The sequence below is a fragment of the Danio rerio genome, chromosome 25 (assembly GCF_049306965.1).
Source record: "Danio rerio strain Tuebingen ecotype United States chromosome 25, GRCz12tu, whole genome shotgun sequence".
NCBI classification, from domain to species: Eukaryota; Metazoa; Chordata; class Actinopteri; order Cypriniformes; family Danionidae; genus Danio; species Danio rerio.
The window spans coordinates 9,898,519-10,042,697 of record NC_133200.1 but is presented as its reverse complement, the minus strand read 5'-3'; the positions used below and the strand labels follow the sequence as shown (position 1 = coordinate 10,042,697).

The window sequence follows — 144,179 nt, the reverse complement described above, 5'->3', positions numbered from 1 at the left end:
ATATATATATATATATATATATATATATATATATATATATATATATATATATATATATATAAATATATATAGTAATATATATAGTAATATATATATATATATATATATATATATATATATATATATATATATATATATAGTAATGTATATATATATATATATATATATATATATATATATATATATACATACATATATATATATATATACATATATATATATATATATATATATACATACATATATATATATATATATATATACATACATACATATATATATGTATGTATATATATATATATATGTATATATATATATATATATATATATATATATATATATATATATATATATATACATACATACATACATATATATATATATATATATATATATATATATATATATATATATATATATATATATATATATATATATATACATACATACATACATACATACATACATACATATATATATATATATATATATATATATATATATATATATATATATATATATATATATATATATATATATATATATATATATATTGCTAATGAATTAAAGAAACAACTTTCATTGTTTCTTTGCCTACTTTAAAATTTGTGTTGGGTAGTAATAGTACACAACTCATTTTTTTAGGACTACACCACTGCTATCACCCAATCAGATTCAAGAACCAGACAGAACTGTTGTATAAATATATAAGTATATAAATGCGTGTTTTTTTGTAAGTGTACTTTGAATGTCTTTGCATGTGTGTGTTTTTTGGGTATGTGTTTTTGTGTGGTTGCATGTGCATGTATGCATTCATGTGTGTGCGATTTCTATGTCTTTGCATGTGTGTGTGTGTAAGGGTTTTACTATGTGCTTCCATGTGCATGTGTCTGTGAGTGTATGTCATGTATGTGTTTGTCTGTGCGAGTGTGTGTGTGCCCTTGTTTTGTGTTTGTTTATGTGTCTGCATATGCATTTGTGTGTGTGTGCTTGCGTTTGGTTTTTGTATGTGTTGTGTTTGCACATGTCTGTGTGTTTGTTTTTTTTTGGTTGTAAATGTGTGTCTGCATGCATGTGTGTGTTTGTATGTGTACTTTGTGTTTGCATATGTTTGTGTGTCTCTGCATGTGTGTGCATTTTGGCTTTGTTTGTGTGTGTTTGCATGCATGCATAAATATGGGTATCCATTGTAAGTGTCCTTGCATGTTTATGTATGTCTGTCTGTGCGTGTGTGTGCGCATGTTTGAAGGTTTTACCTCAGCATGAGAGCAGTGAGCTGAAGGTGTGTGTAGTGAAACACTCTCCTGATCTCCTGATTTTTCCTAAAGATCAGCCTGATAAATGACACTTTCCTTGGAAACTACAAAGGCACATTAGGCTGATATTAATGCGTGGAGACACACAGACGACGCTGACGGAAAGTACAAAGAAAGGAGAGTTAAATATAAAAGTGCGCTTCTGCCTGATCTTTGCCTCAGTCTTTGTACTCGGCACATCAGCCTCTCCTGTTTAGAGCTAATGAAAGTTTCTTTCCGAGCATGACGATGAGTTAAAGACGCTTCAGAAAAAGCAAGAGTACTGCGTTGTGTTTCAATTCGCATAATATCCCTTCTAAATAGTATCCGAAAATCAAATTAGTGTGTTCCAAATAAAAGTATGTTAAATTGAGGGACCGAAAATATTAATATATTGAAATCTACACGTTTTTTTTTTCGCTTTATGATGCAGTTCCTAGAGAAGCGGAATATTAAATGAGAAAGCAGTGAGTGTGGCTTGTTTTTTGTGCTGTGAGTTGATTGGATGTAGTAAAGTAGGAATTTCATAAGGAAAGATTGGGAAATAGACTTTCACACAGCCGCCATTTTAAAAAGTGAAAGTGAGGCTGCAGTGGGAAGAAACCCTTAAGTAGAAGACCAGCATTGTAAACATTGCAACAACATGCTGTGGACTACAAACATGCAGCTGTTGCCCCAATTTCAAAATGCAGATATGGTGTAAAAATCACTTTAATATTATTCAGTTCAGTTCAACTTGAATGATTTATATATTTTTATATTTAAATATTTATATTTTGAGTAGTTTACATGCTTATGATTGCTTGCAGCTGGTCTCGCATTATCCAATTTAAGATTCACCAATCAGATGATTCCTAAGCCACTATAAATACTCTAAGTTCTATATAACAGCCATCTTCGTTTCGAAGAATTTCCCCTTCCACCCCTACTCCTCCTCCTACCCTAGATGGGTGGCCTAGCGGTTAACACTGTTGCCTCACAGCAAGAACGTCACTGATTCCAGTCCTTACCAAGCCAGCTGGCGTATCTGTGTGGAGTTTACACGTTCTCCCTGTGCTCACGTGGGTTTCCACAGGTTCCCCGGTTTCCTCCCACCATCCAAAAACATGCAACATGCAATTGACTAATCCAAATCGGTACCAGACATGCTCCTAGTAAGTAGTTATCTCTTAAGAGCAGTCGCTATCTGTTCATTAGCTATTACAGCAGGGGCGTTCTCCAGATCTACCTGAGCTCAAATTCCCCTCTCACCTTGCAAACGGGAGGGAGGGAGTCCCGGGCTCGAGGATCTTATGAGCTTAGGGCTCTCTCCTGGAACAGGATACTAAACTAGCTTTATAATCAATCATCAGCTGAACACTTTTCAAGAGTGAACTCTTGAAACATTTATAAGCATAATAAGCATCAAACAAAATCTCTTTAAGAGTAGTACGCTTAAGTGTCCTCCTAGGCTTCATTTCAAGGCACCAGCTAAACACAGTGGGGGTTTCCCTGCTTCAGCCTATGTAACCTGGTATACGATAAAGCAATGCAGTCCTGTTTAAATTGTTTAGAACACACCTCATGAGAACATGCAAACTCCTCGCAGAAACACCAACTGAACCAGCCGAGGCTCGAACCAGCAACCTTCTTGCTATGAGGCGGCTGTGATACCCACTGCGCCACCGTGCAGCCCCATTGAAATTGACATTTTAGTGCTGAAATTCAGTATCGTGATGTCTAATATAGCAAAAATCCGTTAATTTACTTGAGTTTGATAAATGGCTTCTAAAACATGTGTTTGGGAAACAACTTTAGCTAACTAGTGCCATTTCCCTTAACTTAGCGGAAAATGAGGTCCGATATCCCTTTTTATTTTCACTATCCATGCTGAACAGACCTTCAGGTCACTCGGAAAGCAGTAAAAGGATACATACAAACATGATACAAAGAGTCACTTTCTTTTTGCTGAATTAGTCTATGAAGGAATAAGTCTTGTTGCTACTGTCCCATGTTGCAACCGTCCCCACTCTCCCCTACTCTAGATAGTTCACAAACAGTTTACTATCTCCAGTGGAAAATCGAAGTGGAGATCTCTGTGTGCTTTATTGGCTAATATTGCATGCAATACATTGACTGTTGGACGTGCAATCCTTTAGAACTACAAATGCGGCGAAAATTTTTTTTTACAAACTACAAACATGGCTGATGCGCGAGTCTTCAGTCAAGACGTTTAAATGATCAGTTATCGCCTAACTTTCAGTACTGGAAAATATTTAAATCACACTTTACGAGTTCTATTTCATTTGCAACAACAACGCGGACTTTTAAAAAAAGAGGTGTTTGGCCATTAACCTCTGAATAATTCTGCAGACACCTGAGGAGATGTCTCTGCTTGAAAGACTCACAGATGGCAGATTAACCTGCTGCTGCTTCTTCAATATGGAAAGAAATTAATTGCGAAACAATTGTGGGTGATGTCACAAGATGATTGACAGGACATGTAACTAGACAATATAAAAGTCAGCTAATGAGTAAGTAGTTTGTCACAAAGCTATACTTTTCTGTTACACACTCAAAATGTTCTTCTTTCTGCACTAAAATGTAGTAGGCTATAAGTAGGCGAATTTGGACACAGCAGAGAAGACTGTAATGATATTAAATGAGCTCACAATAACACAGAGCATTCAAACAGCCGGAAATGTCCTGAAATCACCACGAGAAATGATGAAATATCAGCAGGAAACTCTGTTTGAGTTCAGTATCAGAGGGATTAAATGACTTTATGATGAAACGAGAAGTTCATTTGAATCATTTGTGATGGCCGGCCATGTTTTCATCATTATCCACATGGATGAGTTTAGTTTGATGGCATCAAACTTGTTTGATATGTTTTGCTAATCTGCTGAGTGAATGCATGGAACTGTATTTGGAACAGTACTGATTTGATCAGAAGTGACTAACAAAACATTGTCATTGAAAGTGTCTTTTCTCACAATTCTGAGATATTATAGACAATAACTGTTTAACTCTGATGACCTGTTTTATTTAAAATAGACATTAAAATATGTGCACAAAATATTTCGGAAAAGCAAAAATAAATGAATGTTTTGAGCATTTATGTACCGTAATTTTGAGTGTCTTACACTCACCGGCCACTTTATTAGGTACACCTTACTAGTACGTAACATGTTAGACTTCCTTTTGCCTTCAGAACTGCCTTAATCCTTCGTGGCATAGATTCAACAAGGTACTGGAAATATTCCTCAGAGATTTTAGCCGATATTGACATTAAAGCATCATACAGTTGCTTAAGATTTGTTGGCTTCACATCCATGATGTGAATCTCCCGTTCCACCCCATTCCCAAAGGTGCTCTTTTGGATTGAGATCTGGTGACTGTGGAGGCTGTTCGAGTACAGTAAACACACTGTCATGTTCAAGTCTGGCAATTCTTCTCTGACATTAACAAGGCATTTGCGCCCACAGAACTGCCACTCACAGCATATTTTCTCCTTTTTGGACCATTCTCTGTAAACACTATAGATGGTTGTGCGTGAAAATAGATCAGCAGCTTCTAAAATACACAGACCAGCCTGTCTGGCAACCAAACACCAAGCCACGTTCAAGGTCAGTTAAATCACTTTTCTTCCTCCATTCTGATGCTCTGTGTGAACTGCAGTAGATCGTCTTGACCATGTCTACAGCTAAATGCATTGAGTTGCTGCCATGTGATTGGCTGATGAGAAATTTGCAGCAACAAGCAGTTGGACAGGTGTACCTAATAAAGTGGCCAGTGAGTATTTATATTATGTAAATATATTTGGTAAATTTCTACCATTTACTTATTTTAGACATTTTAGTAGCCTAACTAACTAAATATTTCACTTTTAATGTATAGTACATTGCATTTAATCTTAATTTGAATTAATTACAATAATCGTAAAAGCTTTATTTTGATTTAGTAGATTTTACTATTTTATAATTTATTAATAATTTCATTTTTTTTTGTTTAATTAAATTTTGATAATTTTATGTCTTTAATATTTATATTATTTTGTTGACTTGTTTAATATATTAATAGATTTTTATTTTAGCTTCAGTAAAAAACACCAAAGAAAGCAATATATTTTAAGTAAAACATAATATAAGACAAAAGAGCACCATAATAACAATACTACTACTACTAGTAATAATAAAATAATAATAATAATAATAATAATAATAATATGATTATTAATAAAAATAATAATAACAATACTACTACTAATATTAATAGTAATAATAAAAAGAAAAATAACAACAATACTACTACTAATGATAACAACAACAAAAATATTATTAACAACAAGAATAATTTTAATAATAATAATAACAATAATAATAATGAGTAATAAACAATACTTCTAATAATATTAATTATAATAACAACAACAATACTACTACTAATAATAACAATTTCAAATAATATTAATAATAATAAACATTACCACTACTAATACTAACAATATTAACAATGATAATAATAATCATAATAATAATAACAACAATACTACTACTGATAATAATAACAAAAACAATACTACTACTATTAGTATTATTATTATTAATAATAATAATAACAATAATATTAATAATAATAATAATAATAACAATAACAATAAAAAATAATAATAATAACAATAGTAGTAAGAATAATACTAATTATTATCATTGTTATTGTTATTATTATTGTTGTTGTTGTTATTTACAAATTATTATTAATAATAATATTAATAAAAATATCTGTTTTTTAATAAAAAAGTATGAATGAAAATGATAGGGTGTGTCATCTGTTTGTTTCTTTAAAATAATTGTTTGTTCTTGCACTTCCATAAAAGAGATTTTATTATTTATTATATTATTTTGTAATACTGTTTATTGCACTATAATACATTTTTTTGTTTGTTTCAGAAAAAAAAAACACCAAAGAAAATAAAAGCTTTTGAATAAAAGGTTAAACATTTGACAAAAAAGCTCCAAAATAATTAATAATAATTCACAAAGTTTTTTACAAAAATAAAAGTAATAAGGATAATACTCAAAGGTTTCGATTTTTTTCTTCTTCTTTAAAATTGTTTGTGTCCCACATGAGCCCTGATAAACCTACAGCATCAAAACCCAAATGACATGTTGAAAAGACATTTTGACTGCAAATAATATTTTGGGTATGGATATGATAGATATGAACATAATGTTCCAGGGAAAAAAATATTTTGTTGAGGCATAGAATGTGCCGAATGTAAACAGCACTAGAAAAAAGAAATCTCGAAACAAACTCATCTCAGGTGAAAAAGAGAACAGCTCCTCCATAACAGCTGTTAAGCCACCATTTCTCACATTTTCAGCAACGGTTCCGGCCTGAGATTGCACTCATTTCTCACACTCTATAAAACACACACACACATACACACAAGCTAAAATGGTGAGCCACATGTGCGGCACACGCTGTGCCCAGTCCTTGTTCTCTTTGACAGAAAGGTCTTTTCCAGGTCGGACGTCCATGCATTGCTTGCTTCAAAGCGCTGGGTGCAAAGGGGACACCTGGTGCTCCTGACGCCCTGCCAAACGGCCCCAAATGAAGGGCTCAGCTGGTACAATGTCATGGGATTGTTTCGAGCAAGCCTGCTGTTCGGCCCACACGCTGAAACAAACACACACACGCTCATGTACATGATTCTCCTACAGGTACATCAGTGCTGCTACTCGCTCATCTATGAGCAACAAAAAAGGTTGTTATTATTACTTTATGTTCCTGTAAACAAGTCAAGAATGGTCAAGTTATAAAAGGTCAAGCATAAAAGAAAATATGTTGGAAACCGGTATCTATTAACATCCATAACAAAAAAATATATACAATTGAAGTCAATGGCAATCGGTTTCCAATGATATTCAACATATCTTGTTTTGTGTTTTTAAACAGAAGAAGAAACTGGTTTGGAAAAGGAAAAGGGTAAGTAAATGGTGGACAAACTTAAATTTTTGGGCAAACAATCTTTTTATTATGGTATCTGACAAATTTTTTGGCCAATCCGGGCTCATTCTGAAAAACTACCCCTGTATTCATTTCCAGAGAGTGCCAAATACATCCCAGGAGGTACTTTTTTTTTTTTTTTTTTTTTTTTGCAGTTTTTGTTTTTACAAATTCACCAGAGGCCTCTGTGTACACTTTTTGAGATCTCAAATTTTTCTCGCAAGTCCCATTTGCGCCTGCTCTTCTTTTATACATCCACCAGAGGCCGCTGTTGACTGACCCACCCTCCTCCTTCCCTAAACCCAACCAATAGTGTTTTCAAAAGCACAGATTGACCCACCCACCACCTTCCCTAAACCAAACCAACAGTTTTAAAAAGCAATCGTGAAAAAAAAAACCTTGCCTGATATTTACCACGTTTTCAGATTTTACCACATTTTCACCCTGTTATTTACTTGTTTATTTTATTTTTTTGTCTTCTGTTTTTGTCTACCTGCTTTCTGGAACTGTTCTTCACCAGACTCAAACCCAGTCCTCGTGGTCAACTCCTCAATGCGTCTCAATTCCGCCAATGTTCATGGCGAGCTACTTGACAGAACAGCGGGAAAGCCGTCCATATGTTAGTAAGCGGTCAGCTGGCAAGGGAGAAAAAGAACGGCATCTTCAGAAATGTATATAGGGCTACGTTTTCAGAGTGAGCCTGTGTTGGTTTTGGCAGCTCCTACAAGATGTTTACATGGATCCAAGGTAAAAATAAATACATTTATAAATGAATAAAGGACACTAAAACTAATAGTCATTGCAATATCTGTTAAAAAGCCTGCACTGTTGTGATTGATCAGATCTGCCCCAGTCAACAAATTGGTCAACAAATACAAGTGTCAGAATGAAACAGAAAATGAATCATTTTTCAGGTACATCACAGCGAGAAATGTATTAAAAAAAAAAAGTTATTTCCTTGTGCAGTATTATTGTACTTCCTCAGTAAAAAAAAAAAAATTACTTGTACCGTTCAAGTGACTCAATTACGTTTTTTTTTTTCTCCCATGTTGAACAGATCGGATATGGCCTATGTATGTGTAAGCAGGAACAAATCACATGGATTCTGATTTACTCAAATCAGATTCAGGCCTTGTTCATATGTGGAAATTTATCCGATATGATATAATCTGTGTTCTTGTGTCAGCAGTGTAAGCAGGTAGATCGGATTTTCACCTGTCAAAGTCGCGTGTCATTAAAAACCATAGCGAATGATGTCAAGTCTGACACTTCCATTTCAGAACAGACTTCAGCAGAGTCCCAAACCTTAAATCTAATACACGAGGACTTAAACAGCTTTTATATTGTCATATAGCACAGGTATTTAAGCATGTTAACGAGAGCAAGAGAGCGCAATGTCTGCCACGTAATCAATATAAACTATTATAAAACTAGTGCATTCATCACGTGCATAAATCACGCTATGGACATTACATTAAGATGCCTAAAGATATATAAAAAAAAAGCCTATATATCAAAAGAAGATAGACAATAGCCCCTTTCACACAGTGATACCGGTAAATATCTGGAAAATTTCCGGAACGACTTTACCGGTATATTCAAAAAAGTGCTGTTCACACAGGCGAGGACGTTACGGAAATTTTCCGGAAAAGAGCATTCACACATCCATTCCAAAATACCGGTAAATTCTGACATCATTCACCACAAATGAGCTTTAAACGGCTGCGCTTGTATTTGTAAACATTTTACTAAATTACAAACTCTGTGGATGATCAATATTGTGAACAACTTTCGCAGGATCACTTTCGCATGTCGAGATGTTCATAATATGTGCGTGTGCAGGCGCTCACAGGCTGTTTCACAGGCACACGCAAAGCTTGAAGGTAAACAAACAACGGCTTATCATAAGCATCTCATCGATGATTATTTACACAGTTGGCATTAAGAAGAACATATAAACGTGATCTGACTAACTTCTAGCAGCTAAATGGGTAAAATTTTTGGGTAATTTTGGTCTGGAAAAATATTTAAAGGCTTTTATTCTCATAAACTGCGCGGACGTAAATGCGTCTGACTGTTGTGATTGGCTAAAGCAGACGTCTCACGTCAGCACGTTCTAGACGTGCACGCGCTTATTATGGCAATCTTCCTTTTGCATTCACACAGCGCAGCATTCCGGCAAATTGCCAGTAATGTTACAACTTCTCTTTCCGGAAAATAGCCAGAACGAATTTACCGGTATTTTCAAAAAGGATCTGTTCACACATACAACCTTTCCGAAAAATTGCCGGCAATTTTCCGGAAAGGTCTGTATGTGTGAAAGGGGCTAAAGAGAACTTTTCTGTCATAAACTACAGTAAACAACAGCTTGTCAAAAGTTGCGAACAGATTACATACAGGAATAGAGAAAAGAGCACTCTTTAATTCTCAGCTGTTAGTCAGCGCCTGCTCTTTTTTTCCTGGTCATTGCGCCTTTGCTGTGTGCTGTGTAAATGCAGACGATCGGATAAGAGTCACTTTTAAAAGGTGATGTAAGCAGGCCATCAAAAAAATCGAATACAGTCTCAAAATCGGAATTGACCATCAAGATCTGCAGTGTAAATGCAGCCTTAAAGTGTCCTTATTATGGAATTTAAAGTTTGTTTGTCTTCAACCACAGGTTTAAATACTTTGTGGATGGTTCAGGTAAGGAAGACATCCCAAATTTGTACTGTTGGTGTGCCTCAAGGAACAAGGTTTAGAAACACTGCTCTATATTACAGATCATTAAATTTGACGTTTAAAAAAATTGTCAATAAAAAGCATATTAAAATCTCTCTCTCTCTCTCTCTCTCTCTCTCTCTCTCTCTATATATATATATATATATATATATATATATATATATATATATATATATATATATATATATATATATATATATATATATATATAATCCAACACAGGCTCATTGTGAAAACATACCCCCATGTACATTTCTGGAGAGTGCAAATTATGTAGCCAGAGCTACATACTGTATGTATGGTACAGGGCATTATGACACCACTGGCGACTTCTGTTTCTTTTTGCACCACTAGCTGACCGCTTAACTCTGTGTGGATGGCATTTCTGCTGTTACCAGTTTGCCCAGTCGCTCACCACATACCTCCCAGACTTGAGAAGTAGAGTTGACCACGACAACAGGGTTAGAATCAGGCGAAGAACAGTTTCAGAAAGCCAGTAAAAACAAAAACAAAAGGCAAAAACTAAACAAGTAAATAAAAGGGTGAGAATGTGGTAAGATTTGAAAAAGGGGGAAAAAATCAGGCAGCTGAGATCTGAAATTTTAAATTTGAGATCTGAAAAAGTGTACACAGCAGCCTCTTGTGGATTTGTGAAAACAAAAACTAAAAAGAAAACGTGTATCCTGGGCTGTTTCGGGCTTTCCAGAAATGTATACAGGGGTATATATCAATAATGAGCCTGGGTTGATATGTTCACATCCATCAAAAAATATATATTTTTTTAAAAAATCTCTAAATAGGCATTGTTATTTCTGAGGCCTGAAAGAGTTTTTCACTCAATGACAATGATGAAAATTAAACTCCCCTCCCCACCCCCGCTGTAACAAAATGGCTTCTATTGTTTTATGAAGCTTATTTGATGGCATTTTATGCATCTAAATAGACATAAATAAAGCATTTTGACTCACGCAGCCTGCATAATTTGACAGAATTGCTGCTTGATTGGAAATGACTCAAAAATATACTGTTCTCAAGTGATACTTACCTTGATGTTTCTTTTCTTCACGCATCGCATGCCTCACATTTCCTCTCCAGCTCTTCGGTGACGCCGCTGTCTCCTCGGTAAACAAACAAATGATGAAGTCAGGCTAAAAAAGTTTGTAAAAAAACAGTCATCTTGACAATGAAAGCTAGAAGTTAGAGCTCCAACCCAGAAAATAAAATCATCACTCAATTGTTGTGGATTAAAAGTAATAACCCAGCATTTTTTTGCTTTTAAATAATGTCAAATAGATGTCTAATAGACGCCTCAACATAGTCGTCTTGCCTAAAAAAAGGCTAAATTTTGGCTGTCAGTAAAAATCAAATAGACGTCGAAGAATAGGCTAGACTAGTCATCAAATAAACAGAAATTAATGTCTACACATATAAAGTCTGTCTAATCTGTCTATTGACGACTATTTTTGGGTTATTTTTAGATGTATATTAGATTTTCACTGACAGCCCAAGTTTATCCTTGTTTTTACTTGTTAATTTTGTGTTGCCTTTGTGTTTTTTTCACTCTCAAGGTGTAGGTAAGCATTGATGTGCATTTTGCAAATCACCACAGACCACAGTCTCAGCTAAAAACCTAATTTATTGATCTACTGACAAAGCAAAAAAGTAATCTACTGTACATATCTGTTTTTTAAATAACTTATATTTTAAAAACGTATATTTTACATTTCTATTTCTGTTAAGTAAACCATTTAACAGTGTTAACAAAGAGTGTAATCAATCGATTAAACTACATTGGAAGTTTGAGGTCATAAAGGTTTTTTTTTGCAGCAGCATTATGCAAAATGTATGCAGCTGCATTGATTTACAACAAAATGTAAATACTATAGGATAGCAAAACACAAAAAGTGAAGCAAACGATGCCAAACATTGAGAAAATGCATCATTTCTGGCTGCAAATCTATTTTTAAAAAAGTTCTGTAAAATCCTGGAGGGACTGTAGAGTTGTCACAATACACAGCAAATTCATCTGAGTTAAATTCTCGGTGTTGAAGCATTTCAGAGTAAAGTGTTGACGTTAAAGAGTTAGATTTTGATAAAGAATATAATAAGAGTTAGAATTGATTTTATTCAGTGCGAAATCAAGGAGTTATCTTTTCTACACTTGGTGGTGTTATTTCCAACATCCGGGAATTCATGCAGCTCCAGTCACTGAAGAATTTTCCAGACGCCATTTTCCATCTGAGGTTTAGAACAGCAACTGGTGAGTCAAACTACCTAAATGTTGGTATTTTACTGACTCTCTTTAAGGAAATACAGTTGTAAACATTGTTAAGTTAATAACTTTAGAATGGAGTGACAATTTTAAACTTCTGCGGTTCATTCATGGTCGTTTGTGTATCTAGCTTAACTGCATTACTATTCACTTCTTTTTAAGAATGTTTTTATATGCTCACGCATACATAGTGCATAAAAACATCAAATGTACATGTTCAACACATTTCTGTCACGCTTAATGCCATTTTGTGCGTTGTTACCCATCTGTAAAATAAAATCGACACTTCTCCTTTAATTCGAAGCAAACTAGCGAGGGAATCCCCGGAGCAGCCTAGCCTACTCTGCCCGGATGCTAACGGCAACACAGGACGGTTTCCAAAAGCTCAGGAGAGTTTCTAAAACATATCTGGTGAGTAAATGAATATGCTTACTTGTAAAAGGCTTCCTGACTAAAACATATGATTGTTTGTTATTCGTGTACGTTAATTTGGTTATTTTAAACACCGCGGCCCCTTTAAACTGGTTCATTCGTGGCCGTCCATATAAGTTACCGTTAGTCCATAGACTCGCTTGATAACGTACGCTTGAATTATATTAAGTGTTGACAACCGTTAAAGTCGGAATGTTAACATTAATGTCTTTAAATCACCGCGTTTGCACTTTCTCAGACATTTAACGTTACAGAAGTCTCCCGGAAGTTGCAGGACTAACGTTAACGTTATCCCGAAAATGCACAGAAACTCCCAGATGCCCAAGTAGATGCCCGCAAATGAATGATAATCTCCCGGAAATCGCGCGTCTCCCGCCCGGTCATTAAACACTTTGCACACTCCTCTCCACCGCATCCCTCCCATTGCTCTTCAGGTACTCATTTCTCCCGCTACCTCCCGCAAATCAACTCTGTATCCCCTGAAAATTACTTTTCCCAACTCGGGATGTCTGACGTTAGTTAGTTAGGCTATTTATGTAGTCAGGAACATCTTAGTCAAGCTTTTTCTCCCGCATGATATTGTGCTTAAAACTATAGGCTAAACTTAGCATGTACTGTACACAACATTTCCGTTTTATTAAAGACAATTTAGTGCGTTGTAAACAGCCACCTGTCTGTAAAATTAATAAACTGATTCATATTTGAGCAGCCTAATGATGATACAGGTTTGATTTGTAGATTTATTATCAATAATCAACATCTGAATCAAAAGATATCTGAAAAGTGTGAGGCATACTTTGTGATGTTCATCTCTCCTTTTTATCTGAAGGTTATGCATATGTGTTAGATACTAATTTTTCGTTGTTTTTTAACAGCCACAGTTCCCTATACAATAACACAAGACCCTGTGACGGTGGCTGATTAGAGACGGATGGTGTATTTCCAGAGTTGGTGAAATGACCAAGCACACCTTCTTGGTCATATGTGGTGATAATAATGAAGGTATGTTTGATAAAGTTCTGTATTTGTTTCACAATAAGCTGAGAGGGTATTAGAGCATTAAAGAATAACGAATGACATGAAGGTGAAAAGTTTTGTATTGTGGGTGAACTGTTACTTAAATAATGTTTTGCTCTTTGCTTTGCACTTTTCCTCTTCTGCTTATCCTAATATTTTAGATTATATTTGGACCTGAAACATCTGCTAGACTCCAGTAAAGGTGGCGTCAATACTGGACCTGAAAGGGCCAAACAAGTTGAATCTGGTAAAGAAACACGCACACACACACACACACACACACACACACACGCACACGCTTACAGAAAACTGTAAGTTTATGAATATTTTTTACACTGTGGCCAATATTTTGGGGAAGTCAGCATCACTAAATGATATAAAAGATTTTAAGCTCCTCTAAATTTTGCTCCAAGTGTTGTGTTAAATTGAGGATTCTCGACCGACAGCTGCCTGTTTTTCCAGTACTAGTCATAGTGGTTAACCTAATTGTAACCCAACAGTGATGTATGTGTTTTTTCTACTTTTCCATATCCTGTCACCTCAACCAGCTGGGAGAGTCAAGTTGTGGATCATCATTAAGATTTTCAAAAGGTGAGTTTAGATTTCTTGAATGTTTTATTTACTTTAAATGTTCTTTTGAATATATCATAGAATTTGATTGCAATTTGTTTTCAAACATTTTTCTTAGTCATGCTGGAGTCTTGAAGAGTTCTTAGATGAGCATCACCCTATATCCGTGCATCAGGAACCACCAGACGAGTGATCAGCAGCTACTACATCGTCATGGATAAAAAGGTCATCCTGTGGCTGGGAAGCACTTCATTCACAGGACATGCTTGATGAGATTTCCTAGCTCCAGTTTGTTTCACACAAGTTTACAGCATTTATACCTTCATTTAAACTGCTGTGTTTGATATGGAGGACCAAGGAAACACCAGAAGTGAAAGATTTGTACGCCAAGTTGTTTAAAATGTAATTTCAGAAGAAAACTATGAGTGACGCTATATTGAACTTTCAAATTGCTCAGATGAAACATCAAGTTTGGACCAAAGGACTGAAACAGCCTTTTTGAGCACTGGTCATACATATTTTGTTGATACTGTCTGTACTAATAAAACATTTAAAGCATATTTGACATTGTTGCATTTTAAAAACTGAATGAATTGTTGAAGTGGTGAATGTTTTCAAATAAAATGTTTTTTCTTTTGTAATTTACAGTCTATTTGACCTTTTTACCATATTTACACTTAAGAGAGTTGAATAAATTAACAATATATTACACCAGGCGGTGTTAAATATAGTTACATTTTTTAACTCTGCCCAGAGTTAAAATTAACCCTTACTTCGGTGTCAATGTGCCAACCCTTTTGAAAGTGTTGATTTAACTCTGTTTTGAGTGGACCCCATGAGACACTTTCAAATTGTTGAAATTAACACCCATAGAGTTGTTTTGGGTCCCCATATTTTGCTGTGTACTGGAATCTGGTACCATTCGATACAAAAAAATTTGTAAAAACTTCCATCCACTAACATTTGTGCGCTGTTAAGCACATTCTTAAATAGTGCTGATTTGCCATTGTGTTTGCGTGCTCAACAGAAATGACTGTGATTGGTCATTAAGGTCATCAGTTCACCAAACTCAACGCTGTTTACCACAGATACAGGGACACGTTTTAAAACCATTTCTGCAGTGGTTTGATTGTGTTAAAGTTGTAAAAGTTGACCTAAAAAACAATAGACTTCTCAAATAATTATATATACGATAGATAGATAGATGGATGGATGGATGGATGGATGGATGGATGGATGGATGGATGGATGGATGGATGGATGGATGGATGGATGGATGGATGGATGGATGGATGGATGGATGGATGGATGGATGGATGGATGGATGGATGGATGGATGGATTGATAGATAGATAGATAGATAGATAGATAGATAGATAGATAGATAGATAGATAGATAGATAGATAGATAGATAGATAGATAGATAGATAGATAGATAGATAGATAGATAGATAGATAGATAGATAGATAGATTTTTAACACATTGTAATAAAAACATCTGAACTGTGTGTTGAACTGAACCTAAACTGGCACACTCAGAAGAACCATAATATTAATATTAAATCATAAAAAAGGGGTAAACTTTAAAGTTTTCGGAACTGAATATTTATAAAAAAAACGATTGCTTGGTTTGTTTGTTTGTTTGTTTTTAATGACAGAAACTCCAGATTCTCCTTATCATTCCTCTTCTAGAATGGCTAACATTCTTGAGCTTCAAAAGCTAATCGCTAGCTCTCAGAAAAAGAAGGACAAATATCAACAAGTCTTCCAGCAGGTTCTTTCTCCCTCTCACTCATTAACCAGATAGAAAGAAGATACCGAGAAAGAAATTAAGCTCATATAAAGCATTATTAATGGCAAAAATAAACAGAAAACACTCATTTGTGTATGATGACACATTTGAGCTCAGATTATTATTAGTAATTATAAGCTATTCCTGTCATATACGAATATCTAAAGTTCTTCACGGAGTCGTTCTTAGTTCCTCTTCGACTTCAAAGCATTAAAAGCACAAGGTCACTTTTAAAGTTCTCCGAACTGAATATTTGCCAACAAATGATTGCTTTGTTTTTTTTTAGTTTTGTTTTGTTTTATGACAGAAACTCTAGAATCTCCTTATCGTTCCTCTTCCAGAATGGCTAACATCCTGGAGCTTCAAAAGCTAATCTCTCAGAAAAAGAAGGACAAATATCAACAAGTCCTCCAGCAGGTTCTTCCTCCCTCTCTCTCATTAACCAGACAGATAGAAGATACAGAGGAGAAAAAAAAAACGGATAATTCTCATTCCAAGCAAACAACCACATATCCCTGACTTTTAATTAAAAACGCCATCGCAATTAGACACGCCGGTTTAAAGGGAAAAGCAGAAAAATAAATAAAAAACAGAGAAAAGTTCAGAGTTGCAAAGCAGATCAGGCAGGGCTCCAGGAGAATAAAGCTCTAGACTTGCTCAAATATGATCACAAATCGGCTTATATGTTTTCTCCGAAACATGCAAGGATATACAAAAGGGGGGGTAGTAGCGGGAAAAGCTGAAAGTCATTCTTCTGATGACGAAGGACGATGGGAGATTGGGGTCAGAGGGAAAAGAGGCGACTGTTGCGTTCACCACAAATGAGATCAATTAATCACCGGTTAATGGGGGCTCGGCTCGTTTATCTGTCTGTTCCATTGCATTTCATTAAGAAGCAAAAAAAAAAGAAAATAAGCAAATGAGCGCGTGCTTATTTTGACCCTGATAAGGCGCCTGGTGTCACTGGAAAACAATATTTGTGTCTGGCCTTTTCAAGGAAGCTTATTAAAGCCTAACATCACCTTAATGAACAGTAATATTAACGCCTGCAGGATTACTCAGCGTTATCAGATGCTCTAATCTGAATTATGAACTTGACTCTTATGCGGACGATTGAGCAATGAGGATGTTTTGGAAATGGTGCGGTGTGTGTATTTGTTTCGCATGATTGCTTATGGGCTAATCATTAAACTGACTTATTGCATGGTATAGTGTACAGATTTTTTTAATAAACTACTGCATGCCGTGAATATAATTGCATGATACCTTTTTTGTTATGGATAGATTTGTTTTTATTATGATTTGTCAACACAATCTTATGGAAATTTGTAACTTTTTGATTTATGGCCCATTTCTGAGTGGTACAGTACGGAAATGTACGGGTCGGTACAGGTCACCTTTATCAAGCTTGCATTTTCACTGGCGAAAGGGTACCAATGGTTCACCAGCACATGTAACCTCTTGTTACTAAGTAATTTCATCATTCCAAGTTCATAATAGACCAAAAGGTGAGGATAATAGTTAAACATGGCAGTTTATGTTTTAGGTTGCTGAAAAAATAATTTGGTTCGTTGTTTTGTCGGGTTTCTCCTTTGTTTTTTCCACACGTTTTTCCATTTCTGAAAGGATCTGATATCAGAAGCACTTTAATAATCACCTAAATGCCATTGTCATCAGCTCAAGAAATTCATTTTTTCAAATATAGACATGCGATCGTGAGCTCCCTCGAAAAAGTGCTCGCACTTTAGATGGCTTTGTGAAGAACAAGGCACACTGTAGATTCTGCTCTTCTTCTTGGCTTTGTGGCTGTTCCTCAAGGCGACGACAAGGTTTGTTTAAGCTCGGATTGACCATGGCTCGTTATTATGTGTACATTATTATGGTGTAATGTCTCTGCTGTGTATTTAAAAATGGCGCTTCCTTTGTTTTCATTCTCCTATCTTGTGCACAAGCTAATGACTTATCTCTGTAAACCAATAGCCTTTAGCTGCGCATCTTGCTGGACCTTTTGGTACCCTTTTGTTGCGATAGGTACCCTTTCGAAAGGGTGCCCAAAAAGTGGTAAGGTACGGTTTGCTTTTTTTGTACCTTTTGGCGGTGGAAACTGCCATAAAAGCGTACCGAACTGTATTTTACCACTTAATGGAAATAGACCATTAGTGGCTTATTCGTATGAATTTGTACAGTCTCATTCGTACTATTTAGTACTATTTGCTCATTTCCCAATGATGGTTGGGTTTAGGGGCGGAGTTGGGTGCCTTTTAAAGTCGTACATTTTGAATTAATAACTAAAATGACAAAATGTAAAATAGTTACGTTTCCTTGTGAGATCAGGCTGCATTTTCTGTATTCAAATGTCTTCATGTGTTTTTTTTTTTTTTAGTCATTTAATGGTGCAACCATGGAATTTGAGAAGGCAAAAATGTATTTAAATATCAATATTTTTATTGTTCGCCAATTTTAGTCAAACCATAGTTTGGTGTACTCATGCAAAAAGTGTCAAAGAAATTAATTGTATACATTTAGGATATAAACATTATTGCGTTTTTGGTCAGATTTGTTTTATTAATACTTTTTTTTAAATGACATGATTGAATGATATTAATAATAATTACATAACATTTTTATTAATTAATTTATTTATTTGTTTATTAATTAATTAATTTATTTATTTATTTTTGAATTAAGGTTTTAAATTGGAAACATTTAACAATTTTTCATTTTACAATTTTTCAGTTCATCCTGCTGTGGCGACCCCAGATTATTAAAGGGACTAAGCTGAGAAGAGAGTAAATGAATGAATGAATTATCAATCTTTTATTTTACATCACTCCCTAGAAAGCTGTAATTTAGAAAAAAATTTTTAAAGAAAACACTTTTTTATTTATAATTAAATCATGAACAACAGTGTTGCTAACTTTTAAAATTAGCCCAATTGAGACGAAATCCACTAAGTCATTCATGTCACAGAACAAAATATGATTTGAAATGTAATGCAAATGGGTGGAATGGTGACTCAGTGGTTAGCACTGTTGCCTCACAGCAAGAAGGTTGCTGGTTTGAGTCCTGGCTGGGTCAGCATTTCTCTGTGGAGTTTGCATGTTCCACCCATGTTGGCGTGGGGCTGCTCCAGTTTCCCCTACAGTCCAAGGACATGCGCTATTAGTGAATTGGATAAACTAAAATGGCCATAGTGTGTGTGTGTTTGCGTGTGTATGTTTGTGTGTAAGAGTGTATGGGTGTTTCCCAGTACTGGGTTGCAGCTGGAAGGGCATCCGCTGTAGACAAAAGTTGATGAAACGGCACATGATGTTCTACTGCAGCGGTTCCCAACAGTGGGGTGCGGCCCACAAGGGGGCCTCAGTGAGCTTTGTGGGGGGTCGCGTCATATTTAAAAAAATCTTAGCAGTGGACAATTAGGAGAATGATCATGTTGCCATAGTTCATTTTATCCTCTTGCTCAGTGGTCCTCAACCACCGGTCCATGGATCAATTGGTACCAGGCTGCACAAGAAATCATTATTTCTGTTTTATTATTATCTGAGTCTGAACGATCTTTTATTTTGAAAAGTCTTTTATTTTGAAAAATCACCGTATTCTCTCACTTACATCTCGGTCACTTAAGCACCCAAATTTAACCCAAAAGCAGCAAAATGAGTAAGAAACGGAATAGATCCACAACCCATTTGTCAACAAATCAGGTGAATCCAGCATGGCTGTGTAAAAAGGTCAACTGATGGAGATTGCAAATGGCGACGGCCTTTTAGGGGCCATTCGCATATCGCATATTTCTAGAGTTTGCACAGTTTTGTTGTTTCCAATGGTGTGACGAGCTCGCACCAATGAACCCTAGGCCAAGAGCGCACCGCAAGTCACGTGACAAGAATTGACCGATGAGCTTCAGCTTGTATGGAATATTCACATTTCGTAAGACTAATTTTATCAAACAAAAACAAAACACACAAACACTGCAGTCCTTTGTACTTTTCTCCATAAATAAAATTTGTATCAGAGAGTGACAGCAATGTTTTGTCAGTTTGCCATCCTCTGAGAAAACAGTCAATGGTCGAAAAATTGTCAAGCGTTGACCGGTGTGTGGTGAAAAACAGGTTGAGGACCACTGCCCTATACTGACCAAAAATGGACACATTTGTAATCTGTCCTTCACAAAAAACAGTCTCACTGATTCGCCTCACAGCAAAACTCACACTAATTGATAGAGTATAACAAATAACATGCAAGTAATAAATTGTAATAGCCTATATTATTTTTTCCCATATACATCAGTCTAATATTTGTGCATAAACACATCTAGATATAGCAATAAACATACAGTTTGTTTGAAAACAACATTTTTAGTCATCATTACTGCAAACTTATATAAGCGATTATATTATTAAATGTGGAGGGGGCCTTACAATATTTTCCGGGGAAAAAGGGGGTCTCAGGCAAAAAAAAAGTTGGGAACCACTGTTCTACTGTACATAATGTTTTTTTTTTTTTTTTTATTCAACTGTATAGGATTAGTGTACTTACAGAAACCAGAAAATAGAGCATCATTTTACTCTGCTAAAGACAAAGAAATAGCAAGTTCAGTGTTTTATTTATTTATTTTATTCTTTGCGTTTTTCTCACTGTGATCTGGCCTCCTCCAACCCGAGGTAATTGGTTTTCAGGAGTGGCGGCCATGTGGAGATGAAAAACAATCCGTAAAACTCTTAACAGATGCTGTAATTACCTGAGTAGAAATGCTTCAGTAAGCTGCACTCTTCTACTTTCTGTCTTTCTTTATGCCTCTGAGGCTTCCTATTGTCTCGTATTGTCTTGCCAGCTTTACTCTATTTTACTGTAAAAATTAATGAATAAATAAATGAATAAATGCTTAGTTCCACACAATCAGTGTTGGAACAACATGAAGGAATTAGGTTAACTTATTAGTGTTTATGCATTTAAGTTTCCCTCTAAATAACTCAAGAATTGTTATGTTTTAATTGATTTTAAATAAGTAGTTTGAACAAAGAAATGTCATTTTTGGAGTATTAACAAAACTAGACACTAGTTTTATGTGGACTCACAGAGTAAAAAAAAAATCATATATAGAAGTTGATATGTCAACGTTTTTATTGTTTTATTGTATTATGCACTAAACAAATGTTCCTTTCTTTCTTTCTTTCATTCTGTCTTTATTTTTTTCTTTCTTTCTTCATGTGTTTATTTATTTATGTATTGATTTATAGGTTGATTGTAAAAAAATCTACCCTTCTTTCTGTTTTGATTTATTTATTTATTAATTGTAAAAAAATCTTTCTTTATTTCTTTCTTTCTTTCTTTCTTTCTTTCTTTCTTTCTTTCTTTCTTTCTTTCTTTCTTTACTAATTGGTTGTAAAAAAAAAACTTCTTTTTTTCTGAATAAAAAAAAATGTATTTCTTTATTGATATATTATAAATAAAAAAAAATCTTTCTGTTTTTCTTTCTTTCATTGACTGGTTGTAAACAAAACTTCCTAACTTTCTTTCTTGATTTATTGTAAAAAATTATTTTGTTTTTGAAACAATCCACTTATTTCTCTTTCTTTCTTTTTCTAGATTAAAAAATAATTTGTTTGTATTTTTTATTGTTATCGTAAAAAAAAAACTTCTTTACTGATTGTTTTTTTAAAAACGTTTTAATATTAATATAAATAAATATAAATATAATATAAAATGTATTTTTTATTGATATAATGTAAAAAAAAACTCTTCCCTTTTTTTCTTTCTAAATTAAAAAATATTAATTTCTTTATTGATATATTGTAAAAAAAAATTACAGATTAAATAAAAATAAAAATCAGAAACAATCACTGCTTAAACAATTGAACAAAACTCTCAATCCATCCTTAAACCCATCTTTTGAATTGTTTTAAATTACAAAATAAGTATATATTACAGTTTCTTTAAACAATAATATTATTAAATCAAATAGTTTAATAGATTGCAGCATTTCCGCTCGAGCTCTGGTTATATTTCAGACCCTGAAGCATACAGTACAATTAGTATGTTTTTTTTTTTTTTTACATCCAATCTTCAGAGGTTAGTTATAGCTAAAGGAAACGGTGATTGAAACTGCAGTGAATTATACAATAAATGCCTACGCTGAACATAAACATGTTTACAATCTGCAATCATTTCTTGAGTCTGAAGTGGCGGTGATGAATGAATTTCAGTCGCCTTTCAATCAGCGCAGGCAAAATAAACAAGAATTATGTCTTTATGCGTTAATATGTTATTTTAAATTGCCTCTTTTTTTCTTCTTCTTTTTTTCACGCTGTCTCACAGTTTAGCAGGCTGCTAAGGAAACTAAATTGGCTTTTTGCATAAAAGAGTCAAATAGATTTGTTCAAAATAATAATAATAATAATAATAATAATAATAATAATAATAGATATGACCCAGAGGTCAAACTGCTGTGGCATTTAAAGTTACAGAATCCTTTTTCTGACACAAAACATATTTAGCTGCAGCACATACTGTGAATGAAGCTACATTCATTCATTCATTCATCATCTCTCGGCTTAGTCCCTTTATTTTACGCAATGGATGCCCTTCCAGCTGCAACCTAGTACTGGGAAACACCCAAACACTCTTACAGGCACACTCAAACACTATGGTCAATTTAGTTTATTCAATCCACCTATAGCGCATGTGTTTAGTCTGTGGGGGAAACCGTAGCACCCGGAGGAAACCCACAAGAACATGTGGAGAACATGCAAACTCCACACAGAAATGCCAGCTGACCCAGCTGGGACTCAAACCAGTGACCTACTTGCTGTGGAGTGACAATGCTAACCACTGAGCCACCATGAAGCTCCAGTTCTGAGAAAATCTTACTTTTTGTAATGCTTCCCTCTTCAAAAAAAAAAAAAATAATAAATTATTTAATTTATTCCAATTTTAATCCAATTTATTTACTTTTAATTTGTGAAAAGCTGCACTCAACAGAACGTCGCGAGCTCCTGCCGAGGATCTGTGTGATTAAACCCAACGGCTGGCTGGCAATATGGATTTCGACACCGCGAGTCATTTTTCACTGTTTTCTTTCTCATGCTTTGCAAGTCTGCGTTATTAAAACAATGATTTTTGGTTCACTTCACTGTGCCTGATGAGATGCAATTTATTTTTCCTCAATCTAATCCCTGAGTGCTTTTCTTAATTCTCCTTTCTTCTTCTACTCCTTCCAAGAACAAAATTGCTTTTCATGAACTTTTTCTTCTGTATAAAACATGTTGCCATTTATTTTTTATTTATTTATTTAATTATAATATTTATTTATAATATTTAATTTAATATTATCTAAATGTTACACAGATCTATAGTTATACCTATAGTTATAGTCAGATCTATAGTTATACACTATATACAGATCTATAGTGTATATATACACTCTTGTTTGTTTGAACTACTTAATAAAACTGAGCTGAACCAACACCATTATTGATTTTTTTTGTGACAAATTCATTGTTTCATTTTCAATCCACTTAAATAAAAACACTGATAAGTTAACTTAATTCCTTCATGTTGTCTTAACACAAATCGATTGTGTGGAACTCATTTTTTTACAGTGAGTGTCTTTTGATTAGGATCTCTCTCTCTCTCTCTCTCTCTCTCTCTCTCTCTCTCTCTCTCTCTCTCTCTCTCTCTCTCTCTCTCTCTCTCTCTCTCTCTAAGTTTGAATAATTATTATTTCAATCAAATAGCAATTAGAGCCAATTAGATTCAAACTCTTGACCACAGAGAATTTTTTTACTGCAATGTTTTAGAAAGAGTTTTTGCAAAAAACATTTCAACTGTACAATGTTTATAAATGATTAAACGTTAAAAGTCTTTAAATATATCTATATGTAACTATTTTTTTTTTATATGTAACAATTTTTTTTACTGAATTCTGTCCTCTTTATATTTATTCTATGTATATGTGTCCATTCAAATATTTTTTTGAGAAAACAGATATTTTGAGAGAACTGATTTCATTCACAACAAAAATGTTCTGTCACATTATAGATATCTTTAATGACTACTAATTTCAAAATGGAAGGCAAAAATAATAATAATAAAAAATAATAATAATAAGTATTATTATTAGTATTATAATTATTATTATTCATTCTTTCATTTTCTTTTCAGCTTAGTCCCTTTATTAATCCGGGGTCACCACATTATTATTATTATTATTATTATTATTATTATTGTTGTTGTTGTTGTTGTTGTTGTTGTTGTTGTTGTTGTTGTTGTTGTTGTTGTTATTATTATTATTATTATTATTATTATTATTATTATTATTATTATTATTATTATGTAATTTAGCCTTTCATTTTGAAATTAGTAAAGCCATTAAAGATATTTATAATGTGACAGAAAAAAATATATCTGTGGTCAAGAGTTTGAACAATAATAATAATAATAATAATAATTATTATTATTATTATTATTATTATTATATACACTGATAAAATATTTAATGCTTAAAGATAAATTATGTTCTCTCTATATTTATTCTATCTATCTTTATCCGTTTAAATTATTTTTAGAGAACAGATATTTGGACAGAACAGAACTGATTTAAAATAAAAATACAACATTTCTGCATTATAGATACCTTTAATGACTTTACTCAGTTTGATAAAATGGAAGGAAAAAAAAGTGTAATTATAATAATAATTGTAAAACATATATATATATATATATATATATATATATATATATATATATATATATATATATATATATATATATATATATATATATATATATAAATGGGAATGAAAACTGCAATTTTTTATGGAGAGAACAGACTTTATTACAAATATTTTTTTACATTCTAAATATCTTTAATGACTTTATTCATATAAAAATGGAAGCTAAACCAAGAAAACTAAATAATTGTGAAAATATAAAATTGCACTGACAAAAATATTTCATATTAAAATGAAATATTTTGTCATATTATAGACATATTTACTGACTTAATTTTACTAAACTATTATTATTTAGCATGAGTTTACTTACACTTTAACATATTATTAACAACATATATTTTAAATATTTTAACAAACAAAATTATGAATCAGTTTTGAATTAACCTGAAAATGTCACCGACTCAAAAAAAAAGTGAATTTATGTTTGCCAAATTCAATTTAAACTATTAACAATATTTTAGCTATTTTAATTTAGCTCTGAGCTGAAATGAACATGCAACTGGGCTTTTGTTTTCCCACATACGCTATGAACAGTAAACCAATCACAACAAGCTGGCCTGGATTTAACAAATCAGAGCCGAGCACATTCTAAGAGGGAGGGGTTTACAGAGACCAAAACAAAGCATTTCAGGCAATGGATATTACCCAAAAATCAAAGTACTTTTGACCTTGCGTGGGATGTAACCCTATTACGGAGCTCTGTAAACAAAATTAGGATTCTTAATGGATATCAATAAATCAGCAACAACTGAATCTGACAGAAAACTACTAGCACAATATAAGGTGTCATCATAACAAATTACAGCATTTTATCCAGCATTTGCCACTCTTGACTAATATGATTTAAATTATGGTTTATTAAAGGGACAGTACACTCAGAAATGTACATTTGGTCATCATTTAGTTTACTTCTTTTTTACGTTGAACACACAATACATTATTTTGTAGAATGTTTGAAACGTTAGCCATTTCAGCTTTTCCTGTAGACCAGAGTTTTTTAAGTTGATACTGTGTAAATATAACTCACTTATAGTGTTGTACAAGCAACTCTCTTAAGAGTGTTACTTTTACACTGAAAATATTTGGACAATATGTTTACTCAATTAGAGTTGATTTGAACTCATTTAGAGTTGAAATGGCACTCCAAATTTTGCAGTGACAAATGAAAATGACTATTGGTTTCTAACATTTTTTATAAAGATTTGGAAGCACTTAAGGGTTAATAAATAATGAGTAAATTCACATTGGCTATTCATGGTCTGCTGAAAGTAATTTGCTTGTTCCAATAAGGTGAATTTTAATAGCTGATGGTTGAGAGGAGAATAATGACTGCTCATTGTACCAATTTTTTTTTTCGTTTAAAATGCTTCTCAGATTGTTTAAAGTATAACAAAAGTTACTCCCATAATCCATGCTGACCATTATGGGGCAAAAGCTGGATATCTTAAAAAGAGACAGTTTCTCTGCCAGCCTGGTGCGAGGAAGCGTATCAGCCGTACCATCAAACCCTGCACCTCCCTCCAGCTCTATTTCCTTTCATTGAGCTTCCGAGAGGGTGACAGAAATTTAACGCGGTGAAATCAGGCCTCTAGAGAAAAGAGCCAGAGAGAGAGAGAGAGAGAGTCTTTTCAGTGAGAGAACAGGGTCTCGGCAGTGTCATTATTTCCATTTCTGTGAAGCGGCGTTTTGTCAGGACGCGTCTCTGTCCCGTCCTACAGCCTGACACCTGCCTCTGATAGACGCTCTTCTCTACACACCTCTGTCTTCCAGATTCGGATCAGCTCTGATAAGATAAAGCTGAGATGACTGGCTATTTCAGGCCTTTCTCACATCTGATATCAATGATGTTATGGCAGAGGCTCACAGACTGAAGTCATAATTATGATATGATGTGCATTCAAGTGGATTTAAGGCAAAAACACTGTCCATTTTGGCCTGTTTGTCTTTCTGTAAGGTTTTTTTTTTTAAAGTCATTTGTGAAGAAACAATACATCATATGCATTTAAGTGTTTGTTTTGTGACACTTCATCTGTTGCGTCTGTAGATTTCAATGACAATAGATATTTTTAAAGGCTGTTTTGTCAAAGGAGTTTTTTTTTCTTTTCTGAACAGAGTCATACATATCCACTTTAGCAGCTCTTATACATCAGTGTACACAGTTTTATTTATATCTATACTCTGAAAATTAAGATTGTGGGAACTAGAAGGATGAAGTTGAATTAACTAGAAAAACTTAGTTGAATTAAGTTGCAGGAAATAGAGAAAATAAGGCTGAATAAATAAAAAAAAAATAAGCTGAATTAGCTAGGAAAATTAGGTTAAATTAACTAGAAGAATTAAGTTGTGTAAACTATAAAAAATTAAGTTGTGAGAGCTAGAAAAATTAAGCTGTTTATTTAATTGTTTTATTTAATTCAAGACACGGGAACTAGAAGAATTACGTTAAATTAAATTAAAGTTGAATTTGCTAGAAAATTTTTGTTTTGTTAAATTAGCTAGAAAATTAAGTTGAATTAGCTCAGAAATTGAAGTTGCAGGAACTTAAATTAAGTAGTTAATTTAACTGGTTAAGTTAAATTAAGTGATAGGAATTAGAAAAAATGACATTGAATAAAGTAAAATTAGGGTGAATTAACTAGAAAAATAAGTTGTGGGAACTAGAAAATTTTGTTAAATGAAGTCACAGAACTTCATTTACATTGTAAAAAATTACATTAGATAAAATAAAATGAAGTTAAATTTGCTAGCAAATTTAAGTTAAATGAACTGGAAGAATTAAGGTGTGTGAACTATTAAAAAAATAAGTTGGGGGAAATACAAAATTACAAAGTTACTTTGACTGGTTAGGTTAACTTACATCATGTGAATTAGAAAAAGGGTTAAATAGTTGTTGAATTTGCTAGGAAAATTTAGTTAAATTAACTGTAAAATAAATTAAGTTGTGTAAGCTATAAGTTAAGTTGCTGGAACTAGAAAAATTATGTTGAACAATAAAATTAAGTTATTTTAGCTTTGAAAGTTAAGATAAATTAACTAGAAAAATTAAGTTGAATCAAGTTGTTAATTTAACTGGTTATGTTAAATTAAGTCAGAGAAACTAAAAAAATTATGTTGAATAAAATAAAAGTTGAATTCGCTTTAGTAGAAAAAATGAGTTAAAATAATTTGAAAAATTAAGTTGTGTGGGGTGGAAAAAATATGTTGATTTAAGATGGGAAATTAGGTTGAATTAAGCTGTTAATTCAACTGGTTGGGTTTATTTAAGTCGTGGGAACTAAAAAATAAATTAAAATAAAGTTCAATTCACTGAAAAAATTAAGGTAAATTAACTAGAAAATAAGTCGTGTCAACTATAAAAATTAAGTTGTGGTCTAATTGTTCAATTAGATCGCTGGAAGTAGAAAAAATAAGTTGAATTAAATAAAATTAAATTAAGTTTAATTAGCAGGGAAATGTTAAAATTAACTAGAAACAAGTTGTGTAAACAACAAAAATCAAATTTGTGCAAACTAAAAAATAGGTAGAAAAACGTTATAATAACTAGTTAATTTGAATTAAGCTGTAGAAACTTCAAAAATTAGGTTGCAGGAACAACAATAATTAAGTTAAAATAATATAAATATCAAGTTGAATTAACTAGAAAATATTAAGTTGCTGTTCTTTTTGTCTGTGTACGTATATTTTGTTTTGTCTTATTGTAAGGTGTATTGCAGTGCTGTTATGCAAGCAAAATATCATATATATTAAGTCTAACAATAAGGTTTGTATTGTATTGTAGAAAATGTAGTTGCGGCAACTAGAAAAAAGTTTAATTGACTATAAATATTAGATTGAATTAACTAGATAAATGAAGTTGTGGTAACTTAAAAAAATAGTTGTGTAAACAACAAAAATTCATGTTAACTACTGCAATAACTACACTAATACAACCTTATTTCATATCGACTCCAGACATTTGACTGCAGTGTATTTTGCTACATTTAGTTTATGAGTAGAAAATTTAAAAATGTCTGACAAGTGATGAAGAAAGAGTATTTTGATGTAAATAATCATCATGAGTAAAATATAATTCCTAGCCTAAAAAATGAGCCTACTAAGCAGTAAACTCTGTCTCGCTCCATAGTTTTCTTTTCATCAATATTACCCAAAATACGTACTGTAGAGTCAACATTTACAAAGACTTAATTAGCTTATTTGTGACCGCTCTGGGTAATTTCTCACAGTTTTCTTTCTTATGCTTTGAACGACTCCTGAAATTAAAACAATGGCTTTTGGTTCACTTCACCGTGCCTGATGAGATATGACTTTTCTTTTTCATTTGCATTTAATCATTTAGCAGACGCTTTTATCCAAAGCGGCTTACAAATGAGAAAAATCACAAGCAATTCATCATCAGAAGCTGTGAGTATTTGTAAACCACAGCGATAAAGAAGCCGGAGCTGAAATTGTACCGTGTTGTGTTCATAAACATCCACAGAAAACAGAAGGGATACTGAAGTCCTGAATGCCAGTGATATTACTCTGAAACTGAAGCCACAGGTTCTGAAAATATTAAATAGTAAAGCATAAGTTCATTCCAAAACAAACATTCTGTCATGAATTCATTATGATATTTATCTATTAGCTTATGCAGAGCTATCTTCTTTGTAACTTTCACTTCTGAAGCATCTATATTTTAATTCATGAGTAAAAAAGAACGTTTATAAAAATATATGATTATGGGAGTACTTTTTACTGATAATACCTTGAAATTTGACATCTCTTTGCATTACTTTCCATGTCTTTGCAATTATTAAGTAGGAATACAGTAAATACAAATTGTAATAATTATTGTAAGCATCTAAATAAATTTGTTTATTCAAAATTTCACATTTGACAGTATTCAGTGTGGTACTTGACATTTTAAACATTCATTCATTCATTTTCTTTTCGGCTTAGTCGCTTTATTAATCTGGGGTCGCCACAGCGGAATGAACCGCCAACTTATCCAAGATATGTTTTACGCAGCAGATGTCCTTCCAGCTGTAACCCATCACTGGGAAACAACCATACACACTCATTCACACACATAGACTACAGACAATTTAGCTTACCCAATTCACATACCGGGTCTTTGATCTTGTGGGGAAAACAGGACAAACCATGCCATTTTAAGTGAAGTTTTTTTTAACTAATTTCTAGAGAAGCACGGGATATGATTGACTGCAGCTGGTCTCCTATCTACACTCATTAGTTAGCCAATCGGATCTATCCTAACTCACTATACTGTTAGTAGCCTAGCTAGATTTACTCCCTTATCTTCGTTTTCCGAAGAAACCCCCCATCCACCCATTCTCCTCCTTTCCTCCTTTAAAAAGGGGTGCTCTCGAGAACCACCTGATCTCGTACTTCCCTCACATGCTCTATGGACCTGGCGGGAGCCCTGGCCTCAACTATCTCCGAGCTCAGGGTTCTCTCCCGGGACAGCATACCAAACCTGTTAACCGTTGTCAACCAATATCTAAGTGTCAACTCTTGAAACATATTTTATGAAATTTACAAGCTATTTTGAGTTGAGTTGTTTCTCTTTTTTTTTTCATGTAATCTACTGTAGATATTTTCGTTTAATAATATTGTGTTTTTTTTCAAAGTGTCAATTTTCTTTTCTTTTATTGTTGTTATTTGTGAAATGTATTAGCAAAACTGTGTTGAATAGTTTTGTTAAAATTATTCAACATAATGTTAAAATTGTTTCTAGACCATTTTGTCTTGCCAAAACCCTAAAAACATGTCAATTGTTAATATTCCTATGCAAAAAAAAAAAAAAAAAAAATATATATATATATATATATATATATATATATATATATATATATATATATATATATATATATATATATATATATATATATAATCCAAAACTTGAAAACCAAAAAAAATATCTACATTATTTTCAGAGATAAATCTGCTCAACAGAAAATAATAATATTACATTTTAATAATACAATTTTATCCATTTTGAAACATAAAAACAAAAAAATCATAATTTATCTAATAAAAAAACTGTAAAAGGTAACATCTTATTTTGATGGTCCATTTAAGAATTAGTAGACTGTCTGCTTAATATCTGTTGATAATGCTGCTAAACAGACATTTAAAATTTGAAAGCAGAAAGTTTTTGTAATTTGGAGTAAGTTTGTTGCTGCACTGTAAAATAAGTTGACTCAACTTTAAATTGTAAGGCTACTTGCAGTTTTTTAAGCTGACTTGAACTTAAATCGAGTCAAGTGCTGTACTTGGGTTAAAAGTTGAGTCAACCCAAAAAGAGCTCTGCAGCAAGTTGCCTTACAATTTGAAGTTTTTTACAGGGTCAAACTTTATTTTGATGGTCCGTTTATTGAGTTTAACTTACATTGTATTTACATGCCAACTAATTGCCATTAGATGATAAGCAGACTGTCAAGTTGGGGTTAGGTTTAGTGTAAGTTGACAGGTACTTGCAAAGTGTCTTATAGTCAGTTAAATGTTTTTTTTAGCAGTATCAGCAGATATTAAGCAGACAGTCTACTAATACTTAAATTGACCATCAAAATAAAGTATTGCCTACTTAATTGTTTAAAATATTAAGTTAAACTTTGTATAACTTCGAAAATGTAGTTGAAAACTGAACTTTAAGTAAATTAAAGTAATATAAAATATTTGTCGTCTTGACTTTTTGTAATAATTTATTTCTCAGTGTACTTCCAATAATTGCATGCAAAGGTCCATTTTAATAGAAAATTAACAAATAAATAAAAAGAAAACCTGTTACTTTTCATTTAGTAAAATTAATAAAAATGTTATTTCTGTTTTTCTACTTTCAAACTCTTGATTTTTCCATAATCCTCTGAAACAAACAACCAACAACGCTATCTCACGACAGCTCGTAACTTTTTGATTTAGTGGCTAATTTTGTATGAATTTGTGCGATCTCATTCATACAGTTTAGAATGATTTGATCATCCTCCAATGGCAGATGGCTTTAGGGGTGTGGTTTGGTGCTATCCTCCTTTTAAAAATCCGTACCTTTAAAAAATTCAGTAAAATAGTTACGTTTCCTCATGAGGCTGCAAACTTAGTGTATTAATAAAGCATTAGTAAATGTTGAACTACAATTAATAAATGTATTGTTCCAAGAATTGTTCATAATCGATTTAAGTAATTACCTTAACTAACGAACCTTATTGTAAAGTGTGTTTTTCAGTCATACATAAAAGATGTTCCTAAAAAAAATACTTTTGTACTTTTGTAAAAAAGAAAAACGGTCAATTTCTCCTCAATATTTTGTGAGATTTAAAAGCAATCTCTGAGTAAAAGTTGTTGCTTCACAATTACAAAAAAAGCTCCTTCAAGCCCAGAGAAGTTGACGACACTTCTGGACACTGTTAACATAGGGCTTCCTTTTGGCACAGTACAGTTTTAACTAAAATTTGTTGATGTGATTATATATAGTGGTACTTGACAAAGATTTGCCAAAATAGCCCTGAGCTCATGTGGTGATATCGCTTAAAGATAAATGGCTATTTTTGATGCAATGCCACCTGAGGGATCAGAGATCGCGGTTGCTCAGACCTTGTCCTTTATGCACTGAAGTTCCTTCAGATTTCTTGAATCTTTTAATTATGTTATGCACTGTTGATGGTTAAATATCCAAATGTCTTTCTATTTTTTTTAAGGAACATTGTTTTTAAACATTTCAATAATTTTCTCGTTCATTTGTTGGCAAACTGGCGATCCTCTGTGCATCTTTGCTCCTAAAATGCTAGACCTTTCTTGGATGCTGCTTTTGTACTAAATATTACATACAATCACCTGTTGACATCACATGCTTCAAACCACTTCATTATTTACCTGATTACTAGCCCTAAATTGCTCCTGTACCAACTTTTTTGGAATGCGTCGCAGTTTTGAATGACAGGAAAGGAAATGAAGATGACCAGACAAAACATTTAGAAATCACTACTTTCTTTTTTTATTTTGATAACTTTTTAGGATTTGGGGTTGTACATGAATATGTGATTATGCACAATCCATTAAAGCTGCTCATCAACACAACCTAAAACCCTGCACTCAAATTTGCACATAAAATGCCAACATTATCCGTTCTGAAACATTGGAGCAACCCCAATTCCTCTGATTCACCCCAGGGACAAACGTACTCCTAATCACTGCCAGTAATTACATGCAAAGTTCCATTTCAAAACTATTGACGGCCGACCAGAGCTTTTAAAAGATGATCGATGGCTTGCGATAGGAACTTAATAGAAACGTATAAGGTTTCTCAGTAGAGGATAATCAACTGAATACACTAACCGGCCCGTCTGAAGAGCCCATTACACAGTAATTGCCGATAACTAATGACCAATGTGTATGAATCCTGTTTGGGAAAAAAAAAGAGAGCTGTCGCTTTTGGGAAACGCAAAAACAGGGTAAAATAGGAGACATCGGTCGCCTGAAGGTCAGAGTGAATCATCAGCGGAGGCTTCAAACAGAACGGCCCTCACTCGGCCTCAATTGAGGTGCTAATAATATTCAGAAAAATGACAAAAAACACCCACTGAGAACAAAGGCTGTTCCCCTCCGTCGTCTCCTCCGTCCTTCAGTGTGGCTCACAGGGCCTGCAGGCCTCTGAAAAAAATTGAGGAGGAGAAATGACACGAAACAGCTGCTTTTAGAAATATAGATGGCGATCAAGTCAGATTACATCAGATGCAGATTTAAGGCAGGGTTAATTATGGACGCATCTATATATTACAAGTTTGGAGAGTACTACATTTTACGGGTGTTGTGAATATTAAAGATATTGCTTATTGGAATAAAAAAAATAGGTTTAAACTACTGTACACTACCTGACAAATGTCTTGTCACCTATCGAAGTTTTAGAACCAACAAATAATGACTTCTAGTTAATTATTTGGTATCAGAAGTGGCTTATATTAAAGGCAAAGGCCTCTCGATTAGGCTTATTTTACCAAAATAAAATGATCATGTCTTGTTTATTAATTATTTAATTAGGACAGTAAGGTCTGACTTTGCTTTTGTCATTTAACAGAAATAATATATAGAATATAAAGTCATGGTGCAGTGGGAAAAGAATTAATATTGTGAATGACGCCCATGAGCTTGCATCTATACATCTCTGCAATGACTCAAATAACTTATTAATAAAGTCATCTGAAATGGCATCTGGAGTTCATCAAGATTCTTTGGATTCATCAATGCCTCCTCCTTCTTACCCTAGACATGCTCAAAAACTATCATGTCTGATGACTGGGCTGGCCAATCCTGGAGCATCTTGACTTTCTTTGCTTTCAGGAACTTTGATGTGGAGGCTGAAGTAAGCGCTAGGGGCGCTATCATGCTGAAGAATTTGCCACTTCCCTAAACACAGAATTCCTCTCTGTGTCTTAAAGAGCACATATTTTACCCCTTTTTTATGATTTAATATTAATATTATGGTTCTTCTGAGTGTGCCAGTTTAGGTTCAGTTCAACACACAGTTCAGATGTTTTTTTATTATAATGTGTTAAAAGTGTTATGTTGGGGGCGTGTACACAGCTCGCTGTTTTAGGGGCGTGTTGCTTCACATGAAACAAGAGAGCGGGGCCAAGAGCTCCCACGCTCTGTGTTTGCAACAGACAGGCAGACAGAGAGAGAAAAGCTAAGCTAGGATCAGCATTCAGCCGTACATGTACGACTCGGACACAGACCAAGCAGAGAGTACAAAATCATTTGTGTCTTTGTATAGTTTGTATAGTCTCGGTGTACAAATGCCGAGCTTGTACACCGAGACTAATAACCACACAGACTCAATTAATTTTGACTGAGGCACTGGATGCGCTGCGACACAGCACATCAGACAATCTCAGTGGCGCGGCAGAAATATTAAGTGTCCCAGTCGTTGCGCCACGCAGCGGTATGCATTCCAGAACTCCAAACACAAGCCTCCACAAGGGCAAACACAATGGCGCCGTGGCCGGCGAGCCGCCAACCCGAAGCTCCGCCGCGTGCACCCCGACAGAAACCCATGCCCAGAACTCCAAATACGCGCGAGAAATGCAACAGGGTGAAGATTAAGGTAGACGCAATGAAAAGTACACATATTTGCAAAACCGACCAAAAGGTACAAGCAATAATTCCGATTACAGCGATAATGTGGAGAATATTGATCTTGTGTTGAGCACAATAAGCCTTACATATAAAAATAGAGCAAGGGTGTTCCTTTAGTGATATCGTTTTGACTCACACGCTGGAAACGGCGGACGTGAAACAAGAAACTGAGGACATGATCGTGACGCATGGCTGTCAATCAATATTGGTGGGCGGGGGGACCACTCTCCTACGTCAAGTTGTGGCCGCTCTGAAAACCGCTCCAATCGGTCCACCAATTTTATGTTGTTAAATTGAAAAAAAAAAAGGACTGTGTGTGTTTATATCACCCCAATTTGACGGTCTACACACTATACTTACACATATGTCTGTCCAAACAGCTTGAAAAGTAGTTTTTTCACCATATAGGTGCCCTTTAAGTCTGCCAACGTACATGGCGAACTTACAGACAAACTGGTAACATCGGGAAAGCCATCAGTATGGAGGTAAGCGGTCAGCTGATATAAGCATGAAAAGTAATGGTGTCACACCGCTCCATAGTGTTCATTTTAAAGACGAAATGCAGTCATACATACTTCTTGCTACATAATTTGTGATGTACAGAAATGTATGGTGCTGCGTTTTCAGAATGAGCCTGTATTGTTTTTATTATAAAATACAATGTTGTATATATAAATTCTGATATATACACAAACCTCCCAGAATACATATATGAGTAAAAATGGGTAGTTTGATTTACGTAAAAGCTGCTTCAGAGGAGATTTGTCACTCAAAAAAGTAAAAAATAAATAAATAAATTAACATAATTGAAAAAAAAAATTGCCTTTAAAATGATGTATCATAACTGAAATCTACAGACACAAATTGACAGAATGTGACAAAACAAATCTTTAAATAACATTCTACATTAGAGCGAGCACAAAAACACTTTCTGGCAAGCCAAAAAGGCCAAAATCTTTTCCTTTTTTCCTCTTTTTGCCTGCCGCGACTCATCTTAAAGTAATCACACATCTCTCCCCCTCTCTCTCTCTCTGTTTCTCTCTACAGTCAGATTGATTTTCAGCACACCAGAAGAGTACAGGAGTGACAAAATGGGTGAGATGCATTTTCCAATTTGTAAATTAAAAACAGCGTCTGTCCACAGGGGCCGAGAAGACGGTTTTCATTCAGATCTAATGAAAAATACATTCTGCCCTGAGCTGCTAAGTAAATATGTAGAAAAGCGTGACATGCAGAAAAGCGCTCTGTCTGTCTCTGTATCAGCATACTGATGAAGATGTCATCTGCTGCTGCATTACTTAATCTAGCTGTCATTACACTATAAAGGCTGCATGTAAGTGGCTTATATTATCTCTGCAATATATTTGTGACAAAAAAAAGCAAAGATTATGCCATGCCGACTGAAGCTTTTAGAATGTTAAAGTCAAAAGTTATACTAAGTATAATATTATAAAATACTTACGCAGAATAAATAATAAATATCTAACAGGAGCCTCTTGAATGTTAATATACAGCAGGGGCTATAAGTATTGAACATGATGCCATTTTCTCAGAAAACATTTCTAAAGGTGCCGTTGGCTTGAAATTTTCCCCAGATGTTTGTAACAATCAAAGAAATTTGATTAACTTACAAATGAAGTAATGCGTGATCATATTAAATGGCACAGGGAAAAGGTATTGAACACATGAAGGAAGGAAGGTGTAGAAAGGCAGTGAAAGCCCAGACAGCAGCTGAAATCTCTCAGAAGTTATTCAGCAACCCTCTGTCCTTTGTTAATAGGTGCGTTCAGGGCTGGACTGGGGCAAAAAATCGGCCCTGGCATTTTGGGCCAGAGCGGCCCACTACATTCAATCAAAATGCTATCTATCTATGCACGTCCAATATTTTTATCAACTCATATTTTATAAAGCACAAAAGCCATATATATGAAATAAATAAATACAAACTTTAATCTCAATTTAATTTCTGTATACTGTCCATAAAGATATTTGTTGAGTTCTAAAAAATACACTATTAATTCATTTATTTTTCTTCGCATTAGTCCCTTATTTATCAGGGGTTGCCGCAGTGGAATGAACTGCCAACTATTCCAGCGTGTTTTATGCAGCAGATGCCTTTCCAGCCCCAACCCAATATTGGAAATCACCCATACACACTCATTCACACACACACTCATACACTACAGCCAATTTAGCTTATTCAATACACTATTTACTCAGCCTATATTCAATAATAAACATAACAAAAACTGCCTGCTAATGCGTGGGTAAATCTTCAAAGGGAACAGTGTACTTTATAACCTCATTCACCTCATCCTGCTTGCTGTTTCACATTCTAAACAATGAAAACATAATATGAGGAAATTTGTTTCATTTTGATATTATGATTAAAAGACACCAAACAGCCTCGTGTAGCTGCATATTTATATGAGCATCATCTTCACTCTGCATATTTATAACAAAACAGGGCTTAAATATAACTGCCTCCTTTCATTTTCTTTGAAAAGAACAGACTTTACCCCATCTCTTTTGCAGAATATCAGTTTTAATAATTAATAATGGCCATTATAACAATACCGTACAATAAATTTATATGATAAATGTAAGCAATCAGTCAATGTGCACAATTAGTGTATGTGGTTACATAAATTAATACAGTATATTAGCTTATCTATGAACTCAGCCAAAACAACAAGATGAATTCAATATCACATTTAACAACTATAGTGAGATGAGATCCAGCAGATGAACTGTCTGACATGCACTATACTCTCACCTGGGGTTTATGCTCACCCGCTGAACTACTGGCTGCAGCTCTTGGCAGAGTGTGTGTGGTCACGTGATTTGCGTTTTTAGCCGTATGGTAGAATGAACGGAGAACTTTTCAGAACCGCAGAATGAAACGGCGGTGTATTTCCCACGATTTCTCTGCGCCTCCCTTGCGTTTCTTCTCTGTGATTCTCGACTATTTTGACAAATACACACAGACAATGCACGCTCACACAGAGTCCAAAATAGGAGTTTGTGATTGGGCCAGCCCAATGTCAATACAGAAAAGAACCAATGGGCTGCAGAGTGTCACATGGGCCGTCCCATCTGTCTGTCCGGGAAAAAAAGCATCTTACTTTCAGAGTCACAGATCACAGCAGCGTCAATTAATAAGGCAGAAAAAAATGATAGGCTGCTAAGCCTTTCATGGGCCGATCAGATCATAAGACGATGATTAGCCCGGCCCAAAAAGTACGTCGGCCCACCGGGAAAATGCCCGGTCTGCCAGATGGCCAGTCCGCCCCTGGGTGCGTTCTACTTCATTCAGCGCTGCGCTGATTGATCGAAATCTGTCTTAAAGTGGTGCATGCTGGTTAGAAATCTTGTCTGGATTGATGCTGCGCCGACACTACGTGACTGTCACATGTGGCATCAAAGTACTGCGACAGCGCTCCGAGATCAGACGACTGATTCAGGCCGCGCAGCATCTGAAGAGTGACTGCACAAGCTCTGATGACGACATCGATATTACATGATTGGCCGAGTTTACTGCATCACAATAACCACGTGTGTTTCAGGTTTATTATTGGACAAATTCCGATTTCAAAGTTTCAAAACAAACAATTCACGTTTCATACCCTCTCTATCTTGTACACATCATGCTTATTAGAAAACTACAAATATTTTACTGCATTAATCATGTTTTGTTAAATAATCTGCTTGTTTGCCCAGGTTTATTTTCAACCTTTTTTAAACAGACTATTTATGTATATATGACATCGCGACCGGCCAATCGGCCGACCCTGTCAGGGTTGGTGAGGGGAAAGGAGCGAGGACTCAAGTGCAGGAAAATGGGGAATTTATTAAATTATAAACATAAAATAAAATGCAAAATAAACTACCCCGAGGGGGAAAACATTAACAAAACAAATACATACAAACAGGACTGGGCAGGCTGACAAGGATGAGGACTGGAAAAACAACAGGACAAGACTTCATACAACGACATGACGAACTGGCACAGGGCAGCAAAGGTGAGGGGTCTATAAACTGTAGAAAATTAACACACAAACAGGTGAACACAATTAACTAATAATGGGTTAACAAGGAGGGTGGGACAAGACAATAGACGGGAGAGCGCATGACACAGAGAGACAACACAAGCCATGCGCTCACTTACTGTAACAGGACAAGAACATGCAGCCAATGAGAGAACTCATTAACCGCATGTTCATGACAACACAACACTGAAACACACGACAAAAGCACGTGACCACAATGTAAACACCGAGCCACGTGCTTTGACAAAAGACGCAAGACACGAGCACACGATGAATGAAAACACTCACCGTGCGCTCACACACGCAGCGTGCATGCTTCATCCCAGCGTCGACCAAAACCGAAACCAACAACACTGAGACGCTGGGAATGAAACACCACGCTGCTGACAGACGAAAACACAAACACGAGTACAAGAGCGCACGCGTCTGAGGGACGCGACGTGTGAGCCCACGACGGCGTGCGCGCACACAGAGACAGAAACAGGACCAGACATTAGTGTCAGAGCTCTGCCACCAAAACAAGAATTTACAAGACCAAAGTGGCAGAACCCTGACAGACCCGCCCTCCTCCTTCGCGGAACCCAACCAATTTTACCGATTGACCCGCCCGCCCGCTCACTTCCCTAAACCCGAGCAACAGTTTACAAAAAGCCGTCCAAAAAAATAAAAGCCCCGAATTTTTTTTTTTTCTACCACGTTTTCACCGCGTTCTCACCCTGTCACGAAACTCGTTCACTTAATATTTGGGATTCTGTTTTTGTCTTACCTGATTGCTGGAACCGCTCTTCCCCGGACTCAAAACCGATCGCCGTGGTCGACTCCTCTCTGCATCTCGAGCCTCCGACGTACACGGTGAGCTGAGTGGACAAACGGGTTGCAGCGGGGAAACCCTTCACAGGGAGGTAAGGCAAGCATGAAAGGAAACAGTGTCACACCGCCCCACAGCGTTCGCTTGAAAAAAATAAACGCGGCCGTACGTACCCCCCGGGACGTATTCCGCTGTCTCCAGAAACGTCCGCGGGACTACGTTTTCAAAATGAGCTTGGGTTGGTTGTTTCTGTGAAGCCGTTTATACCTGGTCTTTCTGGTAAACTTCTACTTAAAGTATGGTTCACCTATTTTAGGAATGTTCTTTTGTTCAATCTTTTCAGATTAAAGTGCTTTTTTGAAAATGCTTTCATTATCCAAAATAATAATCCTAATCATTGTTTAACACCTTGTTTTGGGTTTTACATTATTATATATTGGAAAGTTTTATATCTATAAAATGTAAATAAATGTAAACCTATTTTTACAATATTCAAACACGAAGTATTAGCTTCGAGTGATGTTTAAACTCCTAGAATTTGTGCTTATTGCTTTGTATTTAATACACTGCAAAAAAATGCTTTTCTTACTTTATAGATTTTTTGTCTTGCTTCTAGCCCAAATATCTAAAAATTCCTAAATCAAGAAGAATTTTTGGTCCCACTTTATATTACGTGGCCTTAACTAATATGTACTTACAAAGGAATTAATAGTTTGTTAAAACGTACTTATTGTGAAAATACATGTATTTATTGTGTACTTATGCTTGATTAAATACATGTATGTAGTTACATTTGTAATTAACTTTTGTAATTACATTTGTAAATACACTGCTGATCATTCCCTACACCTTAACCCACCCTTAAACCTACCCACACCACCAAACCTGTCCCTAACAACCCCTATCCCAACTCAAGAGCACCATTAGTGTTCTCAAATACTTTATGAACAAAGTAAGTACATTGTAGTTATTTTTTGATGTAAGTACATAGTAGTTAAGGACACTTAATATAAAGTGGGACCGAATTTTCAAGACAAGCAAAACATATTGTCTTGTTTTGAGAAATAATATGCCAATATTAAGTGAGTTTTTCCTTAAAACAAGCAAAATAATCTACCAATGGGGTAAGCAAAATAATCTTACGTCAAAAGAAAAAACAAGATTATTTTGCTTACCCCATTGGCAGATCATTTTGCCTGCTTAATCTCGTTGATCACCGGCTGCAGCTGTGCTTCACGTCGAATGCACCTATTGTAAATTAACATCAGCTGCTTCAGTTCAACATCTACATTATCAGGAGGATGAAGATAAAACCAGGGTGGACGTTTTAGCAAGACAATGATCCAAAACACAGCCAAGGACACTTTCAAATGCTTTCAGAAAAAGAAAATCAAGCTGTAGAATGGCCCAACCAATCACCCGAATCCAATATAAGATGCAAATAAATTTACTAATGCATTATCAACATCCAAATTCATGCTTAACATTAGTTAGAGCACCATGAGTTAACATGACCTAACAATAAACAACTGTATTTTCATTAACTAACATCAACAAATATTGTAATAAACAATTTTTTCATGTTAGTAAATTCATTAACTAATACAGCCTTATAGTAAAGAGTTACCCATTTCTATTTTAGACTGTCATTAATCAGATGTGACATAAACAAAATGCCATTTGTTATTTAAAAGGGGAGAGCGGCTACTCCATATGAACACAGCTGTGCATTTCAAGGCACTCCATCAGGCCTTTAAGAGAAATATGTGACTCAGCACATTTGGTCTTCGCTCGAGTGCAAACAACGAACGCAGGGATGAACCGCCACATGCCTTCATGCCATATGAAGGAGGTCTTTCCATGAAAATGAGCACACTGGCAAATCTAGAGCAGAGTTTGCTACTGGCAAAGCAGCATCTTGTAATCTGTTATAGGGAAACGGGGGTGTAACGCTGACAGGACGTCCCACCACCCCCACCTCCCACATAAATGTGCTTGAATCAGTTACTTTTGGTCCACTTAAATGTTAATACATACATCCAAGCGCGAATGTTTATAGATCTACGCCACCTCATAATGCTGAGGAGAACATATTTCCTGGAGACCGAATCGATAAACATGGTAAAGACTTTAAAAAGGCAGCAATCCCGATGTATTTACATTCATTTGATCTGGTACACAAAATATCCTAAGGGGAGACTTTAATTAATACCGTACGCCCCAAAACTGCTGCACTCAGGTTTGCATAAACATGGAAATTAAAGCAGCGTGATGCTCGGAATCAAAGAGGAAAACTCAGACTTACTGCTGACCTCGTGGACAGCATCTTCCAAGATCAATGCGCTCATCTCACCGACTTTCTGGTCCTGTGTGTTTTACAAAAAGTATGGAGCATATAATTGAGCCACTTTTAATTTGTCCTGGATGAAAGAACACTGTGGCCAGACTAAGCTTATATAAATACACTTGTATAACATTATAATATAATAGATGGATGAGCGGACTGAAGATTAGATGATTGATTGTTTGGATGGATGGATGGATGGATGGATGGATGGATGGATGGATGGATGGATGGATGGATGGATGGATAGAGAAGGATGATGACTGGATGAAAAGCGAATCAATAGACGGACGAACGGATGGATGGTAACAGGATGGAAATGGAAAGATAGATGGATGAGATGGACAGAAGGATAATCAATGGATGAATAGTTGAATGTTTGGATAGACTGAATGATTGATGGATTGATGTTTGAGTGGATAGACAGATGGCTGGACAGAAGATTAAATGAAAGATTAATTGGATGGATGGATGGATGGATGGATAAACAGATGAATGGATGGATGGATAAATGGATAGAGACAGATAGCTGGATGATGGATGGATGGATGGACAGAAGAGTAGATAATTGATTATTTGGATGGATGGATGGATGGATGGATGGATGGGTGGATGGATAGAGGGATGGATATAGGGAGATGGATAATTGATGGATGGATGGATAGAAGAGTAGATAAATGATTATTTGGATGGATAAATGGATGGATGGATGGATGGAGCATTAGATGATGGATGTTTGAGTGGATAGACAGATGGATGGATGGATGGATGGATGGACAGAAGATCAGATGAGTTTTTGGATGGATGGATGGATGGATGTGGAATTACTGGATGGATGGAGATGAACGGGTGGATAATAGATGAATAAATAAATGGATGGATAGAGACGGACAGATGGGCGGTTGGATGTATGTGTGGATGGAAAATTAGATGATGGATGGATGGATGTTTGAGTGGATAGATGGAAGGACGGAAGGACAGAATATTAGATGATTGATTATTTGGATGAATGGATGGATGGATGGAGATGAACAGATGGATAACTGATGGAAGGATAAACGGATGGATGGATGGATGGATGGATGGATGGATGGATGGATGGATGGATGGATAAATAGTTGGGTGCATGGGTGGGTAAAGAATTGCTGGATGGATGGATAATAAATTGATGGAATGATGATAATGATTAATTTTACAATTAATTAAAAGTATACAATTGAATCTGAATAAATGCTAAAATGGAAGTCAACACCAAACTCTCCTGAAAGCATCTGTTTACCCAGTCTATGTTCGCATGAGTTGCTGTACACGAAGATCCACTGTGACATCACTACATGGAGAAGGTGGAGCTCATGAATATTAATTAGCTTCTGCCGACATTGCTATGTAATCTCCCTAGAACATTCAGTCACACTGAATTAATATTCTCTACAGCTGGACATATTTACAGACTGCCTTGCGATGACGTGCTCCAGAGCCTTCCCAACTTTTTTGACTGCCATTTTATGCACGTTTTTTAATACTTATATTTAAATGTAACAAATACAAATGAAAGAGTTCTAGTAACTTTATTTTTATACACATTTTGCTAAATATAACATTAGTAAATTAGTATAGTAGCATTAATATATATATATATATATATATATATATATATATATATATATATATATATATATATATATATATATATATATATATATATATATATATATATATTAGTTAGTATATAGTATTAATATATATAGCAGTTATATTTATAGTTATAGTGGATTATATTGGAACTGTGATTTTGAAATTGCTTAATGTACAAAAATGATAAAAGCAAAAAAATATATAAGAAAACAAAAGAAAGTAAACCTAAATAAGACAGAAAACAATCAAAAACAAAAAGATTACATATTAATACTAAAAAAAAGACCATTCAAAAGTAAAAGCCCCCTAGAGCTTGCTATTGTTATGGCACTGATAGAGTGATTAAATGTGTTTTCTCACCACCGTGAGACCAAAAATGATAAAAGATAAAATCTCACCACCAAAAATGATAAAAGCAAAAAAATATATAAGAAAACAAAAGAAAGTAAACCTAAATAAGACAGAAAACAATCAAAAACAAAAAGATTACATATTAATACTAAAAAAAAGACCATTCAAAAGTAAAAGCCCCCTAGAGCTTGCTATTGTTATGGCACTGATAGAGTGATTAAATGTGTTTTCTCACCACCGTACTGTACTTCTGTCTTCTGAAGAAGGAGCCAATTTCCAGACCTTCATTTTCCCTTCCTTTTTACGACAGAGCCACTCAGTCATAGTCATCTCTCTCTTACTCTCCCGGTTTCATCTTTTTTCCATCTATCTATCTTTGTCTCTCTGTCTGTAGTTGACTTAGACTGTGAGTAAAAGATGTTCAGATGCAGTTTGTTTCTGTCAGGTTTGATTAATGACCGGCAATAACATTATAGCTTACATGGACATGGCAGAATGCATCTCTACTACGGGCAATCGATAAATCAGCCATCCGCCGCCAGGATTTACAAGCTCTTTGAACTTGTGCAACTCCTCATAATTCATATGCAGATTAATAGAATTATGTCATAAATGTATGCCGCATGAGTCCATCGACTCGAATGGCTTTAATGGGTTGTGTTTGATCATGTGTAATCAGGTAAGCAAGCCATGTTTAATGACTTACAGTATACGACAGGAGTGTGCAATACTGTAAACTTAGATTTATGAATCTACAGGAAAGATTCTTTGACCACCACTATCGCCAGTTTAGACAGAATCGCCAGTTTAAAGAACAAAGTTATTATTATTTTAATTATTTTTTTTATCTTGCTTATTAAAGTGGTAACAAAATAGACATGAATGAATGTAGAATAAAAAGTAAGGTTAGACAACAATGCAAAAAGCAGAAAAACAAAATGCAAAGCAAAGAAGTTCTGTAAACTGAAGCAAAATATAAAAACAAAGAAAAAACAATGCAAAACAAACCAAAACAAAAAGGTAAGCAAACCAAAATAAATAAGTATTAAGCAAAGCAAAATAAAGTAAATCACATCTAAGCAAAACAAAACAACCAAACAAAAATGAAAGAAAAACAATTAAGTAAAATAAAATAAAAGTAAAAAATAATGCAAAGCAAAACAAACCAGCTAAGCGGAAAAAAAATCTTTAAAAAGATAAATATTAAGCAAAAGCTAAATAAAATAAAAATAAAAGAACTGCCAAACAAAGCATCAAGGCACAGAAAAATTCTGTAAAGGAAAGTTAAAACATTTAAAACAAAAACAATTCAAAGAGCAAAGAAAAATGTTAAAGTAAAATCTAAACCAAACAAAGCAAATCAAAGCTAAGCAAAACTGAACAACAAAGCAAAAATAAAATTAAATTAAATTAAATTAAATTAAATCAAATTAAATATTTAAAATGAAAAGTAAACACATTTCAAACAAATCAAAAACAAAAACTGAAACCAAACTAAAACTGAATTTAAACAACAAAGCTAAGCTAACAAAGCAACAACAATCAAAACAAAGCAAAAACTAAAGCAAAAAAAAAAAACAAGCTAAACAGCAAATAAAAACAAATGATTAAAAATAATGTTAAGCAAAGCAAAATTAAATTAAATAAAAAACTACCAAACAGAGCATCAAAGCACAACAAAGTCTGTAAAGGAAAATAAAATCATTTAAAACAAAAACAATTCAAAGAGCAATGAAAAAACTATACAAAAAGTAAAATCTAAACCAAACAAAACAAATCAAAGCTAAGCTAAACAGAAAAACAAGGCAAAAATTAAATAAAATAAAATGTAAAGCATACACATTTCAGACAAATCAAAACAAAAACCAAAAACAAAGCAAATCAAACCAAAACACAAAACTAAAACTAATTCAAAACAAAAAGCAAAGCTAACAAAGCAACAACAACAATCAAAACAAGGCAAAAAAAAAAACAATGCAAAGCAAAAAAAGCTAAGCAACCATAAACAAATATTTAAAATAAATATTAGGCAAAGCAAAATAAGATCAACAAAATAAATAAATAAAAACTAAGCAAAAACAATTTAACCAAACAAAAAAAAAAAAATCAAAAGCAAAGCAAAGCAAAAACAAAAAGAAAAAAAACTAAAAAAAAAAAAAGAACCATACAAAAAAATCTAAACCATACAAAGCAAATCAAAGCAAAAAACAACAAAGCAAACATCAAAATAAAAAAATTATAAATAAAGTTTATAATAATAAAAAATAAATTAAATACATTTTAATTGATTATTTTTTATTACCTCAAATGAATATTTGTTTAGTTTATTTGTAATTTATTTTAATTTAATTTATTTTAGGTTATTTTATATAAAACAAAATACATTACAAAGTAAAACAAAAAGCAAATCAAATCAAAGCAAAACACAAAACAAAAGCTGAATTGAAACAACAGAGCAAAGTTAACAAAGCAACAACAACAACAAAAAAACCATCACAAGGCAATAATAAAATCAAACAAAAGTGAAGCGAAGCCAAACACCACAGTAAAGCAAAAGTAATAAACTAAAAAGAAAAAAAGCTCCTACAATCTGCAATTGTTTCAATCACTTTTGAAAGACTATTTCTGAATATGAGTTTAGTTTTGATTCCATTTCCATTTTGTTATTCTTGTATTGCTGTTAAAGGGTCATCAAGAATGCATATTAAAGTACTAATATCTCTTTTTTTTTCCAATGGCACATTCTTGCAGACTTTGCGCTGGTCACATCACTGAGATTAAAAGCATTTCATATATTTCAGCTGCCTTAATGAATGTTCTTCTTAAAATACTAATGATTATATCCAGTGCAGCATCAAACTACAGAGATACAAGGTCAGACTGCAAAGAAAGTGTATGTGGTTTGTTAAAAAAAAAATATAATAAAAAAGTACAAATCCACCTCCACAAACTCTACAGTAGTTGCTTGCTTTTTAATTCCTTCCGACTTCCTTCAGCTCCCCCTCCTTTTTCTCCCATAAGATTTACCAGCGTTTTCATATTCATCGTTTGCTGATTCTTACAGTATCTGTTTGAAGCATCAAAGGTAGGCGACGGAAGCACAGAGGAAGGTCAAACTGCGATGAAGTGATTAAAAAAAGGCTTGAATAAAAAGGAGACTCTAATGACTGAAGGCTAAAGGGACGGGTCGAGTTCCTCAGATTCGCCTTTGGTCTAAGCTGTTGCATGGAGTTTCTAATATTGGCACACTTAATAAATAGGAGTAATGAAGAATGTCTTTTTGATCTGTTGCTCAAAATAGTAAAACATTCGCTCTGCTCACATTGAAAGCAATCAAAGACAAACAAAGCACAGTAGTGAAAAGATAAATGAATATTTATACACAGTTGAAGTCAGAATTAGTAGCCCCCTGACTATAAATTGTTTTTATAAAATTAAAAACCGCTTTTATTCTAGCCGAAATTAAACAAATAAGACTTACTCCAGAAGAAAAAATATTATCAGACATACTGACATACTGTGAACATTTTCTTGCTCTGTTAAAAATCATTTGGGAAATATTTAAATTTCATCAAGGGGAAGCAAATAATTCTGAATTCAACTGTATATATATATATATATATATATATATATATATATATATATATATATATATATATATATATATATATATATATATATATATATATATATATATATAAGCAAAAAAAAGCAAATCAAAAAATGAAAAACAAAGCAGAACAAAAATTAAACTAAACAAAAAATACAAAACAAACCAAAATGCAAATCAAGAAACAATGCAAAGCAACACAAAGCAAAGCGCAAAACAAAATGCAAAGCAAAATAAAACTCAAAGCATAACAAAATGCAAAGCAAAACAAAACACAAAACTAAACAAAAAGCAAAAAACAAAGCAAAACACAAAACAAGAAATAAAAGAAAGTGAAAAACAAAACATTTGAAACACCATAACAAAATGGAAAACAAAACGGCAAGTAAAACAAAACAAAGCACCAAGCAAAAGAAAATGCAAAGCAAAACAGAACAAAGCACCAAGCAAAATAAAACGCAAAGCAAAACAAAACAAAGCACCAAGCAAAAGAAAATGCAAAAAAAACTAAACAAAGCACCAAGCAAAAAAATTTTAAAAAAAAACTAAAAAGAAAAACAAAACAAAGCACCAAGCAAAACAAAACGCAAAGAAAATCAAAACAAGAGGCAAAACAGCAAAGCAAAGAAATTTAAAATAATGGTTAAGCAAAGCCAAACAAAGCAAAATACTGTAAAGGAAAACGCAAAGCAAGGAGCAAAGAAGATTAAAACAAAACAACAGAGCAAAACAGAAAACAGAAAAGAATCCCAGCTAGATAACTGCAAAAGTTTTTTGGTTTTTGGAGTCCAAAAGTCTCTAAAAATACAACTGAATCCACCACAAATTTTTTAAGAAGAGTTTCAAGAAATAAAGCCTCTTCTCTCATCCAAAAACAATCTCAAGCGTCCTCTGGATTTTTGTTAATATTTTGGAAAAAAGATCAAAAGGTTAAATTATAAACATTTTTTCCCATAGCCTTCTTTGCTCAAGGGTGCCAATATTTGTGAAGGGCACTGTTGGGTCAGTTAAGTGTGTGATTAACAATACAGAATCTGCTTCAATAAAAATTACCATCATGAGATTATAATCACACAAGACAAAGGAGAAACCGAAAGAGAAAAATGGAAAGCAGACTTTCCCTCTGCACTTTAATTGGTAGACGTCATTTAATGAAAAGCAATGCACTTCTTTCATTTGTCATTCTCATGTGTTATAATGAGTGACGATGCAGTATTAGAACGCCTTATTTTAATGTTTTGTCAGTTTCAAATATTTAGTCTTTTACATGGATCCATTTGTGGTTAAGTCTATCATATCTTTTTTGCAGCTTGTTTTCCATTCGTTTCAATCATAATAGAAACGACAATGTATAATATAGCAGACTGAAACATGGTCATATATAGTGCTGGGCCAATAACAATATTATATCAAATCAAGATAAAATTTATGTCAATAACAATGATAAGCTCTGGACTTTTTCACTCTATATTGATCTAAGAGCCAATCACACAGCAGAAATGTGCAACACTGGGAATCTAAAAGTGTGTTGATATTAAAGATGTAGCAAATTTTAGTCCACCGAAAAATTATCGGCCGAAAATATGGTATGCCATTTTTGTAGCTTCAGTCATTGTTGGGGTACTCTTTTAATTCTCGAAGCGATAACAACTTATATCAAAATATATATCGCTATCGTTCAAGATGGAAAATAACTATTGAGAGTGCATTTTTGACATATCTCCCAGCCCTAGTCATATATAGTCATATATAACCCCTCAGGTTAAGAGTCTGGGGGTCATCTTCGACAGCATCCTTTCATTTACTGCACATGTTAATGTCACTCGGTCCGCCTATTTGCACCTTCGAAATATAAATCGTTTATGTCCTTTTTTCACACCTCATTCATCTGCAATTCTTGTTCATAGTTTAGTCACATCACGTTTAGATTACTGTAATTCCCTTCTGTTTGGCCTAGCACTCTTCATAAATTACAACTGGTGCAAAACGCTGCAGCCCGCATTATCACAAAAACTCGGTCACGTCACACCCATTCTACAACAGCTTTACTGGCTTCCCATCCTTTTCAGAATTAATTATAAAATACTTCTTATCACTTTTAAAGCCATCCACAATCTCGCTCCTCCATACCTTGCTAATCTTGTTCATATTGCCACACCTTTTTGAACACTCAGGTCTTCTTCTTCCATTCATGGGAAGCAGATCTTTCAGCCACTCTGCTCCTCAGCTTTGAAATTCACTCCCTTCTGATCTCCGTAATTTAGACTATCTTTCTCAATTTAAATCCAAACTCAAAACACATCTGTTTAGAACAGCTTATTCTCTTTAACCTGACTGCATTTTTAAAGTTTGAATTGTTGACTTTGAGTGCCATGAAAGGCGCCTTTAATTAAAATGCATTATTATTATTATTATTATTATTATTATTATTATTATTATTATTATTAGTCATTTTATTGCATAGTACATCATACTAGGGCTACACGATATATCATTTCAGCACCGATATCGCAATGTGCACATCTTTAATACTCACATTGCAGTATATGCAATGTTGAGTCTGCATTATAGTTGATCAGACACAATTCAGAACACATGAGGTTTGTGGAGTCACTGCAGAATTTAACCATAACAGAGCAGAAGATTATCATCTGTATTTATTTATTTATTTATTTATTTTGTACTATTTAAATTTAATGAGTTTGAAGTATTTAGACACAAAAATAGCAACATTTGTAACTTTAAATAAAATAAATTGTATTTAATCATACAATCACCGGCCACTTTATTAGGTACATCTTATTAATACCAGGTTGGACCAATTTTTGCCCTCAGAACTGAATTAATCCTTCAAAGCATAGATTCAAGTTACTGGAAATATTCCTGATATTTTGGTTTATATTGACATGATAGCATCACGCAGTTGCTGCAGATTTGTCAGCTGCACATCCATGATGCGAATCCCCTGTTCCACCACATCCCAAAGGTGCTCTATTGGATTGAGATCTGGTGATTGTGGAGGCCATTTGAGTACAGTGAACACATTGTCATGTTCAAGAAACCAGTCACGAGATGATTCATGCTTGTGCAAATCAATATGGACCAAAGTCTCTGAGGAATATTTTCAGTACCTTATTGAATCTATGCCATGAAGGATTAGGGCAGTTCTAAAGGCAAAAAGGGATCCAACCCGGTACCAGTACAGTGTACCTATTTTTTTTTTTCTTCAAGATAAGTGTTGTTTAATGGTTTTATGACAACTGGATTTGATCCACTTCAAATGTTGACTACTATAATTAACATCTAGATGAAGCAAAAATACACTAATAAATAAATAAATAAATAAATAAATAAAAATAAAACATTTAAGTCAATTATAACCTGGAGAGGTCTAGAAGGATAAAAAAAGTTCTTTATGAACTCAATTAAAACTACAAAATTCACATTGTTTCCTACCATAATCCATTGATATCCTCTCTGTAGGACTAATTTGATCTCCTCTCAAGCTGGTTGGTCAAAAAGGCGCCAATCCGAGATTCAAAACCCAAGCATGAGCCAATCAGCTGTAGTTTAAAGGAACAATGAGTCTGCAGATGAACTGGATGGCAGTGGTTGAGATTACATACAGCTTTTCTCTAGGAGAAAGAGAGAAGACGACACTGTGGCTGATTACATGAAAGAGGAGCTATTGTTCCATGAATAGAAAAATCGATTTGATTGAGACTGAATTCACTCTTTGATGGCTTCATTTTCCTTTACAGTGAGCCAGATGATGAGCCTGTTCTCATATACTGGAGAATGATGGGAAATGAAGCCATCTATGTACTGTGTAAGAGAGTACAGTAGCTCTGTATTCCATAATGGAATATGTATAACATTAGCCTATAAAAAAAAACAGAAATGATACTACAGCTTAACGGCATGGTTCGATCAAAAATCTAAATTGGTGGTAAATTACTCACCCTCAGGCCATCCAAATGTAGTTTTTTTTTTTCTTCGATAGAACATTTTTAGCTGAAATTGTGGTCCTTGCTGATTCATAACATGCAAGTCATTGCTTACTGGCCATTTAAGAGTTGTGAAAATACGTACACCCAAAATAAAATGCCTTCTAATGACACATGGAGGCCTTATGCAGCAGAATAAACCGCCAACTTATGCAGAATATGTTTTACGAAGCCAATGCCCTTCCAGCTGCAACCCATTACTGGGAAACACCCATACATTCTCATACACTACAGCTAATTTAACTTACCCAATTCACCTATTCTGCATGTCTTTGAAACCGGAGCACCCGAAAGAAACCCAGGTGACCACGGGGAGAACATTAAAACTCAGAAATGCCAACTGACCCCCCGAGGCTCGAACCAGTGATCATCTTGCTGTGAGGTGACAGCGCTACCCACAGCACCTCCATGCCGCCAAATGTGGCATTATTTACAACATTATTTGACAAATCTGTAGAAAAATTCGGGATATTTGATCATTTTCTGAAAACAGTTTGTTATGTGTGCAAAAGTATGTTCATGAATTTATGGTTCATAAATGAAATTTGATTATAAGATGTGTTTCTGAATATCCAAATGTACTTTTTGGAGCAAAATAAATAAATAAAAGTGAAAAATAAGTTTTGTGAGAATTATCTTTCTGTCTGATGGCTTGCTTTATATGAAATGATAACATTATAAACATCTGAAAAAAGTCAAATAGTGTATAAATTGCAGAAATGTTTGATTGTTACCGACAGGCCTAATTTCAGCATATTTATGCATTTAAAACCACTCTTAAAAACAATATCAGCTAGTGATTATTTGAATAATGCTTGTCAATATGACTCAATACGATTATTTTAAAAAAAAAACAATGGACAAACTAAATACTAATAAGCCTATTAGAGCATCTTAATCAACATATCACTCAATCACTGAATTTCCTTCAGCTTAGTCAAGGGTTGCCACTAGGCATGGGACGATAACCGTTTTCAAGGTATATCGTGGTTTGGAAAAGTCGAGGTTTTAAAACCGCCAAAAATTTTTGTTATACCTTTCCTAAGGTATATGTGAGATTTTTTTGTTTTGTTTTTTAGAACAGCAGAATCTCCATCATTAAAGACATCAAAAAATGCTGTGTTAAATTATAAAGAAATTTGTGTTTTTTGAAACTAACGAAGACAGCAGAAGTCAAAGATTGATTTTAATTATTTAACCTGACATGTTTACTGTCCCAAAATATTTTAAATGTTTCTGAAGATAAAAAATATTGTGTTCAAAGGAAAAAAAAGTTATCGTTTTTTACATAGACACACAAAAGGAATATATTTTAAGTAATCACAATACTGTGAAGGTTATCATACCAGCCCATGCCTAGTTGCCACCAGTATAATTTTGTTGACGAAAAATTTTCATCATAAGTTTTGTGACGAACAAGTTTCTACCGATGAAAACGAGATAAATAATCAAAATTAAAAATGAAGTAATGATGATGTCTAAGACAGCTATATTAAACATACACGGACATTTTCCTTGACTATTAAAAACGAGAGGAGAATGGGATTTAGGGACGTTATTTGGAAAATATCCAATCAGAATTAATCATGGTGTGTGATGTGTGACGCACACACGCACATTTAAAAAGTAACATCATCCATAGGGGTATCTGTTGGATTGAACTAACGAAATGGCAACTGCTGAGAGAAAAACAAGATTCACGTTTGATGTCAGACAAAAAGACCACAAACCGTAGGCCTACAGGGAGCTAGCTGATAAAAACTAAAATTATTCATTTTCTTTTCAGCTTACCCTACTGAAAAAACTTATATCAGCCTAGGCTTTTTGGTTGGTTTTAGCTGGTCAAGCTGGTTTTAGCTGGTCATCTCCCAGCCTGACCAGCTAAGACCAGGCTGGAAATGGCCGGAAACCAGCCTGGAAGTGGCCAAAAACCCTCTAAAACCAGGCTGATCAACCAGCTAAAGCCAGCCAACCAGCTTAGGCTGGTTTAAGCTGTTTTTTTCAGTCCCTTTATTATTCTGGGGTCGCCACAGCGGAATGAACCGCCAACTTATCCAGCATATGTTTTACGCAGCGGATGCCCTTCCAGCTGCAACCCTTCACTGGGAAACATCCATACACACTCATTCACACACATACACTATGGACAATTTAGCTTACCCAATTTACCTACCGCATGACTTTGGACTTGTGGGGGAGCACCCGGAGGAAACCAACGCCAACACGGAGAGAACATGCAAACTCGACACAGAAACGCCAACTGACCCAGCCGAGGCTTGAACCAGCGACCTTCTAGCTGTGAGGGGAATGTGCAACCCACTGTGTCACCGTGCAACCTAAAATTATTCCGAAGACTAAAATATGACTAAAATGGAGTTTTAGTGAAAAGACAAATACTAAAATTAAAACTAAATCAAAATTTGCTCTCAAAATGAACACTGGTTCATTCTGCAGGCAATGAACCACCAATTACGCTGGCATATTTTTTACACTACAAATGCCCTTCCAACTAATCACTGAGGGGAGAGACTACACATCAGTGCTGGAAAACACACATCCTCTGCAGTGAGTAAATGAATGAATGAATGAATGAATGAATGAATGAATGAATGAATGAATGAATAAATGAACTAAATTAATTGTTTTATTGGACCATGTCAACATAAAATAGTAATAAAACTCACATTGGTGGTACAACACTGAATAAAGCACATAATAAGCAAATGATGTGAACTTAGTCGTACTATGTTGTTATTTTTAGCCGCGACGTCGCAGAAATTAAAAATTTCTTATCAAAAACAAATTTCGCGCGTCACCGTCACGTGTATAGTCACAAGATGGCGCCAAACAGTCAATAACAGCGGTCAAAGTTGTTATAAAGTACCCGGATAAATCTGCTGTATTTAACTTAACATACATTAAAATGTCTGAATTAAGTACATTTCTGAGATATAAAAGCTACAATTATAAGATGGCCTAAAATAAAATACTACAAGGGACAATTCTGAGTAAATAAGCTCCTAGACTGAACCTGAATGAACTCAATACAGTCGACCTATAGGAAGTGCAAGTTTCTGTCTCAAGAACTCAAACTGGCTTATTCTTTTCACTTCTCTTCTCTTTTCTCTTGTCTCACCTTGACTCTTGGAGAGGTGAAGCCTGAACGAGGGAGAATCAAGCCCCGCATTTGCATTTACCAAAAAGCCTGTGTGATGAAGTGCTCTGACAGACTCGTGCACTTATGGCTGAAAGCAAATATAACTCACACTCACAAGCAGCTGACAAACACACACACACATACACACAAGCCTGATTCTCACAGGCAGCTTTATAACAACTGGCTGATTTAGATGAAGACGCAATCTGATTTCAGATCAGCCATGAAAAACAGCCCTAGCTGCAGCAAAGTTCATTATTTCCACATTTACTTCTTACTTCAACATGGCTGTGTTATGAATAGTAGGCTATACTAGTAGGATTAGGTTATGTAAATATGAAAATAAATATAGAGTAAAATAGTTTTTGTAGTTTCATGAGTAGAGATGGACAGTAAGACAATACTTACTCTTGATATGGTTGATAAATATATAAATTATTTAAAAAAAATTACATTTTGTGTAACTTTACCACTACTATAGTATAAAATTATAAAATAAAAATTCCTTTAAATGTTATCAAATTAGTATTTTATTAGATTAGAATAAGTGAACGTCCATTCATTCATTCATTCATTCATTTCCTTCAGCTTAGTCCCTTTAATCATCAGGGGTCTCCACAGTGGAATGAACCGCCAACGTATCCAGCATATGTTTTACAAAGCAGATGCCCTTTCAGCTGCAACCCAGTAATGGGAAACATCCATACACACTCATTTACACACACTATGGCCAATTTAGTTTACTTAATTCACCTATAGCACGTCTTAGGACTGACAACCGGAGCATCCAAAGGTATAAGTGAATGTTAGCATATGTAATTTATAAGTAAAAATAAGGAAAAAGTTCACACACAATCACATTCATTTAAAAGTTGACCAATAAAACATTTCAAAAATCTATAAGTTTTCAGTTATGTATTGCTGTGACATTCATTCGCGATACAGTATGAGATGCACGTGACAGATTAATTGGAACCATGTTATTAAAGGCAACTGTTAAACGATCATATGAATGCTAAAATTTGAAAATATCCTGTGCATATAAATAAAAAAACAATAATAATTTATTTTAAAATGGACACTCACCGGCCACTTTAATAGGTACACCTTACTATTACTGGGTCGGACCCTGTTTGCCTTCAAACCTGCCTTAATCCTTCGTAGATACAGGAAATATTCTTTAGAGATTTTGGTCCATATTGACGTGATAGCATCATGCAGTTGCTGCAGATTTGTCAGCTGCACATCCATGATGCGAATCTGCCATTCCACCACATCCCAAAGGTGCTTTACTGGATTTAGGATCTGGGGACTGTGGAGGCCATTCGAGTACAGTGAACTCATTGTCATGTTCAAGAAATCATTCTGAGATGATTCATGCTTTATGACATGGCACGTTATCCTGCTGGAAGCAGCCATGAGAAGAAGGGTACACTGTGGTCATTGTGGTCATAAAGGGATGGACATGGTCAGCAACAATACTCAGCTAGGCTGTGGCGTTGATAGATGCTCAATTGGTACTAATGGGCCCAAAGTGTAAATATCCCTACATCATTACACCACCACCAGCCTGAACCACTGATACAAGGCAGGATGGATCCATGTTCATGTGTAAAAATGTCAGTAGACAGTTTCTGAAATACTCCCCGTTCAAAGTCACCTAAATCACCTTTCTTTCCCATACTGTCTCATTCTGATGCTCGGTTTGATCTGCAACAGATCGTATTGACCATGTCTACATGCATGCCTAAATGCAATGAGTTGCTGCCATATGATTGGCTGATTAGAAATTTTTGTCAATGAGCAGTTGAACAGGTGTACCTAATAAAGTGGCCGGTGAGTCAGATTATATATATATATATATATATATATATATATATATATATATATATATATATATATATATAAATATATAAATGAGCAATATCACACTCGTAGCAGTGCGATATGGCTGTATATCGGCACTGGTGGGGCACTAAGGCATCACGCCTCCCACCAGTGCCGATATAAAGCCATATCGCACTGCTATTTGTGTGATATTGCATTTATACAACAGTTTGACAGCATAATTGTGTATATAAAAACAAAATCAAACATGGAGAGTCTCAAAAACCCTTTTGTACGAGGAACTAATTTCTTCCGCATTGGATTTAAATCATAAGCTGACAGTTAAACAGCTGTTAAAACAGTTAAAAGCATCTTTTAAACTTTAGATCTGTAGTGTCTGCTTTGTGCTGGCTGTATGTGTGCAGAGTAATACAAAAAGGGTAAAGAGGCTGTAGGAGTTCTGATATTGCAGAATACCGCACGGCTTTCAGCCAATCAGATTTGAGAACCAGACAGAACTGTTGTATAAATATATATATCTTCAAAAAACAATATATTAAGCATCCCTTCACTTATACAAAAATGTTAAATTATTGCAAAATATATCATGTGTCTTCAAATCTGATCAAATCTGCACTAAATACCCAGTTACATAATATGATTACATTTAACATACATTCTGTGGTTTAAAAATGAACAATTGATCTTAATACACAAAAACCACTATTTAGTTTATCCACTATGCAAGTATTCCATTCTGAACAGCCAATATTTCAGCGCCTTTGATGCACCTAAGGAGATAAGCAGCCAAACAAGCATTTCTGCATACCTGAAAGCAGATCAAACCAGTATTTTACACGGTTCCATTGTAAAGCAAGCTGCAGCTGGAGAATACATCTGAAATGACTTCCAGCTGGCTTTATTTCAAACAGCACTGCTAAAGTTGTTGTTTTGCCTGAATTATTATGGCAGGAACACTAATCTACCATCCACACGGCTTTACATATTTGCTTCCTTCTTATTGTGTTATCGATGCTGATCTGAAAATGGGGGGAAAGAGAAAGAGAGACGCGCACAATGCATTAACATGCAACGGTATACAGATGTAGGCCTATATGTTTATATCACCTTATAAAAACAATGCAATAAAGACGCTGTAAAAGAGATTCAGCTCTCTCGGATGCCAGTTTCCCTTTGCTTTTATTTTCCCTGTCTAAATTCAGCCAGACTTTAATACTTCCAGATCTATAAAGCCCTCAGCGCAATACAAAAATAAACCATGTCTACAACCGCAGTGGCAGGACAGCCTCAGGTGCGCACCTTCAACACTTCATAGATGATTCATGATTGCCATTTTTATAGGCCTCTGCGTTTATGATTCGTTTATGGGAATAATGGAATAATAATAGGAGAAAGAAATAAAGAACATTTTGGACAATTAAGCTGTTTGTTGAATTTACTGTTATGATGGGGAATATTGTGTATGTTTTCATTCATTTTCCACATTGCGCAATTGTGAAAATGTGATTTTTTTACTGAATGATTCACTTCACTCGGTAATGACTCAATGACTCACTAAAAAATTAATTGGTCATAGTCGGGTGTTTGTAAACTGGTCTATACTGGTTGTATTGTGTTGTGTATTAAAGAGTACGACAAAGAATCATTCAGCAGAGTTATTTGTTGGTGTATCAGACTACACTGATTGATTTTTTTCTTTTTTATTCACCACAACGAATCAGATCATAAGAGTCTTTCTTTTTCCCTTTTATTTAGGAAATCGAACCACAATGGAAGTGTTTTAGGTTAACTTTTAACTTTCATTTAAATCAACCTCCATTTGGACAAGTTGTACGGTATGTTTTCTTTTCTTCTGAATAAAATAACGAAATCCCAAGATTCATTAATTTGTGAATCAGACCCTCTCATATGTTTCTTTTGTCCATGACCCAGCAGACACACAACATCAAAAGACATTAATATAAGGTTAGATTTAGGTCGCCAGTGTCTAAGAACAATATTACCTTGACGTTTAATAACGACGTGTAATGACGTTGTTATTTGGTTGATTTTAGGTTGTGTTGAAAAGTGACCAAAATCCAACGTCAAGCCAACATCTTAAACCAGCCACATATTGAAGTCAAATACTGACATTTATTCGTCAGGTATGGCAACCAAAATCCAACGTCTGATAGTCATCATATTGGTAACGTTTACACAATGTCGAGCTGTTACATCATTAAACGCTCATATTTGGTTGTTTTTTAGGTTGCGTTGGAAAGTAACCCAAATGCAATGTCTGTCTGATGCTGGACATTGACGTCAACCTGATTTTCATTTCCAATCAAAATACAATGTTCCACAACATTGGGGAACAACGTCAATCTGACGTCATGTTGGTGTGCCTGCTTGAATTATTAGTATTATTATATTACGCTGGTTATGTTTTTTTTGGATTTGATTCTCTAAAAAGACATCATTCAGGGTTATTTTTGGAAAACAGGCCACACAGGGGATTTGTTTTATGTTTTTGATTCATAAAAAAGAATGAGCCATTTCTGCAAGCCTAACTACACTGGTCATGCTTTATGTTTTTGATTCACTAAAAAGATTTAGTTAATAGAGTTTTTTTTCTTTTTCTCATAAATCTAACTACAATGGTCATGCTTTATGTTTTTAATTCACAAAAAAAAAAAATCAGCTTATTAGAGTATTTTTTACATAAGAATCCAAAATCCTTAAAATTGATTTTTTTTTTCCCAGAATAAGACCATCCCACATGATTAATTCGCCTATGAATTTTATGATAATGGTTGTATTGTATGCTTTCACATGTTGTGCTGCATGCTTTTGCCTTAGATTCACAAAAAAATAAATCATTCAGAGTATTTTTGAATAAATCTGATGCACTTGTGGGGTTTTATGTTTTTGATTCACAAAAATAAATCAGTTAATAGTTATGTTTTGCATAACTATTTGTTTTTAGTTTGTTTGTTCTTCACTACAAAAAATCTCATTAGAATATCTCTATCTATCTCTCTCTCTCTCTCTATATATATATATATATATATATATATATATATATATATACATACATATATACATATATATATATACATATACGTACATACATATACATATACATATACATAAGTCAGAATTATTAGCCCCCCCTGAATTATTAGACCGCTAGTTTATTTTTTCCCTAATTTCTGTTTAACGGAGAGAAAAAAAATTTCAACACATTTCAAAACACAATAGTTCTCTCTACACAATACAACTCATCTCTAATAACTGATTTATTTTATTTTTGTCATGATGACAGTAAATAATATTTTACTTGATATTTTTCAAGACACTTCTATACAGCTTGAAGTGACATTTCAAGGCTTAACTAGGTTAATTAGGTAAACTAGGCAGGTTAGGGGTAATTAGGCAAATTATTGTATGACAGTGGTTTGTTCTGTAGATTATCAAGAAAAAAATAGCTTAAAGGGGCTAATAATTTTGTCCCTAAAATGGTGTTTAAAAAGTTAAAAACTATGATTAATCTAGCCAAAATAAAACAAATAAGACTTTCTCCAAAAGAAAAAATATTATCAGACATACTGTGAAAATATCCTTGCTCTGTTAAACATCATTTGGAAAATATTTTAAAAAGAAGAAAAAATTCAAAGGGGGCTAATAATTCTGACTTCAACTGTATATTGATATATATATATATATATATATATATATATATATATATATATATATATATATATATATATATATATATATATATATATATATATATATATATATATATATATATATTGGTGACGCGGTGGCGCAGTAGGTAGTGCTGTCGCCTCACAACAAGAAGGTCCCTGGTTCAAGCCTTGACTGGATCAGTTGGCATTTCTGTTTGGAGTTCGCATGTTATCCCGCGTTCGCGTGGTTTCCTCCAGGTGCACCGGTTTCCCCCACAAGTCCAAAGACATTCTGTACAGGTGATTTGGATAAGCAAAAATTGTCTGTAGGGTTTGTGTGTGAATGAGAGTGTATGGGTGTTTCACAGTGATGGGTTGCAGCTGGAAGGGCATCCGTTGCGTAAAAACATATGCTGGATAAGTTAGCGATTCATTCCGCTGAGGCGACCCCGGATTAATAAAGGGACTAAGCCGGAAAGAAAATGAATGAATGAATGAATGATTATTATTATTATTATTATTATTATTATTTCTAACCGCCCACAAAAAAGTTCATATAATAAATCAGACCATCCAATATGATTAATTTGTCAATGAATTGGATAAACCTGGTTTCGTTGTATGTTTCTGATTTATAAATTAATTATATACAGTGTAAAACCCAGTAAGTTATAATGTAACAAACCATTTGAGGAAACCGATTGCAACAAAGTTGAAAAACTAATTCTAATGAGTACTGTGATCTTAATCCATTTGAGTAAACAGAGCAATTTAAGCACAGTAAAACCCAATAAATCAAGAGAACTCAAACCAACTGAGTACTGTAAAACCCAAAAAGTAGTGGCAACTCAAACCATTTGAGTTAAAAAACTGATCTATATGAGTACTGTGAACTTACTCCATTTAAGTTGAAGTAATGAGGTATTTAATTAACTCATTACCTTCAGCACTTAGTTCAAATGAGTAGAATTAACTTTCAGTAAATTTTGAGTTAACTTAACTCATTTGTTCTGGATTCATTTGTCTGTGCTTTGTATGATTTAAATTCTATAAACAATGTAAATGCTCATTATTTACTTGTCACAAAAAACTAAGAAAAGCCATATTCATCAATTAGACTAATAACACAGCATATTTTTGACCAAAAAAACTGACTCGCTTTTAAATCTAAATAAGACCACTCAGGCTATGCTGCTTTTTTATTTCCAGCAGCTCATGAGCATCTCAGTCTAACCGCAAAATACGGTTTTACTCCATTAACTAGCGGTTCATGCTCTTTTCATGAGATCACATTCAATTTAGACTGCAAACACACGTTTAAAGCTGGAGTTAAAATATGATTTTTGTCCTCTGTACCATTGCAGATTCAAAAAAGCAAGTGGCTTGCTCTGAATCAGTGTTAAAGGGCATCTTCCACTTTAGTGCCATTAGATGAACACAGCTCCATGTATCTCGGGAGTATACGCTCACGCAGAAGTAAGCGTGACCTTTTACTAACCTTCAACGGACCTCCGCATCACCCTCAAATCCCGCCACCACACCTGTACGACACAACAGAGATTTATTCCTGCTTGCCGGGATCTCGGGCGAGCAAGGCCACATTACTGAAAAGAAGGAGCGTGAATGTATGCGCGTGCCATTTTCATCCTCATCTCCGGTACGCGCACACACCTGCCCACATCCGCATTCAAATGGCAGCTATGAATCTTCATTGCATCTATCGGTGTGGAAAGCGTCCCTCCTATAAATGACTATTGATGATGCTGCTGCATTGTAAGGAGAGCGAGTACAGCAGGGACATTTTCAAGAGAGAGAAAGAGAGCACAGGGTCATTCTGCTGCTTAAAGAAACACTCCTTTTGTTTGGAGATTTTACAAGTCACCTATAGTTGAGAATTTGAATCCATTCAGCCAATCTCCGGGAGTACTTTTAGCTTAGCTTAGCACAGATCATTGAATTGGATTAGACCATTAGCATCATTCAAAAAAAAAAAAAAAGAGTTTTGATAAATTCCCTATTTAAAGCTTGAGGCTACTGTAATTAAATTGTGTACCAAGACCAATGGAAAATGCAATTTTCTAGATTTATATGGCTCTATAGAAACTTTTCATTCATTCATTGATTTTCAGCTTAGTCCCTTTATTAATTTGGGGTTGCCACAGTGGAATGAACCGCCAACCTGTCCAGCATATGTTTCACGCAGTGGATGCCCTTCCACTGGAAAACATCCATACACACTCATTTACACACATACACTATGGACAATTTAGCCTACCCAATTTACCTATACCACCTGTCTTTTGATTTGTGGGGTAAACCGGAGCACCCGGAGGAAACCCACGTGAACACGGAGAGAACATGCAAACTCTACAGAGAAATGCCAACTGACCCAGCCGAGGCTCAAACCAGTGACCTTCTTGCTGTGAGGCGATTGTGCAACCCACTGCGCCACCGCGTCACCAAACTTTTATTTTTTTTCATAATTGTAAGCTGTCTTTTATTTTGTAATTTACTCTTGTCTTTCCATTTCCTGCCCTGCTTCCCCCCATGTGCTCCTTTGTATGCGTGTCATGTTTCTAAAGGTTGATTTAGTCTAGTCTTGTTCTTCATTGGTTATCCTTGTCATATGTCTGGTTTCTCTTTGGTTGTTTCATGTCATGTGATCTTTAGTGTTGGATATATAAGCAATATCACATGAATAGCAGTGAGATATGGATGTATATCAGCACTGGTGGGAGGCTTAGTGTCCCAACAGTGATGATACACAGCCATATCGCACTGCTACGAGTATGATATTGCGTTTTGACAACAGTTCGATAACATAATCAAACATGGAGAGTCTAAAAACCCTTTTGTATTAGGAACTACTTTCTTCCGCCATTCATTCACATCTCCAGCTGACATCAGAACAGCAGAAGCCGTTCCTAATTCACAAACGTCACTCTATAGCTAGCATTTGAATGATTCTCTAGTGTAATGTCTAAATTGACAAAACAGGTGATTTTGCTGACATTTAAAGATTATAAGGTTGAGCGTGACATAAAATGATATCAATCTACAGAGATATCTCCCTACAGTATTGCAGTCTACAAAATGTCTCTGTTGCAATCTGGATATAACAATAATTAACCCGAAATAACCAACAAAATCACTACCAGATTCCTATTGTGTTTGCAATAAGGGCAAAACACATGCTGGCATTTCTTCTTTTTTTCTGCCAACACAACACACATTACTGATATACAAGTCCCATCTCACACTCAATACACTACAATTATATGGTATAAATACAGCACTACAGCATACAAAAGAGAGCGATCTACTTAGTACATCACTTACAAGTTCATTAATGACTTAATCGGCTGTAGTTGCGCTGTTTTAATCTTCTAAGGGCTTATTATGTGGTCCTGTTTCCATCTTGTGGATAGACAACATCCACCGCCTTTGGTCTACTCATTATGACAGGCTTATGGCCGCCGACGCGCTGTCTCTCAGAAATTAGAAATATTTAAAAATAGGCACTATCCTTATAAATAAACGGCATAGTTGCAATCTAAACAACTACATTCTTGACTAAAAATGACTTAAAAGTACATTATGTCACCCAACAGCAGCAATTTTTGTCCTTTGAAAAACTGTGTCCTTTGCATGTTACTGTATGTGGGCAGAGTAATACACAAGGGTGAAGGGTTAAGAGGCTGGATAATAGAGGGCATGCTTGTATAGTGTTAAATTGAATTTAAAGGTTTATGACTTTCATTCTATATTAGCTATAGATTCTCACCATTAATTCAAATCATACAATAAAAAAATAAAACTTATTGGACAAACTCAATTTAATTTAAGGCAACAGTTTTATGCAATTTATTTGTTATGCGCCACTTAAAATAAATGCAATTTACTTAATTAAATACAATTGATTTGTTATGTTTTGTCAACATAGTTTTCATCCAGTAAATCATTTTAATTTAAATCAATTTAATCTGATAGTAGATGAGATTTTATTAAACTGATTTTTGTTTAATTATCTCCTCAACAGAACTAATGTCATTTTATTTGTATATTTTGCTATAATATTTATAAAAAAAAAAATTGTTGACTATTTACAGTTGAAACCAGAAGTTTACATACACTGTATAAAAAGGCACATAACCATTTAAAAAGTAGTCAGATGTTAATGTGGCTAAACTTTTTTTCTCGTTTAGGTAAGTTAGGATTATCAAATTTGTTTCTGTTATGCTTAATAGCAGAATAATGAGAAAGAGGTATTTTTTGTGAAATTGTTATAACTTTTCTTGAAAGTCAAGTTTACATTCAATAAGATTATTATACCTCTGAAAAAGCTTAGATGATGATGTCAAGGTTTTGGAAGTTTCTGATTGGCTAATTGACAACATTTGAGTTAACTGGAGGCACAGCTGTAGAATAGTATTTAAGAAAAACCTCAAACACACTGCTTCCTTGTGTGACAACATGGGAAAATCAACAAGCCAGAATCAACAAAAAAGCCAGATTACAATTAGCTAAATTACACTGGGAAAAGAATAATTTTTAGAGACATGTCTTGTGGTCTGATGGAACTAAGATTGAACTGTCTGGCCATAATGACCAGTATTACATTTGGAGGACAAAGGGGAAAAAGCTTACAAGCCTAGGAACAACATCCCAAGTATGGGGGCGGCAGCATTATGTTGTGGGACTGTTTTGCTGCAGGAGGGACTGGTCCACTTCACAGCATAGATGGCATCATGAAGAAAGAACATTATGTAGAAATACTGAAGCAACATCTCATAACATCAGCCAGGACATTAAAACTTGACCACAAATGGGTCTTCCAAACAGACCATGACCCTAAGCATACTGCCAAATTAGCTAAAATGAGCTTTAAATACAACAGAGTGAATGTTTTGGAGTGGCCATCACTAAGCCCTGAACTCAATCCTGTAGAGAATTTGTGGGCAGAGTTGAAAAGGCTTGTGTGAGCAAGACAACAAATCTGACTCAGTTACACCAATTCTGTCAGGAGGGATGGGCCAAAATTCCTTTTTAACTATTGTGAAAAGCTTGTGGAAGGGTCCCCAAAACATTTGACCAAGGATATATAGTTTAAAAGCAAAGCTAAAAAGTACCAGGGAAATGTGTGTAAACTTTTGACAGTCTAAAAATTCTCAAAAAAACGTATCAAATTTTCTGGGATTTAGCAAATGTAAATCATTTAGGTAATCCTAACGAACCTAAAATTGTAAATGTTTAGTATGACTTACCATCAGACATTTTTTTTTTTTTAAATGGTAATGTTTCTTTTTTTTTAGAGTGTATGTAAACTTCTGGTTTCAACTGTATTTGCTAATTGACATAATTTACATGGAACAAATACTAATTCATCAGAAAGCATGCAGATCACAAAGTCCTTGGCTTGCATTTTACAAATCAAATCAATTCTGCTAAAATAGTGTTTAATTATTTAAAAAATTAAATAAAATCTTAAGCAAACTGCCAGCCAATGTTCATATTTGGCTGAACTGTCCCTTTAAGAAAACCCCTAGGTGTTGACGGCACCGTGATTTATCAGGCCGTTTTCTGCTTATGTGCATTATGATGTCATACCAGCCTGCTTAAATCAAACTGAAGGTAAGCCAAAACATTCATTGATCAATAGCCAAAGACACTATGAGGTGAGCACATCCTTATTTTACCGTTGATATATAACAGCCATAATCCAATGTAAGTAGCATTAATTACCTTTGGGTTTGAAAGTTCTGAATCATAATACCCTTAAATATATATCATGGTTTCCACGGCTACAGAACAGACTCTACAGTCACACAAAAGCGATGCAGGCCTCATTAGTGCTGATTATAAACCGCTAAACTGCAAGAACTTGCTCTCTTTTCATTCCTCGCCAAGCCTTTTCCTCTTATCTCCTCTGCAAATTCCCAAATGAAAACCGACGGCCAGCATTCAAGGACTTCTTGCACTCTCTGAAGGTTTTCTTTCGCTGTATCTTTCCTTCTTTTGGAGCGCTGCGGCTGGGTCTAAGTTGAAAGCTTTGGGGCGAAATGTGTAACGAGGGAAACTCGTTGATAAAAATGCCACATTCTTTTATAGGATAACAACATAAAAGATGCCCTTGGCAATGTAAGTGAAGAAACGGGGTCATCGAATGAATGTCTTGTTGTGCGTTATGATGTCATTCCACTGGTGTTTACATTACAACCCATAATCAGCTGATTTATTGAACGTACTGATAATATGGTTTGAAAGACCCATCCCTCTTACTGACAATGTCCAGATTTGACCCCTATTTGAGCTCATATGTCCAGAATTTGACCCCTATATAAGCTTATTTGTCCCATTTTTGACAGATCGTAAGTTATCAAAAAAAAACAATAGAAGGCTTTAAGACAAATTTAATGATTAATTATTATTTACATGGATAAATTCTGATCAGTCTTAATTTTGACAGCAGATTTAGATTTAGTTTTAGTCATAGTTTTAGTTGCCATTTCATCATGGTTTAATCTGATAGACACCCCTATGGATGATGATGTAATTGCATCTCGCATCTACTATGGATCAGGTACTTTTCAAATATGTCAAGCATCACACAAGATTAATTCTGATTGGATATTTTCCAAAAAATATCCCTCAATCACATTCTCGTCAGGAAAATTGTCTGTATATTTTTATTACCGTTGTCATTATCATCACTTAATTTTGATTTCGTTTTCATCTCGTTTTCATCGGTAGAATCTTGTTCGTCACAAAAATTATAACAAAATTTTTTCATCAACGAAATTAACACTGATTCTGGCTGAGAAAATTAGCTAACTAGTTTGTTATTTTGGTTGCATCGAAAAGTGTGGTAATGATAACCATGCGACAAGCTCCGACAAAAATATTACACATTACCTTAAAATAATCCCCAGCTTGGTAACTATGTAATAGTGCTAATATTATTGCGCTGCTATAGCCATGGTACATCAGGGCCCGGTTTTTCAAAAGTAATCCACTAGGATTTTGGATAAGGGATTGGATCAAATCTTGAAAATGGGGTTTTCAAAAGAAAAAACGGATTACCTAATCGGATTAGATCACGTGATCTTATCTTGGTTCAAACCTTTACTTTGGGTTTTTCGGACCTTTTTTGTAGGATTTGGATCACTTTGATCCAAAAAAACATGGATTAAACAGATCCCATCAGAAGGGTGGATTTAGTGTGGATTTCATGCCCAAAATTTAACGAAAACTTAAAAAATGTATTAAATAATTTTATTTTTGGATCTCACGAGATATACTATTTATTCATAAAGTTTTAATTTTATTTGTTCATCTGTCAGGCTATAGTTTTATTATTGGCTTTAACGTATTCAGCCATTCAGTATAGGCCTACAGCAAAGTAGAAATAGCTTGGCCTCATAAAACAATCCCCCGATCAGCTGTCAAAATTGACCAAAAACAATATATTTTATTCTGTCAATAATTGATATATATATTCATCACAATGGAAAATATTTTTGTTTTTAGAATATTTATTAGTGATGCATGCAATGATTACAGAATAACCAAAAAAAAAAAAAAAATGCAAAGAATGGCATGATGATTTTTGAAACCACCTTCAACAATTGCAAAAAGAGACTGAAAGAGCAGAAGCACAGCTTCATCTGGTAGAGGAACAACTGATTCTGACCAAACTGCAGCAAACCAAGGCCAGACTTGAGATTCGCCTCCTAAAGGCTTTGCTCAGCAAGCTGGTCTCTCCACATCAGATGAGGAAGTCTGAACTTATTGTGGAGTTTTTGACATTAAGTCTTTTTTTTATTTACATCTATATTTGAAACTTATTATAAATATCCTCAATGTACAGTGTTTGTGTTGTAGGTCTCAGATGAGCGGACTGCTGGAAGAGGATGGGGTGGGGTTTTTATTGTTTTCAGTTTTTTTTTTTTTTTTTTTTTTAAATGTGTGTGTGTTTTCATTTCAAATAAAAATAAAGTTATATTGACCCCACACTGGCTATTCTACTTGTTGCTCTTTACATAGGCCTATCTATCTATCTACGTTGTGATTGAGCACTGGTAATCCAGATTTAGTGATCCTGAAAAGTTCCTATCCGGATCAGATTGATCCAATCCAATGTTGCTTTGAAAAACTGGCTCAAAAAGTAAGCTGGATTACGTGATCACGGATCGCAAAAACAGGATTACTAAATCCGGATCAATTTTATCCAGATTAAACCTTTTGAAAAACCGGGCCCAGATGCTAATGTTCTAATCTGATCCAAGATTTATGCTAAGCTAAGCCAAGCTAAAAATGCTCCCCTTAGACCCGGATATCCAGTCTGATCTCACGAGGAAACGTAAGTATTTTACGTTTTGTCAGTTTAGTGGCTAATTCGTACTAATTTGTACGAGTTCAGTCGTATGAAAATGTAAGATTTTAAAAAGGAGGCGTGGCACCTAACCCCACCCTAACCCCAATCGTCATTGGGTGATGAGCAAATCGTACTAAATTGTACGAATTACATCGTACGAATTCATACGAATTAGCCACTAAATCAAAAAGTTACGAATTGCCGTGAGATTGCATTGGGATATCGACCGAAAGGAAGCATTTAAAAATGGTAAAACCGAACTGTTTAATTCTAGTGGACTAATAAAATGAGTCTAAATTCCAAAAAAGTGGAGTGTTCATTTAATAATCTTGAACTTTATATGTAAATTGTGTGTGTAAATTAATAAAGTCAATGGGCATAGAGTCACTTTGAGAGTCAAAAAACATATACAGGCAACACATAACTAATACCAGTTGATCTTGATAATACATTGAGGTCTACTGAGAAGAAATGTTCAGGCTGTGCACAAAACTGAACAATATTTCTAACATTTTTACCTTTAACCCACAGCCTCAACAAATGGTCATTTGATAAGACCGAAAGGGATTGTCAGAAACTGGATAACAACATAAAAGATGCCCTTGACAGTGCCAGTGAAGAAAGGAAAACATCCTGAAGACAAGGGTCATGGAATCAAAGCATTATTGCGCATTATGATGTCATTTCACCAGCGTTTAACTACACTGAGCTAGTTTTTAGCAGTCGGCCTGCAGAAACGCAGCTGACTCACTGTCAACAGAAGCAGAGGAAGCTCATTTCTGTGTTTTGCACGCTTTAGAAGCAATAAATGAATGCTAAGGTGAGGTTACATCATTATTTGCGACACTTCCCGGCGCATGAATTTACCAAATCATTTGTAAAAGGCCAGTGAAATGTCACTTTCTGTAATTTGTTGCAGGGCTGCGCTGCTAAATTCAGTCATTATTTACTCACCCTGCACTCATATGGTCTTCTTGTTTGCCTGAACGACAAAAAGAAAAAATATAGCTTAACGTCAGGAGAATGCTACTCAAAAAGCAATACAAAAAATGCTTGTTAACGGGGGATGTTTTTTCTGGAATTGTATTTTCCATAATTAATTGCCAAGATAATATTTCCACTACCACAAATATACAATTAATAGTTTTTATCATTTATTTTTATTATGACTAGCAAAACATATAAATCAAATATAGTGTAAATTTATATGTTATAGAAAAAAATTAAATACAAATTTTAAAACGAGGAAAAATCAAGAGAAGCAAAAAAATTGTAAAATTTTATTTAAAGTTTTGTAGGTCAAATTTATTATTTGCAATATTTTGCTTGAATTTAATTGTATCATCTTACAATTTTTAAATATGTTTGGTGACTAAAATATTATTTTATTAAATAAATCTGTTTAATAAATCTGTTATGTTTAAATGCACCAAACTGCATTGCCTACTTTTACTGAGAAATGGATATTCATTTTCAAAATTGGGTGTACTCAATAATGCTGAGCAATGTATGTAGTAAACCGTATTTATCTTTTCATTTATTGCAAATGTTATTTTTACTAGACATATGAGCACTTAGAAATATTATTATTAATATTAATATTTCACTTAGGAAATATTATAAAAGTAAGCCAATTTATTTTTGTTATTATTATTATTTAATACAATCACACTTGTTCTAGATAATTTTGTTTTGCCCTAAACCATGTCTGAAAATTAATAAATAAACAAAAAATTAATTATTTTTGTCATACACTTATGTTTGTTTTTGTCAGGGTTTCTGCAGGTGTTACCAAGATAAATTTAAGACATTTTAATGTATTTTAAGACCATTATGAATGAAATGTTAGACTACAGGGCTAAATGCTAAGGATTTTTTTATTTTTTCGAATATCTAGGTTGGAAAAGATTTTCACTTGCCCTATCAAAAACTGATTATAATTGAATACAATAATAATATTTTAATAATAAAAAAATCTAGGTCATGTCAGTATCTTCAGCAGTAAATAAATGGAGAACTTTTAAGCAAATGTTACTGTGAGAAAAGTGTTTTTTTTTTAGACCTGTAGGACCTGTTAAAAAGAAAATTTAAGACCTACAACTCAACATTTCAGGAGATTTAAGACTTTTCAGGGCGTAAAATTTAGCTGTTGAGATTTAAAACTTTTTAAGACCCCGCAGATACCCTGCTTGTGTATTTCAATTATTTTATTTTTATTTTTGTCAATTGGTGATGTTTCCACACCGATGTCACCACCAGCTTGCTTGGATCGAGACTTGTAGAGCTGTGCTTCGGTAGATTTACTCTTCAGTGTTTGGACTTTCAGCAGTGAAAACTAAATCCCATACTGAACTAATCTTAACTGAACTTCAACTCTGAAATCTTGACTTTACTAGAACTATGCTAAGCTGCTTTGACACAATCTACATTGTGAATACTGCTATATAAATAAACATGAATTGAATTGAACTATAAATAATAAACAAATAAAAAAATAGTACAATTAATTAAGAAATTATATACATTTTCAACAGATCCTTACTTCTTTTTTCAAGACTTTTACGGGTTGTTTGCAATTAAAATACAAAAACATTAAACAATAAAACATTAACAAATAAACAAAATGGATGCAAAAAAATAAATAAATAAACACAAAACAATAATCAACAACTGCTGACCAATAATCTAACTAATACTATTAAATAAATACAATTATAAAGCAATAAATAAATATTATAAACAATAAAAATAAACCAATAAGCAAACAAATAAATGTTTTTTTTTTTACATATTTTGACTCATGTTTGCAAAACTTTCATCTACGTTTTTGCAATTGTGAGAAAACACATACATAAATAAATTAAATAATAAATTCAAGTGAAATACAATTCCTAGAAAACATCACACCACTACCTGAGAATAATTAAATTAAATTAAATTAAATTAAATTAAATTAAATTAACAAATAAATCTATAAAGCCGTCATATTTATATTCGGAGCTGTTCCCTATAATTTCAAAACGCAGAAAGTCGTTTTGAATTAAAACGGTGCGAGTAAACGACACAAAACTTTGACTTTTGGTTTAAACTAACTTTTAAAAATGTACCAAACGAGCCCATCACAGCGCTTTAAATCTGTCCCGAGGGGCTGTTCTTTGTAAAGTGCATTTGCTCTGAAACCCCCACCACTGCTTACACGATTTCCAACCGCGGGCGACTTTTCTAAAGCTTCCAGTCCCAATCAAGACCTTATTACTGTACTGAATGCGCAAATCTCCTCTCGCAATTCAGCCAAAGCTCCTGCTTCTGTCGCTTTCTTTCTCTTTCTCTTGATCCGAGCAGAGCAGTGGTGTCAGGGGAGATTTTGGAGAAACCGCAGGCGAAGCGATGGTTCTCCATTAAGGTAATGAGGCCTCAGGAATGGCCATGTCGGATCTCTCATTTACGGCGTCGCCGAGCCGCTGCTGCTCATGAGGAGACATTCCAGATCCATAATGGCTTCTCACTCTTGCTTTTCTCCAGGTCTAATATGAAAGAGAGAAAGAGAGGGAGAGGGATGTGGTTCCTCCAGCAGGCCTATTTATTTAGATGCTTTATTCCCAGAGGTTATGCTGGAGAGATGGAGATCAGTTTGCTGATTAGTTTAGTAAAGTGTTAATTTAATAATGTCAGGGCTTTGTTTGGGATTGTGCATCACTAGTGTCCATCAGTAAAATAATAAATAAATAAATAAATAAATAAATAAATAAATAAATAAATAAATAAATAAATAAATGTGCGGTGGCGCAGTGAGTAGTGCTGTCGCCTCACAGCAAGAAAGTCACTGGTTCGAGCCTTGGTAGGGTCAGTAGGCATTTCTGTGTGGAGTTTGCATGGTTTCCCCGTGTTGGCATGGGTTTCCTCCAGGGCTCCGGTTTCCCCCACTATCCAAAGACATGTGGTACAAGTGAATTTGGTAAGCTAAACTGTCTGTAGTGTATGTGTGTGAAAGAGTGTGTATGGATGTTTTCCAGTGATGGGTTGTAGCTGGAAGATCGTCCGCTGTGTAAAAAAAATATGCTGGATATTTTGGTGGTTCATTCTGCTGTGGCGATCCCAGAATCATAAAGGGGCTAGGCCGAAAAAAAAATAAAATAAAATAAATGAAGTAGAATAGCTAAATAAGTTGAATAACTAAAATGTAGAAAATAATTAGGTGTTAAATTAGTAATGGCAGGGCTTTTGGTAAAATAAAATAAAGATAAAAAAATAAAGATTAATAATAATAATAATAATAATAATAATAATAATACTATTTATCATTATAAAAATAATAATAATAATAAACATGTTTTATATAAATGAATGAATAAATAAATAATATGAAACTAAATGTAGAATTAATTAATACAACTAAGTGTTTAGGAGGTTCGTTCCTAGTGGCGACCCCAGATTAGTAAAGGAACTATAATAAAATTAATAATAATAATAATAAATAATAATAATAATAATAATAAATAATATTATTAAAAAAAGAATAAGAATAATAATAAACATGTTTTTTAGAAATAAATGAATAAAAAAAATAATATGAAACTAAATGTAGAATTAATTAATACAATTAAGCGTTTAGGCGGTTCATTCCGCTGTGGCAACCCCAGATTAATAATGGGACTAAGCTTGAAAAGAAAATGAATGAATAAATTCAGTGGTTATTTCAATTATTTTAAGCAATTTATCACCTTTTTTTTTTTTTTTTTCATTTTTAGGTGAACTATCCCTTTAAATACAAACAATCAATTTGCTAAAGGTAAATCAAACAAAAATAAATAAATAAATAAATAAATAAATGCTGTTTACTTAAAAACACATTGTAAAACAAGAAAAGTTTTTTAAGCATTTTTTTTTTTGCATTATAGGTGAACTTTCCCTTTTTAATACAAAAGGTCAATTAGCTAAATACAATTTAAACAAAAAAAAATTATTAATGCATAAAAAAATTTAATGGCAAATAAATGGCATTAAAAAACAAACAGTCAATTTACTGAAGGTGAATTAAGCGTACAAAAATAATAAATAAAATGATTTACAATAAATTTAAAACACATTGTAAAACAAGAAAAAAATAATTTTTGTTTGTTTTTTTGCATTTTAGGTAAACTATTCCTTTAAATACAATCAATTTGTTAAAGATGAAATAAATATACAAAGAACCTCAAAAACCAACTATTAGCAGGCATCACGCAGAGCACGCAGTTTCCACTAAGCACCAGGCCATTATTCCAAACGTACTCAGTGAAATGACATGCCCTCACAAATAAAGCCCATTGGTGGTGTGTTTTTGGGTAGCCTGAGAGCAGAATTGATCTGTTGTGGCGTGTGTGCGGTGGCAGAGTCCAGCCATGATGGCGAGGGTTCAAACACTATTGATTCCTCGAGGGCTGCGGGAATTGGCAGGCCGAGCTAGAGCTGGATAAGTACTTCATGCCCCAGCGGCTAAGCTAACGCCACATAGCCTAAAATACACCTCTTGACAGGGGTGTAAAATACTGATGTAATTTTACTTCATTACTCTAGTTAAAGCTACAGGGACATTTTTATTTGATTTTGCATTTTGGTCGCAAGTTAGCAAGTACATAAATACACACTGGCTGCTTGCTAACAAAATGCAAAATGATCTCTTTACCCTTGCCCAATTCACAATATTAAAGGTTCTGTGAAATTAAAATAAGGTTTTGAGATGTTAGCATCAATATGTTGGTCTTGTAGGACATCTATAAGCTAGCATGCTCCAAAACTGTAACGAAATGTACATTTAGAAGATATTAACATCTATAAGTTTGAAGTCACTTCTGCATAATTACAATAAGTGTTTAGCCCAAGACCTCATCAAATTAGCTGACAGAAAAATAAAGCTACAATTTTCACTTGCGTTTGCAGCTTGGGACCTTTAATTTAACATGTTTAACTATGTAAAAGCACTAGCTTAAAGCTACATAGCCTAAAGTACACCTTTTGCTTTTGCTTGAAAACCGGCTGCTTATGTAGTTGCTAAATTGCTAACAACATGCAAAATAATCTCCTTACCTTTGCCCAATTCACAGTATTAAAGGTCCTGTAATAATACAATAAGGTTTTAGATGTTAGTATTGGTTGGTTAGTCTTATAAGACATCTACGTTATAAGCTAGCGTGCTCAAAAACTGTGACAATGTCTCTTCAAATTAGCTGACAGAAAAATAAAGCTATAATTTTCATTTGTGTTACCAACTTGGGACCTTTAATTTAACATTTTAACAACTAGTTTAATGATACATAGCCTAAAATACACCTCTTAACAGGGGCATAAAATACTGGAGTAATTTTACTTCATTTCTCTAGTTAAAGTTACAGGGACGCTTTCATTAGATTTTGCTTGAAAATGATACAAAATTATTTTTGCATTTTGCTAGCAGGTACATACAGTAAATACACGCTGGCTGCTTGCAAACTTGCTAACAAAACGTAAAATATTGTTAGCCCAATTTACAATATTAAAGGTCCTGTGAAATTGTGAAAATGTGTAATAAAGTGTTTAGATGTTAGCATCAGTATGTTAGTCTTATAAGACATCTATAAGCTAGCATGCTCCAAAACCTTGACACAATTCGCATTTAGAAAATAAAAACATCTAAAAGTTAGCATTTTTCACTAATTAATTAGTCACCAACCTTTTTTAGCCCAAGATCTACCATCAAATGACCTGACAGAAAAATACAGCTACAAATTTTCATTTGTGTTTCGACCTAAAGCTCAAGACCTTTTTATTTAACATCTAAAAGCGCTAGTTTAGCAAGCTTTAAAATGTAATGTATGTTACTTTAAAAAAATACTTAAATATATTGAAGCAGCCAAGAAAATCTGTGATGCACCCGAACATGCCTGTAGCCAGCCTAGTGAAAGGGGTGGCTCTTTTTTCTCAAAAAGGGGAACTTTTTTGCAGTTATTCACATTATTTTCTATTTAATTATGAGATTTAAATACTGCATTTTAATGTCATTTTAAGCACTTATTTAAGCTGGTTAGCTTGTCAGGTGGTCATCATAACCATAAAAATATTGCACCAAAAATATTTCCTAAAGAATTAGAATTAAAAAAATATTAATGTATTAATACTAATAACCTTTTTACATACACATTTAATACATTATATATCATTAGATAAAAAATGGAATCTGTTAAAGTTTTTAATTAAAACTGTGGCATATAGTCATTTATTAGGCAAATAAAAAACTGGTCAGCACATTCGACTTTCCTCAGTGAGAAGTTGGCCATTTGAATAATAAAAAATCTCATTTAAACATAATAATAAAAGTAATTTAGATCTTTATGATTTTTCTAGCCCTGTTGTAAAAAGTACATGGATTCATGGATAACAACAATAGCCAAATTAATACTCAAATTCATTGTAATATGGGCCACTTTTGGTGCTCCACACCTTTTTAATGGTCATGTTTTGTTTAAAGAATACAACATTTAGAATAAAAGTTACTTGTGAATATCTTTCTTAATTTAAAAACAATACAGTAGCGAAAGATGACTTCACTTACGTCAGATTGTATGTTTTCTTGCACAGCTGGATGTTGGACACATGAAAAATAATAGTTTGCATAAGCCAAAACTAATTAGCTGAAGTCACACCGTAGCGACAGCCAACAAATGATTCAGCTTGGTCCTTAAGATTTTTTCGATGGGTTATTATTACAATTTGAGCTGGCATTTTCAGCCGCAGCCTAGTTTTGGGAAACACCCACACACTCTCACATTCACACACCCACACACACACACAAACACACTACAATCAATTTAGTTCATCCAATTCACCTATATTACATGTCTTTGGACTGTGGGGGAACCTGGAGCACCCGGAGGAAACCTACGTAAACATAAGGAGAACATGCAAACTCCACACAGAAATGCCAACTGGCCCAGCCGGGACTTGAACAAGTGAACCATCTTGCTATGAGGCGATAGGGCTAGCCACTGAGCCAGCGTGCCACCGGTAATACTTCTTACAACCCTTTAAACTCTTTGTTTAAACTGTACCAAAGTTTAAGGTATTAGGTGTTAATTACCGAACAATGGACAAAGAAGAAGAAGAGTTAAGCAGCCTGTAGAGCATGTTGCATGTTGAGAAGTGCAAATCTCCTATAATCTTTTAAGATGATAAATTTAGTGATTTAATTAAGGTAATGACTGAAATCGATAGCGGCTCATAATTACTTTCTAGGGAAAAGGCCCCGAGTGTATGTGAACAACTAATTAACAGAATCCCACAGCGGTTTGGGTGTTAAATTGCCTTTATTCTTGACTTTCTTTGAAGGGAAGGAAAAAAAAAAAAAAACTCAAATGTCAAGATCGAAGAGCTCTTGATGGGTGCTATATGTGAAACAAAACCAGGAATGGAGTTAATCTTGGTTAAACAGGATGGCTAAAAGGTATTTCATCCATTTGCACTGTTAAAGAGTAAGTAACATGCAATACATGAGTAAAGTTAAAAATAATAATAAGTTGGATGTATGACAGAGTATTTATGCGCCAAATGCCCTATCAGGGTCTAGATAGAAGGATGGATGGATAGATGAATGATAGATGGATTGATTATTTGATTGATTGATTGATTGATTGATTGATTGATTGATTGATTGATTGATTGATTGATTGATTGATTGATTGATTGATTGATTTACTGACCTGTTTAACGTATATTCGTATCACTTAAACACAAACCACACTCAATATGATCAGAAACTACGATTTACGTATTAAACAGAGGTCAGAAAATATGGAAACCAATATTATTGTATAAAAATCGAATAATTCAATTAATTTAGTTATTTGAATTGATTTTTGCCATAGTTAATTTGAATTTCTTGGTCTCTTTAGTTTTTTTTTTGTTTGTTTTTTTTTGATGATGATGTCAGAGAAAACTAAACTGAACTGAAACATTGAATACTACAATAAGGCCGCATTTACACTGCACTGTTCAAGTGATTCAATTCCGATTTTTTTCTCACATGTGGTACAGATCAGAAATGGCTCATGTACGTGTCAGCAGGAACAAATCACATGGATTCCGATTGACTCAAATCAGATTCAGGCCTTGTTTATTTGTGGAAATTTATCAGATATAAATCAAATCTGTGTTCTCGTGTCTGCAGTGTAAGCAGTCAGATCGGATTTTTATCTGTCAATGCGAGTCGTGCGTCATTAAAAACCGTAGCGAATGACGTCAAGTCTGACACTTTCATTTCAGAACTGACTTCCGCAGAGTCCCAAATCTTAAATCTTATACACGAGGATGTAAACAGCTTTTATTTTGTCAAATACCACAGGTATTAAAGCAGGAAAATTTAATTTTAAAAAATCGGATACAGTCACAAAATCGAGATTGACCATCAAGATCTGTAGTGTAAATGCAGCCTGAGATTGGGAGAAACTAGTTATGTTTCCATCCAGCAATTTTTATGCACATTATAGTATATCGCATAAACATGCTGAACGGAAATGCCAAGATGCATATACATTCTAAAAATATCCATTATATATATATATTATAGATTATATATCCTTACATTTTAATACAAGAACTGCTGCTGTGAAAAAAATATAAAACTGTGTATGAAAATCACCGTCAATGCACCGTGATGCACCGAAATATCGAATTGAACCCAATCGATGGCATGATAATCATAACCGAACCGTGAGACCAGTGTAGGTTAACAGCTCTAATAATTAGTAACAATAACATCTTAAGATGTCATTCTTGGTGTTTTTTTTTTTTTGTTTGTTTTTTTTTTACAACTAATTCCGTCCTGAAATGAGCATAAAAAGTTAGGAAAACAATCCAATGCTTTTATTACAAATAATAATAATAATAAAATATATTAATGAACATTTAACTGTTTATTTATAATGAAACTGCTCCAAATTAACATATATAGCAATTTTTGGGAGGTGGGGGGCTATGGGGAATCTCTTATTATTGTGGGCATATCTCTTATTTTCACATCCCAATGCTGACAGGTATGCTGTTACGTCCTGTGATGCTTTTACATTTATGATTATGTTTATATATGTAGCATTGTGGTTCTCGGTGCTTGATCTACTTTATGTAGCGGAATGACAATAAAGCTCAACTTGACATGATTTGACATGAAACAGTGCTTAATTAACGATTATGAAACTTATGCAATATTAAAACGTTGTGCGCAATTTAAACTTGTAAATTACATTAACAGCTAGTGTGGGGGTGTCCTCTATGAAAACAAAACACTATATTAATCGCTTGGATGTCCTGACAGTCCAAATCTGTAGAGGTTCCTGACCTTTCCACATTGAGCAGACGTTTTTACATCCTCCTGAAGTTTGTATTTATTTCTCTTTCATTGGTTAATCAAAAGGTCATTACCAGGCCATCTAACCCTTTCGATCTCCCTTTCTTTATCGCTGCAATCTATTTGCGTCCCACTCCTTGTACCTGCTGCTGATCTGCGAGAAGCACTTGTTTCTATTTGTGGCGTAGCGCAAGTCATTTTTATAAACCTCCAAGAGGTTCCGAATGAAGATCGCCGTATCCATCAGTCACAAACATGTTTAAAACACGAAACACAGACATGATGGATGCTCTCCCTCAGCAAACTCACCGGTGAACTTCCATAGTAGAGATCTATTATCTTTTCCAGCTGAAGGTCGGCCAAACTGATGCGGCCCACATCTCGAGAAAACACCCCACGCGGATGAGCCGGAGCAGAAAACATTTCCAACTCACCTAAAAGGCTCTCCGGGAGAGCGAGATTTCTCATTTCTGCGGCTGACAGCCTCTCTGCGGTCGCAGACACCACTCTTGCTCCGGGACTCTTGGCTTTAGGTGCTCCATTCTAACTCTGAAGACATCCGCCGATGTTTTATCAAGTGCAAAAACCTGCCAAACACACAAACGGAGAAGATCGGGTTCAACGTGCTCGGAAAGAATGATTGTGCCCTTGTCCAAAGTAACCTCAATTTCAGACTTGGACAGCCTGTGTAATGAAGCCCAGAAAGAGAGCGGTCAAGATAGAGAGCCGAGAGCGAAGAAGAACACAATAAGACGAGTCCAAAGTGAAGAGATAGAAAAGAGGAAGTGATCGAGCCTTCAAGTGAAGTACATCAGGTATTTTTTTCCGTGACCCCACTTGAACGGATACAACCGACACTTGCTTTAATGAAAGTGGATGTGTCACAGTTTCTCCAAAAGTTGCCTACTGGCGGTCCAAAATCTGCTGTTTTCTCAAGCTGCGGCGTACGTGGAGCGGTAATAAATATTTATCTCCTAATAGCATCACTGCATTTTCAAAGAGAATGATGGATTCCCTTGTCTTTGGCCACCTTGAAAAGCCCGCCTCATGAATATTTAACACGCTCCTCCAAACAATTTTCACATTTTGTCATTGTCAATGATGCATGCCATTAAACTTTCCACAAGCCTCGCGGATGCACATGCGGGAGTACGCATTTAGAAAGGAAACCCCAATGTTGTGTTTCTGGAAAGCATTATTTTCATAAAAAACCTGCGCTCGAATGAGCAGAGGAGCTTAATTTAGCATCTACTGTATGTTACAGTACATCAGTGACTTTTTCTTCACTTCTGCCCTCAAGACATTTTTTAACATGTGACCTTTGCTTTAATATCTGAACACAAATTACAACCATTTATGTGTGAATTGATTGTTTCTTTTCAAGTAAAGAGCGACACAGTGGCTCAGTGGTTAGCACTGTCGCCTCACAGCAAAAGGTTGCTGGTTCAAGTCCCAGCTGGACCAATAGGCATTTCTGTGTGGAGTTTGTATGTTCTCCCCATGTTTGCGTGTGTTTCTACTGGGTGCTTCGGTTTCCCCTGCAGTCCAAAGACATGGCAAAAACAAGACACAAAGACAAGCTTTAAGTGAATTTGATTAACTAAATTGGCTGTAGTGTATAAGTAAATGTGAGTGTGTATGGGTGTTTTCCAGTTCTGGGTTATGGCTGGAAGGACATCCACTGCATAAAACATATGCCAAAATAGTTGGTGGTTGTTTCCACTGTGGTGACCCCTGATAAATAAGGGACTAAGCTGAAGGAAAATTAATGAATGTTAAACTCACAAGTTTATTTTTATTAACTAATATTAAGATGTCAATCTTGGTGTTTTTTTTTTTTTTTTTTTTTTACACACATTTTGTGTTTATTAATGTTTATATTTTACATACTACACTTTATACTATAATTTTAATGGACATTTCAAAGTATAGCTTTGGGCTGGAGGGAGTCTGGTTAGGGAACCACAGGATTTCATCTCTGTTATTCGCAGACGATGTCGTTCTGTTGGCTTCTTCGAACATGGACCTTCAGCATGCCCTGGGGCGGTTTGCTGCAGAGCGTGCACGGCTGTAATGAGAATCAGCACCTCCAAGTCTGAGGCCATGGTGCTCCACCGGAAAAAGGTGGTTTGCCATCTCCAGGTCGGAGGAAAGTCTTTACCCCAGGTGGAGGAGTTTGAAGAGGGGGGCGGGGCTTGGCTAAGGTGGATGGGGCTATCCGCTTGTTAAGTGTGACGTCACGCGAAGCGGCTTCCGGGTCCAAGCGCTCTATTTAACTGAATGGGGAGACTCATGAAAAGGTAATAATAAACGTTTACAAAGCGATTTAAGGCTTTCGAAAATCACGATCGCAGTATATATGTCCATGCCTAATATCCGATGGCCAGAAAGTGATTAATTTTTTATAAATTGTTAAAATTTGGGTATTTGGTATGCAGCAAGCCCAGAGATTGTTGTGTACACTATGATTTTATATAACATTAACTTTAATGTGTGATAGGAATAAAACGTGATCATAAACGAATGATTTCTCCACTCAAATGAGTGGCAGCTTGGACCCGGAAACAGTATTACATACGTCACAAACACGTCACCACTTAACAAGCGGATGTCGGGTATGAAAGTGAAGGGAGGCTGGAGGGCTTGGGGGGGATGAGGTTGTCGCAGAAGGCGACAGAAGGATGTTTAGTTTTGTTGGAAGTTTGTTGCAGTTTGTAAGAATAACTCTGGGGGCCAAAAAGGCCATGGACCCTTAGATTCATCCTACCACTGCCCTACACCTCCCACCCCAACAACACACACCCAATGACCATGTAACTAAGTCAAACAACTGTTGAAACAACATGAAAGAATTATGTTCACTTATTTGTTTTTTTTCCAAATAGTGGATTGAACATAAAACATTTAAGTTGTCCCAAAAAAACTCAGTTGCTATTTTTATATAAGTGTATTTACAAATATATATGTACATTTTAAATAAGTAGTTTGAATAAAGGGGCATCACGGTAGCACAGTGGGTAGCACTTTCCTCTCACAGCAAAAAGGTTGCTGGTTCGAGCCTCAGCTGGGTCAGTTGGCATTTCAGTGTGGATAATACTGGCGCTGTGGATTGTCCTGTGGCTGCAGTCGTGTCATCCAAGGGGATGCTGCACACTGGTGGTGGTGTGGAGAGATAAATGTGCTATATACTGTAAAAACACATTTCATTACAATTAAAGCTTAAATGTATCAATAAGTACATAAAAAATTAAGCAATTTTTGTACTTCGTAGTCAGTTTAATAAACAGGACTTTGTTCTGTTACTGGGGTTATATTTATTGCCGTATCTGTACTTTTACTTGAATGTTTGATTTGTGTCCTGCATCCACTGCTGCTGTGAATGCATGTTTCAGAACACTCGGTCGGCAAGTTGTGCAATATCACATTTTGCACATCCATTTGTACAGCTTTTTTTTTCTTCCCTTTTTTTTTTTGCCACAGGACCAGAAGAGAGATGCTTTTTTGTACAAAAGCCACATTGATAAAGCCAAGCCTCCCTCACCCAGAGCAGCTGTCCCCCAAATTACCTCTCTGGTGCGTTAGCAAGAGGTCTTTGGCAGATTCCATCATTGGCACTGACAGAAACACCATGGTAACCCAGCCAGAGGGGAAACCATGCAGAAAAATATGGAAATTGCCACTTAAAGCCGTCCATTGGCCCCCTTGTCAGCATTCGGGCCTCTGCACTTTCGCATTGTCTAGCGCTTGTATCTGTTTGTCCATCGTCCAGAGACAGCACTCAAATCCACTCCAGGCGCTTTCTGTGACGTCGCAGTCAGGCACGAAAAAAAACGCCCAAGAGTGTTTTGACAACCTTATTGCAGCGGTCATCGGCGGAGAGAGATGGGGGTCTGAATGAGGGCCCGGCAAACAACTTATCTTAGCAGAACAGACAGCTTGTTTTTTTTTTAAAGAGAGAAAAGGGTGGTGAGGTGTTTTATGACAGCTGGGTGAATCCCTAACATCAGGAGTTTATTGGCATGCTGGTTACAATGATATTAATGATTTCAGTCTGTGATTTAATTAAAGGAACACTCCGCTTTTTTTGAAAAATAGCGCATTTTATGAGTACCCAAGATTTAAACAGTTGAGTTTTACCATTTTTGAATCCATTCAGGCAATGTAAAAGTCTTTTGGGAGCACTTTTAGCTTAGCTTAGCATAAATCATTGGATCAGATTAGACCATTCGCGCTCAAAACAATTAAATGGAGGAAGGATCTTTACTGCCGTACTATGACTGCAGCAGGTGCAATGGCATTATAGAGCACTGTTACCTATCTAGCTGGGGACTCTTTTAAGGTGCTGCTGAATATCATTGTGCCTGTTGCAGCCATGGTACAGCAGCAAAGTTCCTCCAGCAAAGAAAATAGCAAGTTTTCATTTTCCATTGGCCTGGGTAAATGATGTAACTACACAAATGTCAAGCTCAACATAGAAAAATTACCTTTTTTTTTTTTTAATTAGCGAGATGCTAATGATATAATCCAATTCAAAGATGTATGCTAAGCTTATTGAGGAATTTCTGATGGTCGCAATACTTTCAGTTGAATGCTTATTTGGATAGCTTCTTTATTATTCTTTATGTTTTATTTTATGCCATTACCTAATTATCATCCTATATATGTTGCATATTATCATCCCTAGTATGTTTGACCTTTATTTTTTATGAAGAAGCCATGTTCAAGCAGACTGTAGTCTGATGAGAAATGCAAAGACACTGTGCAAACACAGCCAGAAACAGGAACAGAATTAAAAGAGCAGGGTGTGTAAGTAATGTAATATGAACAGATGTATGGAAGTAAGGTTGGCTAAGGTGGATGGGGCTATCCGCTTGTTAAGTGTGACGTCACACGAAGCGGCTTCCGGGTCCAAGCGCTCTATTCAACTGAATGGGGAGACTCAAGGGCACTTGTGTTCTGTTTAATGTGTGACTCATGCTCGTGCACACCTGCACATTCAGACATGCACCCATGCTAAACTATCCCAAAAACTACCCATGTGAACTTCAGCTGAACTTACGGTTGACAACTCGATGTACAGTGAAGTTGAGTATTGTTTCGGCTAAATTGCCACATTTGAAGCAGGAAGGAAAGATCTTAACTGGTCATGGGTAGGATCCTTAAAAACCTATATACAGACAGACCGACAGACAGACAGACGAATGGATGGATGGATGGATAGATAGATAGATAGATAGATAGAGAGAGAGAGAGAGAGAGAGAGAGAGAGAGAGAGAGAGAGAGAGAGAGAGAGAGATTGAGCTCCAATGTGTCATGGCAGCAAAAACTGTCGATAAATCTTCTCACTAAAAATTATAAAAATTCTCACTGGCTGGCTTACAACGAAAAGTCTCATCAAAATGCGGTTTAAGATTCAATACTTGTTTGTATTTTCCCCATGTAAATTTTAAAAGATGTCCACTTTGCTTAGAGATAAACAACATGACACTAAAAGCTGATTGAATTAATAGATGATGAAAGGGAAAGGGCGTCGCAGTGGGTAGCACGTTCGCCTCACAGCAAGAAGGTCGCTGAGTTGCTGGTTCGAACCTCGGCTCAGTTGGCGTTTCTGTGTGGAGTTTGCATGTTCTCCCTGTGTTCGCGTGGGTTTCCTCCGGGTGCTCCGGTTTCCCCCACAGTCCAAAGACATGTGGTACAGGTGAATTGGATAGGCTAAATTATCCATAGTGTGCGTGTGTGTGTGAATGACTGTGTGTGGATGTTTCCCAGAGATGGGTTGCGGCTGGAAGGGCATCCGCTGCGTAAAAACTTGCTGGATAAGTTAGCGGTTCATTCCGCTGTGGCGACCCCGGATTAATAAAGGGACTAAGCCGACAAGAAAATGAATGAATGAAAGGGAAAAAAGAAAACCTGAATTGAATTTATGATCTGAAGGACCTAAGGGACCCACTGGTGATCAGGTTTTGGCGAAAACAAGCCACTTTTGAAGCTCCTAACCCTAATTTAAATAATATAAATGAAGACACAGATTAAATAAGTTAAGATTAACAATCAGGCCAAGAATATATTAATGCTGCTTCCAAGAAATGAAATATTATCTTGGGAAAAAATAATGAGTAGGACATTTTCGCAAAATTAACAGCAGAGGACAGACAGATATCTTTACATGGACCAACTTCAGCTATGGAAATGCATTTGTCAGGGGTCATATTTATGAGTATTATCAACTGTTCTATCCTAATTACTGGCATCATCACGGGCCATTGCTGCAGTGCGGTGCCCTCAAACACCATCCGTCTGTCCTGTGACACCGCGGATAATTTTGATATAGCACATAATGAGCGAAACAGGAGAAAAAAAAGGGAAGCAAGGCCAGCTTGAACAGTGCAAACAGATAAACGGAGAGCATAATGGCAGGAAGCCGGCTCCAAAAAAAGGTCCCCTATGTTTGTATGTAATGCAATCTAATAATTAGGATCAAATTCCATTAACAGAGCCCTGTATTCAGCAAAAATTCTGCTTCATTAGAGTGAACGAGCAGCCTATACACCCCTCCTAAACCAGAACGAGCACCCACACGCATTTTGTTTGCATGCCCTCCTGCATGCCCGCAATGCACTGAAACTGGCAGGTATAAATTTTGCCTCGTGCATCTCCCAGCAGCCTAATTACCATGCTAATGAACAACTAAAAGCTGCAAATTAGGAAGGGAGTAGCATCGGGGCTGTACCACTCTTTGCCTCCCAGTATCACCCGGTAGAAACAAACACCACACATTTTTTAAAAAGTACCAGGTTATTTTAAGGTAACGCTAATATTTTTAATGAACTGAAGGATCTAAGGGTTCAACCGGTGATCGGGTTTTAGCAACAAAAAAAACATAAGCCACAGCTGAAACGCTCAAATCTAATCAGAATGGTATAGTCCAGACTGGCTAAGACAAAGATTAATTACATCAAGATCAAGGATCAGGCCAAAGATGTGCTTATCGAAACGGAGCGCACGCAGAGTCACGACTGATAGCTGTAAACAGAAATGTAAACAGGTTCTTATTTATCGCCACAGTTTATTTACTGCTGATCTAATATCTCTCTACGGAGTTTCTGTCGAAAAGTAATTAGCATTTCATGCTTTCTCACAGTCAGGGAACCGGCAAACATCAACAGAGAGGCAGGCTTAAGTGCACCCTGCCACGGACTTTCACTTTTATGTTACCAATGCATCAAAACCGCTGAGAGGAAAAAAAAATAAGAGCATGATGTCAACTGAAATACCAGTTAACCATGTTTCTTACTTTGCTGCACACAACTAGAGGGTTAACGACTAATCTGTGTCTAATTGCAAACATTTATTTTTACACATAATTAATCATCAGTTCCATACTTACATGTAATTGCAGAGCAAGGCTGCTAATGTGGGTCACCTGTTAATCTCGTTATTTACTCATTCACCGTTGATTATGTTTTGTTCACACTGGGGTCAGCATAATTAAGCTGAACAGGTAGTTAATTTAATTGAATAATAATTTTCTGTAATTCTCTATCATTTTTTTTTTTTTGGGCTTCTTTGGGCGGTAGAAGAAAACTTCCTGCTTGAACTCAATTATATCTGTACGTTGGACATTGTCTATGGATAACGCATGCAAATGTAGGTTAAACATTTAGCTTTATATATTTATTTTAATATTTATATATATATATATATATATATATATATATATATATATATATATATATATATATATATATATATATATATATATATATATTCTTTGGAAGAAATCAGCCTCAGAAGGCTTAAAAACACAACATGGGGAACTTAAATTAGTAGAGACTACTAAAATAGTCAGCTAACATTTTATTAAGATGAATAATCATTAATACATATGAAATATTAAAGATGTCTTCCTAAATATACTTTTTGCCTCAAAAGAAAAATTCAACTCAAACATGTTTTGGATGGGAATTTAACATCTTATTATATTCTGCACTATTAAAAATCTGTAAAATAACAATTTTCCATTTATTTAATTATGCTTTATAATTGCATCGTGGGACCTTGATCTTTCCTCCAACACATTTTGGTGTTATAAAGTTTAAAAATGTGTCTGTTAAATAGTTCAATGTGATATATCATCTGGTTAGGTGTTGTAGTTTACAATACAAAAACCTAGTAATAAACTGCCAGTACGTTTTCTGTTATTTTGCAGACTTACAGCAGGGAAAATAAGTATTGAACGTGTCATGTTTTTTTTTCAGGTGAATAATATTTCTAAAGAAGCTGTTAAGATGAAATTGAACCAAATTTAGGTAAAAACCCAAACAATACAAAGATAAAAACAAAACAAACAAAAAACAATCTGAAAAAAATGTGTAAAATGTAATGTGTAATAACAATGGAATGACACAAGAAGAAAGTACTGAACTACCGAAACATCTAATACTTTATAAAAAAAATTGTAATGATGGCAGTTTAAGTCACATGCATTGCTCAGGTGTGAGTTTTTTAGACTTCAACACAGTGTAAAAATTTTGATGGGTCTTTTGGTCTTAAATCTGATCCTTTTTTGTATTTTCTATCGGATTCAGATCAGGTGATTGGCTGGGCCATTCTACAGCTTGATTTTCTTTCTCTGAAAGCATTTGAGAGTTTCCTTGGCTGTGTTTTGGATAATTGTCTTGCTGAAATGTCCACTATGGTTTAATCTTAATCATCCTAATAATATAGATGTTGGACTGAAGCAGCTAATATTCATTTACACTAACAAAAGGCAGAGGGTTGCTGAGAAATACTGAGAGATTTCAGCTACAGTCTGGGCTTTCACTGCCTTTCTACACCTCCCTTTCTTCATGTGTTCAATGCTTTTTCCCCTACATCATTTCATTTAATTACGCATAGCTTTATTTGTAAACTAGTTCGATCTTTTTTCTTTTCATATCTGGATTTATTTGGATTTCAAGTTAACGGCACCTTTAGAAATATGTTTTCTGATAAAAATGGTGACGTGTTCGATACTTATTTTCCCTGCTATATTTTATTTATTATACAATATATTGTTTCAAACAACTTTAGTAAGTTTTTATCATCAAAAGTCGACAGAGCAGAGATCATCATCCCATAATACAGTTCACCAAAAACTGCAGATCATAAAATACAGAACCTGTTAATTAATGGATATTTTTTATAGTGTGTTTATACACTACATTTCAGAGGTCTGGGTCAGATGCAATTTTTCTAATATATTTTTCTCACCAAAGCTGCAATTATTTGATCAAAAGTAGAAAAAAACAACTGACTTTGTAAATAATATGTTACTTTTTTTCATTCATTTATTTTCCTTCAGCTTAGTCCCTTTATTCATCAGGGGTCGCCACTGGGGATTGAACTGCCAACTTATCGAGCATACGTTTTACACAGCGGATGCCCTTCCAGCTTCAACCCATCACTGGGAAACACCCATGCACACTCACCTACACTACAGCCAATTTAGTTTATTTAATTCACCTGTAGCGCATGTCTTTGGACTGTGGGGGAAACCAGAGCACCCAGAGGAAAGCCACATAACACAGGGACATGGAACATGGAAACTCAGAAATGCCAACTGGCCCAGCCAGGACTCGAACCAGCAAACTTATATTGCTTTTTTATATTTTAATATATATATATATATATATATATATATATATATATATATATATATATATATATATATATATATATATATTTATTTATTTATTTATTTATGAATTCATGTATAGGGCGATGTGGTGGTGCAGTAGGTTCCCCCCACAAGTCCAAAGACATGCGGTACAGGTGAACTGGGCAAGCTAAAATTGTCCCTAGTGTATGTGTGTGAATGAGAGTGTATGGGTGTTTCCCAGTGATGGGATGCAGCTGGAAGAGTATCCGAATGCGTAAAAAATATGCTGGATAAGTTGGTGGTTCATTCCGCTGTGGGAACCCCAGAATAATAAAGAGACTAAACCGAGAAGAAAATGAATGGATGAATGAATTCATGTATGATTATCAGTAGTGCTTATCTGTTCACAGTGGTACCTACTGTAAGTGGTTTTTGTGTGTAGCGCTTGATTTAAATACCTTTACCTCCAGTCATTGAGCCATGATCATAAAGCCTTTCTATACTGCTCACAAATGACTTCAAGATGTTGTTTCAACTGATCCAAGGTAAATATCCACTTGATTAAGTGCTCCTTTTTCTGCAAATACTCAGAAAAAAATCTATAAAAAAGGGAAATATTTTAGGTTAGATTCATGTTCTGAAAGACTTCTTCTAACATACAGTTGAAATCAAAAATATTATTTATTTTTGTCTGTTTAAAATATTTGCCAAATTATGTTTAACAGAGCAAAGGAATTGTTCACAGTATTTCCTATAATATTTTTCCTTTAAGGTCAATCGCCAACTTATCCAGCACGTTTTTACGCAGCGGATGCCCTTCCAGCCGCAACCCATCCCTGGGAAACATCCACACACACACTCATTCACACTCATACACTACGGACAATTTATCCAACCCAATTCACCTGTACCGCATGTCTTTGGACTGTGGGGGAAACTGGAGCACCCAGAGGAATCCCACGCGAACGCAGGGAGAACATGCAAACTCCACACAGAAAAGCCAACTGACCCACCCGAGGCTTGAACCAGTGACCTTCTTGCTGTGAGGCGACAGCACTACCTACTGCGCCGCTCAGTTATAAATCATCTGATTGGATAATCGATTATGGGCTGATGCTGGAACAGCTGAGAACAATCATAAGCATGTGATCCTCTCAAAATTAGTTTATAACTAAACTTCACTTTGTGGCTAAGAAAATAATTATTTATCTATTTATTTTTGGTGTGGCCAGAGATATTTTTTTTGGTAAATCCTTAGTGATGAGCCCTGAAAAGTGATGTGAAATAAAACTAATTGCAATGCTATGCTATAAAATAAAAAGTTATTTGCTCATGCACATTATGCAAGCTCATACAAAACAAAAAAAGTTAAATGAATGAGGAGGCATGTGGACATAACACAAAGTCTAAATCAAGTCATTTTGGCTTGCCAAAGTCAAATTTATGCGTATAAAATATATTTTCCCAGCAACAAAATTGTGGCTAGTGAAAATGGCGAGTGGCTAGTAATGTTGGAAAACTGCTAGCCACAGTCGCTGGTGATTAAAAAAGTAAATGTCAAGCCCTGATCTTGAAAAACATCTAGTAGAATATTATGTTCTGTCATTATGGCAAAGATAAAAGCAAAAAGTTTAAAAAAAAAAAGTTTTTAATACTATTGTTTAGAAATGTGTTGAAAAAAAGTTACAGGACGGCTAATAATTCAGGAGGGCTGATAATTCTGACTTCAACTGTATACAATAAACCACAAACAAAATATCTCAGACACCAAAACTGGAAACCTCACATGACTCCTTTTGATTGGCAAACTTCACCGCGCTCAACATTACACGAGCGATGTAATCTCTCTCACGCACACATCAGCTAAGCAGCAGGAATACAGCTTTCGTCGGATAAACGTCAAAACAGACAGAAAAATGTGAGCGCATGCAAATTCGCATCAGTCTCGTCGCTCAGGCTGATCCGTACACGATTTACAGGGTGATTCAAGCAGCGCGATGCTCACAGCGAATTACGCTGACAGAGATTCAAAGAAAACAACTGTAATCCGTGTACGGCGTCGCACTGTATTTGTGCCGGAGCATGTGAAACACAAGACGTTCCTGTAAAACCGTTTTGAAGGTGCAGCAGTTTCCTTAAGAACAAAAACCCTACTCTGTTTGTCTGCAGCGACCAATGTTTTGTATCTTGTTTACAGCATGGAATTAAAAAAAATTGCTCATTTGAAATCAGCAGCGGAGACGCGGCCTCACTGTCACTCAAGTGCCAAGTCCCCCAGCAGACTCAATTACAAGTGTATTTGCATATGTTCACGTTTCACGGAAGTGGGATGAGAGAGGGTTACCTTCATCTCTCTTGAGGAAAACCGTGTGCTGGAAAATGGAAAAGAGACTGTTAATGTAAAGTAGCACGATTCCCCTCCATGATCTGGATGAACCATGTTGCTTTGGTGTCAATTACTTGTTGAGCCCTTGAGTCAATTAACTTGACTGCGACCATTCAAAACATACAGTTGAAGTCAGAACTATTAGCCCTTCTGAATTATTCATCCCCTGTATATTTATGTTTAACGGAGAGGAGATTTTCTTAACACATTTCTAACTTCTAATAGCTGATTTATTTTATCTTTGCTATGATGATGGTTCATAATATTTTATTAGATATTTTAAAGACACTAGTATCAAAGTCCCTTTAAGAAAAGTAATTTCACTGTGCAGTCATCTTTGAAAAGCCTCTTGGGCAGAATGCTCGGGAATTCTGTCTGAATGGAGAAACGTCAAATTCTCCAAAACTGTTTGCCAAGCTTATGATTATATTACATATTCGCAATCAACAATAAAATTTAACAACAACTCATAGGTTTCATTTCTAAACATTCGAAGCAAACAAAATCAGCATTTTTTCAGGCTGCCCAAGCAAATGTGCATGCGCACTCAGTAGGGAACGAGATCATGACACCAACCTCATTTAAGGCTGTTCTACACGTTTGCTGCATGCCAATTCACGTACTATCTGTCCTAAATAGTATTTGAAAATAGAATTAGTATGTCCCAAATTGTAGTATGTTGAAAAGTGTATGTCAAAGCTTCCTGGATGGTTTACTATTTCCGCATCCATGATATTGCCCACAATACATTCAGAGTTGGACGTGAATTTGATTAATACTACAAACGCGGGTGAAAAGTGTAAATAAACTACAAACATGATGGACGAGCGACACCAACTGTCAAGTAGAGAGGCTTCAGTAAGTTTTTTTCACTGTTAATTAATATCTAGGCCACTGGGAAATATTTAAATAGCGTTTTCTGTGTTATATTTCATCTGCAACAACAATACTTAACCTTTATAAAGACGTGTTTGGACATTACGTCTGAATGCATAATTATCCTGAGGAGATTTCTCTGCATTAAAGACTACGATTACACTAATACGTTTTAGTTTGAAAACGGATATGTTTTGCTACGGTTACCAATCCGTCTACACTACACTGAAGTTTTTGAGCCTTTTTAAAAACGCTGAAGAGGCTGTTTTCATTCTAAAATGCTGCTGCTCCGTCTCAGTGTGGATGGGGGAAAACAGAGACATCTAAAAACGGAGGCGGGGCTGCAGATATTCGCCTCTCTGACTGGGACTTTTTCCACAATATTAGGTAGCCTACACACAGTTCAGTCCTGCATCCTCTCCTTTAAAGTTCAGACTTCGCAAGTTTGATATGGAAAACAAATGCCAGAGGACACATCAGGTAAATCTTCAAAAGGAACAGTGTACTTTATAACCTTATTCACATCACCCTGGATATGCTGTTTAAATTTCTTAACAATAAAATAAAAACATGATTTAAAGAACTGGGATTTTCATTTAGATATTAGCAACTTAACAGACAGCAGAAATGTTAAGGCACTGTGTAGCTACACACACACACACACACACACACACACACACACACACACACACACACACACACACACACACACACACACACACACACACACACACACACACACACACACACACACACATATATATATATATATATATATATATATATATATATATATATATATATATATATAATAAAACAAATAACACTTTCTCCAGAAGAAAGAAATATATGAAATACTTTGCAAAATTCCTTGCTCTGTTAAACATCATATGGGAAATATTTGAAAAAGAGACAAAAAAAAATTCAAAGTAGGGCGAATAATTTTGACTTCAACTGAACAAAGTGTCTCACATCTCAAAAGGCCTGCTTATTAGTAGCACTGTTGGATCATGTTAGTTAGAGAATTCTACCATTTACATGCGCTGAGAAATCTGTATGTGTGTGTGTATTGTGGCGCTCGTGGATCAATACAATTCCTTTACGCCCATATCTCATTGTCATAGCAGCTCAGCCAACTGTGTAAGTCACCAAACTGTGCGATTTCAACTCAAGAGTTAGACTGAATTTGATTTACAGTGCCTAAATGCACAAACCCTGGGGAGAGTATTTAAGTTTGGGGAGAACTTAAATAAATGAAGTTCAGAAAGCTTTGATTTGGTTAAAAACTAAAAGGCCTGTTGATGATGATAATTACTCTGGTTAGCTTTTTGAACTTATTAAGATTGTAATGTGATTTAACATTATACTTTAACAGTAGCTTACAATGATTTAACTTTTTTCCCATCACCTGGGTGAAAACCCATTGTGGTTGAATGTAAGGTAAAAGCACAGTTAGCTTAGCTTAAAGGAGAAATTCACCCAAAAGTAAAAATTACTTTATAATTTATTTAAGCAGTTGTACACTTTTATGAATTGTTCATCTGTTGAACACAAACAAGAGCCTCAAATGAATGTTGGGGAAAAGCAGCCATTGACGCCCGTAGTAGAAACTAATAAAAGAAGGCTGCTGGCTGTTTTTTGCAACGTTCTTTACCTGTTTAGAACAATAGGGTATATGCCGAGCTAATGCTGTTCCCATGCTGATACACTTCCGGTGACCTGTTATTGTGAACTTTTTCTCATTTTATACGTTCCTTATACAGCATCGATGTTGTAATGTCATTAAAATACATTCAGTTAAATAAACTTTAGCATTTATTTAGTTGCTCAAGCATAAAACGAGACAAAAGGCCGTTTACTCGCACGCGCCCGTCAAAATCGGCAGGTTAACGCCGCTCCATTGAATTTACTGGGGTAAAATAAATGCTCATATAATAAAGATATGGCGGGGGAAATGTAATTTAATGCAGTGCTTCTTGTACAATTTGAGACCCACTTTAAATCGGATATCACTCAGCCAGTGGAGATTTTTAAAGAAAACAGACCTTAAACGCACCGGATTTTGCATTGCCATTCAATTCGCCAGAAACACTTAACCCAGGTTAATGGCAAATTAAAAGTCCTATTAGCATGCTTCGGCATATACCCCATTAGAGAAGGGCTGGGGAAAGTCTGGCCTCCGGGCCGTATGGGTAAACCGGAGCACCCAGAGGAAACCCACATCAACACGGGCAGAACATGCAAACTCCACACAGAAATGCCAACTGACCCAGCCAAAGCTTGAGTCAATGACCTTCTTGCTGTGAGGCGACAGCACTACCTACCGCGCCACCGTGCTGCCCAGTTTCATGCTGCTAGCGGTAATTAAATCTCACACTTAACTTTAAGTAAACAAGCCCCCTTTTAAGTGGTATAAACATACTTTGACTAGTTTCAGTCCACACAAGACTGTACATTTTGGCCTTTGGTGATGTTAGCAACTACTCTGCACACGCCTCAAACAAGCCTCTAATGCAATTGTCCACTTTATGGCTTAGCGCTGAATCTTGCAGTGTAAGGAAAATTGTTCAGTTTATTGCCGGTCAGAGGTCAGCGTCAGTCATATTTTGTTTGGCAGTTTGTGCTAACAGCTTTGTTGTGAAACGGCCAGAGGCCAAGCAAGAGTTCAGGGCCCTCATCGCAAAATTGTTTACTTGTACCAAAAAAAAAAAAGGTAGATGGATAAAACCTCAGGATTTCAGAGCAGTCAAGCTAGAACAATGTGCTATGTTTAGCTGAACTTTGAACAGAATAAGTGCATTTATTGAAGAATCCAGTACATACTGCTTGTTAAATAACTTACTTAGAGGTAAACATTTTACAACTCACCTAGAGTTAAACAGACTTTTACCATCTCTGGGTCTGGCGCTAGCACTTTTAGCTTATCTTAGCATTTATTGAATCAGATTAGACCAGTAGCATCTTACTAAAAAAGTGTAGTTATAGTAGCATATCATTAATACTTATAGTATCATGTACTAAGACCGACAGAAAATTAAAAGTTGCAATATTCTTGGCCAATATGATTAGGGAACTATATCCTCATTCTGGCATATATGATATATATACAGTTGAAGTCAGAATTATATATATTTATATATATTTATATAATATAATTTTATATATATATATATATATATATATATATATATATATATATATATATATATATATATATATATATATATATAAATATATATATATATATATATATATATATATATATATATATATATATATATATATATATATATATATATATATATATATATATATACAGGGCTTAACATTAATTAACTTTTGACCACCTGCCAATGTGACTAGTAGTTTTCCAACATTACTAGCCACTCACAATTTTCACTAGCCACAATTTTATTGTTGGGAAAATATCTATTTATACACATAAATATGACTTTGACATGCAAAAATTACTTGATTTAGAGTTTGCGTTATCTCTACATGCCTCCTCATTCATTTCACTTTTTGTGTGTCGTATATAAGCTTGCTCAATAATCATGAGCAAATGGGTCAGGGTTTCATATATTACAATTAGTTTTCATAATTTTCAGAGCCCAAAATGGAAGGATTTACCCAATTTATCTCTGACCACACCATAAATAAACAGTTAATTATTTCTTAGCCACACATTTTAAATGTGTGAAAACATGCAAAATATAGCTGAATACTAAATGTTTTATTTAACAAAACATATGCACAGTCATATGTCCTGGCTAAAGGTCCCAGATCACCAGTTAACTACACATAAATGGGGAGTTATTCTCCCATTAAAGCAATGTTATTGTAAAAAAAAAAAAGATAATTAAACCATATTAATGCAAAAGAAAGCAGGTAAAAAACATACTGTGTGATAATGAAAGGATAATCACACAGGCATGGTTAATGATAGACCCATAAATTATCTTTTCAAAGATTGGTTAAACTTAAAGCAACTGGCACTGCTTACAATAAGTCAACTCTGGAACTCTGGAAAGCAGCAAGACTGTAGCCTGTTGGTGCATGCTCCTCCCTTTTTGTTTAGTCCATTTGAAAGAGAATTGATCGCTGAGTTGTGTTTCTAGACACAGTTGCTTCACAAAAGGAAACGGGAGCGTGCACGCGTTATAAGCAGTCGCGCGCATCACCTCAGCTGTTAGCGCGAGTGATTATCCTCTCATCCGGTATTCTGCTTTGCTTGCGCGAAGTTGCGAACGCAATTATTTTTGTCAGTCTTTTTGCTTCTTGATCGTCTGTGCATGCATATTGGACCATCCTTATTGTCGAACCTTGCTTTTAAGAATTATTATCTGGGAAAATAATTTTATATATATATATATATATATATATATATATATATATATATATATATATATATATATATATATATATATATATATATATGTATATATATATATATATATATATATATATATATATATATATATATATATATATATGTATATATATATATATATATATATATATATATATATATATATATATATATATATATATATATATATATACACACATACATACAGTTATATACAACAGTTTTGTCTGGTTCTTGAATCTGATTGGCTGATAGCTGTGATATATTTAAGTAATATCAGCACCCGTACAGCCTTTTTACCCTTTGTGTATTACTCTGCCAACATACAGCCAGCAACAAGCAGACACTACAGTTTTAAAGTTTAAAAGATGCTTGCTCAGTTGTTTAACTCTCGGCTTATGATTTGACTCCAAAGCGGAAGTAGTTCTTCGTACAGAAGGGTGTTTGAGACTCTCCATGTTTGATTTTGTTTTTATATACACAATTATGCTGTCACACTGTTGTATAAACGCAATATGGGGGCACTAAGGCACTTAGCCTGCGGCCTCGCACACCTCCAACCAGTGCCGATATACAGCCATATCGCACTGCTACTCTTGTGATATTGCTCATATATATAATAATAATAATCAAGGAACCATAAATGCAGCAGGCGCAATGGTAATAAACACTGAAATTAGCCTGAAAATAGTCTCTAGCCAGGTACTAACAGCGCTGCATAATATAATTGTGCCTTAAATTGAAAAATTATGGAAACTCTAGAATTTGATTAACCCAATGCTATTGGTCTAATTCGATTCAGTAATTAATGCTAAGCTAAGCTTAAAGCTAAGCTTAAAGCCTGCCAGACCCAGAGATCGGCTGAATGGATTGAAAAACAAAAAATGCACTCTAAAATGAACAGGCATTCAGTGTAGAGAGTGCAGGATTGGAGTAATATAGCCAACTCCAGGGGTCACCAACCCTGTTCCTGGAGAGCTACCTTCCTGCAGATTTTAGTTGCAACCCTGACCAAACACACCTGTTTGTAATTATCAAGTGCTGCTTTAGGTACTATTAATTGGTTCAGGTGTGTTTGATCAGGGTTGGGACTGAATTCTACAGGAAGGTAGCTCTCCAGGAACAGGGTTGGTGACCCCTGGCCTACCCCCTCTTTAGAGTCAGAGTAAGGAGCAATGATTGTAAAAAATATGGACGACGCGACAGCCCCTTTTCCCATTGAACGCCTTGAGGGCAAAACGCCTGCTTGACGGGCACAAACTGTCGCAAAAAACTGCTGAAATTAGAGCCTTGACATGCGCAGAAGGACTGTCTGAGGGAGCCAGAGGAGGAGCCGCAAAAATGAAAAGTCAAGCTTCCAACCAAACGCTTTATGTAAAATCAACCACGCCCCCCGAACTTCTCAGCATGCGTTTGCTGTCATATCAACACAAATGGATGTAATAACGTTAACAAATATGAGGGTTTTATATATTTCAATCGCGCCAGCTTCGGGCCGCAGCGCATAACCTACTCACAGCGTCGCGGGCTGATTCCTACTCGGCCTCCGCATCTGGCTCGATTGACTCGAGCTGGAATCGGGCAGTGAGTCCAGGCATCCGGAGTAGGTCCAGCAGAGGTAGTCAGTCTGAGCTCTGAGGGGTAAGTCTCCGGCAGGCGAGAATCTAGCTGGAACTGGCCTGAGTGTATTTTGCTATCTGGGTGGTTAGGCGTGTATCAGCAAACTAATAAAGCCCGAAAAAAATTTCAGCACAATAACCAGTGCCTTAATCGACCAGAACCATCTTTCGGGACATTTTTATTGCAAGTGTAATAATTTTTGTTATTTGGGCTCAAGTCTCCTTCATTAACACGGAGGAGGCGGGCTTTATGACTTGTACTGCAGCCAGCCCCCAGGGGGCGATCTAACGGCCGAGACCTTCACTCAAACGCAGGCTTGCGGCACACTTGGTAAGGAGATGGACCAATGCATTTTGGACAAGTTGTAACTGAGAAAGATCTGGCCAACCCCATGGTAAAATGTGTTAGACAACTTTAGAAAATAAGCTTGATCACAGCACTTGAGAGTCAAAATCTCAAAACTAACCAGCTAAAAGTAGTGATATATTGCTTGAGGCCCATTTCTTAACATTACAATGCTACTGTAACTGAAAACAAATCCTAAATAACAGTGCTGCATAATTTATTTGTGCCTTAAATAGAAAAATTATGGAAACACTTGAATTTTATTTTCCTAACGCTAATGGTCTAATCTGATTCAGTAGTTTATGCTAAACTAAGTTTAAAGTTCTCCTACTAGACCCAGAGATCGGCTGAACTGATTGAAAAATAATGCTTAAAAACGGTTTTACTCTATAGGAGTTGTAAAATGAGCATGTTTCCAAAATCTTAGAGTTTTCATTAAATGGATCTGAATGACAGCTATGCTAGGTTTTCCTAAATTAAACAAACAACTTTGAAAACAGCATGTCCATTAGTCTTTAGTCAACAAATCCTGATTGGAGGACTGAAGAGATCTAGTAAGCTGGTACGAAGTCAATAGCTTACTGAGATAAATGGGAGTCATATTGTTTAAAAAAATTAACAACAAAAAAAGAACTCTAAAATGAACAGGCATTCAGGGTAAAGTGTGTAGGATTAGAGTAATATAGGTTACTCCCTCTTTTTTGTCCCAGTCAGACGGGCCACTGCATTTTGGACAAGTTGTAACCGAGAAAGTGCAATCCGGCTAATCCTTAGTAAAGTGTGAAAGACAACTTTAGCAAATAAGCTTGATCACAGCACATTAAACTCTCAAAAAACTAGTGTAAAGTAGTGATATATTGCTTGTGGTTTCAAAGGCCTATCTCTTAACATTACAATGCCACTGTAATTAAAAACAAGTCCTAAGTAACAGCGCTGTATAATATAATTGTGCCTTAAATAGAAAAATTACTCTTGAACTTTATTAACCCAATGCTAATGGTCTAATCTGATTCAGTGATTTATGCTAAGCTAAGCTTAAAGCTCTCCTAACAGATCCAGAGATCGGCTGAATGGATTGAAAAATGATGTTTAAAAACTGTTTAACTCTATGGGAGTTGTTAAATTAGCATATTTACAAGGTTTTCGAGTTTTCATTTCAGTACTGCTATGCTAGCTTTTCTTAAATTAAGCAAACAACTTTGAAAACAACATGCCCATTAGCCTCTAGTTTACTAATAATAAGCTTCTTTACATTTGAGCATACCTACCCTTTAATGCAATTCAGCAAAGCTAGCAACAAGAGCACAAAGACAGCTGGACTCATGATCTGGCAGATTGTGGGCCGACCGTAGCCACATGTGTTCTCAAAATTACTTCATCATCATTCATTTTCAGAAAATTGCCATATATTTCATCAGCTAATGGCTTGCCGGTGTCAGCAAAATTAGAATTGAGGATCGGGGCATATCAGGATCGCGTTCGTGTCTGGTCCAGGTTAATCAAAGGTTAGCATGGGTATCCTTTGGTGTCTGATACGGTAACTAAGCATTAGCTGGGCATAAAGCATGTGACGAATCAAGCCGGCGATGACAGGAACAGCTTTCCAAGACAGATCAGCACAATTCCCTGCAAATGGGACAGGACGAGGGGTTGAACTAGCTTAGCCCTGAACTGCCTTCACTGGTGCTGGCTGGAGCAGCTAGCAAAGGTGGAATAGCAGCTCCTCCAGGGAGCGTTTAATCTATCCACCCTCTCAGCACCGCTCGATAACTGGCAGGCCTGTCCGTTCGTTGATTACCAGCAGAGTGTAACACGGAGGGACGGAGTCCAAGCTTTTTTGTTCCAAATATTGAAACGGGGGTTGAAGCTACTCTCAGCTATTAAAGTCTCAATGCATAAGTGGAAGTTAAGCTCACGCTGAAAGCCAAGGCAAATGGAGTGGATACTAAGCCTGCTGAAAAAACAGAGAATTTGAGTCTTGCTAGTAGTGATTAACGGGAATGGCGTCTTGGAGAGGACGACGGATGACTGCGCTGTCCAGAAATGGGTAATTACTTGCTATGGAGGGACGTCTTCTTTGTTTTTCTTTGTGTATCATCTTATATAATGAACTTGAGAGGGCTGTTTGTGTGTCTAAAGACAAAAAGTGAAGGTGTTAAGGTGGAATAGCTATGATTCTGTTAAATTGGCTAAAGTCAGACAGAGAAGGAGCTTTGTCATTCATGTCCATTGCTATGAATTATGACCAGTCTTCATTGATTACGTTTCAGTGTTGACAACACTAACTATATTTGTATGGCACAATTTTTTTAAACTTACCTTGATCAATGTGCTTTCTGTCAGAACCCGGGTTTGAACTTTGCCCTCTTTCTTTTCTGACATCGGTTTCTATCTTTCCTTACTGACAACATTCTAATTTGTCTCCAAATTGCTGTGTAACTTCACTCAGCTGATCGTCTTTAACAATTAGTATCCTCACATGTTACTGCCAGCTGCCTTTCATTTCTGCTAATTGCTGCTCCTATATCTGAGGGTGTTTCGCTTCTCCTTTTGCCAGAGTGTTGGGTTTCTTATAGCCTTCTTGTTGGTCTGTTGTATGTTATCGCTGTGTTTTCTGTCCAGTTCCCTGGAGCCATTCCGCATTTGGTCTGCCCTGCTGGAGAGTTTATCTTTTGCGTTGCTATTGTCCTTCTCCTGCATTACCAGGCCTGGACCAAAGACTAACTTTATTTTATCATTGAAATTTAGCCCACTCCTGATTTTTCTTTTTCATGTGGTGCTACTAATTTTTGTTGGTATTTTTCTTGTATTGTTGAACATTGCCTGTGGTCCAGTCCTCAGTTTATTTTTTACTAAAGTTCAAAAATCTGATCTGGGATCTCAGCGAATGCTGAGTCACTTTCTTTTTGCTTTTTTTTTTATTAAAAAACCCTATTGAATCGAACTCCTCTGCTTTTGGGTCCTTTATACAGAAATACCTGACACTTTCCAACAAGTAAACGGAAACAGACAAGAACAACAGATAATGAAACCTGAGGGGAGGATTTTCAGTCCATTATATTGTAGTGATATTACTGTAAACTTAGTAACTTGATTATTGTGACTAAGGTATGTCTTTTAAAAACTAAAGAGCTCTGCTGACGATACTAACTTTGTCTCTGAATAAACATTAAACAAAGCACATTGATCACACACTTACCCAATCCATAGAGACAGGACAATCAACACAAACTGGAACTGTCTTTATAAAAAAAAAGAAGACTGGTGTCAAATACAGATTTCACCATTTCCAGATCTGAAAAGCTCTTGGGTAAAAAATGTTCCTAATCTTTACATAAATATGGTGAGCGAAGGTGCTTGTCTTGTTGACAGTGGTAAGGCATTCCAAATCCTGGTGGCTGCAATATAGAATGCCTAATCTCCCCTATATTTAAGGGTGCTTTCACATCATGGTTCCAATGCAATCTCACAGCAATTCGTAACTTTTTGATTTAGTGGCTAATTTGTATGAATTTGTTCGATCTAATTTCTACTATTTAGTACGATTTGCTCATCACCCAATAACTATTGGGATTAGGGGTGGGTGCCACACCTCCTTTTTTAAAATCGTACATTTTCATACGACTGAACTCATACGAATTAACCACTATACTGACAAAATGTAAAATACTTATGTTTCCTCGTGAGATCAGGCTGGTGGTTCAGTCAATTATGTCCGGACCAAGGGCAACAAATGATACATTGTAGCATTTTTCTGCAGTTTTTTGGTCCTTTTCATACCACACTGATGGCTTTGGTCTGAACCAGTTGAAAAGAACCTAAATGCAGTCATGTGACAAAATTCACATCACTCGTTGATCAGATGTTATTGAATGTATTTCCTAAACTGCTTTTCGATTAGTCAGAATTAACATGCGGGAAAATGCCAATGGAACTACCACTCATAAATAAACCGGTAGACACAAAATGTCGCTAATTACTATGGAAGGACGACTGCGCTGGCTGATTGTATCCCTGGTCATGGTATAATATATAGTTTGTATACATCACTTTAGACAAACTATACATTTCGAGAAGGAAGCACTTTGGAGGATGGAAAACAATGTTTTAATGCTTTGCAAACGGCAAAGGCACATCGCTAGTCACTTCAGGAAGAGGTGGGAATTAAAATAGCTAAACTGCAACACGGTTATCTTCCGAAAATATTACCAACGATCCAACAGGTATTGTTTTTCACTCTCTCTCTCTCCCTTTAAAATTGTTGGTAAAGCACTGTCAACAAATATTTTTTCTCCACACCCCATAAGATGGGACAGTGCATCAGACTACGGCAGCTTAATTAATCCAAAGAAGCAAAGTACCTTTTGCATTTGTGTCTGTTTATGTTTGGATCATGTTCTCACCACAAATGAACCGCTCCAGGGTTTGTTTGAAAACGTAGCGAGACCACCTCTTCAAGGAGGACTCGGTATGCTTTTTTTGTTCCGCTTTAGGTGCTAAATCGAGTGTGATTGCTACATTCACAACTGCCCAAACGATCCACACCAAGAGGGAAAATGAATTCTAGTGCGATTCATTCGAACTACATAAAGCAGGTGTGAAAACACCCTAAGTATTTAAGGATACACAACAGATCCTGATTGGAGGACAAAAGAGTTCTGGTAAGCTAATATATTATCAATAGCTCACTGAGATAAACGGGAGTCAGTGATGGTTTAGTGGTTAGTCACAGGACAAGGTCACTGGTTCAAGTCCCAGCTGGGTCAGTTGGTCAGTGTGGAGTTTGCATGTTCTCCCCGTGGGTTTCCTCCGGGTGGTCCGGTTTCCCCCACAAGTCCAAATAGGTGAATTGGGTAAGCTAAATTGTCCGTAGAGTTTGTGTGAGTGAGTGAATATGGACATTTTACAGTAATGAGTTGCAGCTGGAAAGGCATCCGCTACGTAAAACATATGCTGGATAAGTTGGTGGTTCATACCACTGAGGTGACCCCTGATTAATAAAGGGAGTAAGCAGAAAAGAAAATGAACAAATGATGAAATTGACCGTAGTGTATGAGTATGTGAATGTGTAAGTGTATGGGTGTTTCCCAAAACTTGGTTGTTGCTAGAAGGGCATCCGCTGTGTAAAACATATGCTGGAATAGTTGGCTTTTCATTTTGCTGTGGCAACCCCTCATATATAAGGGACTAAGTCGAAAGAAAATGATTCTATAAATGAAATTGGCCATAGTGTATGAGTGTATGTGTGAATGCGAGAGTGTATGGATGTTTTCCAGTACTAGGTTGCGGCTGGAAGAGCATCCGCTGCGTAAAAAATATGCTGGAATAGTTGACGGTTTATTCCGCTGTGGTGACCCCTGATAAATAGGGGACTAAGCTGAAGGAAAATGAATGAATAAATGAATGAATGAATGAATGATCAGATGTAAAAAGTGTAGGATTTCAGTAATATGCTTCCTATTTTTATCCCAGTCAGGAGACGGGAGGCTACATTTTGGACAAGTGTAACCAAGAAAGAGCTATCTGGCTAATCCCATTGTAAAGTGTGTAAGGCACCTTTAGGAAATAAGCCTGGTCTCAAAAATATCCAGTAAACCATTTTTTTCTGATGGTTTTTAAAGTCCCATTTCTAAACATTACAATAGTCAACAAACAAAAGTCCTAAGCATACTTAATACAGTACCCGAATATCAAAAGACACCTTCAGATGTGAACGTTTGTGAATGCAAGCAATTGTAAGCAAGTTCTTGCTGCTTTTTGGTCAATGAATATAGCAACATGAGATCCAAATCAATGTCTAAACATGTTCAGATTCTGTTTTTATTTGTCACACAAGCTACACTCCCAATAGAACTCTGCATGTTATCCTTCTGTGTTAAACAGGAATGCAAAAGAAGCTAGCATGCACACGTCCTCCTCATCACAAACGCCGCACTGTCATTCACAGTGCTGTGCTGCCCCCTAGCAGGTCTGCGGAGTACCGCATCTCAGAACAGAGAAGATAACAAACCAAATCCAGTGGTCCTCTTTCCCTCTGCATGCGTCGAAGAGCCACAATCAATTTGGGAGATACTGATGCACAACCCCTCGATTGCAGCAAGCCCCCAGTTGTAGGGATAGCAAGCATGTACCATTATTTATAGCATTCTGGTGAAATGCATTTGAGTTAGAGCCAGGTTAAGCACAAATGTGAATTGATCTGGGCAATCACTGTGATGAATGAGGGAAGAAAAAAAAAGCCTGTTTGCCAAAAGCTCCTGTTTCTGGTGCTCTCTTTGCTGTTGGATTTGGAAGACAATACTAAGGGAGCCACAATGCGGTTTAACTTTAGCAAACTGTTGTATACAAAATCAAAGGAGAGTCCCAGTGGAGGGCTCGGAGGTTAAGTGCCTTGCTTTAAGGTAAAAATTGTATTAGGTTATGATTGCAATCTCTGGAACTCCAGATGTGCTCAGGTACATCCAAGTGGGAGTGAACATGCCACCTCTTCGATTCGTATCTACCTTCCCTTTATCCCATTTCCCCACCATCATCATAACTCTTCAAGAGACATAGGCAGACAGCCACCCATGGGCAAAATTTGATTTTTATGGGATGCAGGGCTGTTTTCCAGCCTGTTCAAATCCTAATCTCAACTCATAAATGAGAAACTGCGAGCTGCGACTGTAAATCTTACTTGAAGGTTAGAGGTTCTGGGGAGGGGAATCTCTTGGTAAAATCTTTGGCTATCAAGATACTACTTGAGGGGAGAAAATTAAAGTATTTTTTCTTGGCACTTGTGATGGCTGATTTCGAAGCACTTCTTCAGGAAGCTTTGAAACTTTTAAAATATTTAGTTTGGATGCTTACGATTTCATTAATCAGGTCTTTGTTATGTCATTACTTCTTTGAAATGTTTAAAAAAATGCAATGATTCTCCACTGGGGGCTGTAATACTATAAAATCCACGTGAATCAAGTCGGTTGAATAGTGATGAATGTCAGGCTTCATTGGTTTCGCCTGCAGAATCTAACTAAGGAATCCTTGGAGCCAAACTTATGTGTGTGTTGCTTCAAGAAAGCAAGCATTCATTTGTGTTGTGTTTTATTTTCATTTGTTTACATTCATTTATTCTTCATTTAATTCTTTTATTAAGTAATAATTAATTCCTTGCATATTTATAGCGCGTTTCTGGACACTCAAAGCACTTTACACATTGGGGGAATCTCCTTATCCACCACTAGTGTGCAGCATCCGCCTGGATGACATGACGACAGCCATCATGCGCCAGACCGCACACCACTGACCAGCTGATTGGTGGGGAGGAGACAGAGTGATGAAGCCAATTATCATATGAGGACAGAGGCCAGTGGGCAAATTTGGCCATGATGCTGGGGTTAAACCCCTACTCTTTTTTGAGGGACATCCTGGGATTTTTAAACAACCACAGAGAGTCCTCGGTTTAATGTCTCATCCGAGAGATGATAGAGTCCCCATCACTATACTGGGGCGTTAGGACCTACATAGACCAAAGATTGAGTGCCCACGGCTGCCCTCACAAACACCACCTCCGGCAGCATCCTAGCTTTCCGATATGTTCTCCCATCCAGGTACTGACCTGATGAAACCCTGCTTAGCTTCAGTGGGCGACCATGTGAGAGTTGCAGAGAGCTAGCTGCCCTCTATTTAGCTTCCATATTTAATCATGAGATCATTAGTCATTTACAGAATTATTATTTTACTGATCATTAGTTAATTATTTGATTATTATTAGTCATTTGAATATGTTCATAATTTTTTATTATTACTATATTCATATAATTATTGCTTCATTATTATTTTTGTTTTTGATATTGTTATAATCTTTTGACTGTGTGACTTCAAGAGACACTTGTTTTCAAGAGTAAGAGATGAGAGAATGTTTGTGTGTCATTGGATAATGTGAAGCAGTAATTTTCCATTACTGTTGCCGGTACAGGGTGGGCCATTTATATAGATACGCCTTAATAAACTTATTGGGTATTTCACAAGAAAAACAATGGTGTGCTTTGTTTTAACGTAACTTTATTCTTTCATGAGTTATTTACAAGCCCCCTCACATATACTAATGTGCCACAAACAGGACGATAATATCACCAACCATTCCCATTTTATTAAGGTGTATGCATATAAATGGCCCACCCTGTAGTATAATAACACTAGTTGGATATATCCTGGTAAGAAAAAGTCTGAGCATTGAATCAAACGCAACTAAGATTATTCAATAAACTTTGCTCTTATTATCATTACTTCCAATCCAGGCTCATTCTGAAAACGTATCTCTATATACATTTTTGGAGACTGCGAAATACATCCCAGGTGGTGCGTTTTATTCCAGCTTTTTTTTTTTTTAATCCATGAAAGGCCGGTGTGTATGCCTTTTCAGATCTCAAATTCCTCACAAGAGTGCCATTCGCGCCTTCTGTACTCGGATAAATCCACCAGAGGCCGCTGTTGACTTACTGTTTGACTGACTGACTGATCGACCAATCGACTGAACCACCCTCCTCCTCCCCTAAACCCAACCAATTGTACCGATTCACCCTCCCACCCACTTCCCTAAACTCAACCAACAATTTTTATATGCAGTCCAGAAAAAGAAAAGCCCATGTCGGATTTCCACGTTTTCAGATTTTATCATATTCTCACCCTGTTATTTACTAATTTTTTTGGATTCTGTTTTTGTCCTACCTGCCTTCTGGAACCGTTTTTTACCAGACACCTCCGTCGTGGTCAACTCCTCTCTATGTCTAAAGTCAGCCGATGTACATGACGAGCTAACAAGACAAACTGTAAGTCAGTGGGAAAGCCGTCCACACGGAGGTAAGCGGTCAGCTGGAAAGCGCGAAAAGGAATGGCATCATACCGCCCTGTAGCGTTAGTTTAAAAAATATAATTCATCCATTCGTACCTCTGGCTACATAATTCACGGTCTCCAGAAACGTATGTAGGACTACGTTTTCAGAATGAGCCTATGTTGATTACTTCATCTTCTACTTCTGCTTCTCTCTAGCTTTCCCAATCAACTCCTATTGATGGGAGACTGTTCTTCAGTTGAATACTGGTAAACAGGTTTGGCAATTGGGCGGCTCCTCTGGCTTATTGTCTGGATACCCAGAGAAACAAACTTTCTTGTTTTCTGACAGGATCTGGCATCCGGGGCTAGATCTTATTTATCTAGTGTGAAGAGTGTGTGTGTTTTACTTTTTTGTACACATTTTAGGAAGATATTTGAAGAATGAAAAGTAAAAATATCAGTTTATTCTTGTTGGTGTGTTTAACAGAGCCAACATTTGACATTCATTCATTCATTCATTTGTATTTGGCTTAGTGCCTTATTTATCAGGGCTCACCAAAGCGGAATGACCCACCAACAATTCCTGCATATGTTTTACATAGGGAATCCCCTTCCAGCTGCAACCCAGTACAAGGAAACACCGATACACTCGCACACACATTTTGTTTACCCAAAACACTTATAGTGGATGTCTTTGGACTGTGGGGGAAGCATCTGGAGGAAACCCACTCCAACATGGGGAAAACATGTAAACTCTACACAGAAACCTCAACTGACTTAGCCAGGACTCGAACCAGCGATCTTCTTGCTTTAAGGCAGGGGTCACCAATCACAGTCCTGGAGGGCCGGTGTTCCTGCAGGGTTTAGCTCCAACATGCCTCAACACACCTGCCTGGATGTTTTAAGTATACCTAGTAAGACCTTGATTAGCTTTTTCAGGTGTGTTTGATAAGGGTATAGGTAAAATCTGCAGGACACCGGTCCTCCAGGAACAAGTTTGGTGACCACTGCTTTAAGGAGACACTCCTAACCACTGAGCCACCGTACATATTATGCAGAAACTTAATATTTGATGATGTTAGATGACAAGCTAAGCCCATTTGTAGGTAATACTTTTAGTTTAATGTTCACAGTATATTTGAGAAAGCCAATCTAATGCATGATTTGCCTGCGTTTTTGTTACATGGTTTTGACCAACAGGTATGCCTGTGGAGTTTCGGACACTTAGAAACAGTGAGTTATTTTTGAGGAGCAATTGGTTCAATTGTTTCAAAGCTTTAAAAAGCTTTCTTCCTCCTGTCACTACTTGGAAGCTTCATGAGAAGAACTCTATGCCTTTGTTTGCGTATTAAATGTGTTAATAATTGCATTCATTGATGCCATCTTGAAGACTTGAAGTGTTTCCATGAGCACATGACCATGAAGCAGGATGAATCGGTGAGCGGCGTCTGATTGAACAACAAAAGGCTTCTCCGTCTTCAGGCTACACATCCTATTACTTTGCATGTAATCTAGACAAAGAAACGTGAAAGTGCTTTCATTTCCTTCCAGCGCGAGAACTTTTGATTGCAATAAAGATTTGAAATCCTGACACAGAACAAGGCTGCAATCTGTAAAACATGCCACGGATTGCTAAAACCTCCTTTGTTTTCTCTCACACAGGAAAGCAACAGATGGACTTTCTAGCTCAGTCCATCGACTTCACAGTGGAAAAAAAAAAAGAAGCCTGTTGTTTTCCCTCTCCGCTGATGACTCGCTAAGTGAGAGGCTTTCATGCCGTCTGTGTCCCTTCTCCCTGGGTGAATGTCATTGCATTAGGACCCTTCAGAGTGGATCAATCGTACCACATGACATACATCAAGTGGACAATTAACTCTGGTCTAACATTGAGTCCCCTGAGGATGCTGGACAAAGAGGCTCACAATTAGGGTTGATCTTGTGTTGAATATGCCTGGTGTGCTGGAAAGTCCTGATCTGAGAGCAGCTTTGAACTTGAATATGATTTTTTTTTTAGATGACAAGGGCAGTGTATGACAATTTAAGTGACAAGCATGACTCTTCAAGCTGATCGTCGAGCATTGTAAAATTGAACATGTTTTGTTAAAACCGATAGCGGTGCAATAATTCAATCCTCCATCACTGCGGTGCGGCTTCTTGATGGAAGGTCCGTCATTCTCGGTTCAGAGCGCAAGGCATATTTCTTCATGAACTGAAAGAGCATCAGATTATGAGCGCTGGCGAGATAGAAATCTGGCATGAGAGAAGGCAGCAGAGATAGAAAGCAGGAGAAAAGTATCAGACGTCAGGTTTGACTCAAAACAAAGCAGACGGAAAGTCAAACTACGTTTCCTCTCATATGAATTGTGTCATGTTTTCATACAAAAGGCATTGCACAAGTTCGAAAAGCCTAGATTTCAATCGCTAGTTGGTTTACCAGATTTATAGTCTGTGTGAAATCAAAATGTACAGTGTTTTACTAGCACACATTGTTAAAACAAGAAGTTTGATTTGGTAATCTTCCATCAAAGTCTCAATATTTGCTTCTGTGTTTGGAGTGTGTTTGGATGCCAACTTCAATTAATAATAATAATAATAATAATAATCATTCCTTACATTTATGTAGCCTTTTTCTAGACACTCAAATCGCTTTACATAATGAGGGGAATCTCCTCATCAACCATCAGTGTGCAACATCCACCTGGATGACACGACGGTAGCCATTTTGCGCCAGACCGCACACCACACACCAGCTGATTGGTGGAGAGGAGACAGAGTGATGAAGCCAATTATTATATGGGGAAGGCTAGGAGACCAGGATGGACAGAGGCCAGTGGGCAAATTTGGCCAGTATGCCGGGGTTAAACCCCTACTCTTTTTTTTAACAACCACAGAGAGTCAGGACCTCGGTTTAATGTCTGATCCGAAAGATGGCGCTCACTGAGCAGTATAGAGTCCCTATCAATATTCTGGGGCGTTAGGACCCACACAGGCAGTTGAGCGCCCCCTGTTGGCCTCACTATCTCCCCTCCCAGCAGTAACCTAGCTTTCCCATGTGGTCTCCCATCCAGAAGCTGACCGGGCACAGCTCTGCTTAGCTTAAGTGGGTGACCATGAGAGAGTTGCAGAGAGCTAGCTGCCAGCAAAATTAGAATATTCTTAATCATATCCCTCTTACCATTAGTTTGCTAAAAGGGAATGATGAGCAAAATAAAGCACTTACTTTGTCTTGTAACATTATTTTAACCTAATTATCCCAATGACTCCAATATGATTTGTTCAGCAATTTGTTTGTTCCCGATCATTTGCGGGAGGCTAATCTGCTGTGATTGATCCGATGAACCAGTCTGTTGTGATTGGTCAACTGCGAAGGTGGAGAGAAACTCACCACTGTTATGAAGTAGCAGAGTATGTGAGAGCCAAATGCAGGATTGCAATAAAGCAATGCAGTTAAACACTAGCATATGCTCTACTCTTAACCCTAACCCCAAGAAATAACAACGACATACATTCAATAATAATCCACACAGTGGCAAAAGTTTAACTATTTTGAAAATTGACCGCGCCACATGTGTAGGAACAGCTGATTGTGGCCAGAGGACAGAGGATCGAGAGTTCAAAAACATATTTAATCGGTAAAGGAAGAAGCACGCATCACATTTTCAATGCAGTTTTGGACACAATATGTAAAATAGCCCATACAGATTTAAACTGAGATACAGTAAACACTGATCTATAATAGGTAAGTGATTACAAGCCGTAATTACAACATATAAAACACAATTAAATACATACTTTGCAAACTACAGAAAACAAGGCAACAATTTTAATTTTACATTTACATGTTATGATCCGGAGGAAGAAGAAATATGGCCCATATGAACTGTAAAAGAATATAAACAGTAACTGTTACAGGCCCCTATGAACTGTAACAGTTACTGACAAAGTCCCTAGCAAAGTCTGACAAGGTCCCATACATAATAGTCTCTGCTGCTTCTTGCTTTAACAGCAAACTGCTGAAGAATCCCACGTTGCAGCATAGGTTACTGTATTAAAAATCTAAAAAAAAAAAAAAAAAAGGGCAGGAACAAGCACAGCACATGGTTGGCTATACTGTGGTATTGTTGTGAAAATGAACTTTAACCCTTTACTCCCAACAGCCGAATCTCCATCTGTCAGTGATCTTCACATCATGATCAGTATTGTAATCCCCTGTGATCCGCTAGAGTGTGAAGAGAAAGGCACATTCACAGTTACCGGATCCGGCACTTCATATTTGGTGATGTACCACATCGACGTCGACACATTCAGCCAAAAGATCCGAACCTAACACGATTCATTTTTTCGACTCTGAGTCGACTATTTTGTTAAAGAATCATTAGTTTTAAACACGGTGCACTTTCAGATTTAAACCTCAGCTAGATGTTTTCATTCACTTAGTGCTATGTTGCACACTGCATAGAGGGTAATTTTCAAAAATCCATCATGGGGGCTCTTTAAGTACTGAAATAAAAGACTTTAAGCTTATTTAGATGACTTCCCATCCTCACCAAGGTAGTGTTTTGTTTGTTCAGCTGTTTAGACCATCTAAAAAGAGTCTCAAACTATCAAATTGACTACACTAAATACTTGAGAGGGCTGGGAAACCAGCTAAACACTCGACATTCACATTCTTTCAGTGAAGGTGGCTTCGTAAAAGTGTGATATTAAGAGACTCTGGCAAGAAAGCGTAAGTGTGTACAGTAAACAATAGAAATAATAATAAAAAATGCCTTCAACTGCCTTTGAGATGAATGAAAATTCTAACAGACAGCCCCTCCGCATTAGCTTAGCACTTCAGGATGTACAGTAGACATGTGAAAAACTTATTGTGTCTCAAACCTTGGCAGAAAATTGGAGAGATGAAACTTGCGAATTCATGCCGTGTTTGTGTTCAAGTCAAGGAGAAACGTGGCTCATTGTGAAATCCTCAAGGAGAGTGTGACGTGTAGAGGAGCCTCAAGAAAAGGATGTCTTGGATGGTACAAGCCATTATTGGAGTCAGCCAGAGAGACGTACACAAACTATTTAGCCTGTTCACTTCACTCACCCGCAGCAGAGTCCTTATATGGCCCTGTTTGAAATCATCTTTATAGACTGGGACGCATCACTGTGGAAACGTCTGCTCGGCCGCCGCTGTCACTCCTGGACAGCAGAGCCAGCGCAATGGAGAAGTGATTGCTTACACACACGGCAAACATTAATCACACACTCTCACAAACACACACACACAAACAGCTCAGCAGGGAGAGCGTTGGGGAGAAATCGGGAGGACAAGGAGAAATGGAGAGTGAGGCACAGAGGGAAAAAAGGTACTTTAACAAAAGGGAGGGCACGAGTGCTGCAAGCAATGCTAATATCTCGCCTTTTACCGCAGCTTGGCTCAGACAAGACTTAGAAGCAAAGATTTCAGAGCCCTGTCATAACAGCGGACCTGGGCCTGCGCTAATGCCTTTACATTAAACACCGTGTTCAACAAGGTCAGAATATGTACGAGCGGGGGACAATGATTAATCACACTAAATGGATTATGGACCTCTAATTTTCATACGTCCACTGAATAGAAGCTAATTGAACGCAGTGCAGATAACATATGAGGCAAGACTGTAATAAGAATGAGCCTCCGAGCAAAGCAAATTGATCGCTATTATGAAACAATATGGAGTAATGGCGAAAATCAGGCTCTTTTTCTTTTATCGGCGAACGAGGGTTTAATTCTAAACTGCAAATAAACAAAAGTGCATGACTGAGTTCTGGCCTTGCTGTTACATTCGTAGGTTTCGGATTCAGATATCTGTGTAATTGACTTTCACGGTAAAGCGATGCTTAATTAATGGGAATTCTGTTGTGCGTTTGTGGTGTTTATGGACCTTGACGAGAAGGATCGATATCGAAGCACATGAAGCCTCTGCTGAGGAGCTGAGGAGTGGAAATATACTCCGCACAAGCATGCAGACATGAATACACGGGCAACACATTTAAAGTATACTTAAAAAATATACTAAATACTGTAAGTATATAAGTAATATACTTACTGTAAGTATATATATACAGTTGAAGTCAGAATTATTAGCCCCCCATAGCATTTTTTTTCTATTTAAATATTTCCCAAATGATGTTTAACAGAGCAAGGGAATTTTCACAGTATGTCTGAAAATATTTTTTTCCTTTTAGAGAAAGTCTTATTTGCTTTATTTTGGCTAGAATAAATACAGTTTAAAAAAAAAAAAAAGATTTTAAGGTCAAAATTATTATTTTTTTTACAGAACAAACCATTGTTATACAATGATTTGCCTAATTACCCTAACCTGCCTAGGTGACTTAATTCGTTAAGCCTTTAAATGTCACTTTAAGGCTGATTTATACTTCTGCGTCAAACGCCGTCGTATGCTAAGGCGCTGATGCATAGGCTTTCGCCGTGGCCGTCGGCGTCGCTGACGTGCACCTCTCAAAAATTGTAACTACACGTCGCAACGACGCGTAACGCAAGCTCTGTGATTGGACGGCTTGGTAGCGCTGATGAGTCTGGGCGGGACCAAGAGCCACGCGAATGGCGCGAGCCTGATGGAGCGATTGTTTACAAGTGTGGAGGAGCTCCGGATGGAAAGTTTTGTTCTGTGTTTACCTCATAGTTAAAGTTGTTGCACGTACGCCGGTTCCTGCCTCAAAATGAGCGAGTTTGAGCCACTTGTACATCCAGGAGGTGTTCAGGAAAAGCAACCCAGCAGAGAAGAAACTCGACACAGAGGAACATTTACACCTCACTGTCCACTAGCGCTTTGGAAGTGTTAATGCAGACCGACAGAGACAGCGCGCAGAAGTATAAATGCACAGCTCCGCGCGTTGCATGCGCCGTGGGTTACGCCTGGTCACTTGACGCAGAAGTATAAACCAGGCTTTAAGCTGTATAGAAGTGTCTTGAAAAATATCTAGTAAAATATTATGTACTGTCAGCGTGACAAATATAAAATAAATCAGTTATTAGAAATGAGTTAGTAAAACGATTATGTTTAGAAATGTGTTGAAAAAAATCAGCTCTCCGTTAAACAGAAATTGGGGAAAAAATAAAGAGGGGGGCTAATAGTTCAGGGGGGCTAATAATTCTGCCTTCAACTGTATATATAAGTATAAAATATGTAAAGTATATTACACACCTGCCAACATTTGTCTCTGAAAATCCGGGAGACCCGGGGGTGGAGGGCGGGTGGTGGGTATGCAGAGTGGTTGGGATGTCTAGGTGTCTGTACTATGCACCGGGTTTCGCGCAGCCTCTGCAATCGGATATTATACCAAAGTCGGCAATCCGGGGGTGTTATAGATTGTACCAAAAAGGTGAGAAATTGGGTGGTTGAAATTACGGAAGTTTTCCGGGAGAAATAACAAAATAGGAGACGGGTCTGAAATACAGGAGATTCTCGTGAAAAATGGGAGTGTTGGCAGGTATGGTATGCTGGAAGATGACCAGCCAAACCCAGCTTGACCAGCCTAGCCAAAACCAGCTATGTCCAGTTTAAACCAGCCTGGAAATGGCAAAAAACCCTCTAAAACCAGGCTGGTCAACCAGCTTAGGTTGGATTAAGCTGTTTTTTCAGCAGGGTAATGTTGTTTTAACTGACTGTTTTTTTGTTTTGTTTTTTATTAATGTATGCAGGCTTGGTAAGTAGCAGTAAAAAATGTTAACTAAACAAATACATTAATAATAGCTAAACAAAAGTGAATAAATACAAATACATAAGAAAAAAAAAAAAAAAATATATATATATATATATATATATATATATATATATATATATATATATATATATATATATATATATAAAAGAAATATTAATAAATACTATAATAGTGCAAAAATTTAACTGAAAATTACAGTTGAAATTATTTAAAGATATTTGAGTTAACCCTCTCAGGACAGCATCTCTTTTTGCAAAGCATCTCTGCACAGCATCTCTGTGGCAAAGACAGTAAGAATACTCTGTTAAGTTTGGTCAAACAAAGACACCATATTATATATACACCATTCGACTCTGTTGGGTGTCTACTTTTTTGTGTGTACTCACAAAAACAAAGCATGTACATCCTTATTTCTCACATATTATGGTAGCACAGTTTGTGCTGAATACAAGAAAAAACATGTTGGCCAATACTTTGTAATAAGTAGCTTAAATAAGCACGAATGTCAAAATATCTTAGGGGCCCCAAAATCACCTCAGACCCCAGAGGGTTAATATTTAGTATAGATATATCTATTTTTAAAGCTGAACAATGAATCGAAATATAATGAAAGAATCGCTGATTAATAAATCATAGTTAGATTAATTGATTATCGAAATAATTTCTTGTTGCAGCCCCAAGATACACAACTATATATGAAAAGAATTAACCTAAAACTAAAAGTTTAACAGATTAAATTTCGTGGAAAATTTTGTGAGTAATGTTGAGTACTACTCTATTAGGCATTGCATTTTCAGTCAGATTCCATTTTTGGGTAAACCATCCCTTAAAATTCTAGTTATACAGTAGAGAATATAAGTACTCAACATGTCATAATGTAGATTACAACATTAATTTACAATAATGAAGAGCAGAGGGTTTCTGAAGAACTTTTAAGAGAATTCAGCAGCTGTCTGGGCTTTCACTGCCTTTCTACACCTTCCTTTCTTCATGTGTTCAGTACTTTTCCCTGTGTCCTTTCATTTTATTATGCATAACTTCATGTGTAAACTAATCAGTTTTATTTTCTTTGGATGTAGCTATTGATTTCTTTGGTTGTTATCATCTGGTGAAAATTTCAAGTCAACAGCACCTCTAGAAATATGTTTTCTGAGAAAAAAGGGGACGTATTGAATAGTTATTTCCCCTACTGTATATATAAAGAGTTAGATCGTAGTGTAGTCCACAAAATCTAACATACACCAGATCTCGTAATAAAAATGTGGTATTGGTGCTTTTAATACTTTTTAAAACCAGTAACGGGACGCCAATTTGTACCCAATTCATGGAACAAGATGCCACACACACCCACACACACCGCTCATGGGCAAACAAACGGCCTACGTGCAGTAACCAAAACAACATGAGTGAAAGTTCTACATGAGAATTTGTCGAAACAAAGTGATCAAAACCTAGTCTGAGAAGCACAACTCCGAAACTCGACTCCTGTTCCCTGACCACGGTGCCCACGCAGACACATTCAGTAGGCGACCGTCTCGTAGCCGGCAAGGACGGTGGAGAGGAATACATATTTAAAGCGATTCACTGTCTTGAGTTTCCATCATCCATCAAATTACCGCAGGGTTTTCCGCGGTACGAGAAAAATTGTGTGTTGACGCGTTATCCCGCCCTGTTATCCGAGTGTGTTCCCAACCTGTCACATGAGAACTCTGAGTCACCGATGCTGCACACAATATAGTGGCCCTAATTACAGATGTCGCCCATTTCTTTCTGTCAAACGAAGCTGAAGAAACATCCCCACTTGCTACGTTTACACGCTGTTCTGGGACCAGCTGTATTTATCCAAAACCTTCAAATATTATTAGAGCTTCTGCTATGGCAAGCTGTTTTAGTGTTTAATCTACAGTATGTTTCCTATTTGCTACTGATGCCTTTGTATCTTTTTCATTAAGTACTCCCACATTAAAAAATACTTAAGTTATTTATGGTAAATACCATAATATTTTTGAACCATACTTATGTATACATCACAGGGGTGTCTAAACTCGGTCCTGCAGGGCCGGTGTCCTGCTTAGTTTAGCTCCAACTTGCTTCAACACACCTGCCAGGATGTTTCTAGGATATCTAGTTGGAGCTTGATTAGCTGGTTCAAGTGTGTTTGATTAGGGTTGGAACTAAACTCTCCAGGACACTGGCCCTTCAGGACCGAGTTTGCACACCCCTGGCCTTTAATACAGTATGTAGTTACAACTCTTTGTTAATGAATGCTTAAGCATACTGATAAACTCTATTAAATGCTGTATTATATTGTTTGTTTACTACAGTAAAATGTAGTGTATTGTAGTGTAATACATTCTATAGTCATATAAAGCTGAAGCATTGGGTTCATTTGATTATATTACTATAATTGTTATGTTACCAGTGCAACTGTAGAATTACAAAACTATAGAATTATAGAATCACAGATCAATTCAAGTTGTTTTACTATGGTGCTGTTCAGAAACACTACAGTATTTACTAGAATTTTTTTCAAGTAGGAAGTATAATAAAAAAAAGATTTACTAGTATTTTTTAAAGTAGTATTTACGTAATATTTTAAAAACAAGTAATATTTTTACTAGTCATTTCCTGAGGTAATTATATAAGAAAAGGCCCACAGTGGCTTCTCCTACAAGAGAAAATTAAGATTTTCCTAGATTTGTGTCTATTTTCACAGGAAAACTTAAGAATCGAAGCAAAAAATGACAAAGTTTTGAGAAAAGCTGTCACAAAATCAGTCATTTTAGGCCAGAAATATATAAAAATGTCCCTGTAAAATTCTTAAGGGACTGATAAGTGCTAGCAATTGTTTAATAGTTCATATTATTTAAAGGTGCAGTATGTAAGTCTGACATCCAGTGGTTGAACTAGGTATTACACTCCTGGTTCAAAACACACAAAAGCAGGGGTCCGTTCTTCGTACCTCGCTTAAATGATCTAAGATGATTTGGCAGATCCCGGATCTTTTCATCTTGATAACTGATCTCTCGCTAATTTGGTTCTTCAAACAAGTTCGGGAATCAGATGAGAATGTCTGGATAAACTGATCTGAGATCGCTGCTGCGTGTTGTGAAGGACAGATCTATCGATCCTCGAAATCATGATCAGCAATGCAACGATTGGCTGACGGCACAGCAGCATAATGACATCATCTGATTAATATTCAATTATCCACGTGAGCAAAATTACATCAAATTAGCAGAAAACGGTTTGTTAAATATGACACGCAATAACCTTCCACATTTGTTGTGAGCTGCAGGCTTTACACTTTCATGTGTCAAGAGTATTCTTCATGTATTTCAGTGCATCAAATTACTGGCATATTAACTGTAAAAACATGTTTATGACTGCATAAATGTATTATTGCTTAAAAAAAAAATAAAAACTCCATTGAACTAAAGCGATCTAAAAAGTTCATATCAATAAGTTTTCTCTTTGCACCACCAGGTGGCAGTCTTTGAACTTTCATTTCAAGGGTGCACATAGCATAAGTTTTATTAATATGTATAGCTTTATTTATTTTATTAATAACTATAACTTTAAATATATAGTTAAAAAATATGTACCATTTTCCCAAGTGTAACTACTACTGTAAGAAAATATCAGAATTCGAAACATACTTTATTATCTTTGCTTGAACTGAGCCCATCTAATCCTGTTTATATGAATTGAACCTGCTCCCGATCAGGTTTGACCTAGCAGAACTGTTGCTATGACAACAACTCTCGGATCAGCTTTGAAGAACGAAACAATGCTGGATCGTGTCAAATCTTCCATATCCAAATCCAGCTAACTGAGTAATCCACGTACAAAGAACGGACCCCAGGTTGCCAGATTGACGACACCAACAAAGGCTCATTTAAACAGTGTTCTAAGTAAAAGCAACACCTACTTGATAGAAGGGATGTTTTCCATATTAAAAGGAGGTTTTTGTCCTAACCAAGACCTGTTTCTTGCAGCTGAACAACAGAAAACTGACAATAGCTATGTTTCCAAACAAAAATGCTAATTAAATTTATGTGCAAAACTGAAATATCGCACAAAAGATATGCGAATAAAGCAACAAGTTAAAGAGAACAAAATCGTCACTTCTTGATTAACTAATGCCAAATATCAATAGTAAAAATGAATTTGTTGCGGTTGGAGAAGCTGCATGAATCTTTTTTTTATTTAATAAATTATTTTCACCTCAGAAGACGATGTTGACACGCAAGGAACGTTTGGTGGCGTTTGAAACCACGAAAAGCGGCCCGACTCTCTTGACAGCTCTAGAGTTCATTAATAATATAATAACCAGTGGCAGATTTAGACATGGGCAATCGCCCATCTTGTTAGGGAATGCATGGAGACCCCCCCACCCTCCCTCTACAAAATGCGCATAAAAATAGGTGGATGGAAACCTAGCTTGTGACCACCTCAAGTGCTTTATTCAGTGTTAAATGCTAATAATGTGAGTTTGAATGCCAATTTACATGACACTACTGAAAGCAGCAGCAGACAGTTCACTTCTAAAAAAATACATTTTGAGATTTCTAAAATTGCCAATAGCAACAAAAGCTAGCAAATATCATTGATTTAGCATGTTCATTTAATAATGTTAAAGAGGTTTAATATGTATTAATTAGTTTCTAAACCTTACAGTTTAGCTGGATTGCGGTAAGTGCACTATTCTGTACTTCTGAATGGCTGTATTTTTGTTTCGTCTGGTCCAAACAGTCAGTTGCTTATCACTGCAAATCTCGTCACGTAGTGCGTTGTTAGTACACAGGTACAATGTAACCTGCTCACCTAATGTTTACATTTGTAATGTTAACGTAATTTGCTAATTAATAACCACTTCATGTGGAACTCTGAATCTGAGTCTTATTTTAGAGTCTGATATTGTCGCAATTTTGGTTTCGAATGCATACTTTAAGAGCCTTCGTGACTGATGAGTGAATTAAATATGTGGGGTTCCACCAAGGCAACCTGGGTTGCTAAAGAATAATTGGCTAAATTGGCATTGAGACAGGCGTTCCAGCACAGAACACACATTTTCAAAGCAGAATATCTGACTTAGCATTGTTTTTCATATAAACAAGAATGTTTACTTAGCATGTTTCTTAAATATCTGCAAACATATTATGGTGTTTTTATGCTTTAGAAGCAGGGCCGGAGTGGGACTCCTTTTCAGCCCTGGAGTTTCAAGCCTTAGGCCGGTCCACCTCAATTCACGACTGACTATATCAAATAAGGTCATTTCCAATTCAGTTTCTAATGACACTATCACGTCTTCTTAAAGAAAACAGCTGCTTTAGAACTTCAAATGTTCAACAACCCTAACAGTATTATATGTCTTAACAATAAGATCGAAAAAATATCAATAAAAAAATAATTACTCAGGTGAAGTTCGAACACAGGTCGGCAGTATCATACTGCAACATGCCACTGGACCACAACGGCGCTGTTACACTGATGCGGCTGGAATAAAAAATACATGTTGCGCTGTAACCTGCAAGATTCTTTTAACCACAGTATTACTTTCTGTAAATGGCTTAATCTTTTTCTCCCCTTTAGATATCTGATCATGTTATGTCTGATTTATTAATGTAGTGATCTGATTTTCATTAAGCAGGTGTAACATTCATTAATATTAATTATTTGAATTCTTATTTTCACTAAGGTGTAGCTGTTTGGGATCGAATGATAACTAGTTACATTATCATTAACCTGCAGGCTGCATTTTGCTCACGGGGCTGCAAGAAAATAAATAAAAGAGCGGAGTTGCTGCAAAATATTGAATAAAAAGAGTGAAGCTATGGTCAAATAAATAAATAAATGAAAAAAGTATGACTGCTGAAAGTGTAAGCATCTAGGGACACCAAAAAATGGACCAGCCCACCAGGAATTCTCTCGGTCCTCCCGATTAGCCAATTCGGGCCTGTTTAGAAGAGTCAGAAACTTACAAACATCTTTAACCAATACATTATAGGATCTCCTGAATAAGTATTAGTTTCTAAAAAGGTGTACTTCAATCTGAGGGCTAGTAGCTGATAAATAATTAACAATACTTCATGAGAAAATATTCTAATATGCAATGTTAGGTAAGTTACTTCAAAAAGTAACTGTGGGGGAAACTGGAGCACCTAGAGGAAACCCACACCAACACAGGAAGAACAGGCAAAATCCACACAGAAATGCCAACTGACCCAGCTGGGACTCGAACCAGCAACTTTCTTGCTGTGAGGCGACAGCGCTAACCCCTGAGCCACCGTGCTGCCTTACAAAATATCTGAAGCAGCATGAATACAGATCTTACCATGCTCCACCAATGAAATGTTAAAACGGCTTGCCATACTCCTTCAACACTGACCTCAGATCAGACAGAAACGTGCGCCAGCTCCCCGAGGCCAGCTGACTGGATCTTTTCTTTTCCTCCGGCTCCAGATCAGCGGCGTTCTGCCTGACTGGCTCCAGGATTGGTGTGGATTTTTCATTATTCCATGGCTCCTGTGGCGAAGTGACAGTCTCGCAATTTCTCAAGCCCACGGACGGTGCTGAAGAGAGAAAAAAAAAAACGAGAAATGTGTGGACAGAGAATGGAATTAAAAAAGAGAGAGGAAAGGAGAGAGGGATGTGACAATATCTTAGTGAAAGGTGGACTGTGATGTATGCTCATCAGGTACCATTAGACTGTGTTGATACTGCCCAATAGAGCAGTAGAAGTGCTTGATGTGTGCCATTTCATATTAGTAATAGCCTCAAATAAAAGGGCTCCGTGTGGGTTAGGTTTCCAATAAACTGCAGGGACCAAAACTCCCTGCAAGCCTAGCGGAATTTGAAATTACTTACAGTCCATTTGAGGAGCATTCAAGGAAAACAGCTTCCAGTAATTAGGCCTGCCAATCAGTTCAAATGCATTCAAGATCTGTGAACTGTTTGCGCAATCTGGGTCTGTTTGGACTCAAAGAATTGATGTTTTAAACCTACATTGACTGGCCACTTTGTTAGGTACACTTGTTCATAAAGAATGCTCAGCTCCACACAATTGATTTGTGTTGGGACAACATGAAGGAATTAACCTAAGTTATTAGTTTTTTACAAATGTAAGGCTGAATAAAAAATGCTAATTAAGGGACTTAAAGGGCACCTATGGTAAAAAATCTACTTTTCAAGCTGTTTGGACAGATCTGTGTGTTGGTATAGTGTATAGACCGTCATACTGGGGTGATATGAACACACCCAGTCCTTTTTTTTCAATTTAACTACAAAAAAAAGGGTCGGCCAATTGGAGCTGTTTTCAAATCGATCACACCATTATGTAGCTGTGCGATCCCCCCCGGCCAGAATTGATTGACAGCTGCGCGCATTAACATGTTCCGGTAGTCGCGTGTATATGTCAACAAGACCAGACAGACACACGCAAAGCAACCGGGAATAAAAGGTCTGTTCTGTTCGCTAGGATCAGCAATCATCATCAAAAGTGATTAAGAGTAAGTTTCACATGTTTAAAGTGTTTTAAAACAGAATATGTGTGTAATTAATTACAGCGTTTTACTTCAACTTTACTTCATCAGCACAGCCGCGTGTCAGGACAATTATAAAAGAAGACGCTTCAATCCCGGTTTGTGGAAGTTAAATCAGGTTTATTTTGTACATTAGCATAACAGATATCCAAACTTGAGGTTAGCCTTAACTAGGCTAAGCGCGCTCTGTCTGTCTGCCTGCCTGCGTGTGTGTGTGTGTGTGTGTGTGTGTGTGTGTGTGTGTGTGTGTGTGTGTGTGTGTGTGTGTGTGTGTGTGTGTTTGTGTTTGTGCGCGCGCGCTTTAACTTTGTAACGATATTGTGTGTGACTCATCAATGCAAGTTCACAATACTGAGTACTAAAGGTTAGTTCTTACTGTAGTATCTCACAAACGCTACGTGAGACCTCCTTCCTTTAAGTCTGTCTGTTGTCTGACGCAGCTGAAGGAGGAGGCATGTAGAAACAGTGGGCGGGAAAGAAAAAGCTTAAAGGCGCAGTACGACAAAACCACCCCCTGCTGGAAATCAGTATAAAACAGCATCTTGTAAAAGGTATAATGAAAAATCTGATGGGTATTTTGATCTGAAACTTTATTTACACATTCTAGAGACGCAAAAGACTTATATTAAATCTGAAAAAAGGGGTAACCTAGGTGCCCTTTAAACCATATAATGAGATAACAGTAATAATGTTAGGAATAGTAAAGTTTATTTTTATTAAAGTTAAGAGCACAGTCTTCCATGAAATTATTGGTTCCAAAAAAACTTTTAAATGTTCTGTGAAATGGAAAGTTTTTTAGATGTTAGTTTCAGTCTGTTAGTTTTAAGGATATCTATAAGCCAGTGTGCTCCAAAATGGTTATAAAAATCCACGTTTAATAGATGTAAAACTGATATAAACGTAAAGCTTGCCGTTTGTCACTTCCGCCTCATTGGATCAACGATTTTTTTCACATCACCTCATTCTTTAGTTTCTCTGCACATTTTTTGACCAATCAAATGCTTTCAAATGCCCCGCCCCCTTCAAGACACATCTTATTTACTTTAATTTCTTGCGCTTGAGCTCTACCACTTTCACTGGCAGAGCTGTGATAAACCAAAATGCTATTGGCTGTTTTTTTTTCCAAAAGGGGAGGAGCTGTGCTATGCACCACCCATATTCATGTTTCAGTTGAAGTTACATCAAACATCGAATCAAACTGCACATTTTTAAAACACTTCACATGACCTTCAACAACCATGGAATCTACAAATTACACATTATATTGGATGAAATGTCTACTGTGTATTATCTAAACATCGTTTCAACTTTTATAAAGTTGGTTCTGTTCAATTCATCATAATTTGGAAACCCACATTTACAGGATTACTGTAAATAAAAGCACCTTCTAGAACTAATCAGTTGTAGAGTCCCTTAAAGTTTGCCGTCAATACATTTCAAACTCCAAAGTGACATCACACCAGCTAATTCTTCAAAAATCAAGAAAAGAAAAAACTAAGTAAAATCACATAAAATGTCAAATCACATTTAAAATCAGTGTGAAATATGAATCCTAAAGCAGATTGGAATCCTCGACAGCTGTTTAACCTTCACTGTGGTTCACTCATTTGGCATTACGGCACAAATAATAACAGAAGACAAGCTCTTGTGCTGTATGTGTGTGTGTGTGTGTGTGTGTGTGTGTGTGTGTGTGTGTGTGTGTGTGTGTGTGTGTGTGTGTATGTATGTTAGCAGGAGCTGTCTAGGGAGATTAAGTTTCTCTCAGCAGGTGTGTATTTAGTGATGTCAGCAACCCTCCACATCACACACACACACACACACAAACACACACACACACACACACACACACACACACACACACAAACACTTACGGAGAATTTAAAGCAAGTGGTGAAGGCTGTGGGTCTGTCACTGACCACTTCACATACAGCCAATGTTTTTTTATGAATCATAGCCTCTTTTAAAGCCTCTTTTGAGTTTCTTTTTGAAACACAAAAAAAATTATTAATACAAAAAAATCTACTGTGGTTTCAGACAGTATTTAAATATCTTCTTTTGTGTTTCCACAGAATAAATTCACATAAGTATGGAAAAATGGAGGATGAGTATGTTTGATTTTCTTTCCCTTTTCACAACATATTTTCTGACATAAAGGGTTAAAGTCGATCAACAAATGTAAATGCTGTCATGATTTATTAACCCTCATGTCGTTACAAATTCATAAGTCTTCCATTATGTTCGCTGATTGATGTTCACATGTGAATAAAAGCCTAAATTAAATCTGCTCATCATTTAAAATGATCGTGTCTCATCAGAACACTTCATTCATTTTTTTTAAATGTCTTTATAGATGTTTTTGGGTGAATGGTGGGACAGAAATCTCTTGGATTTCATGAAAAATGTGTTCATTTGCGTTTGGAAGATGAACTAAATCTAATGGCTTTATAACGACATGATGATGAGTAAATGGTGACAGAATGTTCAGTTTTGGGAGAACAAACTCTTTAAGGATGAATAATATTTTCTGGTGCAAACTCAAAGTCCAAGATTGCAAATTGGCCTACAAGCTGCAAAAACAAAACAAAATGGTTGCCACACAGTAAGAGGGTCGCTGGTTTGAGTCCCGGCTGGGCCAGTTGGCATCTCTATGTAGAGTTTGCATGTTCTCCCCGTGTTTGCTTGGGATTCCTCCAGAGTCCAAAGACATGTGCTATACACTACCTGACAAGTCTTGTCATCCAGTGATGGATTTAGGCATGGGCAATATGGGCGATCACCCAGGGCGGCATCTTGTTAGGGGTGACACACCCCCTCCCACCTTCTCCCCTCTTCACTTTAGTCTGTGATAAAACCCCACCATAACCCCACCCTTTAGTCCACGATTAAACCCCACCATAACCCCCAATCCCCCCCTTGTTCTTCACTTTAGTCCGCCATAAAAGCCCCACCATAACCCTCAATACCATCCACACTTGCTCTTCACTTTAGTCCACGATCTATACCCCACCACAACCCCAAATCCCATCCACATTTGCTTATAACTTTAAGGCTGATTTATACTTCTGCGTCAAACACCGGGCGTATGCTACGGCGCTGACGCATAGCCCTTCACTGTGGCCGTCGGCGTCGCTGACGTGCACCTCTCAAAAATTGTAACTACACGTCGCAACGACGCGTAGCGCAAGCTCTGTGATTGGTCGGCTTAGTAGCGCTGACAAGTCTGGGCGGGACCGAGAGCCGTGCGAATGGCGCGAACTGGATGCGAGCCCAATGGAGCAATTGTTAACAAGTGTGGAGTCCCGTGAAGGAGCTCCTGATGGAAAGTTTTGTTTTGTGTTTATCTCATAGTTAAAGTTGTTGCACGTCCGCCGGTTCCTGCCTCAAAATGAGCGAGTTTGAGCCACTTGTACATCCAGGAAGTGTTCAGGAAAAGCAAAAAAGCAGAGAAGAAACTCAACAGAGAAACATTTACACCTCACTGCCCACTAGCGTTTCGGAAGTGTTAATTCAGACCAACAGAGACAGCACGCAGAAGTATAAACGCACAGCTACGCCCGTTGCATGCGCCGTGGGTCACGCCGGTCACTTGACGCAGAAGTATAAACCAGGCTTTAGTCTGCAATTAAACGCCCCATAACCCCCAAACCCACCCCCATCTTGCTCTTCACTTTAGTCTGCGATAAAAACCCACCATAACCTCAATCCCATCCACCCTAGCTCATAAATTAAGTCTGCAATAAAACCCCACCACAACCCCCAATCCCATCTAACCTTGCTCTTCACTGTAGTCTGCAATAAAACCCCACCATAACCCCCAAACCCACCTTCACCCTGCTCCTCACTTTAGGACGCAATAAAACCCCACCACAACTCCCAATCCCATCCACTTTTGCTCTTCAATGTAGTACGCGATAAAACTCCACCACAACCCTCAATCCCATCCACCCTTGCTCTTCACTTTAGTCTGCAATAAAACCTCACCACAACCCCTAATCCCATCCACTCTTGCTCTTCAATGTAGTCCGCGATAAAACCCCACCATATCCCTCAATCCCATCCACCCTTGCTCTTCACTTTGGTTCGCAATAAAACCCCACCACAACTCTCAATCTCAAACTAGCGACCTTCTTGCTGTGAGGCGACAGGGCTAACCACTGAGCTGCCCAACTAAATCACAATAATACATAAATATAACAAGACAAGAAATTAATTCATACCAGATTTCCGGCTGCGAATGTATTTCTAGCTTGTCTCCATCTCCTCCAGAAGGACCTCTCGTCTGGGTTCACGGGTGATTAGCTGGTCCTGTTTTCCAAACCGGCACTTTAGGAGAGTTAAATGGGTTGTGCTGGCCCTCGCTAACAGGGTTCCGCTCTGAAAGCTCAGGCTCTGCGGGACGACACTGGCCTCTGGAGCCTCAGAGGGCCCGCATGCTCATCCTAGTGAGAAAAACAAACAAAAAAACGACACTCTCCTCTCCATTTTAATGAGCTCGCAAGTCAGTCTGCGGGAGGATTTATACTTCTCTATGTTTAGGGATAGATTTCAATTAATGTCAATGTCATAATTAAACCAATGTTTGCTTTGGGTTTCCGGTTGGACTTGATTCATCTAGAAATAAAACTTACTGTCAAATCTTGAAATGATTTCCATTCTGGGTGCCTGTGGAAATTAGGCATTCAGTTTAAGGTGATAGTTTACCCAAGAATAAAAATGTAAACTTTATTTTTCTTGTCTTGATTCTAGGTTAAATTTCTACAATTTCTTAAATCAAGATGCACTTTTTAGACAAGCAAAACATATTGCCTTGTTTTAATGAATAATATGCCATTGGATAAACTAAATAAACTTGTCTATTTTGGCTGAGGTTCTTTCTTCTTTTGAACATAAAGGAAGATTTTGAATAATGTATGAGGAAAAAATCCCATCCATAGTATTTTGTTGTTGTTGTTCCTACTATTCAATGCCAGTTTATTTCCATTATTCTTCAATACTGTATATCTTAGAAATTCCTATAAGTTTAGAACCACTTAACTAAATGAAGCATCTTTTTTTTTTTTCTTTTTTTTTTTTGGAGTGAACTATCTCTTTAAAAAGCTTAATTTCATGACATATTACATTCAGGTTTGCTTGGTGGGAGTATGAGTGTAAAGCTGATTGAGATTAAAGTGGAACAAAAATATGTATAGAAGTATAATATATATACCTTTAAAGCATTAAAGAAATTCATAAGAGTATATTGATTTATGTAAAATAAATTACGTTAATAAGAATCCCAATAAAATCATCAATTAATGCATAGAGAGTAATTTTTGTGGCTCAATATTTACACATCATTTGAATAAAATGACGTTGTTTAAATTACACGTTATCTCATATTTCATATTACAGGAAGAAACCAGGTTGGAAATGTTGCTTCATGTTACCGAGATGCCAACCACATACAGTACACTTAATACACAAATACATTACATTGAACATGTACACGGTGACGCACTGGCACAGTAGGTAGTACACTGAAAAAAGTGTTGCATGCAGAACTGTTGCAAACAATTTGTTTGTGTTTAATTTAAACAACCAAATTAAGTTTAGTTATGTTCAACTTAATTTGTTTGATTAAATTCAGCCCAAATAAATTGTTTACAACCTCTTAACATAAAGAAATTGAGTAAATCCAAGGAATCATCTTTGAATAATTTTTTTCAGTGTACTGTCGCCTTACAGCAAGAAAGTCACTGGTTTGAGCCCCGGCTGGGTCAGTTGGCGTTTCTGTGTGGAGTTTGCATGTTCTCCCAGCGTTTGCGTGTGTTTCCTCTGGGTGCTCCGGTTTACCCCACAAGTCCAAAGACATGCGGTACAGGTGAATTGGGTTGGCTAAATTGACCGTAGTGTATGAGTGTGAATGAGTGTGAATGGATGTTTCCCAGAGATGGGTTGCAGCTGGAAGGGCATCTGCTTCGTAAAGCATATGCTGGCAGTTTATTACACTGTGGCAACCCCAGATTAATAAGAGGACTATGCCGAAAAGAAAATAAATAAATGAATGAACATGTACACATAGACATCACAGTATATACTATATAGCTGCATGTTAACTATGCATATATAATTAAATTAAACTGTTAAAAGCTATTAGTTACCAGTTAATTAGTTAAAGTAATTGGCAACTAATAAAGTTATGGTAACTAGCAACTGTTAAATGTTATGATTTTGATTGTAATACAATAATGGGAACCTTTTGTAAGGCTGCTTTGAAATAATAGTTATTGTAAAAAGCACTGTACAAATAAACTTGAATTTAATTAAAGTAAACCACATCAAAGTCCTCGAATATCCCAAAATGTCGCTTCACATATACGGCAGGGAATATAAGTATTGAAGACGGCACTATTTTCTCAGAAAAATAAAAAAACTTTCTAAAGGTGCCGTTGACTTGAAATTTTCCCCCGATGTTGGTAACAACCAAAGTAAACCATACATGCAAAAAAAACAAATTGAATTAGTTTACAAATGAAGTTATGAGTAATTAAATGAAATGACGTAAGGAAAAAGTATTGAACACATAAAGAAAGGAAGATGTAGAAAGGCAGTGAAAGCTCAGACAGCAGCTGAAATCTCTCAGTAGTTGTTCAGAAACCCTCTTCCCCTCGTCAGTGTAAATATTTACTGCTTCAGTCCAACATCACTACATTACATTTTCAGGATGATGAAGATGAAGCCATGATGGACATTTCAGCAAGAAAATGATCCAAAACACAAGCAAATAAACTCTCAAATGCTTTCAAAGAAATAAAATCAAGCTGTAGAATGGCCCACCAATCACCTGATCTGAATCCGATATATATTAAAAAAAATAATAAAGATCAGATTTGATAGTCGAGACCCACAGAACCATTAAGATTTTTACACTGTGCAATTCATGTAACTTCATTCCCCATATAAGAGTTCTCTTTAAGTTGCCATCATTAAAAAAAAGTCAAGTATTAAATACATTTTAGTAGTTCATTAATGTTTTACTCTGTGTCATTTCATTGTTATCCAACATGACTAATTTTTTTGATTATTATTGTTTTGTTTCATTTTTATGTTTATATTGTTTGGGTTTTATCAAAATCTGCTTCACTTCCATGTCAAAAGCTCCTTTAAAAAATATTATTCCAGGAAAAAAAAACATGACGTGTTCAATATTTATTTTCCCTGATGTAAGAGTGCAGTCGAGGTGCTTTGCAATAAAAGATGCCAATAAACCCCATAACGTGACATTGTCATATTCACGTTTAGCCTCCAGCTACACTCCATTGTGCCACAATGTCCGGACTGATAAGATTGTGGTGAAATGAGAGTATGAGGCAACCTTTTCAGAACTGATCTCTTATCAGATTTACCACTCGCATGTTTTTTCCCAGATTGCATCTCTAATTCAGAAAAAAAAGTAACAATAATGTTTGTTTTTTATGTGGAATATCACATTCAATATCTAAGAAAATGAGAGGAAATAACTTAAAATCTGATACACGGAGGATTGAAACGAGGAGAGGAGAAAAGAAGATGAGATATTATCTTTCATTTAAATTAGGATAAATATTGCATTGGTTTGTGAGAATGATGTGTGTTAATGCCGTTGCATGTGTGTGTGTGTGTAGTCTGTGTTATATTTTTATAACATAGCCAAAGTACATTTTTGCTTAGAATGTCTATGAATACTTTTTGCTCTTTACAGACACTGGCCACTTTATTAGGTACAACAGTACAACTGCTCGTTAACACAAATTTTTTTATCAGCCAATTACATGGCAGCAACAAAGTCATTTGGGCATGTAGACATGGTCAAGGCAACCTGCTGCAGTTCAAACTGAGCATCAGAATGGGGAGGAAAGGTAATTTAAGTGACTTTGAATGTAGCATGTTTGTTGGTGCCAGACAGGCTGGTCTGAGTATTTTAGAAACTGCTGATCTACTGGGATTTTCATGCACAACCATCTCTAGGGTTTACAGAGAATGATTCAAAGAAGTTGAATCAAAAGAGTTGACTCAAAGAGTTATAGAGGTTAAAAGAGAATGGCCAAACTGGTTCCAGCTGATAGAAAGGCAACAGTAACTCAAATGACCACTCGTTATATTTGAGGTATGCAGAAGAGCATCTCTGAACACACAACACGTTCAACTATTAAGCAGATGGGATACAGCAGCAGAAGACCACACCGGGTGCCACTCCTGTCAGCTAAGAACAGGAAACTGTGGCAATAATTCGCACTTGCTCACCAAAAGTGGACAATAAAACGTTGCCTGGTCTGATGAGTCTCGAGTTCTACTGTGGCATTCAGATGGTAGAGTCAGAATTTGGCGTCAACAACATGAAAGAATGGATCCATCCTGCCTTGTATTAATGGTTCAGGCTAGTGGTGGTAATATAAAGGGGATATTTTCTTGGCACATATTAGGTCTATTAGTAATAATTGAGCATTGTGTCAACGTCACAGCCTACCTGAGTATTGTTGCTGACCATGTCTATCCCTTTATAACCACAGTGTACCCATCTTCTGATGGCTACTCTTCTTCCAGCAGTATAACACGCCATGTCATAAATCACAAATCATCTCAGAATGGTTTCTTTTACAATGACTTCATTCACTGTACTGAAATGGCCTCCACAGTCACCAGATCTCAATCCAATACAGCACCTTTGGGATGTGTTGTAAAGAAAGATTCGCATCATGGATGTGCAGCCGACAAATCTGCAGCAACTGCGTGATGCTATCATGTCAATATGGACCAAAATCTTTGAGGAATATTTCCAGTACCTTGTTGAATCTATACGAAGGATTAAGGCAGTTCTGAAGGCAAAAGGGGGTCCAACCCAGTACCAGTAAGCTGTACCTAATAAAGTGGCCGGTGAGTGTATTTTGTACGCATCATATTATGGAGACAAATTTGTACCCAAAAACAAACAAAAACTGACAAAACATCCTATTGGAGATGGCCTGCTTTGTGAAACTGCTATAAAAAAAAGTTATAGAAGTAACTAAATAAAGCAGACAAAGAGGATAATAATTTTGACCTTAAAAAGTTTTTTTTTAAATGAAAAACTGCTTTTTTTCTAGCCGGAATAAAACAAATAAGACTTTCTCCATTAGAAAAAAAACAATATTATAGGAAATTTCTTGCCCTGTTAGACATCATTGGGTAAATATTTAAAAAAGAAAGAAACATTCACATGAGGGCTAATAAGTTTGACTTTAACTGTATTTAAATAAAACAATAGAAGTATATGTATAATGTCTTCATTTATATTTCGAAATAAAAGTGTGAGTGTGTCTGTGTGTGCTAGAGAGTGATCTGTCAGCCACTGTAGAGTCGTAGTTTTTCCTCTGACAGTTTTGTGCTCCAGAACGCCCACATCCACACCACGGACAGGCTTATCTGAAACTCGTATTATTCCTAATGCTGTTGTGTATTTGTATTTTATTAATTGTTTTGTTTGCAGATTTTGTATATAAATAGGTAAATATATACCTAAACAATTAATTTATGTTTATCTGCTGTATTTATTTACAAAGAGGAAAACAAAGAAATCAATGCTGAAATGAGTTCACTGTTAATAAACTGTGTAAATCAATACGGATTGATTATATATTACACTGTAGAAAATGCTGGATTTGTATTGGCATAACATGAAGGAATTAAGGATGTACTCACACTAGGTTGCATTGAACTGTGCTGGGGTGCGATTGTCCACCATCCTCCCTTCCCCGATGGCTCACATTGCATTTTACCTTCCTAGCCTGAGCACGCCTACATCATTGATGACAGTTAGGAAGAGAATCGCTCTCGCTCAGAACAGTGGAGACTGCTTTAGTTATGTTGTTTTGTATTTTTTTAAGTCGTTTTGGATGCAGTGACACAAATATCTGCTGCAGTTATTACGAGGTTTTCTGAAGTAGGTTTGTATTTTTAATAAACTATGACAGTTCTCATTCATTGAAAAGTAAGAATAATTAATAAATCCATATGAAACGGTCTCTTAAAAGTGACGTCGGGTTTCACTTTCAGGAGTGTTTTGAAATAACACTACGGGCTCTATTTTGACGGTCCATGCACAGAGCGCAAAACGCAGGGCCCAAATGCTTTCAGGGCGTGTCAGGACGCGTTTTTGCTAATTTAAGGACGGGAAATCTGCCTTGCGCCGCGGCGCATGGTCTAAAAGGGTTGAGTTATTTTCTTAATGAGTTATAGGTGTGTTTTGAGAATAAACTAATTAGAGTCTCATCTCCCATTCCCTTTAAGAGCCAGCTGCGTCGCGCCAAGAGCGCATTCGCTATTTACAGGACGCAAAGTAAGTCTAAGTGGAATAAATGAGCATTTCACAAGCAAACAGTTAACAGTTAATAGTATTTTATCAGAAAACTGTTAAACAGAGCATCTACTGCGTGAGAATGAGAGATAATGGATCACTTTCACTTTCGCTCTTGGATAGGGAAACCTTTACGCACAGACATCAATTAGTCTATAAATAATTAATTTTGTTTGTTAAGCGCAAATATTCGTTTCAAAACTATTTCTAAATTCAGTTCTAATTTCCAGCAAATTATTAAATGAATAATAATAACAAAATGAGCTCAAAAACCTGAGTTATATCCTAAAACACATGCTGTGCCCCATATGGTCTAAAACCTGGCAGGTGGGCAAATCTAAGCTTGTTTTTAATAAAACTAATATAAATATGGATATAATAAATAATACTGCTAAAAATAATAACATTATACAAAAGCAAATTGTTATGAATGAACTGAAAAAGCGTCCCGAGATGAAGAAGACATAAAAGCAGTGATTTTTCATATTTATGTAGGCTGGAAAATAATGTTTTGTAATTTTTTAATCCTTTATATTTATATTCTATATCTATTCTTATTATATCCTATATATATATCCTTAATATTTACATTTTTTTCATATGTAAAGATATTTGCCTATTGCTCTCTTGTGCGTATTAAGCAGTGCGTAAGCGAGGCGCAACTCTGCGCTGGAGTTTAGACCGGGTTAGTTTTGGTCTAATGAAAAATCTATTATAGTTTCTCAAAATAGCAACGCGCCAGCAGTGCGCCTCAGAACGCCTCCCTTTTTAGACCAGAACGCCTATGGGCGCACAAATGAGCGCTAATGCATTTGCTATTTAAACAGCGTAGTGCAACGCCTCAAAACGACTCTTGCGCCAAGCTGAAACTACTAAAAGACTATTGTGCCGTGCCTTGCGCCACACTGCGCCGGGTGTATGATAGGGCCCTACAAGTGTACCATGCCAAAGCCCAATCAAACCAGGCTTTGACAAACCTCTTCCAACTGTGCCCGGGCACGATTTGGAGCACCCACACTTGTCAAACAAACTGGAAAACATGTCCAGGCACGATTCGAATAGCCTAGTATGAGTACACCCTAAGGCAAGGCAGTGGCGCAGTAGGTAGTGCTGTCGCCTCACAGCAAGAAGGTCGCTGGTTCGAACCTCAGCTCAGTTGGCGTTTCTGTGTGGAGTTTGCATGTTCTCCCTGCCTTTGCGGGGGTTTCCTCCGGGTGCTCCGGTTTTCCCCACAGTCCAAAGACATGTGGTACAGGTAAATTGGATAGGCTAAATTGTCCGTAGTGTGTGTGTGAATGTGTGTGTGTGTACCCAGAGATGGGTTGCGGCTGGAAGGGCATCCGCTGTGTAAAAATTTGCTGGATAAGTTGGTGGTTCATTCCGCTGTGGCGACCCCGGATTAATAAAGGGACTAAGCCAACAAGAAAATGAATGAGTACACCCTAAAGCAGGTCGCACACCAGAAGCGCCGCTCGGCGGCGCGGCGCGCAGCGCCACGCAGCGCCATGTATTTTAGAATTCTAAACATAGGTTTCTATCGGGATACACACACCGGCGCCGCAAGTCGGCGGCTGTCGGCGGCGCCCGGCGACGGCTCAGAACGCAGTTCATTTTTCAGCCGCGCCACAGAGCGCCATCTGATTAGTTTCATGTTAAATATCATTCGAATGTGCGCGTCTGGTGTGTGATACTTTAAACTGTCATGTACGCGCCGTGTCGCGGCGCCGAGCGGCGCTTCTGGTGTGCGACCTGCTTTAGTTAACTCATTAGTTTTTATCAATTTCATTGGATTGAACATAAAATAATTAAGTTGTCAGCAAAAACAACTTAAGAACTGTGTTGTTTCAACTCAAATAAGTACAAATAAGTAGTAATTTTTTAGTCTATGTATCAACAAATCAATAAAACAAAAAACACTTTATTCTTAATTTATAAATACTATTCATAAATACTAACACACAGATAAATGTTATGTATTTATTATACTATATATATTTAAATATTTATATTTTAATTATATATATACACACACAAGTGTACATACACATATACAATATATTATACATTTAGAAATACTTTTGCTGCTTGTTTAAACTACTTATGTATTTGAAAAAAATTGATACAAAACATTTATTAAGGTTTTTTGGAACAACTTAATTGTTTTATGTTCAATCCACTTTTTAAAACAATTAGGTTTACTCAATCAATTTGTGTTGGGACAACATAAAGGAATCGTGGAACCCTGCATTTTTCCAGTGTAATTATATATACAGTATGTGTGTGTGTGTGTGTGTGTGTGTGTGTGTGTGTGTGTGTGTGTGTGTGTGTGTGTGTGTGTGTGTGTGTGTGTGTGACTCATTGATCATACTTAGCTTTTAAATTTTATTGTACAGTAGCATTTATTGTCCTGTACTTTCTGGTTGTGTATTATTGTTGCAAGGTTTTTGAAGCACTTTGGATAACTTTCATGTTGTTTTTAGGTGCTATATAAATAAAGTTGACCATGACCTTGATATAAAATAATTTCAATTATAATAAGTTAGAATGAACCTAAATCTGAATTACTATTATTTTTTTTATCATTTAAGGTTTTCGTATGGCAAATAACATGACAATATAAATAAATACACTCAATTATGTAATTATGAACACTGTTAATACATAAATACATACATATTTATGTGTTCAAATTTTATATATATTATTCATTTTTTTACAATATACATAAATAATAATAATAATAATGAAACATTTATTATAATGATCAAACTTTAATAACAATAATAATATTAATAATAATAATGTAATTAATGTTTGTACTAATAATAGAAAACAACAACAACAATCATAATAATAAAAATAATAATGTAATAATATTCATAATAATAATAATAATAACAATAATAAAAATAACAGCAATAATAATAATAATAATAATAATAACAATAATAATAATAATAATAATAATAATGTTTAAATAAAAAAAAACTCATCAATCTCCAATAGCTGCTCTGGATTATTTCACCTCTTTTTTACCGCCGGCGTCTGGTGTCCGCTATTAGAAAAGAGCATGGTTAAGTAGGCCAAACGTGTGGAAAAGATCAGATACTCCACATGAAAGTTTAGCAAGAGGACGGCTTGTTTTCAGGTCCAGCACAGGGGGAATAACAAGACGGCAGTCGGTGTGGGGAAACTGCATTTGTCGGCCACAGAAATTACTCTGTGTGATGAATAGAAGTGGAAACTTAAGGTTGCATTCAGGAAACATCAACTGGATATTTTGCCTCACGAGACAAAGGAAGTCAGAGGTTGCATTAAATACCACATATTTTAAGAACAAACATCCATTTCAAGTTAGAAGTAGCGCAAAAGTTTTTTGCGGGGGAAACAGGGGTGAGGCCCCTCCCAATCTGTTCACACGTTAAATCGTGAATAATTCATGAGAATTTTTTATAAGGATGGAGCCTAGTGGCTAAACTAGGTATTGCAGTCCAAATTCAAAATATTTTAGAGGTTTTTTTTCACCTGGCTCCTCCTCCTATGTACATGCAGGTTGCCAGAGTGACATCACTAACAGGAGCAAGCGTGCCAGGTTATTGAGCTTTATAATTTAACATTTTCGTTTGTGATATTAATTTTATTTGCTAATTAAAAACCACCTCATGTAGAATTTTTTTTTAACTGAGGTTCTGAATTTCAGAGGCTGTTACTGTCTGCCAGAGGACTAATTTTCTTCCGTGCCCTCATACATTAAATAAATAAATGTACGACGAGTTTGGTATTTTTTTATATAATGCAAATAAATGAAACTGTTTGATATTTGTCTATTTATTGAAAATAAAACTATTTGCTATTTGTCTATATAAAGCAAATAAAAAGTTAGCTATTTTTCTACATAATGCAAATAAACAAAACAGTTTGTAAAGTGTCTATAAAATGCAAATAAGTAAAACACTGTGATATTTGTCTATATATAGTGAATAAATAAAAGTTTGATATTTGTCTATATAATGCAAATCAAAATAGCTTGATATTTGTCTATTTAATGAAAATAAAGCAATGTGATATTGGTCTATATAAAGCAAATAAATAGTTTGCTATTTCTTTATATAATGCAAACAAAAACAGTGTGATATTTTTCTATATAATGCAAATAAATAAAACAGTGTGATATTTGTCTATATAATGAATATAAATGAAACACTTTGATATTTGTCAATATAATGCAAATAAGTAAAACAGTGAAATGTGTCTATATAATGCAAATAAAAAAACAGGTTGATATTTGTCTATATAATGCAAATAAACAAAACAGTTTGAAATTTGTCTATATAATGCAAATAAGTAAAACAGTGTGATATAAGTCTGTATAATGCAAACAAATAAATAAAACAATGTGATATTATTCTATGTAATGCAAAAAAACAGTTTGATATTTGTCTATATAATGCATATAAATGAAACAGTTTGATATTTTGTCTATATAATGCATATAAATAAAACAGTTTGATATTTTGTCTATATAATGCATATAAATGAAACAGTTTGATATTTTGTCTATATAATTCACATAAATAAAACATTTATATTTGTCTATAAAATGCAAACCAAACAGTTTGATATTTGTCTATATAGTGCAAACAAAAAAGTTGTTCACTCAGCTCCTCCTCTGAAGTACATGCTGGTTGCCAGATTGACAAACAGAAGTGAGCGTGCCTGACGATCGAGCCTTATAATAAGCTGCTTAGCTAATGTTTATGTACATATTATTTATACATTTACATCTATATTATTTGTACGTTTATAACTCTGAATCTGAATTTTGAAAGCTGTTAATGTGCACCAGAGGTTGCATTTCGTCCATGCCCACATATGCCTTCATGACTGAAATTAAATGTGCTCTGTTTTCCGCCAAGGCAGCCGAGGGTGCCGAAACATAATTGGGTAAACTGGCTGTGGGCTGGTTATAGATACCAAAACAAAGATAGATATTCCGTCACAGAATGCACATATTCAAAGGAAATTTACTGACTTTAGCACAATTTTTCTGATAAATTAGCATGTTAGCTTAGTATGTTTCTTAAATATCTGCCAACATATAATAGTATTTTTATGCTTTAGAATAGTCAAAACACGTACAAGGCCTTCAAAAACGTCTAAATGAGTGTTTTGGCTCCAGCTGAGGCTAATATTGAGAGTCAAGCCACAGTCAGTCAGTCAGTCAGTCTGTCTGTCTGTCTGTCATTCGGCTTCTGTACAACATGTTCCCAATGAGCCTTATAAACTCCCTCTGCAGAGACGCTCGGGCACACACTGCTATCGAGAAACAGCTGTGAGGGGACTGATTTTTTGCCAGATTGCTTATAACTTTCAGTGACCCCGAAAAGTATATGGATACTTTCAAAAGTGTATGAAGGTCATAGCAGTACAAAAGTTCCACACCAAGTAGCATCTGCAAACACTCTTCGAGAAATCTGACAGAGATGTTATTTTTAATAATTTATTTGAGAACCAATTAGATTTGAATGTGATTTTATTGGATGTATATATTCTTTGAATATCTTTAATATTTTTTAAATATGAATAAATAATTAAACATGAATGATGCCTTGTCTGGCATTTTGTAATATATAATAAGCAAATACATACATAATGCACATAAATAAAATGGCTTGATATTTGTCTATATAATGCACATAAACAAAATGGCTTGATATTTGTCTATATAATGCAAAGAAATAAAATGGCTTGATATTTGTTTATATAATGCAGATAAATAGTTTGATGTTTGTCTATATAATGCAAAAAAATAATTGAGTAATTTGAAATTTGGTTATATAATGCAAACAAATAAATATTTTGATATATTTGTCTCTTTAATCCAAAGGAATAAATGTATAAATTGTTTAATATTTGTCTATATAACGCAAAGCAATAGATTAATGTTTGCCTATATAATATACATAAATAAATAGTTTGATATTTGTCTATATAATGCACATAAATAGATTAATGTTTGTCTATATAATGCACTTAAAATAGTTTGATGTTTGTCTATATAATGCTAATAAAAAGTTTGATGTTTGTCTATATAATCCACATAAATAGTTTTCTATTTGCCTGTATTATGCACATACTGTAAATAAATAGTTTGATATTTGTCTAAATAATGCACATAAATAGTTTGATGCGTGTCTATATAATGCACATAAATAGATTAATGTTTGTCTATATAATACATATAAATAAATAGTTTGATGTTTGTCTATATAATGCACTTAAAATAGTTTGATGTTTGTCTATATATTGCAAATAAATAAATAAATAAATAAATAAATACCTTGATGTTTGTCTATGTAATGCAAATAAATAAACAGTTTGATGTTTGTTCATATAATCCATACTTTTCTATTTGCCTGTATAATGCACATACTGTAAATCAATAAATTGTCTTAATAATGCACATACATTAATAGCTTGATGTTTGTTTATATGATGCAAATACATTTTGATATTTGTCTACATATAGCACATAAATAAAATTTGATGTTTGTCTAGATAATGCACATAAATAATGACTGATGTTTGTCTATATAATGCGCATAAATAGTTTGAAGTTTGTTTATATAATGCACACAAATAAATAGTTTGTTGATTGTCTATATAATGCACATAAATAGTTTGATGTTTGACTATATAATTCAGATAAATAAATAGTCTGATATTTTTCTACATAATGCACCTAAATAATTACTTTGATGTTTGCCTATATAATGCACATAATTAGATTAATGTTTGTCTATATAATGCACTTAAAATAGTTTGATATTGGTCTATATAATGCACGTTAATAGTTTGATGTTTGTCTACTATAGATAACGCACATAAATAATTTGATATTTGCCTGTATAATGCACATAAATCGTCTGAAGTTTGTTTATGTAATGCACATAAATAGCTTGATGTTTGTCTATATAATGCACATAGTTTGATACTTGTCTATATAATGCACATAAATAAGTAGTTTGATATTGGTCTATATAATGCATATTTAGTTTGATGTTTGTCTATATAATGCACATAAATAGTCTGATGTTTGTCTATATAATGCACATAAATAAATAGTTTGATATTTGTCTATATACTGCACATAACCAATTAGTTTGATATTGGTCTATATAATGCACATATATAGTTTGATGTTTGTCTATAAAATGCACATAAATAAATAGCTTGATGTTTTTCTATATAATGCATACAGTATAAATAAATAGCTTGATGTTTGTCTAGATAATGCACATAAATAAATTGTTTGATATTTGTCTATGCAATCCAAAAAAATACATTTATAAACAGCTTGATATTTGTCAGTGAAATCAAAATGAAAAATATAGTTTAATATTTGGGTATATAATGCAAATAAAAAAAAGTAGTTCAAAATTTAACAGTGTAATACAAAATCTAAAAAAATAAATAGCTTGAGATTTGGTTATATAATACAAATAAACGAATAAACATTTTATTAGCCTTGGTTATATAATGCAAATAACAAAATAAATAGTTTAATATCTGTCTATATAATGCATAAATAGTTTGATATTTGAATAAATAAACAAATAAATACATACATACATAGACATCCAAACAAAGCACTGGGTTTGGTATTTGTCATACAAAAAACATAAATTATATAGTCAGTTAGCTGAATTTGACCAGAGAAAAGGTTAAGAATGAGGTTAAGGTAAAGAATGATACATTTAGACAAGGTTTGTTCTTGTTTAACAACTAAGTGAAGCTAAACTGTGAAAAGTGAAACTTGCATCTTCAAACAGTTTATTTGGATAGCTTTAAAGACGTAAAAGTTAGACTCTCAACCAATTTAACTCTGGAGTAAAAAATAAATAAAAACTGCCTCCATTCCAAACAATTTCAACTTTTTCTTGCATAGATTGAAGTCATACAGATTTGGATAGACGGACTTAGTAATTTTAGATTCACTATTAAACGTTCTCTGAGGTCACTATATATTAAACCCTAAAGCTGGGTCTGAGCACGAGGCTGTTAAAGTTTGGTTTCATGTTAGTCCTCTATCTGAGCTGAGTGCGGTGTTTGTCGAGGAGGGTTAAGGAGAGAGACGACTTCTAATTACATTTAGCTTCATTAGCTGGCCCGGTGACTCTCCCGCGCCATCAAGTTAATGTATGTGGCCCTTCAGCATCGGCAAGGGAAAATGGATTTGCACTGCATTAGTTGATGAAATGTATAAATTACATTACAAGCCACAATGTGAGCTTAATGTCACTCACTCAGTCAGGAGGAGGACCGTCAGAAGACTCCGCCCACAGTAAGGACTGCACACGCCCAGTTGATGATAGTGACTTCAAGAACTGAGGACAAAAATGGAGGAAAAAGGAGCAAATAAATCATAGTAATGCATGGTGTTATATTTTTTATGTTTAATTTTAAGGTGATATATTGAAAAAATGCATTCATATTTGGTATATTAAGACTAATAGTAATATTAAGATTCCATGTGATGTTTTAGATTGATATACTGCGTGACGTAAAGAAAGGTGTACAATAAACTTTTTGAATAAATATATGAATTTATACAACAGTTCTGTCTGGTTCTTGAATCTGATTGGCTGACAGCCGTGCAATATTTTGCCAGTAACATTACACAAAGGCCTCTTCACCCTTCACCTCTGTGTATTACTCCGCCTACATACAGCAACAAGCAGAAATGCTACAGTTTGACAAATATCATTGTTGTTAGACAACAAAATGTACTTATGAGGCTTTTTTAGTCAAGAATATAGTTGTTTAGATTGCAAATATGCAGTTTATTTGTAAGAATAGTGCCTGTTTTCAAATATTTACAGTTTCTGAGAGTTCATCGACTGCCAAAGATGGTTGACGTTGTCTATCCACAAGATGGCGCCAGTACCGCAGAATAAGCCCTTGCTCAGTGTGTTCTCTTGAGCGCGAATAAAAAGCTGAAAAAACGGAAGCCTCGTGGTTTTTAAGGTGGACTGAATAGAGTCAATAAGAAGCTGCGAATAGGAAGCTGGATTCAGCTTTGTCCCTCTTTATCGCAAACACAACAACAGTTTGGTGAGAAATCTCTGTAGACGGATGGCATTTCATGTCACGTTCAGCCTTATAATCTTAAAATGTGAGCAAAATTTGCTGTTTTGTCATCACCTTAAAGGGGTCATACACCAGAAGCCCCGTTTTTCATTACGCTATAGACAATCATTCAAATACTAGTGATGTTGGTGATTTAGTAACGGCTTCTGCTGTTCTGACGTCAGCTGCAGATGTGAATGAATGGCGGAAGAAAGTTGTTCCTAACACAAAAAGGGTTTTAGACTCTCTGTGTTTGATTATCTTTTTTATTTACAAGATTTTGCAGTCGAACTGTTGTGTAAACGCAATATCATATTCGTAGCAGCATGCTATGGCTGTAGGAACACCACGTGTGTAGGAACAGCTGACGGTGGCCTTAGCAACAACAATTGGCAGAGGATTGCAAGCTTACAAGCACATTTAAATCTGTAAACGAAGCAGCACGCGTCACGTTTTCGCCTTGCTTTAGACACAAAATGAGAATATAATGCTAATGAAGAGTTAACCAGATACAGTACAAGCCACGTAGAGTGATTACAAGTAACAAAACGCAATTAAATACATCGTTTGCAAGCTAGGGAAAACAAGGAGGCAACCATTTTAATCACACTTACTTAAACTTGTGAAATGGAGGAAGAAACTGATCCATGAACTGTATACTGTAAAGTTCCTGTCGAGCTCTGACCAAGTCCCGTACATCAATAGTCTTGGTCCTTTCTTTAACAAACGAACGACGAATGCCCTGTTATAAGCGTGTAGATTGCTGAAGCACTCTTCAAAAAAACAAACAGGATCTCAGCACAAGGCTGGGGCTATAATGCTGAGGTATTAATGCAAAAATAAACTTCACTGACTCTTCACAACCTCATCTTTGGGTGGAGAAAACACTAACTTTCCCATCACACCTCAGAGCACATCGTCTTTACGACATGATTCAACCGGGATCCGCTAAAGTGTTTGTCTTCTTCTTTTTCCTTCTACAGTGTTTGTGGATGGGGCCGGGAAGTTTAATTTTCCCGGGTCTGTGTGCGCAACAATTGGGCGGGGCTTGAGTTCCATATCAACGTCACACCTACACGGATATAGATTCATTACCTCGACGATTCATTTAAACCACTTCGAGTCGATTCTTTTATAGATGTTAGGTCCCATGTGGGACCTGTTTGTATGTGTGTTTTTTGTGTGATTTTTGCAGAGCCTGCATGCATGATTGCAGATTGGTGGGTGGGTCATCCCACCTGAGACTCATCGTGGGGTGTTTTATAAGGAGTCCGGCATTCTGTCTAGGAGAGCTCGATTAGCCGGACGTCTCTGCTTGGCGCTTTTGATTTAGTTTTGTGTTTGGATCATGAGCTCAGTACACTTCCATACACATGCTTTTCACTACTGACTTTCACCTATACTGACTTGGATTGCTTTAAATACTTTTGTTAATTATACATTTTGTTAATAAATCATTTCTCTTTTCAATTTACCTGGTCCGTATTGTCTCTCTAATGTTGCAACTTTGAGCCGGTTGTAACATAGATGAATCAATAGTTTTAAACACGGCGCACTTTCAGATTTAAGCCTTAGTTGGATATTTCACTGAGCTGTGTAACACACTGCATGGAAAGTCATTTTCCAAAACCCATAATAGGGACTCTAACATAAATATAGTCCCAAGCATTTACTACTTAAAAAATCTGAAGAATACTAAAAAATATTAAATTGATAATAAATGACACTAAATGTTAATAACGTTACAAAAAATTACATAAATAAATGAATAATTTCTGCAAAAAGGACAGCAACTGTTCAAAGCATTGATGATGATAATAATAATATACATATTTTCTTCAGCACTGAAATTTTTTACTAATTTATTATACTTTTTTTATTTATAAAAATATATTTTCTAATATATAAAAACCAAAATGCTACATAAAATTGTAACATTTCACAATGATATTGTTTTACTGAATGAATGAATAATAAAACAATAAAATAATAAAAAATAATAAAATAAACTTAGGCTTTTTCAATAATAGTATATATATATATATATATATATGTATATATATATATATATATATATATATATATATATATATATATATATATATATATATATACATATATATATATATATATATATATATATATATACATATATATATATATATATATATATATATATATATATATATATATATACATATATATATATATATATATATATATATATATATATAT

The 144,179-nt window shown here is 35.7% G+C and overlaps 2 long non-coding RNA genes across 4 annotated transcripts; one reads left to right on the top strand and one right to left on the bottom strand.

Annotated features, from left to right (window-relative positions):
- Positions 1-12,238: 12,238 nt before the first annotated feature.
- Positions 12,239-14,939, top strand: LOC141380897 (uncharacterized). Its single transcript, XR_012400260.1, has 6 exons — positions 12,239-12,267; positions 12,584-12,690; positions 13,587-13,713; positions 13,890-13,975; positions 14,277-14,319; positions 14,417-14,939. It is a non-coding gene; the product is annotated as an uncharacterized lncRNA (long non-coding RNA).
- A 64,654-nt stretch (positions 14,940-79,593) lies between these two features.
- On the bottom strand, positions 79,594-141,202 carry LOC141380896 (uncharacterized). Of its 3 annotated transcripts, XR_012400258.1 has the most exons (6): positions 141,122-141,202; positions 126,682-126,903; positions 121,312-121,495; positions 112,297-112,391; positions 112,089-112,204; positions 110,817-111,429 (listed from the first exon to the last, which is right to left on the bottom strand). It is a non-coding gene; the product is annotated as an uncharacterized lncRNA (long non-coding RNA). The 3 variants fall into 3 exon arrangements; XR_012400259.1 differs by lacking the exons at positions 110,817-111,429; positions 112,089-112,204; positions 112,297-112,391; positions 141,122-141,202 and adding an exon at positions 79,594-79,746; XR_012400257.1 differs by lacking the exons at positions 121,312-121,495; positions 126,682-126,903; positions 141,122-141,202 and having other exon boundaries at positions 110,818-111,429; positions 112,297-113,612.
- Positions 141,203-144,179: the final 2,977 nt, after the last annotated feature.